The sequence below is a fragment of the Oncorhynchus clarkii genome, chromosome 17 (assembly GCF_045791955.1).
Source record: "Oncorhynchus clarkii lewisi isolate Uvic-CL-2024 chromosome 17, UVic_Ocla_1.0, whole genome shotgun sequence".
NCBI lineage: Eukaryota > Metazoa > Chordata > Actinopteri > Salmoniformes > Salmonidae > Oncorhynchus > Oncorhynchus clarkii.
In genome coordinates this window covers 27,024,653-27,168,831 of record NC_092163.1, presented here as the reverse complement: position 1 = coordinate 27,168,831, position 144,179 = coordinate 27,024,653, and the positions used below count along the sequence as shown (strand labels likewise).

The window sequence follows — 144,179 nt, the reverse complement described above, 5'->3', positions numbered from 1 at the left end:
ATTACTCAATTAAATGTATGATGTCAATTACTCAATTAAATGTATGATGTCAATTACTCAATTAAATGTATGATGTCAATTACTCAATTAAATGTATGATGTCAATTACTCAATTAAATGTATGATGTCAATGAAATTTGTGGACAGATGGAATACAGACAGAACCATATAGAAGATCAAGTAAATCAACACCCACCTCGCTTATGTGTTGATTCTCTTGAAAATGCTAGAGAGAAAAAAAACATTGTTAGACATTTGGAAATAGGAATAGGAATTTGCTTGTAATAAATACTGTTGAATAGTGATATTTTTTTGATACACTGAATGAATAATGTAGCTAGTAAGTTAGCACTTACTTGCACTATTTGATCTGTGTAAGGACATAGCTGCTGCATATGAAACAAAAAAGGATTTAGATATAAAGACGATCGTTACAGTATGAACACAATGCTGTGACATTGAGACTCAAAAGAGATCACTATTCTTAAACCAACATTCACAATCATTTTATGGATTCATAACAACCACTCAAAGGACACTTTGCTCATAGTATAGAGAGGTAGTGTAGGGTTATGGTGAATCCCTTTATATACCACATATATATACAGTAAATATACATATATATATATATATACACATACAGACAGACAGTGTATTCGGAAAGTATTCAGACCACTTAACTTTTTCCACATTTTGTTACCTTACAGCCTTAATCTAAAATGGATTAAATATTTCCCCCCCTCATTAATCTACACACAATACCCCATAATGACAAAACAAAACAAAAAATCAAAATGTTCGAAGATATATTTAAAATAAAAAAACTAAATATTTTATTTACATAATTATTCAGACACTTTGCTATGATACTCAAAATTTAGCTCAGGTACATTCTGTTTCCATTGATCATCCTTGAGATGTTTCTTCAACTTCATTGGAGTCCACCTGTGGTAAATTCAATTGATTGGACATGCTTTGGAAAGGCACACACCTGTCTATATAAGGTCCCACAGTAGACAGTGCATGTCAGAGCAAAAACCAAGTCATGAGGTCAAAGGAATTGTCCGTAGAGCTCCGAGACAGTATTGTGTCAAGGTACAGATCTGGGGAAAGGTACCAAAACATTTCTGCAGCATTGAAGGTCCCTAAGAACACAGTGGCCTCCATCATTCTTAAATAGAAGCATTTTGGAACCACAAAGGCTCTTCCTAGAGCTGGATGCCCGGCCAAACTGAGCAATCTTGGTCAAGGAGGTGACCAGGAACCTAATGGTCACTCTGACAGAGCTCCAGAGTTCCTCTGTGGAGATGGGAGAACCTTCCAGAAGGACAACCATTTCTGCAGCACTCCATCAATCAGGCCTTTATGGTAGAGAGGCCAGATGGAAGCCACTCCTCAGTGAAAGGCACATGACAGCCCGCTTGGAATTTGCAAAAAGGCACTTAAAGGACTGTCAGACCATGAGAAACAGGATTCTCTGGTCTGATGAAACCAAGTTGAAACTATTTGGCCTGAATGCCAAGCATCAGGTCTGGAGGAGACCAGGCACCGCTCATCACCTGGCCAATACCATCCCGACGGTGAAGCATGTTGGTGGCAGCATCATGCTGTGAGGATGTTTTTCAGCTGCAGGGACTGGCAGACCAGTCAGGATCGAGTGAAAGATTAATGGAGCAAAGTACAGAGAGATCCTTTATGAAAACCTGCTTCAGAGCGCCCAGGACCTCAGACTGGGGCGAGGGTTCACCTTCCAACAGGACAACACCCCTAAGCACACAGCCAAGACAACACAGGAGTGGTTTTGGGACAAGACTCTGAATGTCCTTGAGTGGCCACGCAAAGAGCCTGGACTTGAACTCGATCTAACATTTCTGGAGAGACCTGAAAATAGCTGTGCAGCAATGCTCCCGATCCAACCTGAAGAGCTTGAGAGGATCTGCATAGAAGAATGGGAGAAACTCCCCAAATAGAGGCATGCCAAGCTTGTAGCGTCATACCCAAGAAGACTCTCTGCTGTAATCGCTGCCAAAGGTGCTTCAACACAGTACTGAGTAAAGGGTCTGAATACTTATGTAAATGTAATAATTCAGTTTTTCTAGATACCTGTTTTTGCTTTGTCATTAATACATTTTAAAGGCTGTATCGTAACAAAATGTGGAAAACGAGCCTCCCGGGTGGCGCAGTGGTCTAAGGCACTGCATCGCAGTGCTAGCTGTGCTACCAGAGACTCTGGGTTCGCGTCCAGGCTCTGTCGCAGCTGGCCACGACCAGGAGGTCCGTGGGGCGACGCACAATTGGCCTAGCGTCGTCCGGGTTAGGGAGGGTTTGGCCGGTAGGGATATCCTTGTCTCATCGCGCACTAGCGACTCCTTCTGGGTTGGATGCGCTCTGTTAAAGAAGCTGTGCGGCTTGGTTGGGTTGTGTTTCGGAGGACGCATGGTTTTCGACCTTCGTCTCTCCCGAGCCCGTACGGGAGTTGTAGCGATGAGAAGATAGTAACTACTAACAATTGGATACCACGAAATTGTGGAGAAAAGGGGGTAAAAATATATATATATATATTTTTTTAAATGTGGAAAAAGTGAAGTGGTCTGAATACTTTCCGAATGCACTGTATTTATATATGTATACACTTGTGTGTGTGTGTATGGTGTGTCTTCATAGTCTACAAATAGTTTATTAACGCTTATTCACGATAGTTACTACAAAGTCTTACCGATTTGATATTAGCATTTGATTCATGGCATCACTTCCTGTTCGACTCACCTTTGGTGGGTTTGTAGTTCCCTGTGATGTTCTGGGGCCTTGGTGAGCCTATGGTCTGGGTGACGATGAGGGAACCAACTCTCTCTGTGTCTGTGCTGGAACTCAGCACCTGGCCCTGCTTCACAATGACCGTGTGGACGTCAGCATTCACCTCAGCATACACAAAGGGGATGTCGTAGACCAGGTCCACACGCCAGTCTCTGATAGCCTTCACTGGGGCTGGGCCACAGCAGAAGATTCCTAGGAGGGGGAAATATATGGTGGAGCTTTAGAACTAGAAGCAATAGTAGCCATACTCTTTGATTGATTCCAGTCTGGATGATGTAGAATGTGTCATAAAAATAATATAAACAGGTAATAGACATATATTCATTTTTTTTGTCTGGTTATCAGTGTCGGTGGCTTGTGACAAGTGCAGTGTCTGAATATCATTTTTTGTTATTTATGAATGGACTTTCAGTTTTTTTTAATCTAACTTGTATTATGGAGTTTCTATTTAGTCTGTTTCGACTCTGACCTCCGCTCCTCTCCTGCGGGGTTGGATCCAAAACCTGCCATCCGTCAAATCCTGCACCCAGGTCTGGCCGGGTCATCCAACACTCCACCCATACATGGAAATTCCTGAAATGGAGGACAAAACAGCACATTTTAATACCAAAGACTGATTGATTTTCACATGCAATTACTTACATGTTACTTAAAATACTTCTTGCTATCATATAATCTACTTTCGTATTATTTCATCGACAAATAATATTTAATATTCATGGTGTGGTAATGCTGTAGACTAGATATCTGCTTACCATATGCTGTCTTTACTGTGAGGTAGTTTCTTGCCCGTCTCAGAGTAAAACTCCTCGATGACCAGGTTGCCGTTGGTGTCATGGGCTGAGTTGAAGTTGGTGATGACACGGGATGGAATACCAAAAGCTCTCATGACTAGGAAGAGATAGAAATACAAGGATGAAGAATTTGTCAATGATTTGACCAATGATTTTCTAACTCTTTATATTCCTAACATAAATTAAATCTTGTTCAAATATTCCATTACGATGGTGCCATGATGAACTTATACAGAAATTCAGCTGGGAGTGATATTATTCCATATGCATTGATAAAACATTTTACAATGCATACATTTCCAACATATTCATTACCTGTGCACATCACAGCAGCAAACACCCAGCACTGGCCGTACATCACTGGGCTGAACTTGGACTTGGCCCACTGTCTCAAAATATCCGCACTTCCTGTCCACTTGGAGGGGTTCACCCCGTTCTTGAAATCGCCCAACCAGTTCCCTCTCAGGACTCCTCGGTCGTCCTCGCAGTTGATCTGACAGAGAATGACACAATTATCTACCCAATGTTCCCTCTAGGGATCAACCATGTTTATTCTGTAACCATTTATTTGACATTTCTTAAATACCTTGTAACAAGGTACTTAACATGGGATTTTTTCTAGTCCAAAAATTAAAGTACAAAGTACCATTTATTCAATTCAGAGTGAAATAATTTAAGAAAGGTTAACATAGTAAGATGAAACAATATTTTTTTAATGGCCTTATCACGTAACCTCACTTCAACCCTCATTGCTTGAACTGAAATATAAACACATTGCGTGAGTGTATTATCAGTACTATAGACTGCCAGACATTTCAAGCCAGGACCTGTTTTGTGAGCTCCAGAGCTCCTGAGCTCTTATTCTAATTTCCACACATAAAGCGTGAGAGATGAATTTACTATCTGAGGGATCTGAGGCATTGTCACTCACCATGGCAGACACCACCCTACTGAGGTAGATAGGATCGGAGTGCAAGTTCCTGCCGTACTGCGGGCTGACCTGGAGCAGCTTCAGACAAATATCCAGAATCTCTGGCTCGTACTGCATATAGAGAAACAAAATGGAATATTTATTTATTTACTTTTTTCATCTATGTTATACATTTTTCATTTCTGTAATTATTTTGTCAACTTATGTCATTATTTATTCATTTATGGAATAGATTTTTCATTTATTCCTTTATTTATCTTTAGTCATGTATGTTGTCATGTCCAGCCTTTTTGTAGACGTCTCTGGAAAATGCGGTAATTGACTGTGAATGGTATCGTAAAATGTTTTGAAGCTGGTCAGGAGATGCTCACCTGATCGAACGACCAAGGTCTTGATTCAAGGTTTTTAGGGGTCCCCATGTACAATAAACCAGAGTCATTATTTACATATTCCTCTCTCTGGTCTTCGAAGGGAATGTACACTGCGTCCTCTGGAGGGAGAACACTTTGATTACTTTAACATCAAACATGTTTGTATCTTATATAATTCGTACTTACTTTGAGAATGGATCGATGTAGAAATGTGCCAATATGAACCCTTACCTCTCCACCGCAAAAACTGAGGTTTTGCGGATTTTGAGGATTCAAAATAGCTGCCATGCATCACCAACGTTATCACACTTAGTAAAGCACTTTTGATGAAAGGCACTGTATTAATGCAGTGTACCATTATCATTTCCAGAAATCTTATTATCCTATCTAATCAAAATTAAAGTTTGCATTAGACTCAAGGACAATCTGTGTTGGGATACATTCCATTTCCTTTTGTGTCTTGAATCAGAATTCCTATTCACTTCTATATTGCTATGAAGCAAAATGGACTTGACCCCAAACCCGGCTACAATCAATACATTTAATCATAGGAGCGGGTTTAAGTCGTTCTGTAGATTAACTCACCGCTGCACCAGGGGTTGCAAAGGAGAACAAAGTCTCCCACCACGTATCCCTTCTGACCGTGCTGTGTGAGCACGTGGAGCTGAACACTGTAGCGCCCTATGGAGGAAGAGGCAGGGCTGGATATGTACAGAGAGGGAGAGTTGGGGTTCAGGCCTTTGGGGGTGAAGTAGGCACTCCATCGGGAGGGGGATCCCTGCTTGGAGAAGGTGACGGGGAACTCTGCATACAGCCGACCTGTTGGGAAAAAGGAATGAATATGGGTCAGATAACGCAATGCACACCACCACTATTGTCTCCTTAATTCTCATGAATGGGTATACTTAAGCTTTCTACAGAGTTAAATACATCATCCATGCTCTGACAAATGTCCTAACCAATTATTGACAAAACAAATATGACTTGAACAGTATGTATCACAGTGTACCTAGGAGGATTCTGAACATCAGGGTGTCAGTGTGTGGGTTGAAGGCTCGTCCCTTCAGGAGCAGGGTGATTTTGAAGGGTGCTCCTCTCCGCACCACCAGGGTTTTAGAGCTGAACCCCTGGGTATAGTGGCTCTCATGGTTGCCCTGAAGTTCCAGGTTGACATATTGGATTCTCAATTCTGGAGGGAAAGAAACACTGGGCGTTTGTCAATGGAATACTGAAGACTTTAATGTGAGTCAAATGCAGAGATCGGAAACTATATCAAAATGCGGAAATACCAAGATGTTCCTTTTTGCTATTCAATAACATATCTAATCTGAAGTCAATTTTGCTTAGCAGTGCTAATAACACATTTAACAATTCCATCTAGAATATAAGGATTTTTCTTCTTTTTTTTTTTTTTTACAGATAATAAAATAATTCCGTTGTGCGTGATGATTTACACTAGCATAATTTCAAGCATTATAAAAGCATACTGATTCAATTGTGGTGTCAAGAGCTCACGGGTGTGCAGTGTTGAATTGCCTCGAAAGTGTTATTGCGGATTGACCATATGACCACAAAACTACAGTTTGACAGCTGAGTAAACCTGAGTTGTGATATAACCCACCAAAGAATCATACCAGTAAACTTGTAATGTCACAGGACAACAAATTGAGTAGTCTAAAAATAGTCATAAGACATTGCCTAACGATAAGCAGTATCTCACCTTCCATCTGTGTGTGCTCCGGTTCGAAAGGCTCACTGCTTTAGTGATATGGGGAACACTTTCAATCTCTACCTATTTAAACAGTCTCCTCTGCCCCACCCACTGGAGTGTCTGAAGAATTACTGTACTGGGTGTTTGCAAGCGGATTAACTGGTTTCGCCTATGATCACTGACAGGTTTTTAATCTGACTTATAACCTTTATGTGATCGCCTAGGGAAAGAGTTGTACAATAGTCAAGGACATAGGTGTGTTCGTGCGCAGATGTCTTACCAACGTGCATGTTTAGAATGTGAGTGACTAACAGGACCAACCCACTCAAAAGGTACAGTACATCCCAGATAGCAAGATATGTCCCCTTCATGCTATTTTCCGCTGGCACAACGCCCAAGGCTATACATTCGAGTTAGCCACTCAAGACATGATTTGCATTTCTGGCTGGTAGCCCCCATTCAGAGGACCACTATAAGCCCTTGGCAGACCGCTTTTGCATCTCTGGTATTAAGCCTCCGCTCAGAGGACAGCTATTTAGCCATTTAGCCATGAATTAATTTGAAAGATAATAGCAAGGAATTTCTCTCATCTCAAATTCGGCCTACCACCCTCTGCCTCCTATAGCCAGCCAGAGGTTGCAAGCTGTTTTGTTGTTTCCATAAAATCACAACAAATACAAGGTATTTATTTAGATTTCATTTATTTGCCAATTTAAAAACACAATACAACCACACCTGGGGACATAATCCATTACAGATTACACAAAAAGTGATAGGCCTACATCTAAACATTTACAGTTTAGGTTAATGATAAAATTATTATGTCCAATAATAGCCTACATTTTTACCATTGATTTAATATAGGCTACTATATACTATAGAGGCACAAAAAAATGGTTAATTTCTAGCAATAAATGCCACTTCCTAAACTGCCTCACCCACTTGAAGAAAAATGTTAATCACAATGTGACGGCCCTTCTTAAACCCACAGAAGAAATAGCTACCATCCTACATGGTCATCACTAGTTACCACACCCACAAAGTCATAAACCCCACCTATTTCTATAAACTATACTGAACAAAAATATAAACCAACATATAACCATTTCTAAGATTTTACAGAGTTACAGTTCACATAAGGAAATCAGACAATTGAAATAAATTCATTGGGCCCTAATCTATGGATTTCACATGACTGGGAATACAGATATGCATCTGTTGGTCACAGACACATAAAAAAAAATTAGGAGCGTGGATCAGAAAAATAATCAATATCTGGTGTAACCACCTTTTGCCTCATGTAGCTTGACACATCTCCTTCACATAAAGTTGATCGAGCTGTTGACTGTGGATTGTTATCCCACTCCTCTTCAATGGCTGTGCGAAGTTGCAGGATATTGGCGGGAACTGGAACAAGCTGTCGTACACCTCGATCCAGAGCATCCCAAACGTGGTCAATTAGTGACATGTCTGGTGAGTATGCAGGCCATGGAAGAACTGGGACATTTTCAGCTTCCAGGAATTGTGTACAGACCCTTACGACATGGGGCTGTGCATTATCATGTCGAAACATGAGGGAATGGCGGTGGATGAATGGCACAACAATGGGCCTCAGGATCAAGTCACGGTCTCTCTGTGCATTCAAATTGCCATTGATAAAATGCAATTGTGTTTGTTGTCTGTAGCTTATGCCTGCCCATACCATAACCACACCGCCACCATGGGACACTGTTCACAAAGTTGACATCAGCAAACCTCACACCCACACGGTGCCAACAGTCTGCTAACAAGCTACTAGCTAATGTTAGCTAGCCAGCTAATGAATGGCTTGAAAACAATCAAAACAAGTACTCGAAAGTATTACTTGCATAGATATTTACAACGAAATAGCAACATTTTACTTTATATCTAGCAAGATATATTACATACAGTGAGGGAAAAAAGTATTTGATCGCCTGCTGATTTTGTATGTTTGGCCACTGACAAAGAAATTATCTGTCTATAATTTTAATGGTAGGTTTATTTGAACAGTGAGAGACAGAATAACAACAAAAAAATCCAGAAAAACACATGTCAAAAATGTTATAAATTGATTTGCATTTTAATGAGGGAAATAAGTATTTGACCCCTCTCAATCAGAAAGATTTCTGGTTCCCAGGTGTCTTTTATACAGGTAACGAGCTGAGATTAGGAGCACCCTCTTAAAGGGAGTGCTACTAATCTCAGCTGGTTACCTGTATAAAAGACACCTGTCCACAGAAGCAATCAATCAATCAGATTCCAAACTCTCCACCGTGGCCAAGACCAAAGAACTCTCCAAGGATGTTAGGGACAAGATTGTAGACCTACCCAAGGCTGGAATGGGCTACAAGACCATCGCCAAGCAGATTGGTGAGAAGGTGACAACAGTCGGTGCGATTATTCGCAAATGGAAGAAACACAAATGAACTGTCAATCTTCCTCGGCCTGGTGCTCCATGCAAGATCTCACCTCGTGGAGTTGCAATGATCATGAGAACGGTGAGGAATCAGCCCAGAACAACAGGGGAGGATCTTGTCAATGATCTCAAGGCAGCTGGGACCATAGTCACCAAGAAAACAATTGGTAACACACTACGCCGTGAAGGACTGAAATCCTGCAGCACCCGCAAGGTCCCCCTGCTCAAGAAAGCACATTTACATGCCCGTCTGAAGTCTGCCAATGAACATCTGAATGATTCAGAGGACAACTGAGTGAAAGTGTTGTGGTCAGATGAGACCAAAATGGAGCTCTTTGGCATCAACTCAACTCGCCGTGTTTGGAGGAGGAGGAATGCCGCCTATGATCCAAAGAATACCATCCCCACCGTCAAATATGGAGGTGGAAACATTATGCTTTGGGGGTGTTTTTCTGCTAAGGGGACAGGACAACTTCACCGCATCAAAGGGACGATGGCCGGGGCCATGTACCGTCAAATCTTGGGTGAGAACCTCCTTCCCTCAGCCAGGGCATTGAAAATGGGTCGTGGATGGGCATTCCAGCATGACAATGACCCAAAACACACGGCCAAGGCAACAAAGGAGTGGCTCAAGAAGAAGAACATTAAGGTCCTGGAGTGGCCTAGCCAGTCTCCAGACCTTAATCCGATAGAAACTCTGTGGAGGGAGCTGAAGGTTCGAGTTGTCAAACGTCAGCCTCGAAACCTTAATGACTTGGAGAAGATCGGCAAAGAGGAGTGGGACAAAATCCCTCCTGAGATGTGTGCAAACCTGGTGGCCAGCTACAAGAAACGTCTGGTTTTGCCACCAAGTACTAAGTCATGTTTTGCAGAGGGGTCAAATACTTATTTCCCTCATTAAAATGCTAATCAATTTATAACATTTTTGACATGCGTTTTTGGGGATTTTTTTGTCATTATTCTGTCTCTCACTGTTCAAATAAACCTACCATTAAAATTATAGACGGATCATTTCTTTGTCAGTGGGCAAACGTACAAAATCAGCAGGGGATCAAATACTTTTTTCCCTCACTGTACCTAGCATTGTCTTTTCCAACATAAAAAAAATGCTAATTCTGGGTCGCTATTGAAGTCCTTAAACTCGTTAGTTCTCACTACTGTAAAAATTGAAATCTGAGGTTTACTCTGATTGTGCCTCTATCACTTTCCATTTTTGCCTGTCTGCTCTCCAAATTTCTCTGTTTCTATTGCTTAGATGGAGGAGTAGTTTCTGTTGGGTCAGGTCGCTTGCCTATCACGTCTGCCATATCTATGCTAGCTAAGTGTTGGCCATGGGCTCAGCTAGCTAGCTATCATACCTAGGACTGTGGCGGTCACAACATTTTGTCAGCCGGTGATTGTCAAGCAAATAATTGTCGGTCTCACAGTAATTGACAGATAATTAACATAAACACATTTAGCATCTCCTGGCGTCCACTCATAGCCTACAAGCCACTGACGCAGACATTTGGAACATCTACATTTAAACAAGTCTAATAAATCCATGTAATATAGCCTACACCTTCTCAATAAATCCATTATTTATTTTAGACAGGTCTAAAGAGGTATGATATGAAGAAAATGTAGTCTATTTCAGGAGAACAGAATTGCATACTCTGAGTCATCCTCATGTAAGGTCCTGATTTGGCTATGCCAATGGATGTGGGCTACACTAGTTCATTTAGCAAGATTTAGCAACAAGATTTGCTTAGAATTCCGTGACATTATTTTATAGTATGAAGAATACAATTGAACAAAGCTGAATAAAATACAAAGGATACTTTCCTCAAACGATTTGAGGGAGTGCGCACATGCGGCTATTTTGTGTTGAGCTCTTAACAAAGAAATAGGTATTCCTATATGCTTAATTAATTAATGTAACCTTAATTGTTCTACAAACGTTGGGCTATATACACTGCTCAAAAAATAAAGGGAACACTTAAACAACACAATGTAACTCCAAGTCAATCACACTTCTGTGAAATCAAACTGTCCACTTAGGAAGCAACACTGATTGACAATAAATTTCACATGCTGTTGTGCAAATGGAATAGACAACAGGTGGAAATTATAGCCAATTAGCAAGACACCCCCAATAAAGGAGTGGTTCTGCAGGTGGTGACCACAGACCACTTCTCAGATCCTATGCTTCCTGGCTGATGTTTTGGTCACTTTTGAATGCTGGCGGTGCATTCACTCTAGTGGTAGCATGAGACGGAGTCTACAACCCACACAAGTGGCTCAGGTAGTGCAGCTCATCCAGGATGGCACATCAATGCGAGCTGTGGCAAGAAGATTTGCTGTGTCTGTCAGCGTAGTGTCCAGAGCATGGAGGCGCTACCAGGAGACAGGCCAGTACATCAGGAGACGTGGAGGAGGTCGTAGGAGGGCAACAACCCTGCAGCAGGACCGCTACCTCCGCCTTTGTGCAAGGAGGAGCAGGAGGAGCACTGCCAGAGCCCTGCAAAATGACCTCGAGCAGGCCACAAATGTGACTCCACAGGTGGGGGTTGTGCTTACAGCCCAACACCGTGCAGGACGTTTGGCATTTGCCAGAGAACACCAAGATTGGCAAATTCGCCACTGGCGCGCTGTGCTCTTCACAGATGAAAGCAGGTTCACACTGAGCACATGTGACAGACGTGACAGAGTCTGGAGACGCCATGTAGAATGTTCTGCTGCCTGCAACATCCTCCAGCATGACTGGTTTGGCGGTGGGTCAGTCATGGTGTGGGGTGGCATTTCTTTGGGGGGCTGCCTCCATGTGCTCGCCAGAGGTAGCCTCCATGTGCTCGCCAGAGGTAGCCTGACTGCCATTAGGTACCGAGATGAGATCCTCAGACCCCTTGTGAGACCATATGCTGGTGCGGTTGGCCCTGGGTTCCTCCTAATGCAAGACAATGCTAGACCTCGTGTGGCTGGAGTGTGTCAGCAGTTCCTGCAAGAGGAAGGCATTGATGCTATGGACTGGCCCGCCCGTTCCCCAGACCTGAATCCAATTGAGCACATCTGGGACATCATGTCTCGCTCCATCCACAAACGCCACAGACTGTCCAGGAGTTGGCGGATGCTTTAGTCCAGGTCTGGGAGGAGATCCCTCAGGAGACCATCCGCCACCTCATCAGGAGCATGCCCAGGCATTGTAGGGAGGTCATACAGGCACGTGGAGGCCACACACACTACTGAGCCTTATTTAGACTTGTTTTAAGGACATTACATCAACGTTATCAGCCTGTAGTGTGGTTTTCTACTTTAATTTTAAGTGTGACTCCAAATCCAGACCTCCATGGGTTGATAATTTTGATTTACATTGATCATTTTTGTGTGATTTTGTTGTCAGCACATTCAACTATGTAAAGAAAAAGTATTTAACAAGCATATTTCATTCATTCAGATCTAGGATGTGCTATTTTAGTGTTCCCTTTATTTTTTTGAGCAGTGTATTTAGATTTGTTATACATTGTAAGGCTGCATGATGCGACTCTAATGATGATTTGATCAAATTTGCTTGAAAGGCATGAGCTCCTCTTTGTTTTTTTGTTCAGGCTGGACACACTACATCAGTCATTCATTCACAATTTGACAAGCACTTGATAATGCCTAGAATTTCACGGCAGCATCCCCTTTGTTTGGTCGTAATGCACTCAAAAAAAAAATCCATGCTGTTTGCGGCCAGTGGCCATTGTGCCCTTCTCCCTGAGTGCTCCATCACATGAATAGGTCTTTCTCACAGGCTACAAGTGAAGACAGACACATCAGGGAAGCAACTGCTTGTGTCTTTATCCAATTCCGAGGTGCATATTGAAGATATTGGAATAACTGTCCATATTTACTTTTCGTCAGTCAGCAATATGAGTAGGCCTAATGAACAGCAAAAGCACTAGCCTATGTCAATCTACTATTCCCCATAGTACAAAAGTCAACTTATTATATTCTGTGCCAGAACAGTTGTGGGATGCAACAGATCCCAAATGAATACCACCACTAGCATAAAAAAATATTTTTTTACGCAATGTGGCTGACACAACAAATCAGAACATTTAACATAAAATGTTGATAAACTATTAGGCTATTTCTTCACATTATAAGTGCAGCAATGCACACATAGGCAATAGGCTATAAACGCAAATGTTCACCATTATCAAAAGTAAACACAAATGCGATTATGCATGTAATGCTTTTATTATAAAGGTGCATTTTTATGGTGACAATTATTTTCATGGTGAAACTCACGCGCTGCTTATGTATGCCAGTTAGGTACTAAACCCCTTATAAAGCGGATTAATGTGCTTAATTTTAAGAAGTTATTTGGCCACTTTATTTGCGATACAAACCTTATTAAAACTTAGGCCTATGGGCTAGGCTAAATGAGGTGTGCGACTATGATTCAAAAAAGTCGCAAAAAAAGGCAATTCACACGTGATAGGCTAATTTTGTCACCTGTCAGACTATTCTTGATTTAATCTTGTCTTTACAAATACAAAATAATATATGTGACATTTGTGATTTAGAACAGACCATTATCATGCACCTGTCATGCACTTATGAATGGAGGACGCTTTTCCTGTGGTTGAATTTCATGACAGCCGGGTAGGCTATACTCCTGTTGTAAAGAAAAATACTGTACTTAATATAAGTTAAAGTTGAGAAATAAATATAGTATACCTTGTGTATAGAAAGCTGATGGGATCCTCCTCTTTTAGGGGCCATCAAAACACTGTTTTCTCATGCGCAACATGAGCTCATGGGCTCTAATTAAGTGTTTGATTAGATCTTTGATTAAATTTGCATTAATGTCAAAGTGATTAGAGGGACAATAGAGTGCTGAGTACCAGGCAGCTAGCAAGTTTGGTAGGCTACTAATGACCATCAGCAGCATCAGTGCTTTGAGAAGCCTAATTGGTCTGCCTATCCATATGAGAGACGCAGTCTCGGTCTCGACCTTGAAGCCTTTATTGAAGACGCATCTCTTCAGTAGGTCCTATGATTGAGTGTAGTCTGGCCCAGGGGTGTGAAGGTGAACGGAAAGGCACTGGAGCAACGAACCACCCTTGCTGTCTCTGCCCGGCCGGTTCCCCGCTCTCCACTGGGATCCTCTGCCTCTAACCCTATTACGCGGGCTAAGTCACTGGCTTGCTGGTGCTCATCCATGCCGTCTCTAGGAGGGATGCGTCCATTGAGTTGTTTGAGTCACTGTCCATGTTGGCGCGGTCCTCGTGTTCGTGCCGTGGGGGACGTCTTTGTGGGCTATACTCAAGCATGTCCCAGGATAGTACGTTGGTGGTTGAAGATATCACTCTAGTGGTGTGGGGGCTGTGCCTTGGCAAAGTGTGTGGCGTTATAACCTGCCTGTTTGGCCCTGTCCGGGGCTATTGTCAGACAGGGCCACAGTGTCTCACGACCCCACCTGTCTCAGCCTCCAGTATTTATAATGCAATAGTTTGTGTCGGGGGTTAGGGTCAGTCTGATACAGTGGGGCAAAAAAGTATTTAGTCAGCCACCAATTGTGCAAGTTTTCCCACTTAAAAAGACGAGAGAGGCCTGTAATTTTCATCATAGGTACACTTCAACTATGACAGACAAAATTAGAAAAGAAATCCAGAAAATCACATTGTAGGATTTTTTATGAATTTATTTGCAAATTATGGTGGAAAATAAGTATTTGGTCACCTAACAAACAAGCAAGATTTCTGGCTCTCACAGACTGTAACTTATTTTCTAAGAGGCTCCTCTGTCCTCCACTTGTTACCTGTATTAATGGCACCTGTTTGAACTTGTTATCAGTATAAAAGACACCTGTCCACAACCTCAAACAGTCACACTCCAAACTCCACTATGGCCAAGACCAAAGAGCTGTCAAAGGACACCAGAAACAAAATTGTAGACCTGCACCAGGCTGGGAAGACTGAATCTGCAATAGGTAAGCAGCTTGTTTTGAAGAAATCAACTGTGGGAGCAATTATTAGGAAATGGAAGACATACAAGACCACTGATAATCTTCCTCGATCTGGGGCTCCACGCAAGATCTCACGCGGTGGGGTCAAAATGATCACAAGAACGGTGAGCAAAAATCCCAGAACCACACGGGGGGACCTAGTGAATGACCTGCAGAGAGCTGGGACCAAAGTAACAAAGCCTACCATCAGTAACACACTACGCCGCCAGGGAATCAAATCCTGCAGTGCCAGACATGTCCCACTGCTTAAGCCAGTACATGTCCAGGCCCGTCTGAAGTTTGCTAGAGAGCATTTGGATGATCCAGAAGAAGATTGGGAGAATGTCATATGGTCAGATGAAACCAAAATATAACTTTTTGGTAAAAACTCAACTTGTCGTGTTTGGAGGACAAAGAATGCTGAGTTGCATCCAAAGAACACCATACCTACTGTGAAGCATGCGGGTGGAAACATCATGCTTTGGGGCTGTTTTTCTGCAAAGGGTCCAGGACGACTGATCCGTGTAAAGGAAAGAACCTCCTTCCATCAGCAAGGGCATTGAAGATGAAACGTGGCTGGGTCTTTCAGCATGACAATGATGCCAAACACACCGCCCGGGCAACGAAGGAATGGCTTCGTAAGAAGCATTTCAATGTCCTGGAGTGGCCTAGCCAGTCTTCAAAAAAAGTCTGTGTTGCTCAGCAACAGCCCCAAAACATCACTGCTCTAGAGGAGATCTGCATGGAGGAATGGGCCAAAAAAACAGCAACAGTGTGTGAAAACCTTGTGAAGGCTTACAGAAAACGTTTGACCTCTGTCATTGCCAACAAAGGGTATATAATATAACAAAGTATTGAGATAAACTTTTGTTAAGGCCCAAATACTTATTTTCCACCATAATTTGCAAATAAATTCATTAAAAATCCTACAATGTGATTTTCTGGATTTTTTTTCTCATTTTGTCTGTCATAGTTGAAGTGTACCCATGATGAAAATTACAGGCCTCTCTCATCTTTTTAAGTGGGAGAACTTGCACAATTGGTGGCTGACTAAATACTTTTTTGCCCCACTGTATATCTGGAGTACTTCTTATGTCTTATCCGGTATCCTGTGTGAATTTCAGTATGCTCTCTCTTATTCTCTCTCTTCTCTTGGAGAACCTGAGCCCTAGAACAATGTCTCAGGGCTACCTGGCCTGATGACTCCTTGCTGTCCCCAGTCCACCTGGTCATGCTGCTGCTCCAGTTTCAACTGTTCTGGCTGCGGCTATGGAACCCTGACCTGTTCACTGGACATGCTACCTTGTCCCGGACCTGCTGTTTTGGACTCTCTCTCTACCGAACCTGCTGTCTCTAACTCTGAATGATCGGCTATGAAAAGCCAACTGACATTTACTCAGGTGCTGACATGTTGCACCCTCTACAACCACTGTGATTATTATTATCTGACCATGCTGGTCATCTATGAACGTTTGAACATCTTGGCCATGTTCTGTTATAATCTCCACCCGGCACAGTCAGAAGAGGTCTGGCCCCCCCTCAGAGCTTAGTTCCTCTCTAGGTTTCCTCCTAGGTTCTGGCCTTTCTAGGGAGGTTTTCTTAGCTAACATGCTTCTACATCTACATTGCTTGCTGTTTGGGGTTTTAGGCTGGGTTTCTGTACAGCACTTTGAGATATCAGCTGATGTATTTTTGAAGCCCTTTTTACATTTGATTTGATTGATTAATTACCGTGACTAACCGGTCACGGGGAAGTTGACTGCCCTCATGACTCGTGACCGCCGGTGTGGCGGAAATACAATCACCGCAACAGCCCTAATCATACCACTAGAATATCCCCTGTGGCACCTTGTCCTCAGTGACAGAAAACACATAATTCATTGTGTGCTCCACAAAATCTAGCAGAAAATCCGACCCGACCAGGAACATGAATGCCACTGAATACAGAGGTTCTACGGCAGGCTAGCGGCACACTGTTGTTAATGTTGCATCACATTGGATGACCACTAGTGACTTATTGAACACAAATATGAACAGTTATGTTGCAGCTTTAAGCCATATCATCTATTACTCCTCCTGAAATAATGTTTTTCTAACCATAGAATGTAAAAATGAACCATATCTACAGTAGACCTACTACTTTGGTTTTGAGATGACACGGGTATGATGAAAGGTTAAGGTGGATTAAGTACAGATCTACCAAACATCAGATTATGGGCTTGTTTCCAGGTATTGATGAAACCTAGACCGGAAACCAGTTCTGTATAAAACATGAAATTCACAGGAAAACAGGTGTGGCCATGTGGGTGTGGGGAGACACAAACACAAATGCATGCACTCACTCAAGTGTACACACACACACACACACACACACACACACACACACACACACACACACAATCACACACAGGTTTAATTGGGATCTTATGAGTACCTGGCCTTGAATTTAGCGGTTTCTATTTAGTAATGTTTTCAAGCAGAGATCTACACAATCATGTCTACTATTCTTCCACGATGCTGTCTCTCATCCTTTCTCCTGGACTACTAGCACCTTGTCGTCAAAGTGGCATGGGGTGGACAATTTGGTTGAGGTTGACTCAGCATACAAGCCCTGAAGTGGAATAGGTTCATTTCACAGGAAAATTATTGGTCAGACAGTGTTAGAGGAACTACCCTGACGTCACACACGCATCTGTTGCCTTGTCACTTTATCCCTACCCATATGTACATACCTACCTCAATTACCTCATACCCTGCACATCGACTTGGTACCTGTACCCTGTGTATATAGCCAAGTTTTCATTACTCATTGTGTATTTATTCCCTGTGTTATCTCTGTGTTATTATTTTACTTTTTCTCTCTCTGCATTGTTGGGAAGGACCCCTAAGTAATCAGTTCACTGTTAGTCTACTCCTGTTGTTTACGAAGTTTGTGGGAAATCAAATTTGATTGACATGCACACAAACACACACTAGTTTTAACAAGGACTGTATTGGTGGTGGAAATTAGCTGCTTATATTTTTCTGACACATCAGATCAGAACATTTAGCTTAAAATGTTGATAAACTATTAGGCTATTTCTTCACATTATAAGCACAACAATGCAATAGGATAAAAGCTCAAAATGTTCCATTAGTGGGAAAACACCTTGATCACAAGTGAACGCAAATGTGATTATGCATGTAATGCTTTTATTATAAAGGTACATTTTTATGGTGAAACTCACGCGCTGCTTATGAGCCAGTTAGGCTCTAAACCCCTTGTAAAGCGGATTAATGCGCTTAATTTTAAGAAGTTATTTGGCTACTTTAGTTGTGATACAAACCTTATTAAAACATATAGGCCTATGGGCCAGGCTACATGAGGTGTGTGACTAGGATTCATAAAAGTCGCAAAAAAAGGCAGGTCTAATGCTGGGCATCATTCACAAGTGATAGGCTAATTTTGTCACCTGTCAGACAATTCTTGATTTAATCTTGTCTTCACATATACAAAATAATACATGTGACATTTGTTGTAATTTAGAATGGACCATTATCATGCACCTGTCATGCACTTATGAATGGAGGACGCTTTTCCTGTGGTTGAATTTCATGACAGCCGGGTAGGCTATACTCCTGTTGTAAAGAAAAATACTGTGCTTAATATAAGTTAAAGTTGAGAAATAAATATAGTATACCTTGTGTATAGAAAGCTGATGGGATCCTCCTCTTTTAGGGGCCATCAAAACACTGTTTTCTCATGCGCAACATGAGCTCATGGGCTCTAATTAAGTGTTTGATTAGATCTTTGATTAAATTTGCATTAATGTCAAAGTGATTAGAGGGACAATAGAGTGCTGAGTACCAGGCAGCTAGCAAGTTTGGTAGGCTACTAATGACCATCAGCAGCATCAGTGCTTTGAGAAGCCTAATTGGTCTGCCTATCCATATGAGAGACGCAGTCTCGGTCTCGACCTTGAAGCCTTTATTGAAGACGCATCTCTTCAGTAGGTCCTATGATTGAGTGTAGTCTGGCCCAGGGGTGTGAAGGTGAACAGAAAGGCACTGGAGCGAGGAACCACCCTTGCTGTCTCTGCCCGACCGGTTCCCCTCTCCACTGGGATCCTCTGCCTCTAACCCTATTATGCGGGCTGAGTCACTGGCTTGCTGGTGCTCATCCATGCCGTCTCTAGGAGGGATGAGTCACTTGAGTGGGTTGAATCACTGTCCGGGCTGGCGCCCCCCTCGCGTTCGTGCTGTGGGGGACATCTTCTTGGCCTATACTCTGCCTTGTCTCAGGATAGTAGGTTGGTGGCTGAAGATATCACCAGTGGTGTGGGGGCTGTGCCTTGGCAAAGTGGGTGGGGTTATATCCTGCCTATTTGGCCCTGTCCAGGGCTATCATCAGACAGGGCCACAGTGTCTATTAACCCCTCCTGTCTTAGCCTCCAGTATTTATGCTGCAATAGTTTGTGTCGGGGGCTAGGGTCAGTCTGTTATATCTGGAGTACTTCTCATGTCTTATCGGGTATCATGTGTGAATTTAAGTATGCTCCCGCTTATTCTCTCTCTCTCTTCTCTCGGAGGACCTGAGCCCTAGGACCATGCCTCAGGGCTACTTGGCCTGATGACTCCTTGCTGTCCCCAGTCCACCTGGCTGTGCTGCTGCTTCAGTTTCAACTGGCTGCGGCTATGCGACCTGAGCTGTTCACTAGACATGCTACCTTGTCCCAAGTTCTGGACTCTGTCTCAACTCTGAATGATCGGCTATGAAAAGCCAACTGACATTTACTCCTGAGGTGTTGCATCCTCTACAACCACTGATTATTATTATCCGTCCCTGCTGGTCATCTATGAACGCTTGAACATGTTCTGTTACAATCTCCACCCGGCACAGTCAGAAGAGGTCTGGCCACCCCTCAGAGCTTAGTTCCTCTATAGGTTTCTTCCTAGGTTCTGGCCATTTTTTTTTTATTTTACCCCCTTTTTCTCACCAATTTTGTGGTATCAATTGTTTGTAGCTACTATCTTGTCTCATCATTACAACTCCCATATGGGCTCGGGAGAGACGAAGGTCAAAAGTCATGCGTCCTCTGATACACAACCCAACCAAGCCGCACTGCTTCTTAACACAGCGCGCATCCAACCCGGAAGCCAGCCACACCAATGTGTCGGCAGAAACACCGTGCTCATGGCAACCTTGGTTAGCGTGCACTGCGCCCAGCCACAGGAGTTGCTGGTGCACGATGAGACAAGGATATCCCTACCGGCCAAACCCTCCCTAACCCGGCCAATTGTGCGTCGCCCCACGGACCTCCCAGTCGCAGCCGGTTGGGCGCAAACCCAGAGTCTCTGGTGGCACAGCTGGCGCTGCAGTGCAGCACCCTTAACCACTGCGCCACCCGGGAGGCCCAGGTTCTGGCCTTTCTAGGGAGGTTTTCCTATCTACTGTGCTTCTACATCTGCATTGCTTGCTGTTTTGGGTTTTAGGCTGGGTTTCTGTACAGCACATTGTGACATCGGCGGATGTAAAAAGGGCTTCATAAATAAATTTGATTTGATTGATTAATTACCGTGACTACCCGGTCATGTGGAAGTTGACTGCCTTCATGACTCGTGACCGCCGGTGTGGCGGAAATACGGTCACCGCAACAGCCCTAATCATACCACTAGAATATCCCCTGTGGCACCTTGTCCTCAGTGACAGAAAACACATAATTCATTGTGTGCTCCCCAAAATCTAGCAGAAAATCCAACCCGACCAGGAAAATGAATACCACTGAATACAGCGGTTATCAGGCATGCTAGGGGCACACTGTTGTTAGTATTGGATGACTACTAGTGACTTATTGAACACAAATACAAACCGTTATATTGCAGCTTAAAGCCATATCATCTATTACTCCTCCTGAAATAATGTTTTTCTAACCATATAACGTAAAAATGAACCACATCTACAGTAGACCTACTACTTTGGTTTTGAGATGACACGGGTATGATGAAAGGTTAAGGTAGATTCAATTATAGATCTACCAAACATCAGATTATGGGCCTGTTTCCAAATACTGATGAAACCTAGACCGGAAAACAGTTCTGTATAAAACAGAAAAATTTCACAGGAAAACAGGTGTGGTCATGTGGACACACAAACACATGCACTCACTCAAGCGCACACACACACACACACACACACTGTTGCAGGGGTTTAATTGGGATCTTATGAGTACCTGGCCTTGAATTTAGCAGTTTCTATTTAGTAAAGTTTTCAAGCAGAGATCTACACAATCATGTCTACTATTCTTCCACGATGCTGTCTCTCATCCTTTCTCCTGGACTACTAACACCTTGTCGTCAAAGTGGCATGGGGTGGACAATTCGGTTGAGGTTGACTCAGCATACAAGCCCTGAAGTGGAATAGGTTCATTTCACAGGAAAATTATTGGTCAGACAGTGTTAGAGGAACTACCCTGACGTCACACACACACATCTGTTGCCTTGTCACTTTATCCCCACCCATATGTACATACCTACCTCAATTACCTCATACCCTGCACATCGACCTGGTACCTGTACCCTGCGTATATAGCCAAGTTTTCATTACTCATTGTGTATTTATTCCCTGTGTTATCTCTGTGTTATTATTTTACTTTTTCTCTCTGCATTGTTGGGAAGGACCCCTAAGTAATCAGTTCACTGTTAGTCTACTCCTGTTGTTTACGAAGTTTGATTGACATGCACACAAACACACACTAGTTTTAACAAGGACTGTATTGGTGGTGGAAATTAGCTGCTTTTATTTTTCTACTAAACTCCCACACTATGCTTTCTCCCATCCATTCTACTGTACTACTAACACCATCAAAGTTGCATGGTTGAGGTGGAAAATTTGGTTAAAACAGGTTCAATTTGACTTACTTTGCTATTAACATACAAAGTTATGAAGCAGGATAACTTAATTTCACAGGAAAATTACAGGTGAGACCATGTGGGAATGCAACGAACTACACATCTCTCTCTCTCTTTCTCACACACACATGCACACATACATGTGGCATGTAAAGTACAGGTGAAAGGTCCATCTAAAACCAACACACACCGCACATCCTCTTTCCCTTGAATTGAAACGGCTTTGTAAACCACACTTAGGGAGGCACTAGGAGCATACAAAATGTTTACTCCTATAAACAATTATAAAGAGTAGAGAGAAAGAGGAACTGAACTAACTGACAAATTCTGAGTCTCTTGTGCTTTTGGAAGAGGATACTTTTTTTCTCAGACTTGCTAGCTAGCATATGCTATTATTGTGAAAGGGTTGGGCAGTACAACAGGATTACTCTACATATAATACTTGTCAACTTCAACTGTGTGTATGTATATATATATGCGTATACGTGTATCTGTGTATGTATATACTCATATACACACATACATGTGTATATATGTATATACATACACACGGACATATATACATATACACACGTGTGATAACAAAAATACATGTATAAATATATACACACACGTATGTATATACACACATATTATACACACACACACATATATATATATATAAATGTACAGTGGGGAGAACAAGTATGATACACTGCCGATTTTGCAGGTTTTCCTACTTACAAAGCATTTAGAGGTCTGTAATTTTTATCATGGGTACACTTCAACTGTGAGAGATGGAATCTAAAACAAAAATGCAGAAAATCACATTATATGATTTTTAAGTAATTAATTTGCATTTTATTGCATGACATAAGTATTTGATACATCAGAAAAGCAGAACTTAATATTTGGTACAGAAACCTTTGTTTGTAATTACAGAGATCATACGTTTCCTGTAGTTCTTGACCTGGTTTGCACACACTGCAGCAGGGATTTTGGCCCACTCCTCCATACAGACCTGCTCCAGAACCTTCAGGTTTCAGGGCTGTCGCTGGGCAATACGGACTTTCAGCTCCCTCCAAAGATTTTCTATTGGGTTCAGGTCTGGAGACTGGCTAGGCCACTCCAGGACCTTGAGATGCTTCATACGGAGCCACTCCTTAGTTGCCCTGGCTGTGTGTTTCGGGTCATTGTCATTCTGGAAGACCCAGCCACGACTCATCTTCAATGCTCTTACTGAGGGAAGGAGGTTAGCCAAGATCTTGCGATACATGGCCCCATCCATCCTCCCCTCACTACGGTGCAGTCGTCCTGTCCCCTTTGCAGAAAAGCATCCCCAAAGAATGATGTTTCCACCTCCATGCTTCACGGTTGGGATGTTGTTCTTGGGGTTTTACTCATCCTTCTTCTTCCTCCAAACACGGCGAGTGGAGTTTAGACCAAAAAGCTCTATTTTTGTCTCATCAGACCACATGACCTTCTCCCATTCCTCCTCTGGATCATCCAGATGGTCATTGGCAAACTTCAGACGGGCCTGGACATGCGCTGGCTTGAGCAGGGGGACCTGCAGGATTTTAATGCATGACGGCGTAGTGTTTTACTAATGGTTTTCTTTGGTCATTGACCAGGTCCTGCCGTGTAGTTCTGGGCTGATCCCTCACCTTCCTCATGATCATTGATGCCCCACGAGGTGAGATCTTGCATGGAGCCCCAGACCGAGGGTGATTGACCGTCATCTTGAACTTCTTCCATTTTCTAATAATTGCGCCAACAGTTGTTGCCTTCTCACCAAGCTGCTTGCCTATTGTCCTGTAGCCCATCCCAGCCTTGTGCAGGTCTACAATTTTATCCCTGATGTCCTTACACAGCTCTCTGGTCTTGGTTGTAGTCTGTTTGATTGAGTGTGTGGACAGGTGTCTTTTATGCAGGTAACGAGTTCAAACAGGTGCAATTAATACAGGTAATGAGTGGAGAACAGGAGGGCTTCTTAAAGAAAAACTAACAGGTCTGTGAGAGCCGGAATTCTTTCTGGTTGGTAGGTGATCAAATACTTGTCATGCAATAAAATGCTAATTAATTACTTAAAAATCATATGTGTTTTTCTGGATTTTTGTTTTAGATTCTGTCTCTCACAGTTGAAGTGTACCTATGATAAAAATTACAGACCTCTACATGCTTTGTAAGTAGGAAAATCTGCAAAATCAGCAGTGTATCAAATACTTGTTCTCCCCACTGTATATACACAAATATATATACACACACACACACATATATATATAAAAATATATGTGTGTGTATATATATATATATATATATACACATATATGTGTCTTATCGAGTATCAGGTGTGAATTTAAGTATGCTCCCTCTTATATATATATATGTGTATATATAAACTTATATATACACACACACACACACACACATACATATATATACACACACACATAGATCAAACACACCCATCTTATTAGTGGTGGTGAGATAATGTATCTTATGTCAGAGAAGTTTGACAGTTTGAGAAGATAATCAGAAATACTGTTAGCATGTTTTTCAATTGACTGCCATAGCCCCAAATAAAAATGTAAACAGGCTGTTAATTACATTTTTTTTCACATGGTTGCAAGATTTTTTAGATATTACAAGTTTGGGAACCCCTGCTGTAGTATTGTCGTTTTTGGTATTCAGGCCTACCACTTGTGTCATCTGCAAACTTGATGATTGAGTTGGAGACATGCATGGCCACGCAGTCATGGTTGAACAGGGAGTACAAGAGGGTGCTGAGCACGCACCCTTGTGGGGCCCCCTTGTTGAGGATCAGCATAGCGGAGGTGTTGTTGCCTACATTCACCATCTGGGGTCGGCCTGTCAAGAGGTACAGGACCCCGAGCTTAGTGATGAGCGTCAAGGGCACTATGGTGTTGAAGGCTGAGCTGTAGTCACTGAACTGCATTCTTAAATGGGTATTTCTCTTGTCCAGATGGGATAGGGCAGTGCGATGGTGATTGCGTCATCCATGGATCTGTTGGAGAAGTATGCAAATTGTAGTGGGTCTAGGGTGTCAGGTAAGGTGAAGGTGATATATTCTTTAAGTAGCCTCTCAAAGCACTTTATGATGACAGAAGTGAGTGCTTCGTGGCAATAGTAATTTATAGTTCAGTTACTTTTGCTTTCTTGGGTACAGGAACAATGGTGGACATCTTGAAGTGAGGACCACAGACAGATAGGATAGATTGAATATGTCCGTAAACATTCCAGCCAGCTGGTCTGCAAACTCGTTGAAATGAGTGCACACATACAATCAAGTAGGATATCAAATTGATAAAAACTAAACAAAGTTAAAATATAACAAAGATTGAAGTTCCAGTAGCCCATTGTTTTATTTCAGAATTGTCTAAATTAATTTTGACATTAACATCAAAGATCCTTCCTCTTCACATTCACGTAAGAAAAAAATAAATAGCATCGAACCATAAACTCCCTTTTATTAAAAGGTTAGAGCTTTTACAAAGAAAAATACAGTGAATACACTATCAACATGATTTACAACCCAATCATTAGAAGTTAAAGTATTAGTTAACGTCTTCATATATCTATACATTTTATTCCACTATGATCTGGGAACAGCGGCAAAAAAAAAAGAACAAGTGGTTAATCAGCCGAGTAAGGCTGATAACAAGTGATAACTTGTTATTTGTTAAATCTTTCCATTGTTTTCTACTTTTAATTCACAAATTATGATTTAAATAACAGCAATCTCTTCCCAAGGCAGTGCACTACGAAGTGGTGAGCCAGAATGGGTGCGTGTGGCAAAGAAGTCATGAGTAATGCAGTGAAGAAATGAGACAGAATCACCCTGACAAGTCACCCAGTTATATAAAACGGTTTCAGAGTCAAGACTGAGACCAGCCATACAATAAATAACATGGCGATTTTAAAACATTTTAAAACAAAAAAATGTTTTTTTTTTTTTGTTTTGAATTTTACCCCCTTTTCTCCCCAATTTCGTAGTATCCAATTGTTGTAGTAGCTACTATCTTGTCTCATCGCTACAACTCCCGTACAGGCTCGGGAGAGACGAAGGTTGAAAGTCATGCGTCCTCCGATACACAACCAACCAAGCCGCTGCTTCTTTAACACAGCGCACATCCAACCCGGAAGCCAGCCGCACCAATGCGCCGGAGGAAACACCGTGCACCTGGCCACCTTGGCTAGCGTACACTGCGCCCAGCCCGCCACAGGAGTCGCTGGTGCGCGATGAGACAAGGACACCCCTACCGACCAAGCCCTCCCTAACCCGGGCGACGCTAGGCCAATTGTGCGTCGCCCCACGGACCTCCCGGTCGCGGCCGGTTACGACAGAGCCTGGGCGCGAACCCAGGACTCTGATGGCACAGCTGGCGCTGCAGTACAGCGCCCTTAACCACTGCGCCACCCGGGAGGCCAAAAAAATGTGTTTCTTATTGGACAAGCTCAAGGAGTACATCCGTTTCAAAACGTTTTCAAAATACTGAACACGACCCAGATGCTCATAGCCAAGACAGCCTGGAGTTAACATACAATATTTTCGCCAAATATGTAAGTTGGTGTCCAGTGCATTAAAATAACACACTCAGGACAAGGTTGTGTGTGTCACTTGCATGTTTGATTTGACTGCAAATACACGTGACCTAAACATTTCATGAGTGAAAGCTATATTTCATCTAACTTTATTACACTTCCACTGTTCCTGTGAAGAAATCCTACCAAGATGCCTGTTAGAGATATGCCTGAGAAGCAGAGGACACAAAAAGGTCAGAAGTGGCAGATCTCATTCAACGCCAATCAACAGGCTAGTGTTTATCAGGTCACGAGACAGAAAAGGTTTTGCAAAATTTTGCAATGAGAAACGAAAATGAAGTCCAGGTAGCCCCCCCCGGTTTGAGTCTATTTTCTTCCATGTGGTGCCTCCTCCCCCCTATCAGTCTGTCTGAAACTAAGCTTAGAACTTATATTGACTTGACTCTGGGCTTGTCTGTTTGGTGTCTAGATTTTTAAGATACAATGTTGCCTATTACCAAACATATTTTTCCTCAAAACACAGTGCTGACCATTTGCGGTTGTGCATGGACGTGGTTCATATTTGACTTTTGATTCACAGACGTTTTGCTACGCTCACTCGAGCGGTTTTAAAATATAGCTTTTTTAAAATTTAGCATCAAACCTTTAACAAAATATCTAGAATGACAAAACTGAACCCTATAAAACTAGGGTCGCATTGGTGTTGAGTTAATTACGTTAACTAGTACTTGTTATTGTAATTCTTACCCTCTTATTCACTTAACATGAATATACAGTATATTTCTTAGGGCTATGGGCCTGGGACATGACTATATACTGTATATTCGGATTCATTCATACTTAGCTCTACTTAATAAGTACGCCATTTAAAAAAGTTCCCTGCATCATACTGTATAAGGATGTATACACGCCGAGCATTCATTAAAATCAACTAGTTTGGACACTTAATCGTTTGATCTTTAATCACGGAGTTATTAGTTATTCTCTATATGACAAAAAAAGGAAAGTGATACCTTTCAGAAGGAGTGATTCTCACAAGCCGGTGTCTTAGTTCACTTCCTAATTATCTCATTCTTAAAATGCACTCCTAAAATATACTCTTCACCTAGCCGCTGTCCTTGACACGCTGCGGACACTCCCACGTCATTAGTAACTCACTCGGTTTGCCATAAAAAATAAAAACAAAAGTTATTAGCGTATACATTTGAACCCCTATTCAGCTCCAATCAGTACTGTGCTGATCCTGAATTTTTTGGGAAAGAAAAGGTCCGTCGAAATGACAACAAACCAGGGTCGACTTCAGTAGGCACAAAAACAAACAGTTTCAAACGGAAAACAAAAATGGCTTGAGCACTAAGACAAAAACGTTGTCACTTTTCTTCCATTTGAGGCCTAATGAATACGACCCTGTTTTAATACAATGATTCCAGGCTATTAAAAAAAGCATTCTCCATATTCTGAGCTGAAATCAATACAGAGACTTGATTAAAAACGGACTTATAAACAAAAACTTTGGATTGCAGTAAATAATTAATGTCTGGTTTATCTATATTAAGGGCATAAACAGCTGACTAGAAAACTATGCTATTGCACGTAAAAAATATAGCTTTTCATCTTTGCAACATTCACAAATACCTTTTGCTACAACACGGTGGAGTGCCAGCAAAGTAGATGCTTTAAGTGTCAATATTTCTTTCAGAAAGAGACAGGTTAAATCAAGTAATACTGTAAATCTCTATATGTCAAATTGATGAGAGGTCAATGTCTTTTTGGAAGAATCCGCAGCACTCGATCCTAACATTAATTCATCCATCCATTCATTCACTTAACAAATCAGAGCTCAGGGAGAGGAAGGGAAGAAATGACGGCTGACATTGTACTGCATATTGAATAGTCACCGTGATTATTAACTACTGTGGTGCGGTGTGGAGATGAGACAGAGACAGACGTGAGTTGGGGAGGGAACATCCCCTCTTCCTCTCAATCCCTACCTCTTTCTTCCTCCATTCCCGGACACGTGGGCTGAATAAGGCAAGCTGCAACAGGGTCACACACAATTTAGGAGGTGAAAGGTAAATCAGTCAGTATTTTAAGGGTCATCACCATGGAGACGGACTGACTCCACCTTAGGTGCAGGGGGTGTGTCTGCAATGGGGCTCGGGACTGCAGAAAGGAGTGTTTGTCAGTTTCTGCCCTTACAAAGAGAGCCAGGACCTGGGGAAAAGTGCTGTTGCCTAAAACCTAGACAGAACAAAGTGCTGGAGAGCGTAACGTCGTGTGGAAAACGGCTCTTCGTGGCGGCCATTTTGGCGTCCCCATGTTACTACTCCTGTCCGAAGCCCTCAGTTTCCTCAATGGCAAACATCAGTTTTTCCTTCAGCTGCTCGTAGCTCTTGTAAGGGGGCAGGTCCAGTCGATTAAAGCTTAAAAACACAAAAGGAACACAGAATGAGACAATTACATTGTAAATAGACAAATGATACAGACTTCCCAGTTGGTAAGAGCATGGCACTAGAAACACAAAGATTGTGGGGTTCAATCCGGCGGGGATCACAGACACATAGTAAATATTTATGTTCTCACTGTACAGAGTTGCTTTTGATAAAAGTGGCATAAAATGTATTAGATATTTGATGACAAAATTCATTGTTTGAAGAAAGAGAGGAAAGGTTCTCTCTGGTTGAATTGAAAACAACAAAGTCGTCTTGTGTGGCAGGGCAACGTTTAATATTCAGTCAGTGAAAGTGCTCAAAAACTACCTGTGAGTAACTCCATGAAGGAACTTACCAAGTGTGACTTCTTGGAAGCCAGTTTTCTTTGCCCACCTTCTCAATGCAGAACTTCTGTGGGCCATTACTCCCTAAAAAACAAAAACTAAATTATTTGATACAACTCTCATCCACACAAGTAACATAAAATTCCTCAATGTCTGTAATTGGGCCTGGTCTAGCAGTCCATACTTGTTTGTCCATTTCCATCTACAGGTAACTGCCATAACAAAGGACACATTTGAGTAAATAAGGGATACAAAGTATATTGAAAGCAGGTGATTCCACACAGGTGTGGTTCCTGAGTTAATCAAGCAATTATCATCCCATGCTAAGGGTCATGTATACACATGCCCAGTTGCCCAGTATTTTGGCTATCATGACTAGAAGAGATCTCAGTGACTTTGAAAGATGGGACTTAAAAGGAGCATAGGGGGTTGAAAGGGTTGTGTGTGTGTGTCTCAAGTCACCAGATCTCAACCCAATTCAACACTTATGGGAGATTCTGGAGCGGCACCTGAGACAACGTTTTCCACTACCATCAACAAAACACCGGGTGATGGAATTTCTTGTGGAAGAACAGCATCTCATCCTTCCAACAGAGTTCCAGAGAATCTATGCCAAGTCGCATTAAAGCTGTTCTGGTATCTCGTGGTGGTCCAACGCCCTATTAGGACACTTAATATTGGTGTTTCTTATATTTTGGCAGTATGTCTCCACTTCTGATTCAATGTCTATATCCATCCAAATAAATTTCCACCCAAAATATTTATTTGAATCCTCAACTTCGATGGATTACTTGCTCGGTATCCATAAACAATCCCTTTGGGTGTGAGTTAGTAGAATGAATAGAACAAAACATATCTTATATATTGGAATGGCAGGGGTTAAGCCAGCCTTCTCTCTAACAGTTTCAAATACATGTATTATTTATTCTCCAACGTACCCATGAGGTCAGCGAAGCCACCCATGGGGAGCCGACAGGTGCCGGTGACAAACTGCAGCAGCCTCATACGTTTCTCATTGTCCATCTCCTTCACAAACTGGAATTAACATTTTCACATCAGAACATTCACGCGTCAAACTATGCCAAACACCCCTTCACAATATTCCATAATTCATGAATTAATGAACTGCTTCATTAAAACGGTAGAGCCATTCTGACCTGCCAGAACCAGAGGATCTGCTTGCTGCTGCGTGCGTAGTGCCTGTAGATGGTGTGCCTCTGCCAGTCCACCAGGTCTATCTCCTGCATGCCACACAGCATCACCTGGTAGGTGGGGGACCGGGAGGGGACCAGATACTATGTTACACCATACTCAAATGGAGAAGAGTTGTACGCTCTGGGAAAGTGAGTTTTTACCCGGAGTGAGTTTTGAACCCAGTCCACCAGGTCTACTCCTGCATGCTACACAGCAACACCTGGTGGTGGGACCGGATATCACTTTGGGAGATTTTTTTATTTTTTTTACCCGCTACCATGGTGATTGACCACTGATGGTTTCCAAATTGACCCCGAGAATCAACAGTCTAGGGCCGAGGCACTCGATAATTCAGTGCAAGACATTAGCACTTGAAAGGAAAAGTTTAAATACTTAATACGGTTAGATTTAAAGGAGGCCTCTATTTGGGTAGTCCCCTTTCAGGTGGTCTAAAAAGCACAGTGGTTTTCACGTCACATTTCTTCATTACAGAAACTAATTTCACCAGTCTACGAATTAAGCCATTGTGTACCTCCAGTTCCTTGGCGTCGAAGTACTGCAGGTACTGCTGGGGAAGGACCTCATTGAAGCCCTCGAAGAAGGCCTGGGTCTGCTCCTCCACCCCTCTGGACAACCTCCACTCTGCCACCAGCCTGAAGGAAGGACACAGACACACAGGGGGACACAAAGAAAGACAGACACAAGCACACACGATGTGTCAGAACATTTGCTTTCTTCTGTTGGAAAAAAACATCTGATAATGAAAGTGTTCACACACACACAGATTTCTACACTGAACAAAACATATATATAAACACAACAGGCAACAATTTAAAAGATTTGACTGAGTTACAGTTAATATAAGGAAATCAGTCAATTGAAATATATTCATTAGGCTTTAATCTATAGATTACACATGACAGGGAATACAGATGGTCACAGATACTTAAAATAAATAAATAGGGGTGTGAATCAGAAAATCAGTCAGTATCTTGTGTGACCACCATTTGCTTAGGTTAATGCATAGAGTTGATCATTACTGTGGAATGTTGTCCCACTCCTCTCCAATGGCTGTATGAAGTTGCTGGGAACTGGAACATGCTGTTGTACGTGTCGATCCAGAGCATCCCAAACATGTTCAATGGGTTACATATCTGGTGAGTATGCTGGCCATGGAAAAACTGGGACATTTTCAGCTTCCAGGAATTGTGTACAGACCCTTGTGACATGCATTATCATGCTGAAACTTGAGGTGATGGCTGCGGAGGAATGGCACTAAATGGCTCTCAGGATCTCATCACGGTTTCTCTGTGCATTCAAATTGTCATTGATAAAATGTAATTGTGTTTGTTGTCTGTAGCTTATCCCTGCCCATACCATAACCCCACTGCTACCATTGGGCACACAACTCACAACTTTGACATCAGCAAACCGCTCGGCCACACAACACCATAAACGTGGTCTGCGGTTGTGAGGCCGGTTGGATGCATTGCCCAATTCTCTAAAACAACGTTTTAGGCAGCTTATGGTAGAGAAATTAACATTAAATTCTCTGGCAACAGCTCTGGTGGATATTCCTGCAGTCAACATGCCAATTGCATGCTCCCTCAAAACTTGAGACATATGTGGCATTGGTTTGTGTGACAAAACTGCACATTTTAGGGTGGCCTTTATTGTCCCCAGCAAAAAGGTACGCCTGTGTAATGATCATGCTGTTCAATGAGCTTCTTGATATGCCACACCTGTCAGGTGGATGGATTATCTTGGCAAAGGAGAAATTCTCACTAACAGGGATGTAAACAAATTTGTGCACAAAATTTGAGAGAAATAAGCTTTTTGTGCATATGGAACATTTCTGGAATCTCTTATTTCAGCTCATGAAACATGGGACCAACACTTTACATGTTGCATTTCTATTTTTGTTCAGTGTAGTCGGTTTTCAAAGCAACCCTACCTGATGTATTCCTCTTTGTTTTCCTCAGTGACCAAGACATTGCCTCCGTCTGGCTTCAGCTCGTGAGTGGTGACCTCCCCCAGGATCTCCTTGTCCACAGAGAAGTACATCTCCAGACCACACTCCTCCAAGTTGTTATCCCTGGTGGTTGGGAATTACAAGAGGGCAGTCATCCTCATCAGCTCCTCCTCTGCGCCATTATCGTTATAGTCATACATTTTCCTCTTCTCTTCCTTATAATCATTCTTACACTTATCCTCACTCAATAACAATCAACAGCAGTTTCCATTTATAAGGAAAGCTGTTCACACCAATTCCCATTTCTACTCCCAATTCCCGGACTCACTTGATCCAGATGAGGGAGTTGTAGAATTCAGGGTCGATGGATTCCAGGTCCTTCAGGGCCAGGGGTTTGTTCAGGATGCGCTTGTAGAAGGGCAGGGAGAATCCTGTGTCGATGAACTTCCCATGGAACAAGGCCTGGAGAGAAACATCATGAACCAGGGATGTGAAGGGCTGTTGCGGTGACAGTATTACCGCCACACCGGCAGTCATCAGTCATGACCGCAGTAAACTTCTATGTGACCGTTGAGTCACGGTAATCTCCTCTTACGCACTCTGGACATTCATTGGTAGTACCCAACTCGCTAACGATCATCAGGTCACTAATAGCCTGGTACTCAGGGCTCTATTGTCTCTCTAACCACCCTGACATGAATGCAAATGCGATTGAAAATCACATTAAACATTTACCATTAAAACAGTATGTGGTTTAAAAACTCACCCTCACTGTGATTGATCAATTTGAAGAAAAAAAGTTCAAACCGGGTGGAAAACATGGTCGTTGTGGATGTTGTTTCAAAGCAGAACAAAATGGACAGCACTTTCTAAGGTGATGATTAATTCAAAACATCCATATGCATATTAGAGCTTATGCAAAGGCCAATATACAGAGCATTCGGAAAGAATTCAGAACCCTCCACTTACGTTACAGCCTTATTGTAATTTTAGTATTTAAATTCTCCCGCATCAATCTACACACAATACTCCATAATGACAAAGTAAGAAAAGGTTGTTTGAAATACGGAAATATTACATTTACATAAGTATTCAGACCCCTTACTCAGCACTTTGTTGAAGCAGCTTTGGAAACGATAACAGCCTCTAGTATTCCTGGGTATGACGCTACAAGCTTGGTACACCTGTATTTGGAGAGTTTCTCCCATTCTTCTCTACAGATCATCTCAAGCTCTGTCAGGTTGGATGGGGAGCTTTGCTGCAAAGCTATTTTCAGGTATCTCTAGAGATGCTCGATTTGGTTCAAGTCCAGCTCTGGCTGGGACACCCAGGACATTGCGACTTGTCCCAAAGCCACTCATGCGTTGTCTTGGCTGTGTGCTTAGGGTCTTTGTCCAGTTGGAAGGTGAACCTTCACCCCAGTCTTAAGGTCCTGAGCGCTCTGGAACAGGTTTTTATCAATGATCTCTCTGTACTTTGCGCCGTTCATCTTTCCCTCGATTATGACTAGTCTCCTAGTCCCTGCCACTGAAAAACATCCCAACAGCATGATGCTGCCACCACCATGATTCACTGTAGAGATGGTGCCAGGTTTCCTCCAGACGTGATGCTTGGAATTCAGGCCAAAGAGTTAAATCTTGGTTTCATCACACCAGAGAATCGTATTTCTCATGGTCTGAGGGTCCATTGATTTTGAATAGCCTAATAATAGGGCATTTTCAATATTTTCATAATTAATAATAATAATTACCTTTCGCTACAGAATATCTCATCACTGAGTAACCCGCTCTCCTTAATTTGAGAGCTTGAGAGCTTCAAGTTCCTTGGTGTCCACCTCACCAACAAACTAACATGGTCCAAGCACACCAAGACAGTCGTGAAGAGGGCACGACAAAGACTATTCCCCCCCAAGAGACTGAAAATATTTGGTATGGTCCTTTAGATCCTCAAGGGGTTCTACAGCTGCACCATCGAGAGCATCCTGGTTGCATCACTGCCTGGTATGGTAACTGCTCGGCCTCCAACCGCAAGGCACTCCAAATGGTAGTTCGTATGGCCCAGTACATCACTGGGGCCAAGCTTCCTGCCATCCAGGACCTCTATACCAGGCGGTGTCAGAGGAAGGCATATTACCTCAATTACCTCGACTAACCGGTGCCCACGCACATTGACTGTACCGGTACCCTCTGAGTCTCGCTATTGTTATTTTCCTGCTGCTCTTGAATTATTTGTTACTTTAATTATATATCTTTTTTAGGTATTTCTTCTTACCTTCTTTGGGGTAGGGGGCAGTATTGGGAATTTTGGATGAAAAGCGTGCCCAAATGAGGCTGCCTGCAACTCAGCCATAAAAGCTAGAATATGCATACAATTAGTAGATTGTTTCTAAAACTGTTTGAATGATGTCTGAGTATAACAAAACTGATATGGCAGGCAAAAACCTGAGAAAAAATCCAACCAGGAAGTGGGAAATCTGAGGTTGTAGTTTTTGAACTCAGCTCATATCGAATACACAGTGGGATATTGGTCATTTAAGGCTTCCACTAGATGTCAACAGTCTTTAGAAACTTGTTTGATGCTTCTACTATAAAGGAGGGGGGAATGAGAGGGGAATGAGTCAGAGATCTGCCAGCAGCCACAAGCTCAGTCTCGAGCGCTCACGTGAAAGGTAGCTAGCTGCGTTCCACTTAATTTCTGAAGACAAAGGAAATCTCCGGTTGGAACATTATTGAAGATTAATGTTAAAAACACCCTAAAGATTGATTCTGTACATCGTTTGACATCTTTCTACAGACTGTAACGGAACTTTTTTTACTTTTCGTCTGAAACTAGTGAACGCGCGTCATGAATGTGGATTACTGGACTGAACGTGCTAACAAAAGGAGCTATTTTGACATAAATGATGGACATTATCGAACAAAACAAACATTATTGTGGAACTGGGATTCCTGGGAGTGCATTCTGATGAAGATCATCAAAGGTAAGTGAATATTTATAATGCTATTCTGACTAATGTTGACTCCACAACATGGCGGATATATGTATGGGTATCTGAGAGCTGTACTCGGATTATAGCATGGTGTGCTTTTTCAGTAAAGTTTTTTTTAAATCTGACACAGGGGTTGCATTAAAGAGAAGTGTATCTATAAATCCGTGCATAATAGTTGTATTATCATAATTTTCAAGGCATTATCATAATTTTCACAATTTCACAGTATTATTCCAACGAAATAGTGTGGAAATTCGACCTAAGTGGAAGTCAAGTTTCACCCCATAGAGAGTATTGAGGTAGGTACCATGGCAATGAATCGTCCAATGAACTTGAAGTACTTGAGGTGGTCAGGGTTGATATAGGAGGCAGGGTTGATCTGGAGACAGTAGTTGTCCTTGCCGGCATACTCAAACAGGCAGTACATTGGGTTCAGCACCTCGTGGGATAGCAAGAAGAACCACTCCCTGAGAACACACACACCATATAAGAACATACCCCACACACACACACACACACACACACACAATATAAGAATATTCCATACACGCACACATAAAAATAAAATAAAAATTCAATCTGCAATGATCTCTAATATGAGTTCATCCTTAACCTATCAGAATTCACCTTGCCACTCCTCCGTAGTCCAAGCCCTCCTCTCCAGGGAAAATGATCCACAGTCTCCGCCTGAGATCTTGTGGATGAAAGCTCATCATCTGATGGATACAGGATTGGAAACAGTTACAACGTTCGACTACTCTTGGAACACAGCCCCTATATTCATCCGCTATTCTGTACCATGGGCAATGGTACAAAAATAGAGTACGGAAAGAATATTACAAACTATTTCTCTAACACTGATGTCTTTTCAACTAGTGTTATTGTTTATTTATTCACAGGCCTACAAAAACAGCCAGTGCAGTGGTGTCTCAATATATTATTATTAATTTCTTTATAAAATATAATTTTTTTATACACTCACTTGCTGGAATGAATCCTCAAACAGGGTTTTGCGGGTGACGGTGATCTTGATGTGCTGTGGCATTGACAGTTGCTGGAAGACGAAGATAATTACTCAATTTACAGCCACAGGAACAAGAGGAATAACTATGGGTAACAATTCTCTACCCTTCTGCAATAAATGACAAATCCTAACTTCCAATGAAGTCACATTTCTTAGTCATGCATTAATGTCAATGGGAAACTAAGTGAAAATTCGACCTAAGGGCAACTCCTAATTTTCACTTAAGCGTGCGTGCACGTGTTCACTTCCCTTCATGGATTTAAAAGGAAAATTAGACTGGCGGAAGCCAGATCTGGGCTCCAATACTTGAGCTGTGGTTGATTGAGCTTGCCTGTTGCAATGGAACCAATACAAAAGCCCCAAAAAGTGCAAATCCACCCACGAGGCATTACAGACAGGCTTAAGCAAACGCTCAAAGTATTGTAAAAATGCTTAATAATATTTTGACCCAGGTCTAGTGGAATCTCCCTCGCTTCATACTCGTCGCCAAACCCACTGGCTCCATGTCATCTACAAGACCCTGCTAGGTAAAGTCCCCTGTTATCTCAGCTCGCTGGTCACCATAGCATCTCCCACCTGTAGCACACGCTCCAGCAGGTACAGTGCCTTGCGAAAGTATTCGGCCCCCTTGAACTTTGCGACCTTTTACCACATTTCAGGCTTCAAACATAAAGATATAAAACTGTATTTTTTTGTGAAGAATCAACAACAAGTGGGACACAATCATGAAGTGGAACGACATTTATTGGATATTTCAAACTTTTTTAACAAATCAAAAACTGAAAAATTGGGCGTGCAAAATTATTCAGCCCCCTTAAGTTAATACTTTGTAGCGCCACCTTTTGCTGCGATTACAGCTGTAAGTCGCTTGGGGTATGTCTCTATCAGTTTTGCACATCAAGAGACTGGAATTTTTTCCCATTCCTCCTTGCAAAACAGCTCGAGCTCAGTGAGGTTGGATGGAGAGCATTTGTGAACAGCAGTTTTCAGTTCTTTCCACAGATTCTCGATTGGATTCAGGTCTGGACTTTGACTTGGCCATTCTAACACCTGGATATGTTTATTTTTGAACCATTCCATTGTAGATTTTGCTTTATGTTTTGGATCATTGTCTTGTTGGAAGACAAATCTCCGTCCCAGTCTCAGGTCTTTTGCAGACTCCATCAGGTTTTCTTCCAGAATGGTCCTGTATTTGGCTCCATCCATCTTCCCATCAATTTGAACCATCTTCCCTGTCCCTGCTGAAGAAAAGCAGGCCCAAACCATGATGCTGCCACCACCATGTTTGACAGTGGGGATGGTGTGTTCAGCTGTGTTGCTTTTACGCCAAACATAACGTTTTGCATTGTTGCCAAAAAGTTCAATTTTGGTTTCATCTGACCAGAGCACCTTCTTCCACATGTTTGGTGTGTCTCCCAGGTGGCTTGTGGCAAACTTTAAACAACACTTTTTATGGATATCTTTAAGAAATGGCTTTCTTCTTGCCACTCTTCCATAAAGGCCAGATTTGTGCAATATACGACTGATTGTTGTCCTATGGACAGAGTCTCCCACCTCAGCTGTAGATCTCTGCAGTTCATCCAGAGTGATCATGGGCCTCTTGGCTGCATCTCTGATCAGTCTTCTCCTTGTATGAGCTGAAAGTTTAGAGGGGCGGCCAGGTCTTGGTAGATTTGCAGTGGTCTGATACTCCTTCCATTTCAATATTATCGCTTGCACAGTGCTCCTTGGGATGTTTAAAGCTTGGGAAATCTTTTTGTATCCAAATCCGGCTTTAAACTTCTTCACAACAGTATCTCGGACCGGCCTGGTGTGTTCCTTGTTCTTCATGATGCTCTCTGCGCTTTTAACGGACCTCTGAGACTATCACAGTGCAGGTGCATTTATACGGAGACTTGATTACACACAGGTGGATTGTATTTATCATCATTAGTCATTTAGGTCAACATTGGATCATTCAGAGATCCTCACTGAACTTCTGGAGAGAGTTTGCTGCACTGAAAGTAAAGGGGCTGAATAATTTTGCACGCCTAATTTTTCAGTTTTTGATTTGTTAAAAAAGTTTGAAATATCCAATAAATGTCGTTCCACTTCATGATTGTGTCCCACTTGTTGTTGATTCTTCACAAAAAAATACAGTTTTATATCTTTATGTTTGAAGCCTGAAATGTGGCAAAAGGTCGCAAAGTTCAAGGGGGCCGAATACTTTCACAAGGCACTGTATATCTCTCTAGTCACCCCCAAAACCAATTCTTTCTTTGGCCGCCTCTCCTTCCAGTTCTCTGCTGCCAATGACTGGAACGAACTACACAAATCTCTGAAAATGGAAACACTTATCTCCCTCACTAGCTTTAAGCACCAACTGTCAGAGCAGCTCACAGATTACTGCACCTGTACATAGCCCACCTATAATTTAGCCCAAACAACTACCTCTTTCCCTACTGTATTTAATTTATTTATTTATTTTGCTCCTTTGCACCCCATTATTTGTATTTCTACTTGGCACTTTGCACATTCTTCCATTGCAAATCTACCATTCCAGTGTTTTACTTGCTATATTGTATTTACTTTGCCACCATGGCCTTTTTGCCTTTACCTCCCTTATCTCACCTCATTTGCTCACATCGTATTTAGACTTGTTTATACTGTATTATTGACTGTATGTTTGTTTTACTCCATGTGTAACTCTGTGTCGTTGTATGTGTCGAACTGCTTTGCTTTATCTTGGCCAGGTCGCAATTGTAAATGAGAACTTGTTCTCAACTTGCCTACCTGGTTAAATAAAGGTGAAATAAATAAATAAATAAAAACCGGCAATAAATACACCAATTCTCCTTTTAAAGGCATGGGGTCGAGTGCACTTGTAAGTGCATACTTTGGGAGAATTGGGACACAATGCCAAAGACATATTTATTTAAAATTTAGCAGAATGAAATCTCTCGAATCTTGTTTTCAAGAGTGTCCAAATGAAAAACAAAAACAATACTTATTAGAAGGGCAGAGGTGGTTGAGGATATAAAGTTCACACTACGATCTAGTAGTGATTGAAGATGACGCCGTACTGTATGGCTGCCGTCTTGTGAGCCAACTTTGTTATTTTGCGTTTATCTTTACTATTTTTGCACGAAATGCATCCACTATGGTTTCTTATGATCAACAAGGACTTTTGAACATCAGATCGGCAGTTAGTACCCTCAACTCCGGCTTCAACTTAAACTAAATCTGCCCTGGGCTCTGTGTAATTCCGATCCAATTTTCAGGCTATCCACACGCCGGCCACCTACTCCCTCCATTCTATTGGCCAGTCACTTGATAGCAAAATGGACTCTCGTAACTGCAATATTGTGTGTTTTGATGAAACTGGCCTTTCATACCCGCCCCTCAATAACCCCATGGCTATCCAACTAGATGGATTCTCGAGCAGACAGGACATTGGATTCAGGGAAATCAACAGCAAACAGTGTGCTGACTCTAGCGCAGTGTAAGTCTCGACCCATTGTTCACCCATCTTGGAATACCTCACCCATCTTGGAATACCTAGCTAGCGCATCTTGGAATACCTCAAGTTGGCACTTAAACTGCATGAGGCTATAAACAAGCAGGAAGCCATGCACCCGAAAGCTGCTTTCCTTGCATCCTTCGTTACTAGGGGTGATAAAGTATTATACCATGGTTACTCTACAAACAAGCAAACATACATACAAGGCCCTCGCTTGTCCCCCCTTCGGCAAAGCAGATCATGACTCTATACTCCTGCTTCCTGTTTACAAGCAGAAGCTGGTCCTCCATTTCGAAGGTTATGCTACAAGACGGCTTGTTTCGGGACTCCGCCAACAGCATCAGCTAGCTAATGAGCTCAGTCACCAGCTACATTAGGAATGCATCACCGATGTTGTCCCCAAAGTGTAGGTTTGCTGATTCCCCAATCAAAAGCCCATAGCCTTGAGGTTGGTGCTAAAGGACAGGGCAACCGCAGCCAACACTAAGGCAATGGCTGAGGACACGAACATGTACAAGAACTCCCTCTATGGCCTCTGCAGAACCATCAAACAAGCAAAAGGACAATATAGGAACGAGGTGGAATCCTATTACACAGGCTCTGATGCCCAACACATGTGGCAGGGGCTACAGTCCATTACGGATTACAAAGAAAGACCCAGCTGTGATCTGGCCAACTTTGCCTTTCTACCAGATTAACTCAATGCACGGTTCGACAAAAACAACACCGAGCCGTGCACGAGGGACCCCACGGACTGGGTGATCTTGCGCTACGCGGCCGACGTCAGTAAGGTTTTTAAATCAGGTCAAGACTCATTAGGACTCGGAGGGCAAGACGGTATTCCAGGGCGCATTCTCAGAGCATGTGCAGGACAGGTGGCAGGCATATTCACTGTCATTTTAAACCTCTCTTTGTCCCAGTCTGTAACCCCCATGTGTCAAGCTGACCACCATCATTCCTGTTCCTAAGAACTAAGACTACCTGCCACAATGACTACCACCCTATAGCACTCACATCTGTAATCATGAAGTGCTTTGAAAGGCTGGTTATGGAACAAATCATCTCCATCGTCCCAGGCCCACTCCAATTTGCATACTGCTCAAACAGATCCATAGACGATGCAATCTCAAATTGCACTCCACACTGCCCTCACTCACCTAGATAAGAGGAATACCTATGTGAGAATGCTGTTCATTGACTACAAAACCATAGTCATGGTGGCATTGGCCCTCAAATCCTCAAAATGTTCTACAGCTGCACCACTGAGGCCATCTTGACTGGCTACATCACTGCTTGGTATGGCAACTGCACTGCAACTGCTCTACAGAGAGTGGTGCAGACGGCCCAGTGCCTTCGCAAAGTATTCAGACCCCTTGACTTTTTCCACATTTTATGTTACAGCCTTATTCTAAAATGGAATAAATACAAATGTTTCCTCAGCAATCTACTCACAATACCCCATAATGACAAAGCGAAAACAAGTTCTTAGAAATGTTTGCTAATTTACAAAATATAAAAAACAGAAATACCTTACATAAGTATTCAGACCCTTTGGTATGAGACACGAAATTGTCCTCATTGAAGGAATTGTCCGTAGAGCTCCGAGACTGGATTGTGTTGAGGCACAGATCTGGGGAAGGGTACCAAAAATTGTCTGCAGCACTGAAGGTCCCCAAGAGCACAGTGGCCTCCATCATTCTTAAATGGAAGACGTTTGGAACCACCAATACTCTTCCTAGAGCTGACCGCCTGGCAAAACTGAGAAATCGGGGGAAAAGGGCCTTGGTCAGGGAGGTAATCAAGAACCTGATGGTCACTGACAGAGCTTCCAGAGTTCCTTCTGCAGCACTCCACCAATCAGGCCTTTATGGTAGAGTGGCCAGACGGAAGCCACTCCTCAGTGAAAGGCACATGACAGCCCGATTGGAGTTTGCCAAAAGGCACCTAAATACTCTCAGACCATGAGAAACAAGATTCTTTGGTCTGATGAAACCAAGATTTAACTCTTTGTCCTGAATGCCAAGCGTCACCATCTGGAGAAAACCTGGCATCATCCCTACGGTGAAGCATGGTGGTGTGGGGATGTTCTTCAGTGGCAGGGAATAGGAGACTAGTCAGGATCGAGGCAAAGATGAATGGAATAAAGTACAGAAAGATCCTTGACAAAAAACATGCCCCAGAGTTCTCAGGACCTCAGACTGGGACGAAGGTTCACATTCCAACAGGCCAACAACCCTAAGCACACAGCCAAGACAACAGAGGAGCAGCTTCGGGACAAGTCTCTGAATGTCCTTGATTGGCCCAGCCAGCGCCCGGACTTGAACCTAGATAGAACATCTATGGAGAGACCTGCAAATAGCTGTGCAGCGACGCTCTCCATCCAACCTGACAGAGCTTGAGATCTTCAGAGAAGAATGGGAGAAACTCGCCAAATAAAGGTGTGCCAAGCTTGTAGAGTCATACCCAAGAAGCATCGAGGCTGTAAATGCTGCCAAAGGTGCTTCAACAAAGTACTGAGTAAAGGGTCTGAATAGTTTATGTATAGTTTTTTATTTTTTATTAATTAACATTATGGGGATATTGTGTGTAGATTGATGAGGGAAAAAAACTATTTAATCAATTTTAGAATAAGGCTGTAACCTAACAAAATGTGTAAAAAGTCAAGGGGTCTGAATACTTTCCGAAGGCACTCTACATCAGTGGCGCCGAGCTCCCTCCCATCCAGGACCTCTATATCAGGCCATGTGAAAAGGGCCGGAAAATTGTTAAAGGCCCAAGCCATAGTGTTCTCTCTGCTTCCGTTTGGCAAGTGGTACCGGAGCATCAAGTTTGACACCAACAACTCCTGAACAGCTTCTATCCCCAAGCCACGAGACTGCTAAATAGCCAACAAAACAGCTACATGGACTTTCTGCATTGATGTTTATATTTTTGCACTGTCTCTATGCACGCACACACACTTTACGCACATTTTACACACTCACACGCTCTTCATTTACTCACGCACACATATTCATACAGACTCTACACCCACACACAATCATCAAACACGCTGCTGCTACTCTGATTATCATATATCCTGATGCCTAGTCACCTTACCACCCTACATATCTAACCCTACCATGCCAGTATCCCTGCACATTGTATATGGTATTGGCACTGACCCTGTATATAGCTTACTTACTTTGTGTTATTATTTATATTTCCTGTGTTTTTGTTCAAGTTGGCTTTTTCTTATTTAAAAAAAAATGTATAGTACTACTGCATTGTTGGGAAAGAGCAAGCACGTGTACTAGTGCACGTGACAAACTTGAAACTAGGATTCAGGGTGTGTAGGGTACATACCTGACACCAGAACCTGAAGTACTGCACTTTCGCTTTGAAGTCCCTGACGTAGGTAATCTGGGGCCCGTTCTCACTGTGGGAAGCAAAGATGAAATACATTTTACATCTCTGAATTGAGTGACACAATTGAACCTTCGCTAAGCCCCACCCCAGAATTTGGGGCAACAAAATCGCAGCTCTACGGTGGATAGCAAACGTTGCTAACCAAGCCCGAGTCATGACAATTTGGACAAACTCACATTTCAAAAGCATGGAAGCCAATAAGGACAATGGCGAAAACAGTTTATTTAAAAAAATATATATATATATTTTTTAAATGGCTAAATTAATGAACAGTTCACCAGGGAAAGAAAGGGAAAGGGGATAACTAGTCAGTTGCACAACATTCAACCAGAACGTGTCTTCCGCATTTAACCCAACCCCTCAGAGAGGTGTCTTAATCGACTTCCGCGTCAACAGCACCCGGGTAGCAGTTGTTGTTGGGGGTTAACTGCCTTGCTCAAGGGCAGAACGGCAGATTTTTCAAACTTGCCGGCTCAGGAATCCAAACCAGCTATCTTTCAGTTCCTAGCCCACCGCCCTTAACCGCTAGGCTACCAGCCCCCCAGGGGTAATTGCGACTGCTTTACCTTAAAATGCATTGTTTGCTAACTGGTTACCTAGCGCTCCTTGAGTCTAGGGCTGGGCGATACGGCCAAAATATCATATGGTATTTTTCACAGTATTTTATGTTTTTGATTAATAAAAGTTCTACATTTGCTTAGTGCGTGGCCCTAGGGTAGCAACACATATATTCTCAATGGGTCTTTCGCCATTCTGATTGTTTTATACTGTTCAATTCAACTTCAACCTAAAATAATTTCCTCCGTTTCCATCAATTTCTGCATTTCCTGCACTTGTTTGAGATCATTTCCACACTGCCACAATATGGGAAAAAATACTAGGCCTTATTTTTAACCAAATGTTGCAATTGTGATTTAGATCAAAACACTTGGGTGAACTTTTTGAATCATGGAAATAGAATGTTTATTATAATTCTATAGTTAGAATAAAAATAATAGTGGGCACTTTGAATACAGTGTTGTTTGACATGACAACGAATTAAAATGCCATGGACGAGTTATTGTGACCGGTTAGGAACACATGTGATGTTCCGTGTTTCCTAGTGGACGCTATAATCTTTGGCTACATTAAATCTTTATTCATATAGCCCATATATATTCATGCTTTGCCTATTCCTCTTTGATTTAGCAGATACTGTTGCACAAACAACATGCTGATTTAAGCCTCCACCAGTACTGGTATCAGGCTGTATTAGCTAGCTCCGTTCGCTCTGACTCTGCCAGCTAACTAGCGATTAGCATTAGTGGCTAACACGATTTAAATTAACTTGCTAAGAAAATACAAACTAGCTGTTTGCAGATGTAAGAAACACAAAGTAATATTGTAATTATAGAACGCTTGTGGATTTATATTAAGATCAAAGTGTAAACATCGTTGTCATCAACATTGTTGCATGTACCATGCAGACTGAACGAACGTGTCTCGTGGTCAAGCAACAACAAATGCGCTCCTTGAGTGACAGGGGGTGGGACTAGGTCTGTGTGGAAAACGGCACGAAGAGAGAGAGAGAGAGAGAGAGAGCGGAGGGATGACTCAAGTAGCGGAGTAAACTATAAACTTGGACATTACACACGGCGTATCACATTTAACAAACCAAACATTCAAATAACGTTATAGAAGGTAAAGTAAAAACCCAAACCGGTCCGTGCATAAATACTGGTATATAGTAAAATATGGTATACCGCCCAGCCCTACTTGAGTCACCATTGAAACCTTTGCTAACACTAGCTAGCCAAATTAATATAACATATTTTCTCCTAATGCATGTTAGCTAGCCATATTAGCTATTATGAATATAACTTTTACACTGCATTCAGAGGCATCCAGTGACTTGCCATAATACAAACATCATTTTACCAGGTTCACGTGAAGCAATTGTAATGACTGTCCACCACAACATTCCCAGGAGTCTCCTGATCCACAAGGGGTAGTCTGTGTTTAATTTCATTGTGTATTAAAAACAGTTTGCGATCATTGTGAGGGGTTTTCTCCAATGGTTTGAACTAGGATTTGGACTTCCTGGAAAATGGAGGTGGGCTTAGGGAATGGTCAATTAGGTGGGTGAGTGCACCTGTGAACTTTGACTAATGCGATTTGTGGATTAAAATTAAGTATTTAAAATATGTGGGTGTGTTAGCACGTAAATGAATGAGTAAGTGAGTCTAGAGATTAGAGAGCCGGCCAGAAATCAAAGGGTGAGTGAACACTTGAGAGTTTACTAGACTCACAGGGAGGATTTGCCCGTGCGAGGGTCTATGTAGGTGGTGGTTCTCCGGTTGTGGTCCACAAAGTAGGGGATGCCATCCACTGTGAACCTCATCTCCCAGCCTTCAGGTAGGGGCTTGTCATTCAGCAGCCTACAGGAGGGACAGACACACACACTTATTTACAGGGCATCGACAGTCATGTAAGAGTTTTGAGTAACAGTACAATACTTGTGTTGTTTGTTAAGAAGTTCAACTGACCCTTGTGTCCGTGGGTCCTCCCACTGAGTCATCCGCGTTGTGTGGTGAACAAAATAAACCCTGCCGTTGGTGTCTGTTCGCTTCTCTGCAGTAGACAAAAACAAACAGAAGAACGACAATTTAAAAAAAAAAAGGGCTGCCTTAGGGCTCTATTTTTATATGTACATTTAATATTGCAGATAGATTGTAGCTTCCATTAATGTAAATGTCTGCATCATTTCCAATCCCCCAGAATGCTAGAAAAGGTTGGACACCTACACATTCAAGGGTTCATTTTTTTATTACTATTTTATACATTGTAGAATAAGTGACGACATCACAACTATGAAATAACACATACAGTGGGGCAAAAAAGTATTTAGTCAGCCACCAATTGTGCAAGTTCTCCCACTTAAAAAGATGACAGAGGCCTGTACTTTTCATCATAGCTACACTTCAACTATGACAGACAATACGAGGAAAAAAAATCCAGAAAATCACATTGCAAATAAATTCATAAAAAATTCTACAAATTATTCCATTCTAGGAATTCCATTCTAGGAATGGATCATCCATAAGTGTCATTGGAAATAGGACCTTGTTTACCATAGCACAGCTCAATCTTAAAATAAATACTCTTTGTTGGCCGCAAATGTATTCTCCTTAACTGTACGAACTACCAGCCACTAACAATACATCAGGGGAATTATGAGGTCTTTAAAGTGCTGCCACTGGAGAAAATGAGCACTACCGGTATATTTCGGAACAAGGAAAGAGATTACTTCACAATATTGGATCTCTTCCCCCTAAACTTGCAGATACCCTAAGAGGTGTCAATATACAAATACTATGGGTCTTTCGTTGATACAACTGGACCCTGGCCCATTTGACTCCGCTTTCTTGTATGGAATAATTTTTGTTAGGGGTATTTTGTATTCTATATACACTACAGCCACACACTTTGCAACAGTGAAATTAAGGAAGGCTTGTATAGAAAAAAAATCGTTAGAGGCAATGAAACATTGTAAGAGAGCAGAGACCTCAAAGTGAACGTACAATTGTTAGTGTGTTTTTGTTCGCCCTCATTGTTTTGTTGTTTGTTATGCTATGTTTTATGTTACCTGGTTATGTTTTTTGAAAATCAAATATATGTACAATTTGTTTATGATGTTGACCTGAAACAAGGAAAGTGTTTTTTTTTAAACTTTGGAACATGCTTTCATTGATCAGTGAGTAGTCAAGCCCTCGTCAGACCAACAACGGTTTAATTCATAGAAAGCCTGCCTCTTTACATTAACGGCAGGTGTGCGCCCATAATTCCCGCTGTCAAAATAGAACAAATATTTCTGACACACCCACAAAGCAACAGCAAGTGCACTAAGATTTATGTTTGCATTTGGATTGTTAAAATAGAGCCCTCAAGGCATCTACAAACTAGGTTCGGCTTGTTCCTAGCAGAACTCGGTAAGGTGAAGCGAACGTCTGCCTCGCATACTCCCTCAAGATCTTTGGTCAAAAAACAGGAACAAATCTGCAATATTAAAGTTGTTTGTCCCACTTGAGACTAGGCCTGGGCGGTATACCGTATTTTATGATATACCGGTATTGATGCAGGGACCGGTTTGGGTTTTTATTTGAATGTTTGGTTTGTTAAATGTGATACGCCATGTGTAATGTCAATTTTTATAGTTTACTTCGCTACTTTAGTCATCTCTCTCCCCTCTTTCTCTCCGTGCCACTTTCCACACAGACTTAGCCATGCCCCCTGTCACTCAAGGAGCGCATTTGATGTTCCTCAACCACGAGACACTTGCGTTCAGTCTGCATGGTCAACGCAGCAGCACATGTAACAATGTTGATGACAACCATACTGTTTTCACTTTCCTTCTTAATATAAATACACTAGTGTTCTATAATGACACTATTAGTTTGTGTTTCTTACATCAGCATGTTGTTTGTGCAACAGCATCTTCTAAATCAAAGAGGAATATGCAAAGCAAGAATATGTTAGCTACATGAAGTAGCTAAGAGAATACATGCAATGTAGCCAAAGCTTATAGGCTTCCCTAGGAAACACTTATCAGTGTTTAGTTCCTACCCTGTCACAAAAACTCCTCCCTGGCATTTTAATTTGTTGTCATCTCAAACACTGTATTCAAAGTGCCCACTATTATATTCTAACTATAGAATTAGAATAGTCATTATATTTCCATGATTCCAACAGTTTTGCTCTAATTAGCAAGTCAAATTGCGATTGCAACATTTGGTTAAAAATAAGCCCTAGATTATTTGCCCATACCGTGCAGCCCTACGTGGCAGTGTGGAAATTATCTCGAGCAGTGGTGTAAAGTACTTCAGTAAAAATACTTTCAATTTCTACTCAAGTCATTTGTTTTGGTATCTGTACTTTACAATTTTTATTTTTGACAACTTTTACTTCAATACATTCTTAAAGAAAATAGTGTACTTTTTACTCCATACATTTTCCCTGACACCTAAAAGTACTCGTTACATTTTGAATGCTTAGCAGGAGAGGTAAATGGTCAAATTCACATACTTGTCAAGAGAACATCCCTGGTCATCACTACTGCCTCTGATCTAGAGGACTCACTAAACACAAATGCTTTGTTTGTAAATGTCTGAGTGTTGGAGTGTGCCCCTGGCTATCCTAAAAAAAAAATACAAACAAGAAAATGGTGCCATCTGGTTTGCTTAATATAAGGAATTTGAAATTATTTATACTTTTACTTTTGATACTTAAGTACATTTTATCAATTACATTTACTTTTGATACTTAAGTATATTTAAAAGTAAATACTTTTAGACTATTATTCAAGCAGTATTTTACTGGGTGACTCACTTTTACTTGAGTAATTTTCTATTAACGTAGCTTTACTTTTACTCAAGTATGACAATTGGGTACTTTTTCCACCACTGCAATTGAGTGCAGGAAACGCAGAAATGATAAAAGTGCTGAAATTTGTTTTGGTTGAAGTTGAATTGAACAGTATAAAACAAATCAGAATGGACAAAGACTCATTGATATCACTTAGAATGTATGTGTTACCACCCTAGGATCACTCACTACTCATAAAGCAAATGTAGTACTTTTATTATTCAAAAACAAAAAATATTGTCATACCGTCCATTTTTTCTTTAAAAATACCGTGATATAATATTTTGGCCATATCACCCAGCCCTATTTGAGACACTGTATCAATAACATACCCAGTAAAACTTCCTAAAAATAGCCAGAAACAATTAAGATAAATGAAGAAATTTATCAATTGAAGTTTTTGCTGAGGCGGTCTTCATTCTCACAATATTAGATCTAACTAAGATGTTTGGGTAAATATTTCTCAAGCTAAAAAAAATAAGGAAAAAAAATAGTCTCCTCTCGTTGAATGACAGCAAACATTTAATTGAAGAATCCTTACTGTTGACCACTCACAGACAAAGGGGCGTAGACATTGACTACCGAACTTCGGCTTACCTCAAGAAAAAAATGTGCACTCGAACAGCCGGAAAAAAAACTGCCGAACACCAACACTAACAAATACTTTACAATATTTCTGCAAACTGTGTCAACTGGTAAGCATAGAGTAAGGTTTAGAATCCATCATCGTACCACATATAGATTTCCATTGCAGTTGTATGCTTAGAAAGTTAATTGAATCCTAATCTGTCAAAATAAACCCAACTGGAGACACGTCAATTTTGGGGGTAAAGCGAAAGTGTGAGCAGTTGCTAACTAACTGGAAGTAATTGAAGCTAGTTAGCTAACTAACCTGGCTAACGGTGGGGCAAAAACAATTTATAGTTAGTTAGCTATAACACTGCCCTGTGCTAGCAAACATGATGCTGCCTCCAAAACTGGCAAGGCATTTCTAGGCAATGTTTACCTTTTGATGTTTTGTCTGCACTTTCCAAGCATAGTGACATAAGTTACAGTTGAAACGCATTGTTGTGGAATGAGCCACTTACCCCAGCCGTGTGGCAGCGGCCCAAGTGGGTCAAACTCTTTGTTTGCTGCAGCTATTTGCTGATCCTGGAGCTATAATGGAGAAACAAGGAGGTGAAAGAGTTTACAGTACATGTGTTGAATAATGCTTCTTTACAATAGTAGAACCTGTGTGGGGGTTGACAACGCACACCCTGCCGTATATGTAAGTATAAGAGGACTCGATTTTCCCTTCCAGTATTGGCGAAAGGAATGTCCTTAGTTAACAGACACCCGCCGAAACTAACACGTTAAAAAGTGAATACTGGATCAATATTTCTAACATAAGAACGTGGGGAATTGTCAGATGATCTACAGAAAACAAATGTCATATAGGCTGTTATTTTGTGATGTCATAAAAATGATGAGGATATACTGTAACTTGAAAAGTATATGCACTATATGCACAAAGTTTTCATTCAATACGTTGGGCATATGAACAATTATGAAAGTGATTTTGTTAAGAGAGGGCTGACTAGCCTAAAAATCCATGCTGTAGCTTTGTTCAAGACAACATGACAAGTCTTGGAGCCATGGGCAACTAAGGAGGACATTGTGACCTCTTGTGGACAATCAGAGCCTTACAAGCACGCCGAATGAATATCCATCGAACTACCTTTTCAGGGTGGCCCGGTTCTGAGAGCTACACGGCGGCATCCCACAAAAATACATTCATGAATTCGTACTCCAAGCGGGCAGCGGGTCATGTGCAAAGTATATGATTACTGTGAGAGTAGGTTCTAAATGTACCAAAGTATTATGTGTCTGTCCCTCTCTCCATCTCTGTTGTAACAAGCTGTCGTATTATGTCAGTCCGCTAGGGACCTGTTTGCTTCGTATTAAGTTTCAAGTCAATAATCTATACCGTGTATGTGTTTATCCTTTATTATTTAGTTAGATAGTAAATAAATAATTAAACACATTTGTGTAGTGCTGAATCATAAGTAAGGCTGGGGTTTTTGCAGATGCAAGGAGGATACAACGTTCAGAATGATGATATGATGATTAATAAGTTGACTGTTATCAATGTAATAGATTTACCTTTTAGAGTTTAATTCAGGAGACGGTAACTCTTTAAACAACTTTTTCCATGGTGCCCAAAATTGTTAATTGTTTTACATGATGAATTTAAAACCGGGTAACAATTAAACATAGTTAGTTAGAGACAACAGTCCTGAGATTAATCAAGGTCATGTCACGACAGTGACCCAATCCCAAATCCACCCCTAGACCATATACACTTGTTGAGATCTGAGATGATTTGACAGGTGTAAGCAATTTGGTAATAGTTTCAACTTGCCACTTTGATAAGCTAAGAGGTTCTAAGGCCAAGTTTCACCATATTGCTTCCACCTTACAAATAATCTCAGATCTCCACAATTTAGGATTGTGCCAGTGCAGGGAAGTGAACAAGTGCACACTTTAGAAGGAAGAATAGAGTATTACAAGGTAGCCTGTGTCGTACCCCAAAAATGAACCTCTGGTTGAACTGCTGCATGGCCCCCTGCAGCTGGCTGCGCTGGTGCTGCCACTCCTCATAGTTGCGCACAGACTCCTGCGTGGGGCGCTGCCATGTGGTGGTCCGGGTGATGTGGTCCACGAAGTACACCCTGCCCATGGGGTCCACACGCCGCTCCCAGCTACATGGTACAGGGGGGGAGAGGCGAGTGAATTTTGTATGCCGGCAAAATAATGAAGGCCCTATTTGAATAGTTCAGAAATAAGGATCCATTTCCAGTCCACCTTTCTTGAAGTAATCACAGATCTGAAACGGTTGGATTGGTGTAAGTAATAGGGTGGTAACCTTGCTTACATCTATCCATTAACTTATACACCAAGTATAGAAAACATTAAGAACACCTTCCTAATATTGAGTTGCACCGCCACTTTTGGCATCAGATCAGCCTCAATTTGTTGGTGAATGGACTCTACAAAGTGTTGAAAGCATTCCACAGGGATGCTGGCCCACATTGACCCCGGTTCCCACAGTTGTGTCAAGTTGGCTGGATGTCTTTTGGGAGGTGGCCCATTCTTGACACACAGGAAACTGTTGAGCATGAAAACCCAGCAGTGTTGCAGTTCTTGACACCTACTATCACCTGGCACCTACTATAATACCCCGTTAAAAGGCAATTAAATATTTTATCTTGCCCATTCACCCTCTGAATGGCACACATACGACACGTCTCAATTGTCTCTAGGCTTCTTTAACCTATCGTCTCCCCTTCATCCACACTGATTGAAGGGGATTTAACAAGTCACATCAATAATGGATCATATATTTCACCTGGATTCACCTACCCAGTCTATATTGTGGAAAGAGCAGGTGTTCATAATGTTTGGTACACTCAGCGCACAGTGCCTTCGGAAAGTATTCAGACGCCATGACTTTTTCCACTTTTTGTTACTTTACAGCCTTATTCTAAAATGCACATAAATAAAAATCTTCAGCAATCTACACACAATACCCCATAATGAAAAATGTAAACAGGTTTTTAATTATTTGAAAAATTAAAAAAGAAAAACTGAAATAGTTTATTTACATAAGTACTCAGACCCTTTGCTATGAGACTCAAAATTGAGCTCAGGTGCATCCTGTTTCCATTGATCATCCTTGAGATGTTTCTACAACTTGGAGTCCCCCTGTGGTAAACTCAATTGATTGGACACGATCTGGCAAATAAACACTTGTCTATCTAAGGTCCCACAGTTGACAGTGCATGTCAGAGCAAAAACTAAGCCATGAGGTTGAAGGAAGAGATCCGAGAAAGGATTGTGTCGAGGCACAGATCTGGGGAAGGGTACCAAAAATTGTCTGCAGCACTGAAGGTCCCCAAGAGCACAGTGGCCTCCATCATTCTTAAATGGAAGACGTTTGGAACCACCAAGACTCTTCCTAGAGCTGGCCACCCAGCCAAACTGAGCAATCGGGGGAGAAGGGCCTTGGTCAGGGATGTGACCGAGAACCTGATGGTCATTCTGACTGAGCTCTAGAGTTCCTCTGTGGAGATGGAAAACCCTTCCAGGAGGACAACCATCTCTGCAGCACTCCACCAATGAGGTCTTTATGGTAGTGGCCAGACGGAAGCCACTCCTCAGTGAAAGGCACATGACAGCCCGATTGGAGTTTGCCAGAAGGCACCTAAAGACACTCAGACCATGAGAAACAAGTTTCTCTGGTCTGATGAAACAAAGATTTAACTATTTGGCCTGAATGCAGTGTCATGTTTGGAGGAAACCTGGCACCATCCCTACGGTGAAGCATGGTGACGGCAGCATCATGTTGAGGGAAAGATGAACGGAGCAAAGTACAGAGAGAACCTTGATGAAAACCTGCTCCAGAGCGCTCAGGACCTCAGACTGGGGCGAAGGTTCACCTTCCAACAGGACAACAACCCTAAGCACACAGCCAAGACAACACAGGAGTGGTTTCGGGACAAGACTCTGAGATGCATACAAAGCTCTCCCCCGCCCTCCATTTGGCAAATCTGACTATAATTATATCCTCCTCATTCCTGCTTACAAGCAAAAACTAAGGCAGGAAGTACCGGTGACTCGCTCAATACGGAAGTGGTCAGACGACAGAAATGCTACGCTACAGGACTGTTATGCTAGCACAGACTGGAATATGTTCCGGGTTTCATCCAATGGCATTGAGGAGTATACCACCTCAGTCACCGACTTCATCAATAAGTGCATCGACGATGTCCTCCCCACAGTGACCGTACGTAGATATTAGAGGTCGAACGATCAGGATTTTTCAACGCTGAAACCGATACCGCTTATTGGAGGACCAAAAAAAGCCAATACCGATTACTTGGACGATTTTATATATATTTGTAATAATGACAATTACAACAATACTGAATGAACACTATTATTTTAAATTAATATAAAACAAATAAAATCAATTTAGTCTCAAATAAATAATGAAACATGTTCAATTTGGTTTAAATAATGCAAAAACACAGTGTTGGAGAAGTAAACATGCAATATGTAAACGTGCAATACCTCCCCCTCAATGTGAGCAAGACAAAGGAGCTGATCGTGGACTACAGGAAAAACAGGCCACCTTTAACATCAACAGGGCTGGAGTGGAGCGGGTCAAGAGTTTCAAGTTCCTTGGTGTCCACTTCAACGAACTATCATGACCCAAACACACCAAGACAGTCATGAAGAGGGCTCAACAAAAGCTTTTCCCCCTCATGAGACTTCTACAGCTGCACCATCGAGCGCATCATGACTGGTTGCATCACCGTCTGGTCTGGCAACTGCTCTGCATCTGACCGCAAGGCGCTACAGAGGGTAGTGCATACAGCCCAGTACATCACTGGGGCCAAGCATCCTGCCATCCAGGATCTATATAATAGGCGGTGTCAGAGGAAAGCCCATAAAATTGTCAGACACCAGTCACCCAAGTCATAGACTGTTTTCTCTGCTACCGCACGGCAAGTAGTACCGGAGCACCAAGTCAAGGTTCAAAAGGCTCCTTAATAGCTTCTACAGTGGTTCCTCCTTTTAAAGTTGTGTCATACTGCAGCACACCCTGCGTGCGGGCTGCCATTTTCTACATTAATGCAAGTTAGTGCTAGTTTGAACACCAGAGGGCAACTTTGAGAAGCATTTGATAGTCTCCCATATTGGCATAACTAGAAAATGTAAAACCTTTTTTTGTAATAACATAGTAGATGGGATTAGAATTGAAGAAATTTGGCTTAATTAAGTTGATTAATATTATTGTGTTTCTATTCCGAAAAACTCTGGGTTTCCATGACGATGGAATGGAAAATATTGCGTGGTGGTTGGGAGTATGTTACAGCATAAGAGGATTGGAGAATACTAAATTAATATCTAAGGGGCATAACATTTCCACAGCCTAATTGTAAGTGTAACAAATACTAATTTCACCTATGGTAGGCCTAAAGTATATCTAATATCTAATCAATGACGTGACTCTCACCCAATAATAACATTTAGAGGATTGGAGGACTCTAAATTAATATCTAAGGGTCATTTTCTGTTAGGACCTGTGAAAATATCTAAGGGGCTACCATATAATTCAAAGTAAATTATTAAATCGCTTTGTTTAAAAAGTAACGATATTTGGAGATCTCGTTTTCATTTAAGCTAGAGTGAGTGAGAAAAAAAGCCATTCTTGAACATGGGGTGAGACATTCTCACTCATTTCTAAATCAATCCAGTTCGTTATTTATAATTATTTATTTCTGGAGAAACCTAACTTGATTATTAAGCAGACATCACTTGCTTATATTCAGTCAACACATACAGTTGAAGACAGAAGTTTACATACACCTTAGCCAAATACATTTAAACTCAGTTTCACAATTCCAGACATTTAATCCAAGCAATAATTCCCTGTCTTAGGTCAGTTAGGATCACCACTATATTTTAAGAATGTGAAATGTCAGAATAATAGTTGAGAAAATGATATATTTCAGCTTGCATTTCTTTCATCACATTCCCAGTGGGTCAGAAGTATACATAGACTCAATTAGTATTTGGTAGCATTGCCTTTAAATTGCTTAACTTGGGTTAAATGTTTCGGGTAGCCTTCCACAAGCTTCCCACAATAAATTGGGTGAATTTTGGCCCATTCCTCCTGACAGATCTGGTGTAACTGAGTCAGGTGTGTATGCCTCCTTGCTTGCACACACTTTTTCAGTTATGCCCACACATTTTCTATAGGATTGAGGTCAGGGCTTTGTGATAGCCACTCCAATACCTTGACTTCTTTGTCCTTAAGCCATTTTGCCACAACTTTGGAAGTATGCTTGGGGTCATTGTCCATTTCGTAGACCCATTTGCGACCAAGCTTTAACTTCCTGACGGATGTCTTGAGATGTTGCTTCAATATATCCACTTAATTTTCCCTCCTGCAGCAAAGCACCCCACAACATGATGTTGCCACCCCCATGCTTCACGGTTGGGATGGTGTTCTTCGGCTTGAAAGCATCCCTCTTTTGCCTCCAAACATAACAAAAGGTCATTATGGCCAAACAGCTCTATATTTGTTTCATCAGACCAGAACACTTTTCTCCAAAAAGTACAATCTTTGTCCACATGTGCAGTTGCAAACCGTAGTCTGGCTTTTTTATGGGGTTTTGGAGCAGTGGCTTCTTCCTTGCTAAGCAGCCTTTCAGGTTATGCCGATGTAGGACTCGTTTTACTGTGGCTATAGATACTTTTGTACCGGTTTCCTCCACCCTGTTTCCTCCAGCATCTTCAGAGCCTTCCTGAGCGGTATGACGGCTGCGTGGTCCCATTATACTTGTGTAGTATTGTTTGTACAGGGTACCTTCAGGCGTTTGGAAATTGCTCCCAAGGATGAACCAGACTTGTGGAGGTCTACAATTTATTTCCTGAGGTCTTGGCTGATTCCTTTTGATTTTCCCATGATGGTAAGCAAAGAGGCACTGAGTTTGAAGGTAGGCCTTGAAATACATCCACAGGTACACCTCCAACTGACTCAAATTATGTCAATTAGCCTAAACCATGACATCAAAAAGCTGTTTAAAGGCACAGTCAACTTAGTGTATGTAAACTTCTGACCCACTGGAATTGTGATGCAGTGAATTATGAGTGAAATAATCTGCCTGTAAACAATTGTTGGAAAAATGGTGTCATGCACAAAGTAGATGTCCTGACCGACTTGCCAAAACTATAGTTTGTTAACAAGAAATGTGTGGAGTGATTGAAAAACGAGTTAATGACTCCAACCTAAGTGTATGTAAACTTCCGACTTCAACTGTACATCTTAAGAATATCATGGAATATAATTTAACATTTGCGTTTCTCCATGCTTGCCTCAGAGCAGCGCGAAACGATGCTGAAATAGATGTCCACAGTGGGAAGGCGATATATAACGATATTTTGCTAATAGCAATAATGGCGCAGTACAACGTGACCATGTGTTTGAAAGAGTATTTTCCAGTAAGCAACAATTTGTTTGCCTTCATTAGACAACTGTTCCAATATTTCTGCAATTCAGTGATATTTATTCCCATAGTAATTTGTTATGGATCCATAACTAAATCAACATCTGCATTTTGAAAGAGTGTTTTTATCATTATTTTATTAACGAAAGCATGAAGACGCTGATGAAGAAATGTAGTACTGTACCATATATGCTTTTACGTTTGGATAATAAAGCATTTAGAAGATATAAGCCACCTGCATTTGTTTATTAGGCTACTGTGCAGTCTGACAAGTAAATATAACCTACAACACATACTGTAGTAAACATGGAAAGTGCCTAATTCCTTAAATAAGGGAGAGCAGGCCCTGTCCAGACTTTCTCGGGGACCTGAGGTACCTTCAATAATGGCTGTACTAGAGAATGCGGGTACGTGGGAGACCGGGGTTCTATTCCCCGACAGGGAGGAAGGAGTAGGCTGTCCTTGTAAATAAGAACTCGCCGCCAATAATTACATACAGATGATTGCAGGATTCTAAATTAAAAACCAAAACCCACCTTATGGGTCTCAAACCTGCAATTGTAGCAACTCATTTTGCATTGTGAGAGCCCCCATCTACTCAGGATATCCCATCAACAAAGTATCAAAATACAGAGAGGTGTTGGTAAAGGTATATCGTTCTGCTAATGGCCCTATTATAATACTGTACATGGTGTCCAGGTCAGGATAACCAAACAATTTCTTTATTAAAAGACTAATCAGAAAGAACATTGTTACTTATTTATTTTGATCCAAAGCCATGAATGAGTGAGTCACTCAGCTTTATGTAGGTGCTGCTATATGACTGTGTCATCAACTTGATAATATATAACGATATTTTAAGTTATTTCATTTTCAAATAAACGAAAGAGAGCGATTGTAACCTCAATAAACATTGGCATTTTGAAAGAGTATTTTTATCATTATTTTATTAATGAAAGCATAAAGATGCTATTATTAGTTACATTGTTTTAGTTTGAACGTGCAGACTGGCAATAAGAACAGAACAGCGGAAACATTTCCCTAGTCAGCGCCATTATTAGTGCAATGTCCCTTAAATATTTTGGAGATTATTTTATTTTCAAATAACGTAAAATGACTGAGAAAAAGGACATTCTTGAACATGGGGTGAGACATTGTTACTAATTTGTAAACAAAGCCCGTTTGTTATTTAGAATTATTTATTTCTGTTTTTAGAGAGAGAAAAAACAAAAACATACAGTCATCTCATGGGTCTCCCATTCGAGGCCGGCACCAGCATCAACACTATGCAGTGTCTTAGACCGTTGCGCCACTCAGGCACTGTACAACGTGACCGGTCAGGATAGGCCTACAGGACTACAGTAAGAAAAAAAAAATCCTAACAAAATAAAATAATAAAACCTTAGTGTAACAGTTTCTACTTAGGTTTATGTTGCCCATTCAGTTAGAGACACAGTAGGAGCCAATTGCATAATCAGTGCTCTAACTCCCCCTTGTGCTGGTCTGGAGCAATGAAGTGGTGACGCAGGGTACCGTATTAACCCACAAATTAGCGTAAGCCCGCAACTTTTAAAGGAGGAACCCCCAAGCCATAAGACGGTGAACAATTAAATCAAATGGCCATCCGGACTGTTTACATTGAAACCCCCCCCATTTGCTTTGGACAATGCTGCTACTTGCTGTTTATTATCTATGCATAGTCACTTCACCCCTACCTACATGTACAAATTACCTCAACTAACCTGTACCCACGCACACTGACTAGGTACCGGTACCTGCTGTATATACCCTCGTTATTGTTATTTTATTGTGTTACTTTATATTATATTTTACTTGGTAAATATTTCCTTCTTCTTGAACTGCACTGTTGGTTAAGGGCTTGTAAGTAAGGATTTAACAGTAAGGTCTTGTTGTATTCAGCACGTGATGCATATGGGTAAGATCGCCTAGTCAGCTACATTTTCAGATATTACATGATTCAAATTTTTACAAAGTTGTTTTGATTTCAAGTTAAAGTGTACTGTTAGCTAGCTAGCTAACTGGTACGCTAGCGAACGTTACATGTACGATCTTATTATTCGTATCTCAAGAGCCATTTGCTTGGCTAGTTATAGCCTAATGTTAGCTAGCTAACATTGCACTTGGTTGGTTAGCTACCTGCACATTCATGCACATTCATAGTAACGTTATGAGTTGTGAATATGGTTCATTGTTTCACTAGCTAGCTACATGTCTTAACAAAATACTCCACTATGCAAGTTTCCATTTTAATAAAATGTCACTGCGACAACTGTTAGTTAGCCAGTAAGCTTGGGTGCTTGACTGCTGTTAGGACAGAAAGCTCAGATCAACCCTTAAAGAGATTGGTGGAACTAAAGCTTAAGAGGGTGTGAACGATGCTGAATGGGTGTAGACATAGGATAGCTCTCCAGTCGGTACCAAGACATTCAAAGGCAGTCGGTCAAAACTTACCTCAAAGAAACAAGTAGGGAAGGTATTTCTAAAGTATTACAACCGGGCTGATATTCCTCTAAAGAGGAATTTAGCATTACAACTGAGCTAGAACTGGTACTATGCAACATTCCTAGTGCCACATCATGTCAAACTAGTAGTTGTGTCCTCTTTGTGCAGGTGCTCTACTGAAACTAATTTAACTAAAAGTATTAATCATTGTACTTACTTTTTTTAATACAGCGTAACATACACATTAGTTACTGTAATCCAAAATACATTGGTTACTTTTCAAAGAGTAGGCTCAGTTATACACTACTGTCTTATGGAAGCCAAACATACAGTATATTACAAATGAAATAAGGATTTGATGAATAAAGTATTTGTTTCTTAAGCGTTAGTTACCCAGAGGGGAGAGAGTCTGGTCGGTCCCATGTCGTCCTCTTCTCAATGTGATCCACGAAATACATGCGGCCATTCTGGTCCACCCTCTGCTCCCAGCTTCATACAAAAAACACACAGAACAGTCAGCAACTACATTTGACGGGCAACAGGCTTGCACAAATGTAATCGTAATACCTAAAGGAATGTTAAGTTCCTCATAACCTATATCTATCCTACCATGCCTTTCTAAGGTCTTCGAAAGCCAAGTCAACAAACAGATTACAGACCATTTCGAATCTCACCATACCTTCTCTGCTATGCAATCTGGTTTCAGAGCTGGTCATGGGTGCACCTCAGCCACGCTCAAGGTCCTAAATGATATCTTAACCGACATCGATAAGAAACATTACTGTGCAGCCGTATTCATTGATCTGGCCAAGGCTTTCGACTCTGTCAATCACCACATCCTCATCGGCAGACTCAACAGCCTTGGTTTCTCAAATGATTGCCTCGCCTGGTTCACCAACTACTTCTCTGATAGAGTTCAGTGTGTCAAATCGGAGGGTCTGCTGTCCGGACCTCTGGCAGTCTCTATGGGGGTGCCACAGGGTTCAATTCTTGGACCGACTCTCTTCTCTGTATACATCAATGAGGTCGCTCTTGCTGCTGGTGAGTCTCTGATCCACCTCTATGCAGACGACACCATTCTGTATACTTCTGGCCCTTCTTTGGATACTGCGTTAACAACCCTCCAGGCAAGCTTCAATGTCATACAACTCTCCTTCCGTGGCCTCCAATTGCTCTTAAATACAAGTAAAACTAAATGCATGCTCTTCAACCGATCGCTACCTGTACCTACCCGCCTGTCCAACATTACTACTCTGGACGGCTCCGACTTAGAATACGTGGACAACTACAAATACTTAGGTGTCTGGTTAGACTGTAAACTCCCCTTCCAGACCCATATCAAACATCTCCAATCCAAAGTTAAATCTAGAATTGGCTTCCTATTTCGCAACAAATCATCCTTCACTCATGCTGCCAAACATACCCTTGTAAAACTGACCATCCTACCAATCCTCGACTTTGGCGATGTCATTTACAAAATAGCCTCCAATACCCTACTCAACAAATTGGATGCAGTCTATCACAGTGCAATCCGTTTTGTCACCAAAGCCCCATATACTACCCACCATTGCGACCTGTACGCTCTCGTTGGCTGGCCCTCGCTTCATACTCGTCGCCAAACCCACTGGCTCCATGTCATCTACAAGACCCTGCTAGGTAAAGTCCCCCCTTATCTCAGCTCGCTGGTCACCATTGCATCTCCCACCTGTAGCACACGCTCCAGCAGGTATATCTCTCTAGTCACCCCCAAAACCAATTCTTTCTTTGGCCGCCTCTCCTTCCAGTTCTCTGCTGCCAATGACTGGAACGAACTACAAAAATCTCTGAAACTGGAAACACTTATCTCCCTCACTAGCTTTAAGCACCAACTGTCAGAGCAGCTCACAGATTACTGTACCTGTACATAGCCCACCTATAATTTAGCCCAAACAACTACCTCTTTCCCTACTGTATTTTATTTATTTATTTTGCTCTTTTGCACCCCCATTATTTTTATTTCTACTTTGCACATTCTCCCATTGCAAATCTACCATTCCAGGGTTTTACTTGCTATATTGTATCTACTTTGCCACCATGGCCTTTTTGCCTTTACCTCCCTTATCTCACCTCATTTGCTCACATCGTATATAGACTTGTTTATACTGTATTATTGACTGTATGTTTGTTTTACTCCATGTGTAACTCTGTGTCGTTGTATGTGTCAAACTGCTTTGCTTTATCTTGGCCAGGTCGCAATTGTAAATGAGAACTTGTTCTCAACTTGCCTACCTGGTTAAATAAAGGTGAAATAAATAAAAAAATAAAAATAAAAAGCATAGCAAAAATGTGGTTTCACATTCATTGAAATTTCAAAGAATATTATTACTAGCAACTGACGTATATTTTACTACTTATACTTATTACATGTAACTACCCATGTTATGCATTAAACAATAGGGATACCTGCGCTAATGTAACATACTAACGCTGACTACAGTAAATCTATTATTTTTTCTACTGACTGTCAAATGAGTGAGAAATCTCTCAAGTCCCATCTACTGGCGGTTGAGAGGTTATTTGAAATATCAAAATGAAGTGTCAACCGTTATTCATAACCAACGTTAAACATGACGTTAAACATTTATTTAACCTTTATTTAACTAGGCAAGCCTGAACTAAGAACTAATTTTTATTTAAAATGACGGCCTACCCCAGCCAAACCCGGACGACGCTGGGCCAATTGTGTGCCGCCCTATGGGACTCCCAATCGCATCCGGATGTGATAAAGCCCGAATCTCTTACATGATGCAGGTACACAGCGTAAGGATATATTGCACAAAACATACAATAGGCTATATAGGAAATACAGTCAACTCCTGACATATGCAATAGCTTGGTTGGTGAATATGTGCATTAAAACGAAGTAATGACTCTACAGACACGAACCCACGCGCACATTTTCTATAGACGGAGCTGGTCAGGGCTTTTTTTGTTTTGTTCTTTTTGTACTTTCTCATTATAACATCTGGTTAGGCATCTATGAGTCCCCTTACCCTGGAGGCAGTGGGCCGTTAGGGATGACTCGGGGGGGCCCACCGGTTGGGGGTGCACCGGCCGGTGCCCCGATGGCTGGGGGGGCGCTGGCTGCCTGTGTGGGTGCTGCTCCGTTCTCCTGAGGGGGGTTTGAGGAGGCCCCGCTGGCCGAGGCCAGGGACGAGCCGTATGAAGCCGGGGGCTCACTCACCTCGCTATGGGTAGAGCTGCTGGAGGAGGCTGGACGGAGGAGAGAATGTTAGCTGTGGTCGCTAGTAGGAGATGCCGATGAGAATCTAGTAAATAAGGCTAAAAGGTTACTAGAATGCATATCTGTGTTGAATACCATATCTGGCCAGCACTTATTTCTTTCAATTTCACAAAATGGCATGAATAGCGAATGGCATGAAACCATGACAGTTTCATTACATGAGAACGCAATAAATGGACATGGCATTAGCATGTCAACACATGAAAGGAATATCTTTCAATAGTTCTGTCAGAGAATTCTATGTTTATCTATTGTATTACTATGGTTTTACTTTTTCTATAGTATTTCTATAGTATGGCTATGGTATTGCTGTGGTATTTCTACCATATATATCTAGGGTAATACTATGGTATTTCTAAAGTATTTTTTTGTGTGGTGCCCACCTGGGGATGCGGCTGGTCTGCGGGGGGTGGGTGGGGGAGGCCGTGCAGGTCTGGGGGGACGTGTGGACTTGGAGCCCCCTGGGGATGGGGCAGGAGAACCCATGCTGTTGACCGTGTGGCCGTTGGGGACGATGACCCAGTCCTCTGTGGAGTCACTGGAGGGGGAAGTGTCCCTGCTGGATCTGGGTGGTATGTTATCACTAAAAATAAAAAAATAGAAACAAAAGTAACATAGCCAATGGCTCCTAGTCCTTTTTCAACATATACTTTTTCTTTGATGTTTTGGCTGTAATGTAAGCCAGGTGGTGCCTATTATTTTTTGCTTCCCTTAGTGCCGTTTTTTTTGTGATCAACCTTTTTATTTACTAATACTACTACTACTACTTTTAATTTTACAATATACACATACCGGAGGATCACATCACTGACATCAACAATTATAAAACTAAAAAAATACTTTTATGAAAGCAATATAAATATTTGCATACTGTCAAGTGTTAACGTCATGTAAAATAAAATTGTCCTCCCCCCCTCTCCCTTACCAAGAATGTAAATGAAGTAGGATCAAGAATTGTTAAGATATGTTCTTTGTTAAAGATAATTGCAATCAGCAAGCAGTTATCAGGACTTCCCAGACTATATCGATATAGTATTGAAAAAAATTCAACTGATATAGATATAGTGGGGCAAAAAAGTATTTAGTCAGCCACCAATTGTGCAAGTTCTCCCACTTAAAAAGATGAGGCCTGTAATTTTCATCATAGGTACACTTCAACTATGACAGACAAAATGAGAAAACAAAATCCAGAAAATCACATTGTAGGATTTTTTATGAATTTATTTGCAAATTATGGTGGAAAATAAGTATTTGGTCACCTACAAACAGAGGAGCCTCTTCTTTAAGAGGCTCCTCTGTCCTCCACTCGTTACCTGTATTAATGGCACCTGTTTGAACTTGTTATCAGTATAAAAGACACCTGTCCACAACCTCAAACAGTCACACTCCAAACTCCACTATGGCCAAGACCAAAGAGCTGTCAAAGGACACCAGAAACAAAGTTGTAGACCTGCACCAGGCTGGGAAGACTGAATCTGCAATAGGTAAGCAGCTTGGTTTGAAGAAATCAACTGTGGGAGCAATTATTAGGAAATGGAAGACATACAAGACCACTGATAATCTCCCTCGATCTGGGGCTCCACGCAAGATCTCACCCCGTGGGGTCAAAATGATCACAAGAACGGTGAGCAAAAATCCCAGAACCACACGGGGCGACCTAGTGAATGACCTGCAGAGAGCTGGGACCAAAGTAACAAAGCCTACCATCAGTAACACACTACGCCGCAAGGGACTCAAATCCTGCAGTGCCAGATGTGTCCCCCTGCTTAAGCCAGTACATGTCCAGGCCCGTCTGAAGTTTGCGTTTGGAGCATTTGGATGATCCAGAAGAAGATTGGGAGAATGTCATATGGTCAGATGAAACCAAAATAGAACTTTTTGGTAAAAACTCAACTCGTCGTGTTTGGAGGACAAAGAATGCTGAGTTGCATCCAAAGAACACCATACCTACTGTGAAGCATGGGGGTGGAAACATCATGCTTTGGGGCTGTGTATCGTGAGATTTTGAGTGAAAACCTCCTTCCATCAGCAAGGGCATTGAAGATGAAACGTGGCTGGGTCTTTCAGCATGACAATGATCCCAAACACACCGCCCGGGCAATGAAGGAGTGGCTTCGTAAGAAGCATTTCAAGGTCCTGGAGTGGCCTAGCCAGTCTCCAGATCTCAACCCCATAGAAAATCTTTGGAGGGAGTTGAAAGTCCGTGTTTCCCAGCAACAGCCCCAAAACATCACTGCTCTAGAGGAGATCTGCATGGAGGAATGGGCCAAAATACCAGCAACAGTGTGTGAAAACCTTGTGAAGACTTACAGAAAACATTTGACCTCTGTCATTGCCAACAAAGGGTATATAACAAAGTATTGAGATAAACTTTTGTTATTGACCAAATACTTATTTTCCACCATAATTTGCAAATAAATTCATTAAAAATCATACAATGTGATTTTCTGGATTTTTTTTTCTCTCATTTTGTCTGTCATAGTTGAAGTGTACCTATGATGAAAATTACAGGCCTCTCATCTTTTTAAGTGGGAGAACTTGCTCAATTGGTGGCTGACTAAATACTTTTTTGCCCCACTGTAGATTTTCCATATCGGTGCCCATATCTAGTATTCACATTGGGAAGATATGCAACTTTGACTGAGTAATATTACAAAACAGTATTTTGCTGACTCAATACCTTAAGGACATTTCCAAAAATTGTCAAAAGTAGGTTTGTTCACTTGAACAAACAAAGACATAAAATAATTGTTAGAAAATATTTTAGAAGTATAAAAACACAATACCTGTTGACACTATCTCTGTTCTGTCTCACCTCCCCGTTTGGAACAGCAACTGTTGAAATGTTATTAAAAATCAAAACAAAGAATACAATTCTGAGGGGAGAAATTGAATAATACAATTCTGAGGGGAGAATTGATCCCATTCTATCCAGGGAAACATATTAAAGGGATAGTTCACCCAAATGACATACTGGTTTCCTTTCCCTATAAGCTGTCCATTGACAAAGTATGACAGCAATCCATGCTTTGATCAGGCCGCTGTTTCAAATGCTAACTTGTGGCACAAATCCAATGCAAGTCAATACCGGTCTAAAGTTTTAGAACACCTACTCATTGAAGGGTTTTTCTTTATTTTTTACTATTTTCTACATTGTAGAATAATAGTGAACACATCAAAACTATGGAATAACACATATGGAATCATGTAGTAACCAACAAAAAAAAAGTTAAATCAAAATATGTTATATTTGACATTCTTCAAATACCACCCTTTGCCATGATGACAGCTTTGCACACTCTTGGCATTTGGGTTACTACATGATTTTGGGTTACTACATGATTCTATATGTGTTATTTCAAAGTTGACGTCTTCACTATTATTCAAAAATGTAGAAAATAGTAAAAATAAAGAAAAACCCTTGAATGAGTAGGTGTTCTAAAACTTCTGACCGGTAGTGTATATTAGCATTTATGCATGATACACCAATACGTAATTTTGTTATTCAGGTGAACAATCCCTTTTAAAATCACATGACCCTCACCGTGGTCCCTCTCTGCAGAGGTGAATGTCTCTGGGTCCACCTGCATGCCGTCCAGACAGACTGACAGGTCCCCCACCACGTCAGTGTGGTCTCGGTCTGAACACAGCTGCAGGGTGTGCACCACCTCAGAGACTGACACACAGGAGAGGAGAGTTGAGAGATATGGCATGCACGCCACACATACATGCGCACACACACAGGCATGTAAGCACGTGTACGCAAATGCTAGTTTGTAAACAAACTAAAGACAGTATAAGCATGGATGTGGTGGATTAGCTTGAGTTCTAGCCTAGATCTATTCCCATCTAATGTGAGAAATATGACTTGTGTTCCTGAAAAAGCTATGGCTGGGATAACAAGTATGAATAGCATTTATGTACCATATTATCATTTTTATTCATTAGCTTTGATAGGTGGTGTGTCTGGTTCCTTTGACCTCTGACTGTAGAGCAATAATTTATGAATCGGGTGTGAGGCTCACATGCCGACCATGACCGAAAGGGCTCACTGTATTGGCAGAGTAAGCCCATTCACCTGCTTGAGTGAAAGTCAAGAGTGGGCTGGAGTGAGGGTTGCGTTGCAAATAATACCATACATGTATGAAATAGTGGATTAGAGAAGAAAATCTCATTCTTCCATAACGTGTGTGCACAGTCAGACAGATATAGGCCTATATGAAGGCCTTGACAAGACAAAAAGTGTTAGTATATAAAGGACTATATGTAAATATATATTGCAAAGACCTTGTACAGTGCCTTCGGACCCCTGGACTTTTTCACATTGTTTATCCATTAGAAGAAGGCTGTAACGTAACAAACAAAAAATCCTGGGCAATCTACACACACTACCCCATAATGACAAAGCGAAACGTTTTTTTATATATAATGTTATTCAAAATTTAGCTCAGGTGCATCCTGTTTCCACCTGTGGTAAATTCAATTGATTGGGCATGATTTGGAAAGGCACACGCCTGTCTATATAAAGTCCCACAGTTGCCAGTGCATGTAAGAGCAAAAACCAAGCCATGAGGTCGAAGGAATTGTCAATAGAGCTCCGAAACAGGATTGTGTCGAGGGACAGATATGGGGAAGGGTAACAAAAAATGTCTGCAGCATTGAAGGTCCCCAAGAACATAGTGGCCATTGTTCTTACATGGAAGAAGTTTGGAACCGCCAAGATTCTTACAAGAGCTGGCCGCACGGCAATCTGAGAAATCGGGGGAGAAGGGCCTTGGTCAGGGAGGTGACCAAGAACCTGATGGTCACTCTGACAGAGCTCTAGAGTTCCTCTGTGGAGATGGGAGAACCTTCCCGAATGACACCCATGTCTGCAGCACTCCACCAAATGGTAGTGACCAGACGGAAGCCACTCCTCAGTAAAAGGCACGACAGCCCGCTTGAAGTTTGTCAAAAGGTGAAGGTTTACCTTTCAACTGGACAACGACCCACAGCCAAGACAAGACAGGAGTGGCTTAGCGACAAATCTCTGAATGCCTTTGAGTGGCCCAGCCAGTGCCCGGACTTGAACCCGATCAAACATCTCTGGAGAGACCTGAAAATAGCTGTGCAGCAACGCTACCCGTCCAACCTGACAGAGCTTGAGAAGATCTGCAGAGAGGAATGGGAGAAACTCCCCACATACAGGTGTGCCAAGCTTGTAGCGTCATACCCAAGACTCAAGGCTGTAAACGCTGCTTCAACAAAGTACTGAGTAAAAGGTCTGAATACTTAAGTAAATGTGATAAAGTAGATTTTTTATACATTTTCTAAAATGTCTAAAAAACTATTTTTGCTTTGTCATTATGGGGTATTGTGTGTAGACTGATGAGGGGGAAAAACGATTTAACATTTCAGAATAAGGCTGTAATGTAACAAAATGTGGAAAAAATCAAGGGGTCTGAATACTTTCCGAAGGCACCGTATATCTTACGTCCCAATGCATCACACTTTTCCAGTATCAAAGGGTCAGAGATTTCAGATCATCATATTTCATACTACCTGCTCTGTGCCTTATAGGGAAAAGAGAATCAACTCACGTTTCATATCATTGGACTTTAGGGTTTCACTGATCTCCAATGTAGCCATTCCCAATAAGATGTCGGCTTTCAGCGTCTGATGACTCCATACCCGGAAAATGAGCTTACTGAAAGGTGTGAGAATTCTGTGTAGAGGGAAAAAGTATATTTAGTTAGGGTTTAAACACTGCACGTAGACTATACAACAGTACACAAGGAAGAGACAATAGTGTTGTCACGATACCATAATTTTGACTTCGACACCAGGTTTAGTATCACGATACTCAATACCACGGCAAAAAAAAAACAAAGCGCATTAGCCAAAGTCACAGAATGGCACTTGATCCAGACAGATCCTTTGAGATTAATATCATTACATTTGACATTAGAATGTATGCATTAATGAATAAAATCATGCAAATCAATGTGATTTTTTTCTTTTACCAATCCAACTACAAAAACAACATAATGGTAGTAATTTATTTTAATGGTAAATCTCTATTGATAAACTGGGTAAATCAAGACGTATGCCTACATTTGTGAGCAGGCCAGGTGGCCTATAGGACTACTTTATGTGTGTGCGTCCTTAGTCAACATTGACAGGAGCGCTCCAAACAAAAAGACAATGACTGAATTGACAAAGTCGTTTCTCACAAGTGTAGCATAGGTTGTACACTGTGGAAACAATGTGTCCACTCCAACAATTATAACAGGAAGACTGGAATAATAATATTTAATGCATTAACAGCAATTACGTAACCAAAGCAAGAAAGTGTAGATTAGGAATTAAGAGTAAACGTACTCCTAGTGATATACAATGCATTCTCAAAGCATTCAGATACCTTGATTATTTCCACATTTTGTTACGTTACAGAATTATTCAAACATTTATATTGAAATGTTTTTTCACCCTTATCAATCTACACACAATACCCCATAATGACAAAACAAAAAGTTTTTTTGAAATGTTTAAAATGTATTACAAATAAAAAAACTGAAATCACATTTACATAAGTAATCAGACCCTTTACTCAGTACTTTGTTGAAGCACCTTCAGCAGCGATTACAGCCTCAAGTCTTTTTGGGTATGACGCTACAAGCTTGGCACACCTGTATTTGGGGAGTTTCTCCCATTTTCCTATGCAGATCCCCTCAAGATCTGGTCAGGTTGAATGGGGAAACTTGCTGCACAGCTATTTTCAGGTCTCTCCAGAGATGTTTGATCGGGTTCAAGTCCGAGCTCTGGCTGGGCCAGACTTTGGGTCTTTGTCCTGCTGGAAGGTGAACCTTCGCCCCAGTCTTAGGTCCTGAGTGCTCTGGAGCAGATTTTCATCAAGGATCTGGCAGGATCATCCCCACAGCAGGATGCTGCCACCACGATTTTGTCACCATGCTTCACCATAGGGATGATGCCAGGTTTCCTCCAGATATGACGCTTGGCATTCAGGCCAAAGAGTTAAATCTTGGTTTCATCAGACAACAGAATCTTGTTTTTAGGTGCATTTTGGCAAACTACAAGCTGTCATGTGCCTTTTACTGAGGAGTGGCTTCCGTCTGGCCACGCTACCATAAAGGCTTGATTTGTGCTGCAGAGATGGTTGTCTTTCTGGAAGGTTCACCCATCTCCACAGAGGAACTCTGGAGGTATGTCAGAGTGATCATCAGGTTCATTGTCACCTCCCTGACCTTTCTTCAAATCCTATTATAACAATTGGATGACTTTGGGTGTTCCAGTAAGAAACAATGTTGCCTTCATTAGCCCAATTTATTCCAATATTTCTGTCATTCAGTGATATTTATTCCCATAGTAATTCGTTATGGATCCATCCAGATGTGGTTAGAAAACAATGCATTTATTTGGTGGACTCAGTAAGATAAACTCAATGATGGTTGAAGACGATGAGCCCCGGCAAAGGCAATCAACATCGCTCTAATCACAGTCAGAAGACAGTTGAAGAGATTTTATATATTTTTTTCTCCCCAGAACAGTAAACATGCGTGTTCTCTTGTTTTGTTCTGTAGTTTCGACGCAATGATTTGTCTGACAAACAAAGAACTTTGTGTGCAGCAGGCCCAGGCATGGACCAAATGCAGACAATGGCCCAAAACACATTTCCGCCTGGATTTGCATTGCAAATGAGGGCATAAACTAGGTCAAGACACCAGCAGAGTAAGTAGACCTTTATGTAGTAAAGTAAAATGTTAAATAAAAATAAATAAAATACCTACAACACTTTTAACAGCACATTATTCAACATTAGTGAGACTCATGTCGCCTACGGTAGGCCTACAGTATAACATCTCTACTCTGCCAAGCCTACAAGGAAAGATGAACTGGTGATGCCCAATAAGACGTTTTGGCTTAAGAAAATTACGATACAATAATGCAACAAGTACATTGATCATCTCAGCTAGGTTTTACCCGTGGTGCAACTAAAATGTAGTTGAAATAAACATGGAATATATTGCAAGTTTGGGGGGGGGGGGGGGTTCACACCTACAGTAGCCGGGCTATTAAATGACCATTTTGTAATAAATCACACACAAAAAAAAGAGGTGGCATTCCAGAGCTCACAGGTGACTCTCCGTGACTCTCCTGGCTCTGAACCAATGCATCAGCCGATTCATTTTACAATCACGGCTTAAGCGATTTAATTAAAAGGTTTCAGTTAAGAAAATATGGCGCTTTACAACGAGATAGGTCGAGAGTACTGTAGGCCTAAGCTACTAGGTGACTGCAAGTGAAGAGCAAAATAATCCTTATATTCCAAAATAGAAATCCGATTGATTTATCAAGACCAGTCCCCATGCTCTGTAATTCAATAATAATAATAATAATAATAGTTGGATAACAGATCGGCTCTCAGAACTCATTAAGCGGTGGCTTCTATCTTCAATATAATCATTAGTTCAGAAGATTAAACCCATAGGTTTTGGGCCTGCAGTAGGTTATAATAAATGGAAAATTGCGTGTCAATTAATAAACCATGTGCCATGGAATCGGTACATAAAAAAAATAAATAATAATAATAATAATCTCTTCCCAACTAGTTTGCAATCTATATGGCACAGCTGTCAATTTTTTGGTCCTTAAATTAAACTGGTGTCATGACATTGGCCTGTTGGTGAGATTTACGACCCCCATAAATACCTTTCCCCCTTTCCACTCTCTCAAACATAGAGAGTGACTCTTGGAAAGCCCTTTGTTAACATAGAGAGTCGGGTAACATCAAAAGGGTGGTGAACATAACCATATTTCGGTAATCCAACTAGTTGAAAATATGCGTTGGTACTTAAAGAAAATGATATCAGATCAGTTGTCATCTGAGACATTATTATTGATGATAGGATGACATGAACTGTATCTTGGAAAGTCTACACATTATAGTTTTCACATTCACATGGAACTGTTGTGCAATTTAAATGTTTAAATATGAAACTATTTGTGAACAGATGAAATATAATTTTAGCTTCTAAATGAGAGAATTGGTTTTCATAAGTGAACTAGGCTCAACTCAGTGGCCCCGCCCGTGTGAGCCGACATTGGATGTGAACTATGAAACACTCCCTTCTCTCCCTACTACATAAGCCCTTTACGAAAATGTAACATTTGTGTTCCCGAGGACGACGGTCCATACATTAAAAGGGCTAATATCAAATTACAGAACTAAGCCAACTTCAGCGGGAGCTCAAAGTATGGCAATTTAGTTTAAACGTTGAACTCTTATTCACAAAATAAGTGATACCTCCTAGCCGTTGAGTTAGCAGCACCAGATGTAAACGTGGGCTAGGAAAGGACGGACAAAGTATCTGTTCTACCACACGACGACGGTACTACAGCGTATCCGTTCTGCCACAAGACATATTCTTCAATGGACAAGGGAGATCTCTGTTGGGTAACATGGCCTTCCATCTATGACCAACCTATTGAAGCACAGCTCAGAGTAAATATTTCTTGCATTTTCCTTTTCCAAATGGGCGGTTATTTAGAATGCATAAGATTCTGTATTTACGATAGCATAGCTTCACAAGGTCCAATCAGAGACCAAATGATTTGTTCCTCAGTCTTCCCGCGCTTTCATTCGAACCCCAACCCCCTTTTTTTATGTAACCAGCCGTCAAATCTGTTCCGTCCGCTAGGGACATTTTCTTTAATGAAAATTAGCAATCAATGTATGACCCATCTTGTGTATATGTCGTTCTGTGTGATTGTTTAGGTATTAGTAAATAAATAAACCAAATGTTGTATTGCTGATTCAACTTGTTAGCCAGGGTTAGTGAAGATAACCAAGAGTTTACGATGTTCAGATGAGACTGAATAAGGTGACGATTAATAATTGACTGCTATTGATGTAAAAGATTACCAGGTCTTTAAGAGTTTATTCGGAAGATAACAGCTCAAACATTCTTTTGTGGTGCCCCGACATTCTAGTTAATTACATTTACATGATTACAGAGAAATTATTTTATTAGAATAGCAAGTCATATCACTTAATCCGGCATAGCAAAGACACAACACTGGTATATATTTTTATTTATCACAATTTTCTTTAACTTGTTATGGCTGGAATCCCGTTAACGGGATAATTGTCATCTAACAATTGCTGAATAGCATAGCGCCACATTAAGTACACTTAGCATCAAGCAGCTCGGTCACGAAAATCAGAAAAGCTATCAAATTAATCGTTTATCCTTGATGATCTTTGGATGTTTTCACTCACAAGACTCCCAGTTACACAATAAATGTTCCTTTTGTTCCATAAAGATGATTTTTATATCCAAAATACCTCCGTTTGTTTGGCGCTTTATGTTCAGAAATCCACAGAAAAGAGCGGTCATGACAACGCAGACAAATTCCAAATAGTTTCCGTAATGTCCACAGAAACATGTCAACCGTTTTTTATAATCAATCCTGAGGTTGTTTTTAAAATATATAATCGATAATATATCAACCGCAAATGTCTTGTTCAGTAGGAGAGGGAACGGCAATGTCTGCCCAAACTCTGTTGCGTCAGCAAAACTCCTGCGAACACTTGACGCGATGTTATCGTTCCGGCTCATTTTTCAAAATAAAAGCCTGAAACTATGTCTGAAGACTGTTAACACCTTGAGGAAGCGATAGGAAAAGGAATCTGGTTGATATCCCTTTAAATGGAGCAAAGGGAGGCTATGGAACATGGGAGATTTCAAAATAGAAGCCACTTCCTGGTTTGATATTCCTCAGGGTTTCGCCTGCAATATCAGTTCTGTTATACTCACAGACAATATTTTGATAGTTTTGGAAACTTCAGAGTGTTTTCTATCCAATACTAACAATAATATGCATATATTAGCAACTGAGGAGCTGGCCGTTTACAATGGGCACCTTTTCATCCAATCGACTCAATACTGCCCCTGCAGCCATAAGAAGTTAAACTACTTTGGTTTTTAATGCAGGCCCGACAGACAAGTTCCTTAATTATTTTAGTTTTTTACTGAAATTACAATCAACTTTCTATGTCTTGTTTAAAAAAATAACGATATTTTGATTAGCGTTTTAACTCCCCATTGTGATAGTGTGGTGCAATGACAGAATGCCACCATCTACCACTAACAGTCGCAGCATAAGCTCGTAACTTTATAAGGAAGAACCACTGTATGCTAAATGAATATACATTTAAATTTTAATGCAAATAATTATTGCTGTAGTTACACTGTCAGTGACTGCTTCCATTTGGGGTTGTGTGTATTGTTGCATTTCTCGGTCTTCTTCGACTGGCCGTCCACAGCCACCTCCACGTACGGACTGGGGCCAAACCAGTTCTTTTTGTTCTCCTTCAGTTTGGCCGACAGCACTGTGTGCAAAAGAGGACATAAAACACACAAATAGCATGGTAAGCAAAAGTGTAGTAAATGCTCATCAGCACTGAAGTGAGATATTGAAATAAACCTTGAAATGCGAGAACTACATTCACTTAGGCCTAACCAATAGACTTGTTTTGGGGTCTGCCAATATCCTACCATGTTATTTATATTTTTTTGAACCACTGAAAAGCAAAGTTCCCTCATAAAATTATTCTATACACTATAAGTACTTGATCAGAGCCTGTGCCATCAGCTAGGCCTATAGAGAATAAGCACTGCCCAGTCCCATTCAAAGGTGTCTTCTGCCTCCTCGGGTGTCAGCGGCTGATTCTTATTTCCATTCTATCCACAAAACGATATTAAATGCCTACTGAAAAAAATAAAAACATACCATCACTTTACTATTAGCTACTCAGGGCTACAAGTTAGGGTGTAACAAAAGGTCAAAACTCACCAGTAACTTGAAGTTGGGCCTTCATGGTTCAGCCATTAACACTGAAGCCCACTTCGGTTACGACAGGCTCTGCAGAGAAAGCAAACGTGACATCAAATGTAAACATTAGAAAACAAGACACTCGTCTATATTACAGGTGTTCTGGTTTACACAAGGGATTATCCCACTGCAGTCAACGGAACGTTTAAATATACTACTATACTTAGGCCTATAACAAACCTATGGAGACTTAAACTAAACAAGGCAATGAAATGCTAACATTGAGCATTTTGTTGTACAGAGAGTAAAAAGTAGCCACATAGCCTACCTTGGCATACTAATAGGCTAGGCAATCCCAACTACCATGTTCCTGTTCTACCATAGAGCCGTGACATTGGTGGTCACAGCTACATCAGAAGGATAGGAAAAGTTAAATCCCTCCTGGATTACCAGATTACGCAAACTAGTACATCATGAATCACCGATAGTTTTAGGCCCTGATTGGTGTCCTCAGATAACCGTTTGGCCTAGCGGCTCATAGGTGACAGTTACAGACTGTGGGTCCTTGTTAAAAAAAATAATAATTTAATCTGACTTTTGGGTTTATAGATTTCATTATATCTTAGATTTAGACCTACAGTGCAGTCGGACTTATTCTAAAACGGATTAAAATAGTTTTTCCCCCTCAACAATCTACACACAATACCCCATAATGACAAAGCAAAAACAGGGTGAGACATTTTTGCAAATGTATATTTATAAAAAATGTTAAAAGCGGAAATATGACATTTACATAAGGATTCAGACCCTTTACTCAGTACTTTGTTGAAGCACCTTTGGCAGCCATTACAGCCTTGAGTCTTCTTGGATATGACACTACAAGCTTGGCACACCTTTATTTGGGGAGTTTCTCCCATTTTCCTCTCTAGATCCTCTCAAGCTCTGTCAGGTTGGATGGGGAGCACCACTGTACAGCTATTTTCAGAGATGTTCGATTGGGTTCAAGTTCAGGCTCTGGCTGGGCCACTCAAGGACATTCAAGACTTGTCCCAAAGGACATTCAAAGACTTGTTTTGTTGGAGGGTGAATCTTCACCCCCAGTCTGAGGTCCTGAGTGCTCTGGAGCAGGTTTTCTTCAAGGATCTCTCTCTACTTTGTTCCTTTCATCTTTCCTTCCATCCTGAATAGTCTCCCAGTCCCTGCTGCTGACAAACATCCTCACAGCATGATGCTGCCACCACCATGCTACACCGTAGGGATGGTGCCATATTTGCAAAAATACCTAAAAACAGTTTTTGCTTCGTCATTATGGGGTATTGTTTGTAGATTGAGGGTAAAAATGTATTTAATCCATTTTAGAATAAGGCTGTAACGTAACAAAATTGGGAAAACGTCAAGGGATCTGAATACTTTCCGAATGCACTGCATCTACATAGCCTAATTTTGCTAAGAAATATCCTACCTAGCATGCCAACATCTCATGTCTGACTCACTAATGTGAGCAGAGTTGTATCCAAAGCAGACCCAATACAATTAAATCAAGTCGATTTAATTTAGGTTTAGGAAACCTGTTCCTTCGATAACAAGCTATGAAAACGCATTTGTATGCGACTTTCCAAGAGAATTGTAAGATTTAGCCTAAAGTTATAAGTATTCAACGGGGCCTTGTTGTCTAGGATTGGCTATATGCACGGCGTACCTACGTAAGGCCAGTGTATACATTCAAATCTGCCAACAAGTTAAAAATTAATGTATAATAATATGCCAATGGCACAGTCCACGCCATTGAAAATAAATCAGTGCTGGGGGAAACAAACATATTAGTTTAGGACAGTTCTTTTTGATTGGGATAAAAGCTTTGGTATGATGAAGCAGGATGGAGCAGTCAAAAAAAAAATCCTACATCTGCTAATCATCAATGCAGTAACTGCAAATTGCAGGAAAAACCAAGGAGAAAATGTATAGGATATTGCACTAATAATTTATTACACTTGTAAAGCGCATTTTTCATATTACAAGAATAATATCAAAGTGCAACAAATATATATTGTTTTAAATAAATAAATATTTATACAAACAAACTGAGTGTACAAGACATTAGGAACACCTGTTCCTTTCATGACAGACTGACCAGGTGAAAGCTATGATCCCTTATTAATGTCTAAGGCTGACCCCATTTAGTCAACTGGTCGATTGTTTGGTTTATAGACTGTTGGTCGACCGATATATATATTTTTTTAGTCGAGCCGTTGCATAAAAAAAAACATCTTGATTGTCGCCTGTCTCAGCAGACTAATCCATTGCAGACGTCGCGGGGATGGCACACCAGTAGTACATTCACCCTTAATTCCCAGAATTATGTATGTTTGGTTACCATAATTTCTGTTAATGCAATCAATATATTATTATTATTTCAGTCTTTTACTCTTCTCATTGTCAGAGTGGACGCATTGTTTGCAGAGCGCACAACCTAGGCTACACTTGTGAGAAACAAGTTTATTTCATTCCATTTAGGCAATGAGTTGTCAATTTATTGTCTTTTGTTTGAAACGCTCCTGTCAATGTTGAGTAAGGACGCGCACCTGATTATGCATATAAGTAGGCTTAGGCTACCTGGCCTGCTTGCAAATGTAGGCTTATAAAATGTGCCCATCTGGGGAGCTGATAGTATTTCTGATTCTCTTAACTCACCACCACTAATGAGCTGTGGAGCTTCTCAAAGTAATTTTTCTCCACCTCAAATAGCAAGTAAATTAAGTCTGTTTTTACATCCATTGAGAATTACAGTAGTTCTTCAATGTAGCCTATTTGAACAATATTTCCAGGTGTCTCTCTTTCGATAACCACTCTGAAAACCATAACATTTCTACCGATCTGCATGTCAGTTATGATAAATTGGCACTCCAAATGGAAAAAAAGGTTGCTGACCACTGGTGTAGCCTATTACCGGCAACTTCGGGACCGTAATAGCAGAATCTGTGAAGGCCAGCAGCAGCGGGAGGTGGCGGTTCGGGAACAAGTTATCTTGATTTCTGTCTCCCTTGAGTCATTTGTGTGTTTTAATTATTTAATCACAGTGTGCTTAACCTTTTCACGCATGAGATCCAAATATCTCTAACGGTCATCCAAACATTAGTTTTTTTTATGTGCGCGATGTCAGAATGGTCTCACTCACTGTTCCAAAATGTGATTGTTACGCAACAGGACAGTTAACCCACACTGCCCTCAAGCTATTTATATATAGGCTGTTTCAACTAGTCAATTTCAAATGATTTTCTAACAAGTTTCAATGAAGGTGTGTTGCCCCTACTCATTAATTCACATTAGTAGCCCATTTCACTGGACAAATTATGTTTGAGGCTTTATTGAGCCTGACAAACTCTTCAGCGAGAGTTCAAGCACTTCCCCAGTGTTTCCCCAGATTAAGTATGAAGACATTTGTGCATCTCTAGTCAAAACAGGTCTTGCACAAACTTTTCCCCCCTGGCATATTTTCTGGCTGGTGTCTGCATTGCCTTCATGGTTGTTTTCCTTACAACTAATAACGTAGGATGTGTGCGTTCCTATCAAAGGGCCTTATCTTCTGTGCATTGTGTTGTCGTTTCTACTGTAGCATTCCGTATGCATGTACAGTACCAGTCAAAAGTTTGGACACCTACTCATTCAAGGGTTTTTCTTTATTTTTACTATTTTCTACACTGTAGAATAATAGTTTAGACATCAAAGCTATGAAATAATACAAATTGAATCATGTAGTAACCAAAAGTGTTAAATCAAAATATTATATTTGAGATTCTTCAAAGTAGCCACCCTTTGCCTTGATGACAGCTTTGCACACTCTTGACACTCAATCAACTTCATGAGGTAGTTACCTGGAATGCATTTCAATTAACAGGTGTGCCTTGTTAAAAGTTAATTTGTGGAATTTCTTTTCTTCTTAATGGCTTCGAGCCAATCAGATGTGTTGTGACAAGGTAGGGGTGGTATACAGAAGATGGTATTTTACAAAATAGGGTTAAAACCTCTCTAGGGTAGGGGGCAGCATTCAGAATTTTGGATGAAAAGCATGCCCAATTTTAACGGCCTGCTACTCGGGCCCAGAAGATATGCATATAACTGGCAAATTTGGATAGAAAACACTCTAAAGTTTCCAAAACTGTTAAAATAGTGTCTGTGAATATAACAGGACTGACTTAGCAGGCGAAAACCTGAGAAAAATCCATTCAGGAAGTAGTTTTTTTTTTGGTTTTGTAGTTTTCTATTCAATGCCATTACAGTATCCATTGACATAGGACTCCATTTGCAGTTCCTATGCCTTCCCACTAGATGTCAACAGTCTTTAGAAATCGTTTCAGACTTGTATTCTTATAAATGAGGTCGTAAGACCAGTCTGAACGAGTGGACCCAAAGTTTTCAGGCGCATGGGCATTTCTTGTTTACCTTTTATATTGACGACGTTATTGTCCGGTTGAAATATTATAGATCATTTAGGCAAAAAAAACAAAACCTTAGGATTGAATATAAACATCGTTTTACATGTTTCTATGAACTTTACGGATACAATTAGGATTTTTTTTGTCTGATTGTTTTGACTAAGTTTGAGCCTGTGGATTACTGAAGAAAACTCGCTAACAAAACTGAGGTTTTTGGATATAAAGAGACTTCATCGAACAAAAGGAACATTTATTGAGTAAATGAATGTCTTCTGATTAACACCATATGAAGATCATCAAAGGTAAGGGATTAATTTTATCTCTATTTCTGAGTTTTGTAACGCTTCTGCTTGGCTGGTTACTGTTTGTAATAATTTGTCAACTGGGCTATGTTCTGGGCTAGGTATGTTCCGGGCTAGGTATGTTCTGGGCTAGGTATGCTTTTGCCGAAAAGCATTTTATAAATATGACACTGTGGTTGGTTTAACAAGAAGTTCATCTTTAAACCTATGTCAAATATGTTTTGTTTTCTGAATTTTTATCATGAGCATTTCTGTAATTGAATTTGGCGCTCTGCAATCTCACTGGATGTTGGCCAGATGGGACACTAGCGTCCCACATACCCTAGAGAGGTTAAGTCAATATTACGGAAGAACAGCTCAAATAAGCAAAGAGAAATGACAGACCATCATTACTTTAAGACATGAAGGTCAGTCAATCCAGAAAATTTCAAGAACTTCAAGTGCAGTCACAAAAATTGTAATGACTTGCCTAGTTAAACAAATAAACTAAAAACATCCAGCGCTATGATGAAACGGGGTCTCATGAGGACCGCCACAGGAAAGGAAGATCCAGAGTTACCTCTGCTGAAGAGGATAAGTTCATTAGAGTTACCAGCCTCAGAAATTGCAGCCCAAATAAATGCTTCAGAGTTCAAGTAACAGACACATCAACATCAATTGTTCAGAGGAGACTGCGTGAATCAGGTCTTCATGGTCGAATTGCTGCAAAGAAAACACTACTAAAGGACACCAATAAGAAGAAGAGACTTGCTTGGGCCAAGAAACACAAGCAATGGACATTAGACCGGTAGAAATCTGTACTTTGGTTTGATTAATCCAAATTGTATATATTTTTGGTTCCAACCGACGTGTCTTTGTGAGACGCAGAGTAGGTCAACGGATGATCTTTGCATGTGTGGTTCCCACAGTGAAGCGTGGAGGAGGTGTGTGATGGTGCTTTGCTGTCTGTGATTTATTAGAATTCAAGGCACACTTAACCAGCATGGCTATGACAGCATTCTGCAGCGATAGTCCATTCCATCTGGTTTGCGCTTAGTTGGACTATAATTTTTCAACAGGACAATGACCCAACACACCTCCAGGCTGTGGTCAAATAGCCTTTCCAAGAAGGAGAGTGCTGGAGTGTTGCATCAGATGACCTGGCCTCCACAATCACCTGACCTCAACCAAATTGAGAAGGTTTGGGATGAGTTGGACCACAGAGTGAAGGAAAAGCAGCCAACAAGTGCTCAGCATATGTGGGAACTCCAAGACAGTTGGAAAAGCATTCCAGGTTAAGCAGGTTGAGAGAATGTCAAGTGTGTAAAGCTGTCATCAAGGCAAAGGGTGGCTATTTGAAGAATCTAAAATATATTTTGACTTAACACTTTTGGTTACTTCATGATTCCATGTGTTATTTCATAGTTTTGATGTCTTCACTATTACCCTATAATAATAGATTAATAGGGTAAACTTCATTATATTTGCTGACATCCTACAGTCAAATGTTGGCACCAGAGTAGAGTACAGTAGTCATTTAGCTATATGAACCATGGCCCTCTACAAAAACACCTTCTCCAATGTTGGTTACAAGGCAGTACTTAAATTAGGTAAGATAATAAATATCATGTTACCATTGGCGTAATAAAATGAGAGTTAAGGTGATTTCACCTCTTCCCCTTAATAATGAATCAAAGTGTTTGACACTGGAGGGGACCAGTAACTTTCTGATCAAACATTATTAATGTAGAAGCAGACATTTTTCATCATAATTTGATCTGGTTTTCTTCAAATATCCTCCAACTTCATGAAAAACATGATTTTGACTGTCCATGACCTTTAAAGACTGCTTTAAAAGCCCCAATAGCTTTGAGCAGCCCTGAGACTGTCAGGATTGGAGCGCCAAAGGCACGGTGCTTGGGAGGAAAAGGCACAGAACCCCATTGTGCAGAGCCAGGTCATATTGGTATGGAGCAGTTTGGCATGGCCTGAACGTAGTGTGCATGGAGGTTTATAGGGTGAGAGTAGATCTGACAAGTATGCAGGTACGGTGCTATTTAAGGCTTTGTAGACGACGAAGTGAATTTGAAAGGCAATTCAGTGAGGGACAGCCAATGGAGGCCAGCATGGATGGGGGAGATGGGGGTAGACTTTTTGGTTTTCCAGCATTGTTTTGGATGAGCTGTAATTTATTAATTGAATTTGCAGGCAGGCCCCCAAGTACTGTGTTCACATAATCAATTCTAGAGAAAGCAAATGCATGGATAAGCTTTTCTTGATCAGAAATGGTGAGAGGGTTTTAGGCGGGAAATGTTCCTTCAGATGAAAGAATGCCATTTTACAAATGTGACTAATGTGGGTATTGTAGGAGAGAGCAGGGTCGAATTTCCCAATCAAGTTTATGACTGAGGAGATGGGAATGATGTGGCCTCTATCGCAAGACAGATGCTGCAGGAGTTGTTGATCTGCTGGGGGGTGAGTATCAGAATTGCCTCTGTCTTGCTGCTGTTGAGTTGAAGGAAGTAATTCTGCAACCAAGATTTTACCTCTTCCAGACAGGATTTGTTTAAAGGTACACTTGAGCGACATCTGCATAGCAGTGGAAATGGGCACTGTGCTGTCTGAAGATCTGGACAAGTGGGAGCATGTAGACTAGGAAGAGAATGGGTGCTAGCGCCAACCCTTGTAGGACCCAACAGATTATGGTGGACTCCTCTGAACTTGTATCACAGAGGGTGACATCCTGCTTGCAGTTAGAGAGGTAGGTGAACCAGTTTAGGGCAGTCCCACAGATGGCAGTGTGCTCTCTGAGGCACTGCAGTAGAATGGTGTGATTTACTGTATCAAAAGCAGCACTGAGCTCCAGAAAAATCAAGATGATCCTGAATCTGCAGCCATGAGCAGGTCATTTGCAATTTTCACCAAGGCTGTCTCAGTACTGTGCATGGGTCTTAAGTCTGACTGAATAAAGTACACCCAAATCAATAGAAACAAAATGTTTTTGCCTAAATGTTCATATCTGTTTAATAACATGTTTTGGAATGACAATGGGTCCCACAGTATGGAAGCCCATTCCCACCACCCCAAGAAAATATTAAATGAGGATACTAACTCACAATTTAGAGACACACAACTCAAAATGTTGAGATACTAAGTTGAAATGTTGAGATAGTAGACCATACTTATACATGGTTTTTCATTTGTAACATTATGTGGTGATGCACGACAAGGTCCCAGAGTGGGGAGAACCCTAGTTGTAGAGTAGAACATTGTAATAAACCAGCTGTAAAATGGTTTTATATGGGCTATGATGGGGCCAGATTGGACAATAGAACTAACAGGGCTGAGCTTACTTTATGCTGGGTTGCATCGTGTAGGCCTTTGCATTTCCAATTAAAAATGTACTCACACAGTAGGTCATCACTACTGTGTTTATTAATTCCAGTCAATAATGTGATTGATAACAGGTAGCCTTGCCACCTGAAGTTTGAATATAAACCAAATTTGATCACATTAACATTTATCTTAACACAAATAAATAGGCCTATTTTAGGCTATAAATCCATAGCTTAGGCTATAAATACATGACGTTACCGCTTCGCTTCCCCTGGCCAAAAGGGATCAGAGCGCATAGGCATCTCTAGGCTACCTGCAGCTGTGGTTGTTATCAGTAGGCTACAGTTGATCAGGCTGAAGCACAGATTAATTGTGCACAAGTTCACAAATCACGAGGCAAATCAGTCTAAACAACAGTACTTTGTCCCCTTTTCAACGCGTTTGTGTCAATATTTGTTGGGGCAAATGCCAGCTCGCCAGATGTTTGCCAGCGGCCCTGCTGTGCTGATCTCTGCAATGTATTTAGATGGATTGACTTGCGCATCTCAAAATGTCTATTTAGTATCAGAACATTTCTAGATAAGCAAGTCAACATTTTGAAATACTTGGTCATAATTTCAAGATGTGAATTTGACCTTTTACATCAACCTTTTAAACAAATGTTGGTAGTGGCAATGGGCTTCCGAGGAAACAAGGCAGTCAAAAAAATAAAGGATGCTGGCCTATTGTTCCCCTCGCCTCATTTCTTTAGTTACTGTGACCTGGCTCACACATTTCTGTCTGGGTTGAAGGCAAACATTGACTCGTCCCTTGGTTTCCTAACTTCCACAGGCTAGTGACATTAAGTATGTCAAGGTCAGAAGTTGCCACAAAACCCCCTTCCATAACTAAAGGTTAAATAATAATAATATTTTTGTATTAAAATATAACGTTCTCTCACTACAAAACGCAAATCCGATCTTACATAATTAACTAGCTAGCTAGTTATGGTAGAAAGACAAACGCGTAGTAACTAACGTTATTAGTATTGCTTCATATTTTAGTTTGTGTGGGGGGGATATACGGCTAAATTAGCTAACAAACTAATCCACGTTTTAGTGTTAGGAAAATACAACCATGTAGACCTAACCACGTTAGATAACTAAATTATCTACTGTATGTTTGCTAGCTAAATTAGCTGCCCTGTAGATACCATTTTAATCATTTCTAATTCAACAGGGTACCGATACAACAATGTATAGCCTACTGCTACATGGAATATGAGCAATAAAATAGGAAAATGTCAAGCGAAAAGCAAAACGGAGATTACAATAACAATCCCTGGTCGCTCTGTCTGGTTGAAAGCAGGCCAAAAAAGCTAGCTAGTTACTAACAGCTAACAACAACAACTCTAGTAGTTAGCTATCATTACATATTAGCTTCACAACATACATAATAACAAACACTAGATTATAGTTAGCCATCTTAATGATTAACTAGCTACTTAGTCAGTAGCATGTGTCGCGAAGTTTTGCACAGGTTTGCTAGCTTTGAATTTTGCTGTCACACAGGTGAGATAGCTAGCTAACGTTAGCTAGCTAGCCTAAGCTAAATAACTAGCTACGGATATCTTTGAAAATGTACAATTCTTCCATAAAAACGATTGGATTATGTCTTACCCGTGACGGTTAGTAGCAAATGTTTCTGTAATGTCCCCTCACGCCCACCAAGGCATATGTGGACGGTAAACGATTTCTCAGAAAAACTAGAAAGATGTCTGACAGGTAGCGCTCACAGCCCTTGGCACGGTTTCCACCAGGTTTGCACAAGCCCATTCACTTCTTCGTAAATGGTATTACGGCGGTTAGCAAACAAACACTAGAGGTGCATGCCACCACCTACTGTACTGGAGGAGTGTGTAGTCAATCACAGTTTAATAAAGACGGACAAAAATAAAAAACAAACACAACCTGACTTCCGCCTACATAGACATACCCAAAAGCACTGTAATTCGTTATAATGAGAGGGCCATAAACAAAACCTAGTAATGCTTATACTACCAGAAATATTACAATCTCATAGTTATGTTATCTATTTATCAAACATAGTTAGTTATACATTGCTGAGGTGTAGTCATTTTTAGGACACAAGGTCAAGTACACAGTACAAATATGATTAAAATGTAAAAATACAAAAATCATATAATTCTTCCTATTCAACAAAAGTGGGGGAATAGGGGTTTAAATGATTGAAATGCTTTCTAAATATAGTAACAATCAAATCACATTTCTTATAACTTTCAAATAAATATGATCATACTTAGTTACAGTACAAATTGTAACTGATGACAGAGCATTTTCTGCCCAGTGTTCTCCGCCATTCAAATGCCTGCTGACTCGTTACAAACTTCAGCTCTAAGGACAAGTTGATTTTGTCTCTCTGTGACCAAGAGAAGGTGATCTTGTTTCAATACTACAAAATTATTTTGTATTTTTTTATGTTGAAAGCTCTAAATCCACCAGAGAATATTACAGCGAGATGAGACTGCGTTTGCTGCCATTGCTAGTCTCCCGTCCCATATGTTGTATTTTAAGCAGAGCTGCCATGTTCACAAACAGGGGTATTTGATCCTTTGTCTGGATAGGCCAGAAAATGTGAGGTGTCGTTCCTTATGCAAATTGGGTGTCAGATTTTACATACAGCTACAGCCGGAAGTGACTTTTCGTAGCAGATTAGAAGAGAATTTTAGCAGACCCTAACCCTTTTCCTAACCTTAACCTCATTCACCTAACCTGCTGTGTAAATTCTCATAATCTGCTCCGAAAAAGTCACTTCCGGTAGTAGCTTTATTCTGCATCTCAGATGAGAGTAGAGAATGGCATGCGAAGCAGGACAACCAGAGCTGTCACGGAGTTCACATCAGTTGATGTTGTTCTGTTCACAGAGCACTTTGTTCACAAAAATGTGCTGTGTGCATTATGGTGAAATGCTTACTTTCGAGCCCATTCCCAAAATGCAGAGTTAAAAAGTAAGACAAATATTTGCTAAATAAAAAAGGAAATAGTAACACAATAAAAAACAAGCATCCTTACCCATCGCTCCACAAAAGCTGCGGCCCTTACAGAGCAAGGGGAACTACTACTTCAAGGTCTCAGAGCAAGTGACGTCACCGATTGAAACGCTATTTAGCCGCTAACACCACCGCTAACTAAACTAGCCGTTTCACATCCGTTACACGACAAAAACAACAACAGAGTTACACTTGGGATAAGCAAACATACAGTCAATAACATAATAGAAAAATATATGTACAATGTGTGCAAACATAGTAAGATTAGGGAGGTAAGGCAATAAATAGGCCATAGTGGAGAAATAATTACAATTTAGCATTAACACCGAAGTAATAGATGTGCAGATGATGATGTGCAAGTAGAGATACTGGGGTGCAAAAGAGCAAAAAAATAAATAACAATATGGGGATGAGGTAGTTGGGTGTGCTATTTACAGATGGGCTGTGTACAGCTGCTCTGACAACTGATGCTTAAAGTTAGTGAGGGAAAAATAAGTCTCCAGCTTCAGTGATTTTTTCAATTCGCTCCAGTCATTGGCATCAGAGAACTGGAAGGAAAGGTGGCCAAGGGATGACCAGTGGCTTTGGGGATGACCAGTTAGATATACCTGCTGGAGTGCGTGCTACAGGTGGGTGTTGCTATGGTGACCAGTGAGCTGAGATAAGGCGGGGCATTACCTAGCATATACTTATGGATGATCTGGAGTCAGTGGGTTTGGCGGCAAATATGTAGTGAGGGTGGGTAGTATAGAGGGCTTTGGTGACAAAGCGGATGGCACTGGGATAGACTATATCCAATTTTCTGAGTAGAGTGTTGGAGGCTATTTTATAAATGACATCGCCAAAGTCAAGGATCGGTAGGATAGTCAGTTTTACGAGGGTATGTTTGGCAGCATGAGTGAAGGACGCTTTGTTGTGAAATAGGAAGCCGATTCTAGATTAAATTTTGGATTGGAGATGCTTAATGTGAGTCTGGAAGGACAGTTTACAGTCTAACCAGACACCTAGGTATTTGTAGTTGTCCACATATTCTAAGTCAGAACCGTCCAGAGTAGTGATGCTAGGCGGGCGGGCGGGTGCAGGCAGCAATCGGTTGAAGAGCATGCATTTAGTTTTACTAGCATTTAAGAGAAGTTGGAGACCATGGAATGAGTGTTGTATGGTATTGAAGCTCGTTTGGAGGTTTGTTAACACAGTTTCCAAAGAAGGGCCAGATGTGTACAGAATGGGGTCGTCTGCGTGGAGGTGGATCAGAGAATCACCAGCAGCAAGAGCGACATCATTGACATATACAGAGAAAAGAGTCGACCCGAGACTTGAACCCTGTGGCACCCCCATAGAGACTGCAAGAGGTCCGGACAACAGGCCCTCCGATTTGACACACTGAACTATCTGAGAAGTAGTTGGTAAACCAAACGAGGCAGTCATTTGAGAAACAAGGCTATTGAGTCTGCTGATAAGAATGCGGTGATTGACAGAGTCGAAAGCCTTGGCCAGGTCAATGAAAAAGGCTGCACAGTACTGTCTTCTATCGATGCTGGTTATGATATCGTTTAGGACCTTGAGCGTGGCTGAGGTGCACCCATGACCAGCTCGGAAACCAGATTGCATAGTGGAGAAGGTATGATGGGATTCGAAATGGTCGGTGATCTGTTTGTTACCTTGGCTTTCGAAGACTTTAGAAAGCCAGGGCAGGATGGATATAGGTCTATAACAGTTTGGGTCTAGAGTGTCTCCCCCTTTTGAAGATAATCTTTGGTCCTTAAATGGAACTGGTATACTTACTTATTTATCAGAATTTTCTTTAACCAAATTTGTTTTTAAATGCAGGGCCGACAGACAAGTTCCTTACTTTCCCCCCCTTTCTGAAGTAATGCTGCAATTAGTTGGTTGTAATTTTGGATAGAGCAGATATTTCCATATATTTTAGTTAGCTGCATGTGTGACAACTCCACCAGTCCTATTTATGATATAATTAACAAAGATTGTACTCGTTTGTTGTTGTTGAAAAAAAGGTTAGGGTTAGGGTTGGACATAAAGTTAGGGTTAGGTTTAATATCTGATTTTAAGAAGACACATTTGATAAATGGGCGGGAATTAGCCATAATCATGACTTTGTGGCTATGTTAACAAGGGAAGACCGCTTGGGAACCATCTGTGTCATGTGACCAATGTAAGGCGATGTGAGCAACAACGTAGCTAGTAGGCCACATTTTTTTTACATGATAAATGAGAATTTCTAGAAATTAGAGATTCACTTCCAAAATGAAAATAAAACAAAATATTTTTACACATTGAAACTAAATCTTATGGGAGCCAAAACAAGATACAATGAAAAATGTTAAACAAGCAACATTTATTTATTAACTAGAGTTTGGGTTTTGCTTGTTTGAAACAGGATTACAGTAATACATATTCATAAGAGTACACAAATCACAAACTCTGCACTGGACCTTTGGTGACAAAACTCTCCCCTGCACAGGTTGGGGTGCATATGTGAGAATTAAAAAAATATGATATATTAGAACACAAATAATATGTTCTATGTTATTATCTACAATGTATTGTTATCCATAGCCTATACTTTGTGTGTGTGTGTGTGTGTGTGTGTGTGTGTGTGTGTGTGTGTGTGTGTGTGTGTGTGTGTGTGTGTGTGTGTGTGTGTGTGTGTGTGTGTGTGTGCGTGAGAAAAATATATAGTTTATCTCTGGGCTAGCCTATCATCAGCAGATGGCAATGTCTGGCCCAACAAACCTCTGAGACATCTATAGTGGGGTCAGAAATTATTAACACCCTTGATAAATGACTGTATAAAATATAAAATTAAAATAGTGAGTTATATTGTATGCTCCCAAAAAATTGGAGCTTATATTATTTTATACTAATACAATTACTCAGAGAAAGATTGTGTTAAATAAGTAATAAAAAATTACTAACACCCCTGTTTTCAATACCTTTCAATACCTCCCCTTATGAGGATAACACCACTGAGCCTTTTAAAAAATGTTTGGGAGAAATCTTAGACCATTGCTCTGTACAGACACCTTCCAGATCCTTGATTACCTTCGTATGTACTCATGGACTGCCCTCTTCAATTCAAACCACAGGGTTTCAATGGGTTTTATGTCTGGAGACTGAGTTGCAAAATGTTGATTTTGTGGCCAATTAACCATTTCTGTGTGGATTTTGATGTGTGCTTGGGGTTACTGTCTATCTAGATGATTCACTTGCAGCCAAATGTCAGCCTCCTGGCAGAGGCAACCGGGTTTTTGGCTAAACGTTTATGATGAGGTTGACCTTAACATGGGTCCCAGGACCAGTGGTAGCAAAATAGTCCCATAGCATCAAAGACCCACCACCATATTTTACAGTGGGTCAAATGTAGATGCTAAACCCACCGCTGGGGTGTACGTGGCCAAAGAGCTTTATTTTCATGTCATCTGACCAAAGCATCGGTTCCAATCCAAGTGCCAATGCCATTTAGCAAACTCCAGGCACTTACCTTTGCTGTATAACATGAAAATAGAGCTCTTTGGCCACACACACCAGTAGTGGGTTTGGCGTTGAAATGAGAATGCATGAGCAGAAAAAATATGGTGGTGGATCTCTGATGTTATGGGGCTATTTTGTTTCCACTGGTCCTGGGGCCCTTGTTAAGGTCAACGGCATCATGAACTTTACCCAGTAAAAAAGCTTGCATCATAAATAACTACTCATTATTATTTGTAGATCAGTCACATCAACTTACCCATGATACATCACAGTTTTGATTCTCTCAAACAGGACCATTATCTGCTCATTTCGCTGAGTCTACCTTTAACCTACAGGTAGCTGGAGGCCAATTTTTATTTCCTTCATATCAACATCCTTATTGTAGCTCTATCAATTTATTCGCTTCTAATGTTTGAAATTCGCCTATTCTAGCCTTTTCTACCATTTATATTATAAAATAATGTTATTATTGCGCCACGTAGTATCTTTTCCTACTCTTGCCTAGCAGGGATGCGCAACAAAGATGTTGACCAATCAGCGCTCCAGAAGGTGGGGTTACCTACCGCAGAAAGTTGAAGAGCAACATCACTGCTGGAGTACGGTTGCAGATCAACATCACTGTTGCAGCACTGTTGCCTCGGTTTAACAGGGCAGGGCGACACTTTTGAACCCATTGTCAAAAGGCTACACTTTCCAACGAGCAGGTGTCTGTCTACAAGTCGGCTATACATCTTCCACATCAAGATGTTGGCGTGCACAAAGATGATCACTTTGTGCCTTCAGTCGGCGAAAAATAAGCATTTTCGCTCTCAGCAGGAACAACCGCAGCCACTGCATAGCCCTGTTAATGGACTTCCAATTTTCAAAGATGTAAGTAGTCACATATTCTCTCTGAAAGCTCTGCATACTGCTGTCAGAAACAATCACGCTTTTGAAATTCTTTATTTGCCTATGGTTGATGTGTGTTCATTTAGGGGGTGGGTATAATTTGTGGAACGTTCCAACGGGAATCTGTTCCAATAACTTCGTAAATAACAAGGATGCCAACAAACAACGCATACAAAGTAGCATGATCAATTCACCTAGCTAACTAGTTGCCGAATAGGCATCAACTCACCACGTAGCTTAATATTAATGTTTGTACATAGGCTACCAGAGTGAGGACAAACATTTTTCAGAATAAACGTGGTGAGTGAAAAACCAATTTGCCCCTCCCTACCTGGTATCTTATTCTCCCGCTATACAACTTTGTATGCGTTGTTTGTTTACAACCTTGTTATTTACGAAGTTTTTGGAACAGATTACTGTTGGAATGTAACACAAATTATACCCACCCTTGTAAGCATGCAGAAAAACTATTATGCATAGTTGAACTATAGCCTAATGGTGTTAAAAACCAGTGAACCTCTATGTATTTATAATCAATCATCATGGAGATTAAGTTGCTTGTTTTGTAAGCATCTTGTTTTAAAAATTCATGATAAATACATCTTGCCATATTGTGGCTAAAGACACCATTATCGACCTACTGTAACCAACACAAACATTCAATTGAGGTTAAGTGCCCATATCTCCACCACACCTTGCTGCACTCATTGACTCCTGATATGATATTTGACGACCATGAATTGAACTCAACCGCTATGTGTGTGTTTGTGTGTGTGTGTGTGTGTGTGTTTAACAAGAATAGTAAACAAACAAAAATTTGACCAACTGGGGACATTTTGTTAGGATCTAGGGTTAAGGTTAGGTTTTTGGGTTAGGGTTAGTGATGCACCGATATTACATTTTTGGCTGATACCGATATCTGATATTTTCCTTGTAAAAAAAATAAAACAATACCGATAACCGATATTAAAAATTTTAGCGACCTTTTTACGCATTCTAGTACAGTTAAATAGTTAACACACACACATGGACACAGCGGTCTAAGGCACTGCATCTCTGTGCAAGAGGCATCACTACAGTCCCTAGTTCGAATCCAGGCTGTATCACATCCGGCCGTGATTGGGAGTCCCATAAGGCGGCGCACAATTGGCCCAGCTTCGTCTGGGTTTGGTCGGGGTAGGCCGTCATTGTAGATAAGAATTCATTCTTAACTGACTTGCCTAGTTAAATAAAGGTTACACACACAAACACACCACACTGACCAAAAAGTTATTTTGTTGGCTTTACTTATGTCCCCACATCATCCAAACCTATTTCTTTCACTTGCTGTGCTGTTTCGTTGTTCAGTCGTTCAGTCGTTTCATTCTCAAACAGGATTTCTATGGAACGCCGTTTGGGTCTTTGCCTGTCAAAAAATACACTATTTAAAACTATTTGACGTGTCAAATAACACTGATGTTTCAAATAGCACTATTTGACGTGTCAAATAAGTTTGTTGACCAATCAGGACCTGAATATGACTGCACATCACACAAAACATTTAACGCAATCATACATTTTTTAAAGTAGTTATTACACATTGATTACACTATCACTCGTATTTCATACGTCACAACGATTCATCGATACGTATGCTATGATGCTAGTGAAGTTGTCTTGTGCACCTACAGTGCTGGTCATTTAAAAAAAAGCTAGCTAGCTCATGAATGCAAACAATGTTCTTCCCCAAAAACATAGCAAAATGACAATCTGTTTGACTAGCTATATAGTTAGCTAGCTAACTATACAGCTAGGTGATATAGTTACGTGTCATCATCTAAAATAACCCAAATTTATAAGACAGTTCTTATTTGATTAATGGTGGTCGGACCCTTCTATGTGAAGCTAGCCACAATAAGGCTTAGCCACAATAGTGGACTTTGCAGTTAGCCTTTGTTATGTTCTAATTTTTCAGAGTAAATAACTCACGGACACTAGAGAAGCTTTAACCAAGTTTAATTCTTCCCAAAGGGTCGTTACAGCTGTAATTCAGACACACAAAAAAAATTCAACACAAGCACTGATATTTAACCTTTTCACACACAGTGAGTTGGGATCATATGTTATTTATGTGACCCTCTCTCTCACCATGCACTAACCAGAGGAAGAATAATGAATGCGCTTAGATAAAAATATATTGTCTTTGCCATCATCTCCTTGAAAATGTATTGTGCATTTCAGAATATTGATTTATTGAGATGCATGCACTCTTGCCTGACAATGCCAACTGATGAACTTTGATTTGATTTTCTATCGCTCTCGAGATAAACAACCCAAATATAGCGTTAGAGAATGTTTGGCTAATTCTTTCGGTTGATAAGTGGATGAGCTCTATGTGATATGAATATATTACAAGGCTAAATAGTTCTAAGATACCGTTGTATAATTTGCCCTTGGAAATGTCATATTTTGCCCTATAGGTAACATAGAAAAGTCACAGTTTATGATAGCATTTTGAATTCATTGGAGTGTGAAGCTGTGCGTAATATTTTTAATCGGGAACACAAATAATCATGGTCTTAAGCTGCAATTTGAACACAGAGGAATACAACCTCACATCTCAACTGCTTGAATTAGGCAGAAGGAGAAGGCAGACGCTTCAAAAGATTCTCCTCTAAAGGTTTGATGGCTTCTTTGTTGACCGTGTGTAAAATATTTGTGCTTGAATGTGCGTGTGCGTGCATGACTATGCGTGCGTGCAAAACTGTACGTTTCCGTACACTGAATAACAGGAAGTTAGGACGCGGGAGATCATCCCCAGGCAGTCACTTGGGTACCAGTCTCCTTCGCCTCATAGAGAACAGTGTCAGTAGGACTCGAGGTTCCCACTAGTTTAACACCTTCCAACGTGCCACCCAAAACAGAGACGCTCTGGGATGCAAGGCTGACCTTTATCTGCACGTTGTAAATGATGCATTATCCTCTCAAAACACTTTAGCAAAATATGGGGCCATGCAACTGAGCCTTTCTCACTGCCATCTAGAAGCAAATGCCAAGTAAATAACGTTTAGACAGATAAGAGAATGTGTTGGTCCAATTAGAGATACAATGGGTTTCTTTTAATACATTTTCTTTCATTTCCAAGGAAGACAGGAAAGCTAAGAAATTACATTCAATGTGAATTTTTTTGTTATTCATTGAAGTGTAAAATAGATGTTTTCAAATCTGTCATTAAAACAAGCAAAATGAATCATGGGAATATACAGTTGAATTCTGAAGTTTACATACACCTTACCAATTACATTTAAACTCAGTTATTCACAATTCCTGACATTTAATCATAGTAAGAATTCCCTGTCTTAGGTCAGTTAGGATCCCCACTCTATTTTAAGAATGTGAAATGTCAGAACAATTGTAGAGAAGGATTTATTTCAGCTTGTATTTCTTTCATCACATTCCCAGTGGGTCAGAAGTTGACATACACTCAATTATTAATTGGTAGCATTGCCTTTTAATTGTTGAACTTGGGTCAAACGTTTTTGGTAGCCTTCCACAAGCTTCCCACAATAAGTTGGGTGAAAGTTGGCCCATTCCTCCTGACAGAGCCTGTGTAACTGAGTCAGGTATGTAGGCCTCCTTGCTCGCACATGCTTTTTCAGTTCTGCCCACACATTTTCTATAGGATTGAGGTCAGGGCTTGGTGATGGCCACTCCAATACCTTGACTTTGTTGTCCTTAAGCCATTTTGCCACAACTTTGGAAGTATGCTTGCGGTCATTGTCCATTTGGGAGACCCATTTGCGACCAAGCTGTAACTTCCTGATGTCTTGAGATGTTGCTTCAATATATCCACATAATTTTCCATCCTCATGATGATATTTTGTGAAGTGCACAAATCCCTCCTGCAACAAAGCACCCCCACAACATGATGCTGCCACCCCCGTGCTTCACGGTTGGGATGGTGTTCTTCAGCTTGCAAGCATCCCCCTTTTTTCTCCAAACATAACGATGGTCATGATGGCCAAACAGTTCTATTTTTGTTTCATCAGACCAGAGGACATTTCTCCAAAAAGTATAATCTTTGTCCCCATGTGCAGTTGCAAACCGTAGTCTGTCTTTTTTTATGGCGGTTTTTGGAGCAGTGGCGTCTTCCCTGCTGAGCAGCCTTTCAGGTTGTGTCGATATTGGACTCGTTTTAACGTGGATATAGATACTTTTTTTACCTGTTTTCTCCAGCATCTTCACAGGGTCCTTTGCTGTTGTTCTGGGATTGATTTGCACTTTTCGCACCAAAGTACTTTCATCTCTAGGAGACAGATCGTGTCTCCTTCCTGAGCGCTATGACGGCTGCATGGTCCAATGGTGTTTATACTTGCGTACTATTGTTTGTACAGATGAACCTTCAGGCGTTTGGAAATTGCTCCCAAGGATGAACCAGACTTGTGGAGGTCTACAATTTTTTTTTTTAGGTCTTGGCTGATTTCTTTTGATTTTCCCATGATGTCAAGCAAAGAGGCACTGAGTTTGAAGGTAGGCCTTGAAATACATCCACAGGTACACCTCCAATTGACTCAAATTATGTCAATTAGCCTATCAGAAGCTTCTAAAGCCATGACATAATTTCCTGGAATTTTCCAAGCTGTTTGAAGGCGTGGTCAACTTAGTATATGTAAACTTCTGATCCACTGGAATTATGATCATGTGAAATAATCTGTCTGTGAACAATTGTTGGAAAAATTACTTGTGTCATGCACAAAGTAAATGTCCAGACCGACTTGCCAAAACTATAGTTTGTTAACAAGAAATTTGTGGAGTGGTTGAAAAACGAGTTTTAATGACTCCATCCTAAATTTGTAAACTTTCGACTTCAACTGTATTTCTATAATTTACAGTAAACACAATGGCATAACTTTGCACTTATCAGCTTGTCTAGCACAGACAAATGCATCCAAAATAGAAAAACAATTGTGTTAGATATGTGGTCACACTATTTGTCACAACTGACTGGTCTGGGGCTATGAGCAAATAGACATTGACAGTAGGGGTCATAGGCTAGTTGAAGACCCTGTGGTTGTTGACTTCTGCAAGATGATAGTTGGAGGCAGCTTATTAATACGCCGTAGGTTGAGCTAGGGATGGATCCTGATGTCAAAGGTCATTAATCTTCACTTATCCCAAGTGATGGAGAAATCAGATTGAGCAATTGCTTGTCACATGTAAGTGTTGTTTTATGCTCTTTGGATTGAGTTAGATTTGATTTGTTTTACAAGGGATCCTATGACTATGAATAAATGTGTGGATAAGTGGATGTACGCATTTCTCTGCATGCTTGTTTCCTTGTCACAATATATATTTCAATTAATAGCCTACCCTCAAATACTCCATTAACACAAAAGGATATCACAGTCTCTGGGAACTGTCTTTTATGATTAATTACCTCAATTTGAAACAGCCTTGCAAGAAACCCTATTTTGACGCTTTGTTAAAGTCAATACCTAAATGTTTTCCCTTTTCTTTCAGATTTTCTGCCGCGCTGACAAAAACGGTGAGTAAACAACAGTTTGTGTTGTGAATGTGTATGTGTGAATGTGTTGTTTTTTACAGTTATCTTGTTCCATTTCTAAAGGATCATCGTCACACGGTACCATTTAGGGGGGAAATATGCTGTTGTTATTATGGTTCATTCAATCGTGGCTTTCGTGGTATTCCCACACAGAACTAATATGCATTAAAGTAAAACACAGGCCTGTTCCGAATGGACCCACGGACAGTCAGACCCATTTCTGAAAAAGCCTGTGGAAAACAGACCCGTGCCCGTTCGGATCCGAGAGACTCTTTCAGATCCGAGGGTAGAGAGAGAGAAAGAAACCTCCGACCTGGCGCAGCCAGTGCCATCAATAAACTAGGGATATTGGCCAAATGTGTTTTCAGCACACGTTACGTGTCCAAAGTACAAAAAAACAATTCCTTGTGTTTCGATGTGTAGCATATGCAAAACTTTATAGCCTATTTTAATCGTTTTTACTTCCCTAAAACAATACTTGTCAACCTCACCGTTCAGATGTCAGATTTGAGCGCTAAATGCATCAAGGCATTGCATGCATAGGCCTAAAAACGTAGTCGTTCACTGTATGACATTAATATAAAAAAACAAAAGTTCAATAGCTTGATTTTTTTTGCTGTGGGTTCAGTTTTATCACTAGCACATAGACCTACAGTCAGGAAGGCCGCAACTTGGGTAGCACACGCGCCAAATATAAAACAGCTTGTTGCATTGTTGCCATATACATATAATCCATAGAAGGGTTTTTGGAACCAATTTGACTGTGAAACTCCTTCGTATGCTAGCAATGGCTGCCAGTCCTGACTTGGTAACTGCCATCTATGGATTAAGTTTCTGTGATTGGTTGCGGCTGTCAGTTTGCCCTTCTCCCGCCTCCTCTCTCATCAGCAGCAGGTGCACATTAAATGAACAGAGGACGGGTCCAATCAGGTCCAGTCAGTAAATACATTTTAATTGCACATACCTGAGATCCGTGGCAATATATCAGACCCGACCCAGATCCGAGGTCAGAATTGGGTGCCGGGTCAGATCTTGGAATTTTGGGTTTGGTGGACCCGTGAAGACCTCTAGTGTAAGTAAATTTTTCTCCATCGAAAACTGAATGGTGAACAATTACTGCTTATCCAATCATAGCTAGGGCCAGGAGTGTTTCCTGGTCAGGTCACAGGATCAGGAAAAAAACTTCTGGGCTCTATCTCAATTAAAGACACAACAGCAATTTTTTTTATTGTTCCTGTTGAAAAACAATATCCCAAGTATAAATAAAACTGGACTAGACATTGAGAGAATGATTTTCAGAGGGCTGAGAAACAAGGCGATCTCCAAGAAAATCGAAAGCCATTTTTCATTGACGTCACAAATGAGGTGAAAGGTGATTGTAAACAAATTTGGAAAAAGATATAAAACTGAAAATTGATGTAAGATTGATCGAGGATAGCTACTCTATAGCCACTACTTTTAACCATTTCTTTATTCAGTCTGTATAAGATCTGGGGGTGAAAGTTTACAGTGAGCACGGTATGTATCACCCAATGCGAAGACTGACTCAACAAAATCTTAAGCAGCTTGAAAACCACTAAAGCCAAATGTGTCTGTGGTTTTGATCGTGTTCTTTAAAACAAAGATATTTTAACCTCCCCAATAACACATTTGATTAATTTATCCATAAACCAAGGTATATTCCCAAAGGAATCGAAGTCAGATGTTGTTACCCTGATATAAATGGAGTTTTTTTTATAATCAATAATTATAGACCTATAAGTATTCTAAGTGTTCTGCCAATCATTTCTAAGGCTGCAGAGAAGGTAGTTGCTGAGCAATTGACGGATCATTTGAACACTAGTGATTTCTCATTGCACCCTATGCAATTTGGTTTCAGAGCTAATCATTCTAATGAGTTAGCAAACTGTTATTCTTTGGAGAATGTTCAATTGAAACTTGACAAAGAGGGAGTGGTAGGAGCTGTGTTCTTAGTAGGGATACACAATATATTGTTGAGTATATCGGAAACATACGATATTAGCTAAAAATGCTAACATTGGCATCGGCCCGATGTACAAAATCGATGTCAAAGCTGACGTGCATACCTATATAACGTAAGTAGATGACATAATGATGCCACGAAATACAGCGCTACACAGAACAGTAGCAGAAAAATACTCAGCAAACAAGTTCAAGTTGAGCCGTCACTTGAAAGAGTAAGAACATTTCAGCGAGACAACTCAAAGGCGAAATCCATTAACGGCAAGATAATGGGATTCATTGCCCTTGACAATCAACTGTCCTCTGTCGTGGATGATGTTGGCTTTCGCCGACTGGTCGAGCCCTGGTACACACTATTTTTCAGATGTTGCCCTACCAGAGTTACACAGTATTGTTGAAACGTACATCTATGAGCTACTTGTTTTGGGCGTCACTGCTATTAGCTTCATGACTGACATTTGGACCGGCGATGTCAGCCCCTTGAAAATGCTGAGTCGGGGTCGACGAGGATTTCGTACTGAGGAAAGCCATATTGCACGCTCAAGAATGCTCCGGTTCTCATACCGCTGCTGCCATCTCAATGGCATTTGAAAACATGTTTGAAACTTGGAAACATGAACACACTCTAAGCGCCATTCGAACAACTGACTCAAGAAATAAGCCAATCAACTGCGTCTGCAGCAGACGTGATACCTTCTGTTGTGGCATTGAAATGCCTGCTTGACAAAACTGTCGACACATACCGTGGGGTTAAAACGTACAAAAGTACTCAGTGGCATTCTCTCTGAGCCTCTTTACTGTGTCGCCACCATGCTCGATGCTTGGTACTAGGACCTCTACTTCGATGCAGACAAGAAACAGGGTTTACGTGAAATGGTATATACTGTACATAGCTGGACAAGATGGAAACGGACACAGTGACAGTGCGCACAGAGGAAGAGAGGCCACGGACAGACAGAGCTGAAACTTCACTGCTTGACATGTATGATGAAATCCTGGTTGAGAATGAAACGACTGAACAAATGAACGAAACAGCACAGCAAGTAAACAAAATAAATAGGTTTTGATTATGTTTTACTGGTAATGGGGACATACATAAATGCCAACAAAATAACTTGTGTGTGTGTGTGTGTAACCTGAACTAGGCAAGTCAGTTAAGAACAAATTCTTATTTACAATGACGGCCAAACCCGGATGACACTGGGCCAATTTTGCTCCGCCCTCAGGGACTGAAGTGACGCCTCTTGCACTGAGATGTAGTGCCTTAGACCGCTGCATCCATGTTTGTGTGTGTGTGTGTGTGTGTTAAGTATTTAACTGTACTAGAATGCTTAAAAGGCAGCAAAAAAAAAATGAAATATCGGCATAGTTTTTTTGTCAAGACAAATATTGAATATCTATATTGGCCAAAAATGTCATATGGGTGCATCCCTAGTTCTTAGATATCCTTCAACCTGCACTTATGGACTGACCTCCTCAATTTAAACCACAGGTTTTCAATGTGTTTCAAGTCGGAGACTAGTGCTGAGCGATAGGTGCTTTAAGAGGCTGGTTCAGTTTTGGTTCGATTTATAAAATACACATTTTTTTTTCTTTTTCGGTTTCATAATTTTTGGGGGACATTATGTGGGTTGAATGCTGTAACAACACTGAATAAAACAATGAATAAAGGTCCCATGATGGTAGTGACTCCCCATTACTGTCGCCTCTTCACTGTTGACATTGAGACTGGTGTTTTGCGGGTACTCTTTAATGAAGCTGCCAGTTGAGGACGTGTAAGGTGTTTGTTTCTCCAACTAGACACTAATGTAATTGTCCTCTTGCTCAGTTGTGCACCGGGGCCTCCCACTCTTTCTATTCTGGTTAGAGCCAGTCAAAATGGACATTTCGTTGTGACCCCAAACTTTTGAACAGTAGTGTATAATTTTTTTTGTTGCTGTTTTTTGCTATGGGTTTTCACGAGTTATAGGTACAATAGCAATGTTTCAAATGATTATTATGTACAATGTCTTGACTTCTGGGTGGAAACGTATCTGTATGTCCTGACTAAAGGTCGACCAATTAATCAGAATGGCCGATTAATTAGGGCCGGTATTTTTGGACACCAATTTGGCCGATTTCTTAAAAATTTATTTTTTATTTACATTTATTTTTTAAATGTATACACCTTTATTTAACTAGGCAAGTCAGTTATGAACACATTCTTATTTTCAATGACGGTCTAGGAACGGAGGGTTTACTGCCTTGTTCAGGGGCAGAACGACTGATTTTTACCTTGTCAGCTCGGGGATTCAATCTTGCAACCTTACTGTTAACTAGTCCAACGCTCTAACCACCTGCCTCTCATTGCACTCCATGAGGAGCCTGCCTGTTACGCGAATGCAGTAAGAAGCCAAGGTAAGTTGCTAACTAGCATTAAACTTATCTTATAAAAATCAATCAATCAATCATAATCACTAGTTAACTACACATGGTTGATGATATTACTAGTTTATCTAGCGTGTCCTGCGTTGCATATGATCGATGCGATGCGCATTCGTGAAAAAGGTACCTAAACATCAATGCCTTTCTTAAAATCAATACACAAGTATATCTTTTTAAACCTGCATATTTAGTTAATATTGCCTGCTAACATGAATTTCTTTGTGTCACTTCTCTTGCAACAGAGTCAGGGTATATGCAGCAGTTTGGGCCCGCTCGTTGCCAACTTCGCCAAACGGGGGAGGATTTAACAAAAGCGCATTTGCGAAAAAAAGCACAATCGTTGCACGACTGTACCTAACCATAAACATCAATGCCTTTCTTAAAATCAATACACAGAAGTATATATTTTTAAACCTGCATATTTGGATAATAGAAATCCAGGTTAGCAGGCAATATTAACCAGGTGAAATTGTGTCACTTCTTTTGCGTTCATTGCACGCCGAGTCAGGGTATATGCAACAGTTTGGGCCGGCTGGCTCGTTGCGAACTAATTTTCCAGAATTGTACGTAATTATGACATAACATTGAAGGTTGTGCAATGTAACAGGAATATTTAGACTTATGGATGCCACCCGTTAGATAAAATACGGAACGGTTCCGTATTTCACTGAAATAATAAATGCTTTGTTTTCGAGATGATAGTTTCCAGATTCAACCATATTAATGGCCTAAGGCTCGTATTTCTGTGTGTTATTATGTTATAATTAAGTCTATGATTTGATAGAGCAGTCTGACTGAGCGATGGTAGGCACCAGCAGGCTCGTAAGCATTCATTCAAACAGGTCTCCCTCAAATCCGAGATTAGGCTGGTGTAACCGATGTGAAATGGCTCGCTAGTTAGCTAGGGGTGCGCGATAATAGCGTTTCAAACGTCACTCGCTCTGAGACTTGGAGTAGTTGTTCCCCTTGCTCTGCATGGGTAAAGCTGCTTCGAGGGTGGCTGTTGTCAATGTGTTCCTGGTTCGAGCCCAGGTAGGAGCGAGGAGAGGGACGGAAGCTAAACTGTTACACTGGCAATACTAAAGTGCCTATAAGAACATCCAATAGTCAAAGGTATATGAAATACAAATGGTATAGAGAGAAATAGTCCTATAATTCCTATAATAACTACCACCTAAAACTTCTTACCTGGGAATATTGAAGACTCATGTTAAAAGGAACCACAGCTGCCCTGTGTAGGGTACAGTCTTTCGGATGGGATGTTAAACGGGTGTCCTGACTCTCTGAGGTCATTAAAGATCCCATGGCACTTATCGTAAGAGTAGGGGTGTTAACCCCGGTGTCCTGGCTAAATTCCCAATCTGGCCCTCAAACTATCACGGTCACCTAATAATCCCCAGTTTACAATTGGTTCATTCATCCCCATCCTCTCCCCTGTAACTATTCCCCAGGTTGTTGCTGTAAATGAGAATGTGTTCTCAGTTAACTTACCTGGTAAAATAAATAAATATTATTACAAATAAAGAAAGAAAACGCGTCCGATTAATCGGTATCTACTTTTTTTGGTCCTCCAATTATCGGTATTGGCGTTGAAAAATCATAATCGGTCGACCTCTAGTCCTGACCTTTCTTTTATTCACCAAATTGGTTCCGCTTTAAATTAAGTGCAGCTTATAAAGGCTTCATAACGCGTTCATAAGCACTATATAAATGTGTCACAAATCATCTAACTATGTCATGCTTAATAAAGGGTTCATAAATGTTGCATAACTGTGCCTTAATCACCAATGTCAAATGTGTCATAACCCACTAGGTTGAATATGACAAACATGTGCTTTATAAAGGGTGACATGTTTGGCTTCAGGATGACACATGCTCTAAAGAGAAGCCATGTTAGTCACACCAGGCAACACTTACCTTGAGGAAAGCCCCCAACATAAAGAAATTGAAAGTGGCTTTCTTCTGGAATCAAGTTACATGTTCCTCAGTTCACAAACACGCACACAGCTATATATAAGGAGCCATGCTGTGCGGTGCTAGGCCCAGTCAGGTCTCCCTCGCTGAAAAATCAGCCACAGAATGTTGTCACCATTGTACAGGTTGTAATCAAGCCCTGGTCTCCAGCATGGGACAGAACAGGAATACCTTGTGGCTAGGCAGTCTCAGGTAGGACTATTCCAAATCATCTTGGCTCTGACACACACACAGACACACACACACACGCACACACACACAAATGCAAGCTTTGCAGGTCCATCAACCCATTTAAATACCTCTCACACTCTACAGTTAACCTGTGGATCTTGGGAACCTTCATAAATCAGCAGAACATTTATAAACAATGTATTAACACTTCATGTAGTGTCCTGTAATACTTTGTTTGAAGTGCGACACCATCGGTCATTCATAACACATCCATAAAGACTATCGCGTGACAGTGTACTTACTGTACTTTAAAGTCGGACACCTTTTGGTCATTCATAACACAGACATCTTAATGAGGCTAACTTAAGAAATCATCACTATCAGCTAAAACAAATAAACAGTCAAGAGTAGTTTATTTTATGTTTTACATTTGAAACCCCTTCCATTAATACCCCACCCTCATTTATCACATCTCTAACAAATTGGATGGCAAGTTAAAACAATACAAATACATGGAGTTTCCAAAAGTCCAGCAGTGCAATTACATTGAACATTACACAGGGTTGTGAATAGTGTAGCTTGTCCCTGAGCTGGCGAAAAAATGCTTATTGCCTCTGTCTGCTGGTGGTACTGCGTGTTGGTTCCAACCTTAAAAGTAACAACAAAGAAAGTTAGCAGGTCTGTTATGAAATGCCTTTGTCACATCACCTGGATAAGGGCATTTCTGTGCTGCACTGATAGGACAGGTTGATTGCATTATAGTAATGGTCTTATGTGTTATTATTTAGCGTGCACACACAGGTTTTATTGTTAAGGGCATATCATTCCCCTTCCATCTATTCTGTATAACAATGGAGACAGGGTGGCAGGCACCACCTTCAGGGCCACATCGCCAAATGATACAATGGGGGAAAACAACATTTCAAATTATCGATGTGATCAGGTGGAAAACATATTGGATCAGGACATATGTCAGCTTCCTTTAAAACGAGGCCTGGTATATTTTTCAGGCTGTCTTACCATTAGAACGTTTTACCATCTTCTGCCAGGTCACTTCTTCTCCACCTTTGGAAGACACCAACTCACGTCTGATGTCATTCCATCACAGGTCACACATGCATTTGAAGAAACACAAAATATGCATATTTTTAAACGATCTCCACGAGTTTAGAGATGGTTGCTAAAAAAATAAACCATTACATTACACACCTTAATAGCATGTTTCTGTCTGAACTAACCTGTCAATTATGACGTTGTTGAGGAATAGTATGAGGTAGAGGAGGGCATTTCAAGCACTTGGGTTTGTGGGGACAGCTTGGGGCTCAGTGCCTTCCTTGGCTATCTACCTAGAGAGCTTATTAAACAGATAAGAGTCAAGGCAACATAACATAAGAACCAATGCAATAACAACGAATGCAAAGCAATACAAAACAACTAGACCTAGACGGCTAACTGGTTTCTAAGCTACACTACATGACCAAAAGTATGTGGACACCTGCTCGTCGAACATCTCATTCCAAAATAATTGCCATTTAATATGGAGTTGGTCCCCCCTTTACTGCTATACTGCTATAACAACCTCCACTCTTCTGGGAAGGCTTTCCACTAGATATTGGAACATTGCTGTGGGGACTTGCTTCCATTCAGTCACAAGAGCATTTGTGAGGTCTGGCACTGATGTTGGGCATTCCAATTCATCCCAAAGGTGTTCGATGGGGTTGAGGTCAGGGCTCTGTGCAGGACAGTCAAGTTCTTCCACACCGATCTCAACAAACCATTTCTGTATGGACTTCTCTTTGTGGACTGGGGCATTGTCATGCTGAAACAGGAAAGGGCCAAACTGTTGCCCAAACTGTTGCACACTGGAAGCACAGAACCGTCTAGAATGTCATTGTATGCTAAAATTTCCCTTAGCTGGAACTTAGGGGCCTAAACCGAACCAAGTCAGCCCAAACCATTATTCCTCATCCACCAAACTTTACAGTATTCACTATTGTCATGAGAATTTTTATCCCAATGTTTTGGACTCAACTATCACTTAAGCTTTGAATAATTCCCAAGGGTTGTAAATGCCCCTCCTCCTCTCTAACACTGTCAATGCTGTTTACAAGAATTTTCCAACAATATTGCTTCAATATGGTTCATAATCTACTGCAAGCCTAACGGTTTCTCCCCTCCCTGAGTGGGGAGACCTCCTTCCCTGTTATCAGTTTCACAGTGGTCACAAGATGTCAGCCACAGTTCCTTGTCTGTTAACAGTTCCTCTTTTCCTATGCACATACATATATGAATTCTAGTCTTATGATTCAAACAAATTTCACTCCATTATACAGTGACAGGGTGGAATACTGTTAGTTATTGCCTTATCATTTAATTTGAATTTATAAATAATTTAGTCATTATCTTACCATTACCTTAAACATATAAATCATATGAATTTCTATAACAACTATGCATCCAGGCAGGTAGCATTCTCGGGGCAACTGCCAAACCCATTTGTCTGTCGGACTGCCAGTTGGTGAAGCGTGATTCACCACTCCAGAGAATGCATTTCCACTACACCAGAGTCCAATGGCGGTGAGCTTTACACCACTCCAGCCGATGCTTTGCATCCCGGCTGCTCGGCCATGGAAACCCATTTCATAAAGCTCCCAACAAACAGTTCTTGTGCTGACGTTGCTTCCAGAGGCAATTTGGAAGGCTGTAGTGAGTGTTGCAACCGAGGACAGACGAATTTTACACACTTCAGCACTCGGCAGTCCGGTTCTCTGAGCTTGTGTTGCCTACCACTGTTTACATCCTTGTTTGTGAACATTTCTCCTTTTCCAAGATAGTCAATCCCCCGGACAGGTGTGGCATATCAAGAAGCTGAGTAAACATCAATACACAGTTGCACCTTGTGCTGGGAACAATAAAATACAATAAATGTCCATTTTTGTCACACAAGACAATGCTACAGATGTATCATACGTGTTTTAGACTTAATTTTGCTTACTGGGACTATCCTAGTTTTGCAGGGTTGGCATTTTGTGGTCTTGCCTAGGGCGTCAGAACGGCAAGGACCGGCCTTGCCGGGAGTCATATCCCTCTTTCTTTAGGGGCATGTATTTTCAGCATACCGATGCATGGTCTTTTTTCCCTCCCATATAAAGTATTTAAAGCACAACTGAAGGCAACAAACAACTTCTCTGATAGAAAACGGCCTATGTGGCATCGATAATAGTCAAACATTCTAGTGTCAAAATTGACTGCAGTGTAAATATAATAATTTTGGTGATAAAGTCAATCTCATCCAAAAGTTCATCTTACTTGAGCATTGGTTTTTGATTTCGACATTGCTCACTTGCCCAGTAACACAGGATACACAGCTGCGGTGATTGCACTCTATCCAATGCTGCCGCAGAACACACAGACTGTGAGACTGACCTGCCCAGCAGCACAGCGGATTGGACTTGGTTTACATAAGAGATCACGTTGCATATTTTTTACTTATTAAATACCGTAGCTAGATGTAAAATTGCGCGACTAAAACTTCCCCTGCAAAGACTTCTAATTTAATTACAAAATTCTTGAGTTATCTTAGATGCACTTACTACTTTGAAGCACTGATACTGCCATTGTTCCTATGGTGACTCATGGGAGACACATCAGTAACTACCACATCAAACCACAACGCCAAGACTGAAATCTTGTTTTTCTTCAATAGCAACCAGAGAAACACATGCGGAATCTGTGCTTTCAGTTGCTCTTTAATAATACAATTATACTGCTTAAAAATGTATGATGGAATGCATATCAGTAGCATCATTTAAATAGAATTAAACCTAGGAGTAACCATCATTTTAATTGAATAAAAGTTCCCCCCATAAACTAGGATTTAACAACTTCCACTTGTCAATGTTTTGTTTTCTTTGTTGGAGGACTGGAAGCATATTGATATCCACTATCTTATCTAACTCGAATGTCAACACAATCCCCAGATAATTCATACCCGATTGCATACGCTTGAAATCAAAAGGGGTTAACCATAGCTGACGGGAGTATTGTAGAGACTGGCATAGCCTCAGATCTATGCCAATTATTAGCCTTGTATCCGGAAATAACAGAACGTATCTCCACAGTTTTGAGCAGTGGTTGGTTTTAATCAGCAACACAATGTCATCAGCTTTTAAGAACAATTTCTATTCCTCTCCCCTATATACTTGTTGAATCTCTGGGTTTCCTATTACAGATATCACCAGAGGTTCTATCGCTATCAAAAACAGCAAAGGAGAGAGAGGGTCCTCTAGTTTTGTAGATAAATAAACAATTGCGAAATCATTCCATTAGTCTGTACAACTGTCATAGGACCTGAAAAACAGGACATAAATTCATAAACCCAGAACCAAACCTAATCTACTGAGGACAAACTTGAAAAACCAGGGCAGGATCCAGATTTATTCAGCCACAAACGTCTGAAGCGATCACTTAAGTTCCCAAAGCCAACCTGGTCAGAGTGGATGATATCTGGAATAGTTTTCTCCAGTCTAGAGGCAATAATCTTAAGATAATATCTTTCCATCCACATTACTAAGGTTTACAGGTCTATAACTTCCAGTGCGGTCAGGTCTTTATCCTTTTTGGTGATTAAAGTTATTAAAGCCGGACGTACACTACACAATTTTGGTACTGATTTTAGATGTTCCAGACAAGTTTTTGTGATCGGGCACAAAATCCCCATGTCGTTGCCTACTTAGGGCGCACAGCCGTCACCAATGCTCTGTGAGCAAGTCAGAGATATAATCTGAGGGCTACTGATCCCATCTTTGAGCAGTTCCAGACATCCCAGTATTTTCAAACAAAGACAAAAGATTTAAATGTCTTTGAGCTAGGTATGGTAGTAGATGCCAGGCGCACCGGTTTGTGTCAAGAACTGCAACGCGGCTGGGTTTTTCCATGCTCAACAGATTCCCATGTGTATCAAGAATGGTCCACAACCCAAAGGACATCCAGCCAACTTGACACAACAGTGGGATGCATTAGAGTCAACATCGGTCAGCATCACTGTGGAACACTTTCGACACCTTGTAGAGTCCATGCCCCGACCAATTTGAGTCTGATCTGATGGCAAAAGGTGGGGGTGCAACTCAATATTATGAATGTATTCCTAATGTCTGGTATACTCAGTGTATTTCAGTATATTGCTTAATATATTGTTGTATATTTGTCAGTACAGCAATATACTGATAAAGTAGATATGGATGACATTGTTTCCGTTAGGACAATGTGGCACTATACAACGTGACCGGGAAGATTTGAATTTACCTGGACCCATATGCATTGGGTGCAAAGCACCTTCATCCACGGTTCTCAGAATGTCAGAATAACATAAATCACATTTAGATTATGGTAATGCATCTTAACAGAACATGCCAATCGTAATGAAGCAGCCAATTAAACCTAATTTTCAGACATTTGCCAAAATGCAATTTGTGGGAGAACACCATTCTAAACAGCACACCTGATAGCGGTTCCATATGTGACAGAGATAACAAATCTCTGTTAGAAACTTAGAAAGAAGTGGAATTTAAGGTGCAACAACTAGGATGGGTTTCTAATATGAGTAGGATTGTGCTTTTGGCTTCTGGACAACGAAAAAAAGTTCATATGAAAACCAATAGAACAGCAGAGCGCATGTCAATAGGCCTAGCTAATTATTGAGTCACAGATCCAGTCACTGGGGATTTGAACTGGCTCATGCTGTTATTCTCTTCTAATCAAGGTAAATTCCCATAAGTACTTTAATCCCACAGCAGGCTACTCAATCGCTCTTCCTTCTGTCTGACCCCTCCGTACTAATAGATGAAATAAGCCGAAAACATGGAAATAATGTGCTCTTCTAAGTCGTCCTGGTTTCTACGAGGACAACATTTCCAAATAGAGCTGTCAAAAAAAGTGAGCTCCCAGTAGTCAACATTGGGCTGCCAAAGAGCAAGGCATCAAATATAGTGGCTGGACGGCAAGACATGAGAGGTCTTCAATGAAAGAAGGGCACAGTCAGATGTTGAAGGCACACATCTATATCGGGATCTGTACAACATGAACTAGATCTAGTATCTACCCTTTCCTTCATCCTGTTTTTGAAACCTGTGTTGACATTATTTTTGAAATAAGGACTATAGAAGAGTGCAGACAGCCTCCCATTGTTTCTAGATAAAGCATCAAAATATTGTACCAAGTTTACTGCATATCTTCTTCTATTTCCTAAAAACTCTTGTGGAAGAATATTCCTTGGAGATTTCAGCCGTATTATAGGCTTTGCCTGGTTTATCTTATCAATGAGCCACAATTCTGAACAAAGCCATTGACTGCATCATATAGGACCTAGTTAAACGAAGAACCCTTTCATTTTGTCAAAATTGGCCTTTTCCTATTACCAGAACAAAGTTGTAAACATTGACTTCAATTCTGTTTGTCACGGCTTTTAAAAGAGTAATAGCCATTTGGTTGGGTTGTCGTTAGCTACAGTATTTTAAGTCAGAGGAGGTGGCGGCAACGGCCTTGCATCATCCTCCCACCCAGCACATTACAAATTCAGAACCGCCATGAGGTGTGCCACGGAGCCCGGCGAACAGATGGTCCTCAAATTTGCCCTTGAATTGAGCAGAATCATTCGTCTGGAACGTCTGGCATATTGAATTATAATCATTGTTACCTTGTTGTGCGCAATTTGGCCAGATTGGTCTGACTATTTGGGAAGTTCGCTGGGAAGTAGCTCTGAGTTCTTTTTGAGTGTTTTGATATGGTTTGCCCTTTCAAAGTGCCTTACTTTGTGTCCTAGGCTAGAACTGAGAACTTGAGCCAAAGGCTGCATCCCAATAGAGCTCTGCTATCCAACCTGAACCCGACGGGCCCCGACATTATACATCGGGTTAGGGCCGGGTAGGGCCTGTTTGGTTAGAGTGTTGGGCCAGTAACCGAAAGGTTGCTAGATTGAATCCCCAAGCTGACTAGGTAAAAATCTGTTGTTCTGTCCCTGAACAATGCAGTTAACCCACTCTTCCTAGGCCATCATTGTAAATAAGAATTTGTTCATAACGGACTTGCCTAGTTAAATAAAGGTTCAATTAAAAATGAAACTCAACTAGAGTTTGGTTAGGGCTCGGGGATCACGAACATTTTGAATCTGAGCCATTTGCTTGTGCTCTGCTACACAGTACAGTCATATCTGATTAAGATCATAACATGGTGTCAGAAGCGCTTCGACCTCATCAAATATAAGACAGGACTATTTCACAGAAAATAATAATGTTCCTTGAGTTTCGTCAGAGTTTAGAGTGTCAAAGTAGCCCACAGCTTTCTCATGTCTCATTGAGGAGAGCAGCCCAAGCCATTGCTATGGCTGCCCGCAGGGAGCGAGTGGCAGACAGTTGGTTTTTACTAACTAAGGAATTCATTTCTGATTTTGGGTTTCGGGCAGGTCTGGGTTTTAAATTTGGCAGAAGCAATCGGGCCTGAATGTTGCGGGTATGGTTAGGGCTCAGGCTTAAAATTCATGCCCGTGCAGGGCTCTCCGTCCCAAATTACACCCTATTCCCTATATACACTGCACCAAATACCCTAGTTTCAGACTCCTAATTATCCTGACACCTCTTAAGACTCTAGCCACTTCCATGCCAGTTTGAAGAACTTAGGTGTTTTATCTCCGAACACAGTTTTTTTTCACCGACTCCTGGATAAGGGGAACCATGGGGTGTTAACAACACTCAGTGGAGACTAGAGATCCTGACTGCCAATGTGTCCAGCCTGAGACATGACCGGTATTTAACATAATACAAAATTCCCCATCAAAATACGTCAGTTTGAGCTAGAGATATCTGTTTTTTTGCATTTTTGAAAATGTCAGTAGCATCTGAACTCTATAGAAAGGGGAGATTCTAATTCTAGTAAAAATTCCAAGTGATTTTATTTATTTATTTATCCGCTATTTTTACCAGGTAAGTTGACTGAGAACACATTCTCATTTGCAGCAACGACCTGGGGAATAGTTACAGGGGAGAGGAGGGGGATGAATGAGCCAAGTCAGTTAGGATCACCACTTTATTTTAAGAATATGAAATGTCAGAATAATAGCAGAGTGAATGATCTATTTCAGCTTTTATTTATTTCATCACATTCCTAGTGGGTCAGAAGTTGACATTGCCTTTAAATTGTTTAACATGGGTCAAACTTTCGGGTAACCTTCCACAAGCTTCCCACAATAAGTTGGGTGAATTTTGGCCCATTCCTGCTGAGTAACTGTAACTGAGTCAGGTTTGTAGGCCTCCTTGCTCGCACACGCTTTTTCAGTTCTGCTCACACATTTTCTATAGGTATAAGGTCAGGGCTTTGTGATGGCCACTCCAATACCTTGACTTTGTTGTCCTTAAACCATTTTGCCACAACTTTGGAAGTATGCTTGGGGCCATTGTCCATTTGGAAGACCAATTTGCCACCAAGCTTTAACTTCCTGACTGATGTCTTGAGATGTTTAAGCCAATTTGTGTATCGCTCAATCATCATTTAGACTAGGGTTCGTGCAGATTTGAAGTCAACGACGTTCAGATTGAGACTGATATGATGTAATAATATTTCATGGATGACTAATATGATGACGAAATATTCTGATATATTTTTGAGTTAATTCAGGAAAAGGTAACTCATTAAACAAACTTTTTCCGTTGTGCTAAGATTGCTAATGAGTTAATTGTCACGTAATTAATCACGTAATAATTAAACATAGTTAATTGATTTGATAAAATAACCGTCATATGTGTTATTTCATAGATCAGAAGTCTTCACTATTATTCTACAATGTAGAAAATGGTAAAAATAAAGAAAAACCCTGGAGTGAGTACGTGTGTCCAAACTTTTGACTGGTACTGTTTATATTACGACATTGATTTTAGTGTTGGCAAATTGGCTTAATCTCGTAGTGAGGAGCCTATAAAACGTAGCTAGCTTCATTAACATTTGTGAATTCGGAAATGTATTGGAATAAATGACCAAACTATAGAACTATGGGTAAGTGTAGCTAGCTAGCCATGTTAGCTTGCTAAGTACATGAATAGCTTTAGGCTGGTTGTTTTTATACTCAACTTCAAGATTTCCACCAAGGACGTTGCCTCTCCGATCATCACTCTCCCTCGCTTGGGCCAGGGACATTTAAGGTACATTCGGATGTGACGATTTAATACGTCATTCAAGGGCTGGGGGCTTAGGGCCGAGGGCTGTCTACTTTGAATTTGGACTGCTGCCTCTGTGATACAAGTTAGACGGAAGAGGAATCGAGACATCTCACTGGCAAAGAAATTCTGGTTCATATACAGGTAGAACAGACCAAGCTGCTATCGCGGGGCGGCAGGTAGCCTAGCAGTTAAGAGTGTTGTGCCAGTAACGTCGCCAGTCTACTAACCACCGGTCCTAGCAACCCACATTACGCATACCTGGAAACCATCATCAAGCACACCTGCCTTCATCATTACCTTGATTACTTCCCCGTTATTTAGTCCTCAGTAGCCTTGGTCTTCATGCAGTATATGCTTTTTGTTCACTTTCAGTACGCGTCTCCTGTTTGTTTATCTGCTTATTCTCTTTATTAAACTTACCTTCTGCACCTGCTTCCTGACTCCTAGTGTATACGTTAATCTGCTAAATGACAAAAATATAAATGTAATATCTATAGGAGAGCCACCCCTTAATTAAGTAGACCGGAACTGTGACACATTTTTTCAATGGTAAACGGGCTGAGTAAGGCATCTTCATTTATCCACCATCTTTGGCTCTAGGTGCACAGATCCACAAGACTTCGCTCAAAGCTAGAGTACATCGATAACATATCATAACCGTTTATAAAGTTGGCCCCTGCTTATTTTCCATGTCATTCTATTAGAAACTTTTATTAGAAACATTTTTTGGTTGGTGCGATGTTTCTAACATTCATGTAGCCTACTTGGGATTTCTTCACAATCTTTTTATCTGTTCCAACAGCACAGATTCAGGTCAGGCTCACACAAGTTGCAACAAATGCCTAGAACCATTTCCATGGAAATGGGATGAAAAGTAGATTATTCCATCATGCACTGGATGGACAACAACGTCAGAATGAAGTTCACAAAATGCAAGGGAGTATTTGGACACAGGCGAAGATCAAGGCAGAGAGCTATTTAAATTGCCATATTTCATGCCCATAGACATGGCTGTAGTGGACCCTATAGATGGGATAGCTGACAATGTCATGGAAAAGATGCGCACACTACAATGGGGTAGAAGTCTGTGAGTTGTTGTGATTCAGGATGGCCAGATAGCTACCAATAATGACAAGAAACTGCCATGTGGGGAAACACTAAGTGACTCTTTTCAGATAGTTTCATCTTGTTCTTGATACCATGCCTTGTTCTGAGGTGTTTTGGCTGATTTCATGTCAATGCTAATGTGGCAAGAATTCACTAGCTAGATAACCAACAACTCTAACAATGTATTTGAGAGACAAGTGCTCATTGTGCAAATGTATTTATGTTTTTAATAAACATGGGAGACTAAATATAGTTTACATGTTGTTAACAGTCTAAGCCAACCATGTCTATTTTGCCCCATAGTTGCGCACATGTCGGTTTTGTTGCTTAACAACCAACCCATCAATGCATATTCTTTTACTGGGACAGCAAAACACATTTTTACAGTCTGGAAGAATATTGGTGTGCTTGAAGATGGAATACAAAACACATACTCAGCTTAAAGATGATGAACTGAAAGCACCTGCAGGCATGTGCCAACCACCCGCTAAAATCTCGTCACGGTTTTCTCATTTCAGTGCACAAGAATGAAAAATGTTGACATGCGTTTACTCCTTATTCGCTCTTAAAGGACTTGTTTATTTATTTTTATTTTTATTTCACCTTTATTTAACCAGGTAGGCAAGTTGAGAACAAGTTCTCATTTACAATTGCGACCTGGCCAAGATAAAGCAAAGCAGTTCGACACATACAACGACACAGAGTTACACATGGAGTAAAACAAACATACAGTCAATAATACAGTATAAACAAGTCTATATACGATGTGAGCAAATGAGGTGAGATAAGGGAGGTAAAGGCAAAAAGGCCATGGTGGCAAAGTAGATACAATATAGCAAGTAAAACCCTGGAATGATAGATTTGCAATGGGAGAATGTGCAAAGTAGAAATAAAAATAATGGGGGTGCAAAGGAGGAAAATAAATAAATAAATAAAATACAGTAGGGAAAGAGGTAGTTGTTTGGGCTAAATTATAGGTGGGCTATGTACAGGTGCAGTAATCTGTGAGCTGCTCTGACAGTTGGTGCTTAAAGCTAGTGAGGGAGATAAGTGTTTCCAGTTTCAGAGATTTTTGTAGTTCGTTCCAGTCATTGGCAGCAGAGAACTGGAAGGAGAGGCGGCCAAAGAAATAATTGGTTTTGGGGGTGACTAGAGAGATATACCTGCTGGAGCGTGTGCTACAGGTGGGAGATGCAATGGTGACCAGCGAGCTGAGATAAGGGGGGACTTTACCTAGCAGGGTCTTGTAGATGACCTGGAGCCAGTGGGTTTGGCGACGAGTATGAAGCGAGGGCCAGCCAACGAGAGCGTACAGGTCGCAATGGTGGGTAGTATATGGGGCTTTGGTGACAAAACGGATTGCACTGTGATAGACTGCATCCAATTTGTTGAGTAGGGTATTGGAGGCTATTTTGTAAATGACATCGCCAAAGTCGAGGATTGGTAGGATGGTCAGTTTTACAAGGGTATGTTTGGCAGCATGAGTGAAGGATGCTTTGTTGCGAAATAGGAAGCCAATTCTAGATTTAACTTTGGATTGGAGATGTTTGATATGGGTCTGGAAGGAGAGTTTACAGTCTAACCAGACACCTAAGTATTTGTAGTTGTCCACGTATTCTAAGTCGGAGCCGTCCAGAGTAGTAATGTTGGACAGGCGGGTAGGTACAGGTAGCGATCGGTTGAAGAGCATGCATTTAGTTTTACTTGTATTTAAGAGCAATTGGAGGCCACGGAAGGAGAGTTGTATGGCATTGAAGCTTGCCTGGAGGGTTGTTAACACAGTATCCAAAGAAGGGCCAGAAGTATACAGAATGGTGTCGTCTGCATAGAGGTGGATCAGAGACTCACCAGCAGCAAGAGCGACCTCATTGATGTATACAGAGAAGAGAGTCGGTCCAAGAATTGAACCCTGTGGCACCCCCATAGAGACTGCCAGAGGTCCGGACAGCAGACCCTCCGATTTGACACACTGAACTCTATCAGAGAAGTAGTTGGCGAACCAGGCGAGGCAATCATTTGAGAAACCAAGGCTGTCGAGTCTGCCGATGAGGATGTGGTGATTGACAGAGTCGAAAGCCTTGGCCAGATCAATGAATACGGCTGCACAGTAATGTTTCTTATCGATGGCGGTTAAGATATCTTGTGGAGGATGCCCGTTATGATTTCTGAACCCATTTTGTCAAAGCCTGTACCATATTATGTACTAGATGTATCACAATGGAGCGAGTTAGAGAGGATCATCGCCACTTGCAAAAGTTCTGTGAGAGCTTTGCAAGGTTTTATGGAAAACAGTATTGCACACCAAATATGCCCCTACCTCACCTCTTGAAGAAATACATTTTGGACTATGGTCCAGTATATAGTTTCTGATGCTTTCCATTTCAGTGATTTCATCGGTAAACAGAAGACCAACAATCACAGCATCTCAGTTAATTTAATGATAAATTATTTAACTGCCCAGGAGGTTAAGAGCAGGGTCTGGCAGTCATGAGAGCAATGACGTGCAGTGCATGTAGGTTCTGATGGTACCAAGTACTTACATAATTTAGACTAAAGATCTATGAGAATAAGGATCTGACCAGTGTTGAATTTGCAGTGAGCTCAGACATTATTTGCCTGCCCCCTAAACAGCTGTTTGTCATAAGGAAGTGAAGATCGGCATGATCTGTATAGTGTCTTCACATTCATGTATCTAAACAAGGATTTTGCCATTGTACAGCTGAAAGAACATGATAAGGTAGGGATGCTGTGAGAGGTTATAAGCACTGATCAAAGTATACGTTTTCGCTCATCATATGTACTTACCGCGTGGTTCGCCACTGACAGACACATTGGTCTACCACTCATTCAACCAGATGTAGAGCTAACACCAGGCATAGTTGCACAGTTGTTCTGTTGTGAGGAGCTTGTTGGTCCAGCAAATGGAAACTCATGCATTTCACTACAATTTATTATACATTTTTGTTATGTTAATCCCAATTGTCAACCAGTTTTTTTCGCTTGGCTTTTAATTAATGACGGCTTTATGTTTTATGTTCTTTGATAACATTTGATCTCTTTTATTGCCGTGCTTGTTTTTTTCATTTTATTGTTTTAAGTGTGTTGCTCTTTTAAATGCACTTCAAATAACATTTGAATTTAAGTTTGATTAGATGTTGGATATTTAATTGACGATTGTATGAATATAGGCTCCATTAACTTTATAGTCTATCATTCTTAAGACATTTTTAATATGTATGAACTAGGTTATATACCTACTAAATACATGTTTGGAGTAGATTGCCTGCTGAGATGAATTGGGGCGTTATATGAGTACAATAGACAAGGTGTTAGGGGCTAATAGCATGTGTAAAGATCCATGACCTTCCAGAGCCAACTAATCAAGAGTGGTCCAGCTCTGCTTTTATTCTGACTTCTCAATACTGAGCTTCTACTACTTATCATTAAAGATATTCTCCCTTGCATGTACACACTCGGAAACAGACCATTTTACACATCTATAATACACTACTTTTGACCAGAGCTTTATGGGCCCTGGTCAAAAGTAGTGCACTATATAGTAAATGGAGTGTCGTTTAGGATACACACAAAGTGTTATAAATCTGCTGATGACTTCCTTCTGTCCGTCAGTACGCCCAGTCTGGCTAGCCAGCTGCTGACTCCAGCTCCAACGTTTGTCTGTCTAGTACTCCTGCCAAGCGGCAGCTTAACACCAGGAACATGTTCAACACAACTAAGACAACTAAGCTCTCAAAAGTAGTGCACTATATAGGGAACAGGGTGCCATTTGGGACGTAACCATTTAAGCTATTAGATGTAGGCCAGCTCTATTTCGTCCAGACCCGGGTTCAAATAATATTTGTTTTCTATCAAATAATTTAAGCTGAGTTTGTCTGGCATAAATGGATGGACAAAAATGGAATTGTCCCAAAAGTTCAAACTCCAAACATCTGGCACAGGCATGCCGATTCAAACGCTCATAGCATTTGAAAGACCGCAAATAGTATTTGAACCCTAGTATGATTTCCTTTGGCCATGTGTCTCAGTCGTTGATGCATAAGCTGTGGTCTTGTGTTGTCTTTCAGATGATGGAAAACTGTCGTTTGATGAGTTCAATGCTTATTTCGCAGACGGGATTCTCACCACTGAGGAGTTGCAGGAGCTCTTCTACTCCTTAGATGGGCAGCAGAATAAGTATGTTCCCATTCTGTGATTCCTCATGAAACTAGAACAAAACAAGACAATGATTTTTGGGGGATTTTCACGACATTTAATCCATAGAAGGGTCCTTTAGTAGGAGGAAGGATTGTTGACATATATTTGACATTTGTATCTTAAACCATAATTGAGCAATAATTGAGGCTGGAGTATTTGTGACATTTTGGCCTTACCGAGGCCTCCTTTAAGACACCATAATGTCTCATCTGTAGGAACTAAAAAGAAACATTTGGTTTCATATTACGCTTTACCGCTTGCTCTATAATATGAGTAGTATTTTCTTACAATAATTTCTTACAACAATTTTCTTACATTCATTTATGAATATTGAAAATATACCATTTTAGATTTGGCACATGTTTCATATTGTTGAGCATAATATACTCGGAGGGAATATCAATGTTCCAGAGTGGGATCTCTGCTACTTTAAGAGTTATAATCAAATTTGTAAGCATTACCAACAGAGTGAATGTGAAAATGGATTCAAAATGGTCGCCCTCTGCTGGTGATTTGCAGGATGTGTAATGATACAAGTAAAAGGAGGGTTGTGATTGCTTACATTCTCTGTATAAAAAAACAACAACATTAAAACTTGCAGAGATCCCACTCTGGAACTTTGACATGCCTGTAGAGTATATTATGTTAAACAATATTGATCTTGCATGCTAGACACTAAGCAAACCAAATTCATAGCTGGGGCCCTGAACTGGAGAAAATGTATTAAGCACTCAGTTAAACTTACAAGTTATAAGATAGCTGGCAAACATCAGTAGTGAATATCAAGTGTAACTTGATCACCTCTCTTGCGATGCACAACAGTGGATCGCCAGGAAGCAAAAATGTATTTTTTTACGGTATTAAAATTATCCCGTGGGTATTTAAAATTGCCCTAGTATACGGTGTATATATAAGGTATACCGCCCTAGCCTAATGGTGTGCAACATTGATTTGATTTATAGCGAAACATAGCACAGGCATGTCCAACTCATCAACATGCACATTTCTTGTATACTTGATGTAGCGTTTTGCAGAACTAAGCAACAACAGAGTAGATGGTGGGGAAAGAGAAACAAGAGGCTATTTAAATACGACCCACTGATATATTTTTCATTTTTAACATGACTTAAAAAGCGTAAGCCTATGCACCAATTAAAAACGGTTCTGTAGCAATGAGGTTTGCTCAGTAGGCAATAGGCTCTGCCAATGTTCTTCTCAGACCATTTTGAAATTATATATTTTTTTAATGTACAGGTAGCTACAGTATATGATCACACTGGTAATAGGTCACTTGTTGTATTACTTGCGAGGCACAGCTGAGTGAGCATAATCATTTGCTTTTTTTTACTGGAGTGATGGTCAGCCTCTCACCCGACTCACCATCCCGCCTCTCCCTCCCTCTGCTGAGAAAAGGGGAATCAGTCTTCCAGCTGATGGCGAAACTAAAGTCGCACTGCATTATTTTGGCCTCATGCACCAATTCATGTTGTTACTCCTATGACCAGAGAAAGTTACATTTTCCTTGATAATAAAAAAGGCACAAGCTGCAAATAATAACAACGCAAGCTTATCAAAACCTATTCCCCCTCAGGAGACTAAACATATTTGGCATGGGTCCTCATATCCTCAAAAGATTCCACAGCTGCACCATCGAGAGCATCCTGACGGGTTGCATCACTGCCTGGTATGGCAACTGCTCGGCCTCCTACTGCAAGTCACTACAGAGGGTAGTGCGAACGGACCAGTACATCACTGGGGCCAAGCTTCCTGCCATCCAGGACCTCTATACCAGGCGGTGTCAGAGGAAGGTCCTAAAAATGGTCAAAGACTCCAGCCACCCGGCAAGTGGTACCGGAGCGCCATGTCTAGGTCCAAGAGGCTTCTAAACAGCTTCTACCCCCAAGCCATAAGACTCCTCCTGAACATCTAATCAAATGGCTACCCAGACTATTTGCATTTGCCCCCCCCCCCCCCCACACGCTGCTACTACTCTCTGTTATTATCTATGCATAGCCACTTTAACAACCCTACCTGCATGTACATAATTATCTCAATTACCTTGACACCGGTGCCCCCGCACGTTGACACATTGACTCTGTACCGGTACCCCCTCTATATAGCCCCGCTATTGTTATTTACTGCTGCTCTATAATTATTGTTTTTTCTTATCGCTTACATTTTTTTACTTACATTTTTTAGGTATTTTCTTAATACTGCATTGTTGGTTAAGGGCTTGTAAGTAAGCATTTCACTGTAAGGTGACTGTTGTATTCGGCGCATGTGACAAATAAAATTTGATTTGATTTGGATTTGAAAACACTTTGCTATACTGGTTGTAGCGTGAGTGGGAGTAGGGAGAATGCACATTTTTTGGCTTATAAAACTTTTGAACAAAGTGTTGACAGTGCTGAATAACCACTTAAACATGAACTTACTCCTAAAACAGAAGCTCTTTGCTGTATTCGTTGAGTCTCTCTCTAGTCCTGGTTTTAAAACTTTCTAAATCTCACATGATCAACTTTGTGTCCTAGGCTTCTTTTTACAGCATATGGCGCAAAGAAACTGCAGACACAGTGATCTGAACTATCTGATTGGCCAGCGGTAGGGCTATTGATTTGCCCTCTGGGCCTGCCGGGTAGACAGAGTTCTACCTTCAGACACATGAAATGGTTCAAAATGGGAATACTTTGCCTTCCCGGTGCTAGGGCTGCTGAATCAAGTGCACCTACCGCCAACAGCTCAAAACAAATAAAGAACATAAGAAAACGCAAGGCTTTATCATTGTGTTTTTTACAGAAATATTTGGTGATCGACTAAGATTAGCGATCGACCGGTTAGTGACCAGTGATCTATATCGTGGAAATTCTAATCAATAATGAGGAGAGGAGAGACAAGGTCAATCACCAATCAGGATATTACTTTATTCAAAACGTATTGATAAGGAAAGCATGTCACACCACACACACCAGTGAATGATGTGAGTGCTATGCAATAATGATGGCTGGTCAACAAACCACACTTAGATGATTAGTTGAAAGCCCAACAAGCTGATTTCAGCCACAGAATTGTATAGCAAAGTACATCCTCCTGAATGTTCATGACAAACAACAGATGTGTGGAATGAGTCACAAGGTTAGGATTCGTATGAAAGAAATGAATCATTCACAGTGGACAGTATCTGCTGTAAAGACTGTTCTCATTGTGTGAAAACCAGGGTCTGTCCCCCAAAACAAGGTTCCCTTCATCATTATCCATGCCCGAGCCATCTCCACCCTGGTACCTCCCAGTACACAAACACCAAGTCATGCTACGGAATGTGGTCTTTAGGTTTTATCACCAAAGGCATCGTAAATCCACTGTCAGCATTAAGCTCCAGAGGCCCAATTCAGAAGACCACGCACAGATGAGAGTGTTTTAAGATCCTTATTCTATTCCATAAAACAACCATTTGATGCAATAACAGTATTATAACATAATCTTGTAATTTTGCCCTCACATCTAATATGAAGTTTTAAAATCCCAAACTATCCTTTTAAAAGCCAGCTTTTTCCATAGCCGTTTTCTCTCCTGAAGTGGCAAAAGTTGAACTTTCCATTGTTTAAGCCTGTTGACTGGAAATGTATATTAATTGAGCATCCACCGACTTGCTCCCCCAACATTAAGCATTTCACAACATTATAGCATTTGAAGTCCAACAAAAACCCTTGTTAGTTAAATTAGCTTGTCCGTCAAAGTCCCTGCAGCTCAGATGAACAAATAGGGAAACCAAGATTGCCTGAAGAAGTCCTACACACAATTTTGAGATTATGTTAATGATTATGGTAATGAAAACAATTCCGGAATGGCAAGGGCATTTCTCCCCCACAGTGAAGATCAACCCCCCTTCCCCAATACGTGTGTAAATATTGGACTTTAAATTGTGCCTTCCTGTATTATACTTATGCTAAAAATGTTATTATATTATTCTGAGCCATTTACTTTATGTTCGTATTCTTGTCTTTTATTATTTGTTATTATTTCATTATCGAGAAGGAACCTGCAAGTAAGCATTTCGTTGGACGATGTATACAATGCGTATCCCGTACATATGACTAGTACAACTTCAAACTAATGTTACTCTTCTAATGAAAACACGTTGGCAGCTAAAAGGTGACAAAGGGCATTGCGGCTTGTTGCTTTGAAAATGAATTTTTGCGTCAACGTTGATAAATGACAGTGGACGATAGTAGAAGCAATGCAGGTTGCACATGCCAACTACACAAGTCATTAACCAACTTAACTCTTGCTCTTAATTTGGCCGTCCAAGCAGAGCCAGTGAAGGTCTTTCAAATACCAGCAAAGAAGCACTCTCTGGATAAGTGAGATGTTTTTATACATGCGCATATTAGGCTAACACTGCATAACATGTAATTGTCTGCATCATTTCCAATCCCCCATAAAACATTATTTAAATACAGTATATGGTGTATATATTTTTTATATATTTTCTTTCTTTATTATTTTCCCCTAACTCTACCACCCTTCCCCTAATTGGAGTAAACTAATGGACAACAATACTTAGGCTTCTACTTCCAGTTTATACATTTTACGGACACAGTATATTTTACATTAGTTATTTTTGTTTGTCTATTTTTAGACCCAACCTTCAGAGATACCCTCAACCCCTACCACCCACAGTATCTCTGAAGACCATCCAGTTTTGATTTCTAATTGCCATATATTTTCCTACTGTGCTGTGATTTCCCAAACGTTCTGAACCTTTTATTCTCATAGTTTCTACAGATTGTAAATTAAAGATCACATTTTTTTGCTAAGAGTATTATTATATTATTGTTCAATTGTCTTTGACTTTTCAAATCACCCAGCAGTGCTATTTGCAGAGTTATCTCCAGGGAAATGTTGCAATTCTTGAACCGTTCCTGAACCTGCGACCAAAAACAAGATACATATTGGCAGTACCAAAACAAGTGATCTAATGATTCTGTCCCTTCGCTGCAAAATCTGCACAGCTAGGATGGTTGTATCCCCCATACACATTAAACAAAAATATAAAACGCAACATGTAAAGTGTTGGTCCCATGTTTCAGGAGCTGAAATTAAAGATCCCAGAAATGTTCCATATGCACAAAAAGCTTATTTCTCCAAGATGTTGTGTACAAATTTGTTTATATCCCTGTTAGTGAGCATTTCTCATTTGCCAAGATAATCCATCCATCTGACAGGTGTGGCATATCAAGAAGCTCATTGAACAGCATGATCATTACACAGGCACACCTTTTTGCTGGGGACAATAAAAGCCACCCTAAAATGTGCAGTTTTGTCACACAACTCAATGCCGCATATGTCTCAAGTTTTGAGGGAGCATGCAATTGACATTCTGACTGCAGGAATGTCCACCAGAGCTTTTGCCAGAGTATTGAATGTTAATTTCTCTACCATAAGCCGCCTAAAACTTCGTTTTAGAAAATTTGGCAGTCCGCCCAACCTGCCTCACAACCGCAGACCATGTGTATGGCATCGTGTGGGAGAGCAGTTTGCTGATGTCAACTTTGTGAACAGAGTGCCCCATGGTGGTGGTGGGGTTATGGTATAGGCAGGCATAAACTATGGATAATGAACACAATTGCATTTTATTGACTGGCAATTTGAATGCACAAAAATACCATGACGAGATCCTGAAGCCCATTGTGAGGCCCATTTTTTAAAGGTATCTGTGACCAACAGATGCATATCTGTATTCGCAGTCCATAGAAATCCATAGATTAGAGCCTCATTAATTTATTTAAATTGTCTGATTTCCTCATATGAACTGTAATGCAGTAAAATATTTTAAATTGTTGCATGTTGCGTTTATATTTGTTGGCCCTGGTATACTGGTATACTTTTTTATTAAATACAATTTTCTTTAACCAATTCGGTCTTTAATGCAGGGCCGACAGACAAGTTCCTTATCTCCTCCCCCTTCCACTTCTATTTTTGCAGTAATGCTGAAATCAGTTGCTTGTAATTTTGGATAGAGCAGACATGTCCATATGTTTTTGTTAACTACATGTGTGATTTAACTCCACCAGTCATATTTATGATATAATTCAAAGATTATACCTTTTTTCTTTCATGCCAAAAATAATGTATTTTTTTTATCAATTAGTATATATTTGAGTTTAACCATAATATTTGTTGTGATATTTGTGCTGTCTTTTCTGGTGGATTAAACTGAAATTGCAACCAGCTTTCTATGGCTTGTTTTAAAAATAGTGATATTCTGGAGATGATTTCATTTCCAAATCCTTGAAAGTGAGAGGTTGTATCGAACCAGTACGGAGTTAAGTATAGCTTTTGTATGACTGAAGCCTTTAGTGAGATGTCCAATGCTTTAATATTTAATCATTTCTGCCCTCTGAAGTCATATTCATTTAATTTTGTCTGGCTTGCCTTTCCAAATAAAGTGGAATATTTTTTGCTGTATGTATTGTATTATAGTGAGATCATTTCTTTCTTTCGGGATATGAATACCGAGTATGTCCACTTCACCATCATACCATTTTATTTGTAAACTACAAGGTAATGTTAAAGTTTATTTTATTTTTTAAATGTGATCCAATATGTAATATGGTACATTTATCATATTTCGGTTGTAATTCAGAGAGGTTAGACAAATGACCTAGGTCCTCTGAGGCTATGCAGGGATCCTAATTGCGGATTTTAAAGGGAACATGAATTGTCAGCATATAATGAATGACACCTTTGTTTTTAAACCCTGGATTAACTAGAGCCTTGATATTATTGTTGGATCGGATTTTAATAAATAACATTTCGATGGCCACAATAAATAAATATGCCGATAGTGGAACACCTTGTTTTACTCCTCTTGGCTGTTTCATATAACATTTTAGGTGGTCGCCTTTTAGGAAAATCTGACTTGAATATTTCAAATATTGTTCCACAAAGTCCATTTCAAATACCATGGAAATGATATTACCAGAGAGGAGATCACATTTCTTTAATCAAAGCCTGTAGGCTTCACTCACTAAGTGGAAAAGTGTGAGGTGAATGATGTGTTATTTAGAGCTCATAGTAATCATCTTGCTGTCTTTTATTGAACCTATTAATTCCTGAACGTTTTACGGTACATTGGGGGGCACCCGGCTTCATGAAGTGGTGCAAAGCTTCCCTCTGTAGAATTTGAAATTCTGTCCATGCATTCCTGAGGCACACAACCTCTCCAGGACTTAAATGAAACACCAAACATCTTTGAAATGTCTGTAATTCAATGAACTCTATTTCTTTTCCCATCTATTTATTTTCTGATACATTGCAGCAACCTAGATACCGACAAACTATCAGGTGAGTGTGTGTTTTAATGTGGCCTATCTTTTCATAAAATTAACCCTGCAATCTCTCCACCATGCCTCCAGTAATAAATTATTCCCACATTTGAATCTTTTGTGCTCAAAAATTCTCTTTCATAATAAGGTCAGTGACTTTCCAGTGAGCACGCCACGTCATTTCAATGTGGAAATGTGGGTTCTTTTTGGTTGAGGTGTTGATCAATGACATTTCAACCTTTTATTCACCCACTCAAAAAGACAGCCAATGTGTTATCACTAGGCTTTTAACCATCTAAAGGCACAAACAAATTATAATGAAAAAAACAATGTCTGATATTTTGTATTTATACAACAACTTATTGTGTTATCACTGTGTGTCATCTAATAGCACAACCAAATTACCTAGATTGTAGTTGAGATTACATCAAAAGTACTGTACATAGTGCAAGTGATCAATGCTGTTCCATATGTATATTGTGAGATATGCATGCTTTCTATGATTGCATAGTAAGATTTTTATAGTTGCAGACAACTCAAAATGTGGCCATGGATGTGTTACTCATTTTAAGGTTGAATAAAAACTGTTACATTAGCCTTAATAACTTTAGGCTATTTATAGTATTACAAGTCATATAGAATTGTGTTATTAAGTTGACAACGCAACCAAATACCAACATTTGAAGTAGATGTATATTTTGTGCCTACTGACTTAGTCTGACTTTAATTCCAGTTTGCCCTCAAATGTATATTTTAAATGTTGGATTCACGTCTCCACATCAACCAAAAATCAAATTTAAAGAATAGGACTAAATCAAGTCAAACTTTATTTATACTGTAGTTTGATTTGATTTAGTCCTATTCTTTAACTTAATTTTGGTTGAAATGTAGACGTGCATCCAACATATTCATTATTAACTTTAAGATTAAGATTGAAGCTTGAAACCCTAGGCCTATAGGTATTGTTTTATTTTTAGTTGAATTGAAACAATACCTCTTGATGACTTCGCAAATGCTGTATAGGCCTAAATAGTATAATTGAATGACTTCGATAGCAACACTGAATCTATTTAGATAATAAGAGATCTCTCAATAATCATTCTCATGATAGTACTTTCGTTGTAGTCAATGACAAATATCAAAGCTAAGCAGGGCTTGGTTAAAGCCCTGGATGGGAGACCAAATGGATAGCTCCAGTAGGAGGGGCTGCCCAGCCTATTATTTGATAGCGGATATAACATTTAAGATCTGACGTGGTTTCAAAGGTACAAATTCTAGATATTTTCCACAAAGTTTGTCTATGTTGAAAATTGGTTACCATGATGACAATTCTGCGATTGAAATTTCACCCTCAAAACAACGTTTTGCAAATTTTTATTACCCTTTTTTCTCCCCCAATTTCATGGTATCTAATTGGTAGTTACAGTCCTGTCCCATTGCTGCAACTCCCATACGAACTCAGGAGAGGTGAAGGTCGAGAGCCGCGCGTCCTCCGAAACACAACCCAGCCAAGCCGCACTAATGTGTCGGAGGAAACACCGTATACCTGGCGAGCGTGTCAGCTTGCATTGTGTCAAGAAGCAGTGCAGCTTGGCTGGGTTGTGTTTCGGAGGACGCACGACTCTCGACCTTCACCATTCAGCCAGTTTGTGCCCAGTGGGTTATTGTTGTAATAAGTTGTTATCACCATCAGCATAACATTGTCATTCCGATCTTCATTATCCTCATAATCAACATTGTCATGCTGATCATCATCTATAACCTTCTATTATTATAAGTGTGGGTATAAACTGATTAACACATCTAGATATCCAGCTTATGAAAATTAGTGGCAGATGGAAAGCCAAAAGTAGGACAAGAACCTGTAAACACTCACTTCCAAGAATAAACCTGCTGCATAATTTATTGAATGGGAAAAGCATCAGTCAGTGGAGCAGCTTGACATGGGGGGATGTTGACTATCTCTTATCACTGTAAGTGCTTTCTCTGTGTTATCTTGGAGTTAGTGTGTTGAACATCAATCAATGACTGCTTCATAGGCAAAAGAAATCCGGGGCACTCTTAGATTGGTGAAAGTTATAATGTCCTGATTGATTTGACATTACCAAAATAAAGTATAAGAACAGTGTTGGCACACTTAAGCGTTTCGGTTTACTTACTTTCCAACTTTATAAGAGATTATAACAGTTGATCTAATCAATGTCCGGTCTTGTGTCTCAGGATGTACTGTTCTGTTTTGTTGTTCGATCAGTCTAAGGTAGTTACGACGTTTCTCGTAGACATTTTTTAGATCAAAGTGTGCATTATGGGGAAGGATATTGCGATACCATGCACATTAGATATTCAACTGAATTTGTTATTCGTACTGTATAGTATAAGAAACTGGTGTCAATGTTAAATATACAATTAGGGTTGCTTTCTTTCTTTCATTTCAGATGACTTTGCTCAACACTTGGGGGGATATGTGAATGTCCTCTCTGCTCTGGAGATCCTAAATGTTGCCATCTTGGAGGCTATGAACAAAACTAAAAAGGTACACCTTTGTGATTTGCTATTCTGAGACATCATATCCATGCTCGAGGTTTACTGTCAAATCGATGCGTGAATCCAATCATTCAATAACACCTTGAAAATAGAACCTTCTTTACTCTGCACAATGAAGTAATCACTGATTTAACACGATTACACAGGTGAAAGCAAGAGTTCCACTTAACAGCTTAGTGACTGTGGGTTAAAGAATTTACCATACCCATGTCTTTTATTATGAACAGTAAATGATACACAGTCAATTGACTGGGGGCTACAGAATATACTCTAGAGGTAAAGTTTGCAGAACATACCCTATGTAGAGTACACCCTCGGCTACAGAATATACCCTACCTATGTATTGTATTATGAAGAGTAAAAATGCTCCACAGTCCATTGACTGCGGGTACAGCATATACTCAGTCGCTAGTCATGTCACAAACAAGTACAAAGGCCAATGAAAAATACGAAAGGCTGATCCGGGAGGACCATGTAGAACTGGCACTAGTAGAGAGTTGTTCGGTGCCAATGGATAGGGTTCAGCCACCACAGCTCTCTCTGGCAAGAACCAAGATATCTTCAGACAAGTTTATTGCAGGTATTGGGTTCAACACACTTCTCTGTAATGATGGCTCATAGTAAAAGTGAGAGAGTAAAAAAGTGGTTCTATGGAAAGATAGAAGAAAACAATAACCATGAGCATAGGCTTATTTACAATATACAGGCCCAGTAGACTGTGGAGGTATGCGTGCTAGTATCTAGAATACACATAATGACATATATGGTTGATTTTGCAAATACGGGCACTTTTGGATGTTAATTAAATGTTTTGGGAAATGAAACTGCTTTTTATCTATCTGAATATTTCCATCACTCTGTCTGGAAACAATATCTAATAGTGGCTGAGCCCATACTATTTAAGAATGTCATTATTTTTATCGATTTCCCCGAATACCCGAGGGGAAATGTCATTACCACCACGTCATAAAATGTGCTATTTTAGTTGAAATGGAAATGACAGAAATTGTGCCTAAGGTATATAACATTTGCACATTAATTGTATTTTTTTCATGTATTTATTATTACTATTTTGAAGTTTGCTTAATTATATGTATGTATCAGTCATGTTTAAATGTCCATATATGCCTTGATGATTCTCAGAAACATGTATTTACCACATCAGAATCTTAATATTTGGCATTATTTTACAAATTATCTTAACAACAAGCATTTAATATTCACATAAGCGAAGAATCATCCATATCAATTGTAATTTAATGTAATTTGCCTCAAAATATGTAACGTGATGGTAATGACTGTAACGTGATGGTAATGACTGTAACGTGATGGTAATGACTGTAACGTGATGGTAATGACTGTAACGTGATGGTAATGACTGTAACGTGATGGTAATGACTGTAACGTGATGGTAATGACTGTAACGTGATGGTAATGACTTAGCATTGTGGTAATGACTGTAACGTGATGGTAATGACTTAGCATTGTGGTAATGACTGTAACGTGATGGTAATGACTTAGCATTGTGGTAATGACAGTGTGGTGGAAATTACATTTCATATAAAACTGATGAAAAATACCATTAAACATTTTAATGTCACAGTTGTACATGTTTAATTTTGTTGAAGATATAGAACAGACCATTTGTTCCAATTCATCCCAAAGGTGTTCGATGGGGTTGAGGTCAGGGCTCTGTGCAGGCCAGTCAAGTTCTTCCACACCGATCTCAACAAATCATTTCTGGATGGACCTCGCTTTGTGCACAGGGCATTGTCATGCTGAAACAGGAAAGAGCATTCCCCAAAACTGTTGCCACAAAGTTGGAAGCACAGAATCATCTAGAATGTATGCTGTAGCATTAAGATTTCCCTTCACTGGAACTAAGGGGACTAGCCTAAACCATGAAAAACAGCCCCAGACCATTATTCCTCCTCCACCAAACTGTACAGTTGGCACTGGATTGGGACAGGTAACGTTCTCCTGGCATCCACCAAACCCAGATTCATTTGTTGGACTGCCAGATGGTGAAGCATGATTCATCACTCCAGAGACCGTGATTCCACTGGCGGCTAGCTATACACCACTCCAACCTACGCTTGGTATTGTTCCCGACGAACAGTTATTTTGCTGATGTTGCTTCCAGAGGCAGTTTGGAACTCGGTAGTGAGTGTTACAACGCAGAACAGACGATTTTGACACACCACGCGCTTCAGCACTCAGCGGTTCTGTTTTGTGAGCTTGTGTTGACCGGGGCAGCTCTAGCAGGGCAGAAATTTGACGAACGGACTTGTTGGAAAGGTGGCATCCTATGGACGGTGCCACGTTGAAAGTCACTGAGCTCTTTGGTATGGACCATTCTACTGCCAATGTTTGTCTATAGAGATTGCATGGCTGGGTGCTCAATTCCATACACCTTTCAGCAACGGGTGTGGCTGAAATAGCCAAATCAACTAATTTGATCGACTAATTTGAAGGGGTGTCCATATACTTTTGTATATATGGTGTATGTCCTTGTTCTCTTCTTGGTTGATTTAGGCGGCATCTTATAGAAACATTTAAAATAAAGAATTAAAGTCAGTAATATCCATTGTAAGTCACATAAATAGACATTGAAATCACTCAATCTTCCTAACATAATAAAATAAAACATGTAATGGTCTTATTTTGCAAATAAGTGTTCAATTTCAACTTAACCATGATCATATAGGTAATTTGTTTGTCTTTTCAGGTCTTAAGATAAGTAATAATGTATTAACTAATACAGTTAGTCATCACCAGCACATTCTGTCCTTACCATCACAGTTCATTATTAGGTGGTAATGACATGTGGCGGGAATGACATTTTTACAGTATTTGGTCATAAAAAGAAGGGATTCCAGCATGCTCCAGTTGAACAGCTAGCATACAATGCATCCTAAATACACATAATTAAAACATAATTGAAAAAATCTAACATCATTTGATGAAACTATAGCCTATTGGGAAATATCTTCTCAAGTCATATTTACCTTTATTTTCCTATCATTTCCTGGCATCAAAATTGGAATTCCCCTCCATGACATCCATGTGCTCCACTGTCACTATTCATATCCAAGAACGCAAACTTTTGAAAAAAAGGTTATTATTATTTGCTTGTCATGGTGGTCATGACACAACACCTAGCTCCCGAGTAGCGCAGTGCTCTAAGGCACTGCATCTCAGTGCAAGAGATGTTACTGGTTCAAATCCAGGCTGTATCACTACTGGCTGTGATTGGGAGTCCCATAGGGCGGCGCACAATTGGACCAGTGTCGTCCAGGTCTGGCCCGGGGCAGGCCGTCATTGTAAATAACAGTTTAACTTTAATAACAGTTCTTAACTGACTTGCCTAGTTAAATAAAAAGTTTTTTTAACAAATTTCAAAGTAGAGATTAAAATAACCTTAAACTTTTTTTTCTCCATTCTCCAAAATGTAATATAATGTTATTATTTGCACTGTTTTTGTCCTGCCTCACACCTGGACTTTTGACAATCTTCTATGTATTACACTTACAAAAGTCTAATGACAAAATATTTAATGCACCTGTTTAAAAAAAAGAGTCAAATAAATGGAAACTACATATATACATATTAGATGTGCATAAGCCATTACATATATATATATATTTTTTTTTACACAAAATACAGAATAAATAGGTTTTATTTTTGCTGGTGGTCAGTGAGAACTCCCACGCTTTTTTTCCCGAAGGTGGGGGAATTGAGAATATCAACTCGAGGGATACTCTATAGGATAGATAAAGGCTTTAGAACATACCCTATGATATAGGCTACAGAATATACCCTACCTACAGTTGAAGTCTGAAGTTTACATACACCTTAGCCAAATACAGTTTTTCACAATTCCTGACATTCAATCCTAGTAAAAAATCCCCTGTTTTAGGTCAGTTAGGATCACCACTTTATTTTAAGAATGTAAAATGTCAGAATAATAAGAGGGAGAATTATTTATTTCAGCTATTATTTCTATCTCATTCCCAGTGGGTCAGACGTTTACATACACTCAATTAGTATTTGGTAGCATTGCCTTTAAATAGTTTAACTTGGGTTAAATGTTTTGGGTATCCTTCCACAAGCTTCCCACAATAAGTTGGGTGAATTTTGGCCCATTCCTCCTGACAGAGCTGCTATAACTGAGTCAGGTGTGTAGGCTTCCTTACTCGCACACGCTTTTTCAGTTCTGCCCAAAAGTGTTCTATTGGATTGAGGTCAGGGCTTTGTGATGGCCACTCCAATACCTTGACTTTGTTGACCTTAAGCCATTTTGCCACAACTTTGGAAGTATGCTTGGGGTCATTGTCCATTTGGAAGACCCATTGGCGACCAATATTTAACTTCCTGACTGATGTCTTGAGATGCTGCTTCAATATATCCACATAATTTTCCTACCTCATGATGCCATCTATTTTGTGAAGTGCACAAATCCTTCCTGCAGCAAAGCACCCAAACAACATGATGCTGCCACCACCATGCTTCACGGTTGGGATGGTGTTCTTCAGCTTGCAAGCCTCCCCCTCTTTCCTCCAAACATAACGATGGTCATTATGGACAAACAGTTCTATTTTTGTTTCATCAGACCAGAGGACATTTTTCCAAAAAGTACGATCTTTGTCCACATGTGCAGTTGCAAACTGTAGTCTGGCTTTTTTATGGTGGTTTTGGAGCAGTGGCTTCTTCCTTGCTGAGCGGCCTTTCAGGTTATGTAGATATAGGACTCGTTTTACTATGGATATAGATACTTTTGTACCTGTTTCCTCCAGCATCTTCCCAAGGTCATTTGCTGTTGTTCTGGGATTGATTTGCACTTTTCGCACCAAAGTACGTTCATCTCTTGGAGACAGAACGCATCTCCTTCCTGAGCGGTATGACGTCTGTGTGGTCCCATGGTGTTTATACTTGCGTACTATTGTTTGTACAGATGAACATGGTACCTTCAGGTGTTTGGAAATTGCTCCCAAGGATAAACCAGACTTGTGAAGGTCTCCATTTTTTTTCTGAGGTCTTGGCTGATTTCTTTTAATTTTCCCATGATGTCAGGAAAGAGGCACTGAGTTTGAAGGTAGGCCTTGAAATACATCCACAGGTACACCCCCAATTTACTCAAATGATGTCAATTAGCCTATCAGAAGCTTCTAAATCCATGACATAATTTTCTAGAATTTTCCAACCTGTTTAAAGACACAGTCAACTTAGTGTATCTAAACTTCTGACCCACTGGAACTGTGATGCAGTGAATTATAGGTGAAATAATCTGCCTGTAAACAATTGTTGGAAAAATTACTCGTGTCATGTGCAAAGTAGATGTCCTAACAGACTTGCCAAAACTATAGTTTGTTAACAAGAAATTTGTGGAGTGGTTGAAAAACGAGTTTTAATGACTGTATGTATTGTATTATGAACAGTAATTGCTCCAGTCCATTGACTAGGGGCTAGTTTTGACTTTGAGATAAAAAATAAATAAAAAATAGACTGCCTCCATCTGTGCAAAGGAATCTAGCTAGTGTGCCTCGTAAAAGTGATGAGTCCAGCAACAATACTGGTGTTGAAATTGGCAAGCCAAACATATCTGCATTCATTACCATCATATTACGGTCTATATTAGGGATCATCGACTAGATTCAACCCCGGGCCAAACATAAATACAAATAATTTCTAGACTGCAAAGTGACCGCAAGAAGAACAAAAACGTTATAATATTTTATAAGAATTTCAAATCTTGCTTCTATTTATATACGATCACATATGTCTCTGGGCAGATAAAATCACCTGTGGGCCAAATTGCATCTACACTGGCTATTTTTTGTAAACATACTGTTCAAAGTAGTCATTGTGCATAGAGTTGTATGGTTTGTTAAACTTTTGAAATCAATGTTTTTTCCTACTGAAACTTATAGATGATATTGGAGGGGAGCAGAGAGAAAATCTCTGAGCCATTTAAAAAAGTTTCAACATTGGCCAGCCCAGGAATCAGTGAAGCACATCAGTGAAGGAATGAGAAAAACCAGCAATCCCTGTTAGAAAAGAGGGGGCTGTTACTGCATAATTATGCATCCTGTCACAATTAATGCCCCATTCTTCCATTCACTTCCTTATACGTTGTCAGAAGGAAAATCCATAGAGGTTTTTGCTTTGCTAGCGATTGTTAGCAGTTGTCACAAATATCACCACCAAGGCCCTAGACTAGAATTCCCCCTTGGTATTTATCAACAGTACACTTAGAAAGAAAGTTGCTATCTAGAACCTTAAAGGGTTCTTCGGCTGTCCCCGTAAGAGAACCCTTTGAAGAACCTTTTTTGGTTCAACGTAGAACCCTTTTGGTTTCAGGTGGAACCCATTATACAGAGGGTTCTACATGGAACCCAAAAGGATGTAGCAAGGGTTGCCTCCCAAATTGCACCCTATTCATCATATAGTGCACTACTTTTGACCAGGGTCCATATTACAATTACATTCTTCTTAGCAGTCTCCCGCTAGTTACAGTTAGAATAGCTGGTATTGTATGAAAACCATTCCATGGACAATATTCAAAAAGGCAAAGAATCATGTATGCGGTGAAAAGTAACAAATTAATTTGAGTAAAACGTGTAATGACCTTTGGTAGCTGTTACTATACGGCCTTAGCTGTCGTGAGCTCAACAGCTCTTAGAATTGATATGGGCTCTCCGAGTAAAGGTTGCCAACCTGTTCTCTCTCTCTCTCTCGTTTTCTCTCTCTCTCCGCAACCACATCTACCTTCCCTCCATCTCCTCTCCTTTGTTAGGAGTACCAGGACTCCTCTGTGCTGGGACAGTTTGTGACCCGCTTCATGCTGAGGGAGACCTCCAGCCAGCTGCTCTCTCTCCAAATGTCCCTGCAGTGTGCCATGGAGGCCGTGGAAGAGCAGAGCAGGCCCGCACCGTAAGTCGCTAGTGCTCAACACACCTAAACACTATGGCAGTACCATCTTATTACTCAGTACTCAGTCTCTGATACACAACGGCACCTCACGACTCAACACCACGCCAGCTGCACCTCAGTACTAAACACTATGGCACCACCTCAGTACTAAACACTATGGCACCACCTCACTACTAAACCCTATGGCACCACCTCACTAAACACTATGGCACCACCCCATTACTAAACACTATGGCACTACCTCACTACTAAACACTATAGCACCACTTCACTACTAAACACTATAGCACCACCTCACTACTAAACACTATAGCACCACCTCACTACTAAACACTATAGCACCACCCCACTACTAAACACTATAGCACCACCTCACTACTAAACACTATAGCACCACCTCACTACTAAACACTATAGCACCACTTCACTACTAAACACTATAGCACCACCTCACTACTAAACACTATAGCACCACCTCACTACTAAACACTATGGCACCACCCCACTACTAAGCACTATAGCACCACCTCACTACTAAACACTATAGCACCACCTCACTACTAAACACTATAGCACCACTTCACTACTAAACACTATAGCACCACCTCACTACTAAACACTATAGCACCACCTCACTACTAAACACTATAGCACCACTTCACTACTAAACACTATAGCACCACCTCACTACTAAACACTATAGCACCATCTCACTACTAAACACTATAGCACCACCTCACTACTAAACACTATAGCACCACCTCACTACTAAACACTATAGCACCACCCCACTACTAAACACTATAGCACCACCTCACTACTAAACACTATAGCACCATCTCACTACTAAACACTATAGCACCACCTCACTACTAAACACTATAGCACCACCTCACTACTAAACACTATGGCACCACCTCACTACTAAACACTATAGCACCACCTCACTACTAAACACTATAGCACCACCTCACTACTAAACACTATGGCACCACCCCACTACTAAACACTATGGCACCACCGCACTACTAAACACTATGGCACCACCTCACTACTAAACACTATAGCACCACCTCACTACTAAACACTATAGCACCACCTCACTACTAAACACTATGGCACCACCTCACTACTAAACACTATAGCACCACCTCACTACTAAACACTATTGCACCACCTCACTACTAAACACTATAGCACCACCTCACTACTAAACACTATAGCACCACCTCACTACTAAACACTATGGCACCACCCCACTACTAAACACTATGGCACCACCCACCTCATGATGTTAACATTTGGGGGATGCTACACAGAAAGAAAGCAAATGGGGATAGAGAGACTAGAGAGAGAGGGTGGGGGATATAGAGAAAGGATGAGAGAGAGACGGAGAGGAAGAGGGGAGAGAGATCGATTGAGAGAGACTCACATAGAGAGGGAGGGGGGGCAGAGCGAGAAGGAGTCACTGAGATGGACAAACACAGATAGAAGGGTTAATGATGTAGAGGAGATAGAGACACACACACACACATACAGAGAGAGACACATACACATACTGTATACACACACACTCCTAATACAGCCTGATACTGTGTCCTCTTTTCTTTTCATCTGCGGTAGTGTTCTACATGCTGTAGTGCCCTTTGGGGCTTCTACCTTGCCAAGCAGGAGAACTGTCCCAGTCATACACTCCCTCGGCTTTGGGGATAGGTAAACCATTTTTAAAGAAATTATTTTGTATTTTCTAAAGTCTAGCAACTTTGCGTCAGGCATGCCAGCTAAGATTGTTAGACAAGCTACTCTAACTTTATTGATAGCTAGTTATGAGTTTGAGAGATTGGGAAGCTATCTAGCTTGTTAGCTGAATTATAAAATTGCTAGGTGGCTAGTATTACTGAGAAACAACAAAACATTTATTTTTTCATCTAGAAGGAATTAATAGGCTACATGAAATTAATTTACAAACATACTTCCTGCCCATCACCGGCAGCTAAAATCAAATCAAACACTGTGTCACGCGACACTCTCTCTCCTCCTCCATTGGTGATACTGTCTGCATGCGCTACAGTATCTAGCGTCCTGCCTAGCATATCTTTTCTCCGTGGTGCATCTTGGAGTTAACCACTTACTAGGAAGAATGGGGGTTGGGGGGGCATGACGCACCTGCTTTTCAGTCTACAGAAAAAAAGCTATCATACACAACATCCTGCGAACTGATGTGAGACGGTTTCATTTAAACGGTGTTCTCTAAAACATGTCATGAACATTTGCTGTGTAATGGGTACTTCTGGATGGATTATATGGGTGGATAGTGCAGTAATGAATAGCCTGCAACTTTATTTTTGTGTCATGAATGCATCAGGACACTGGTCAAATACACATAATTGGGGTAATTAAATGGTTCATTGTATCATGGATGGTTAAACAGTGACACAGATAGCCAGTGACAGATGGCAATGTGCAGAGCCTTTGCACCTTATTCCCTACGTAGTGCACTACTTTTGACCTTAGCCCAATGGGCCCCTGTCAAAAGTAGGGCACATTGTACAGTAGAGAATATGGTGCCATTTGGGAAGCAGACTCTGGGCAGCGCAGTATTGTGGAGTCTACTGTGGTGCTCCTCTGGGCATCAGCATATTGTTTATTGGCCATAATGAAGTCGATTTGGGGGGGATGAGTTACAGAAAGAGAGTGAAAGGGGGGAGCGAGACAAGGAAGAGAAAGAGAAGAGGGGAGAGCTACAGAGGGAGGGGGGTCAGAGCGAGAAGGAGTCACTGAGATGGACAAAAACAGAGGTTATAAATGTAGGGGAGATACACACACACACACACACAGAGACACATACACATATACACACTCCTAATACAGCCTGATACTGTGTCCTTGTTTCTTTTCATCGGCGGTAGTGTCCTACGTGCTGCGTGCCCTTTAGGGCTTCTACCTTGCCCAGCAGGAGAACTGTCCCAGTCATACACTCCCTCAGCCCTGGGGATAGGTAAAAAGTCTTAACTTGGAGAAAACAGCAACTCTCCATCCATCTACTCTGTCACACACAAACACAGAGGCACAAAGACTCAACCAGACTCAGATGGGCACACACACACACTTCATCTTTGATTTTGAAGTGTTAGTGTCACCACTGAGCAGTCAATACCATGTCCTACACTACCCATGGGGGTAATTACAATGTTGGGCTTGTTATTTGGAACTATCCACAAAATGGCTTCCACTCTTCTTTGTTGTGTTTTGGTTCGGCCAATGTACTGCTGCTACCGCCTTCTGTCATCGTTCTCAACATGTTCTCTTCTTTTCTGATATTGCTCTCTATCTCCTCTCCTCTCTATATGTTATTCCTCCTCTATCTTCGTCAATTGTGACCAGCGCCATCGCTCCTTTCCTCACCTCTCGGACAGTTACCTTTCTTGTTTACTTTTATTCCTCTTCCTTTTCTTGATCTGTCTGTTTTCAGGAGAGCGGTGGAGGTGGCGGAGCATCCCTCAGCGCAGAGAAACAGCAGACGATGTGGCCGCAAGTTTCAGAAGAACATGTGCCTCTCCCCTATCCACCCCTACTCAGGCATCCTCACTACAGGTAATATCAATGCTAGTGTAACTGCTGGGAAATGGCTAGCTAGTTAGCGGTGCGAGCTAGTGGCATTTCAATCGGTGACGTCACTCGCTCTGAGACCTTGTAGTTGTTTCCCTTGCTCTGCGAGGGCCGTGGCTTTTGTGGAGCGATAGGTAAAGATGCATCGTGGGAGGCAGTTGATGTGTTCCAAGGGGCCCTAGTTCGAGCCCAGATTGGGGCAAGGAGAGGGACGATAGCAAGACTGTTACATTAATGATGTTAACCAGGATCACTCTTAGAACTAATTTAATAGGATCTATGTGGGTGTGCGTGTGTGTGTTTCTCTAGGAGTGACCATGGAGATTGATGACCACTGGTGCTCCCAGATCAACAGGCTCCAGCAGCTATTGGACAAGCTGGAGTGGCAGGTAGGGAAGTGTCCTGGGTATATCTCATCCTGACCGCGCCTTTATGTCTTGCTCTATTGCTCCGTGCTGCTCCTACCTTTCTCCTATCTCCCCTTTGTCGCTCTCTCTTACTTTAACTCCCTATGCTGTCTCTATCGCCTATCTGTCTGTCTGTCTGCCAGCCAGTCAGTCTCTCACTCTCTCTCTCTTTCTAGTTTGTCAATCTACACTGCAATATCAGAACAATTCATAACCTTGCAGCATGTACTGTAATGCAATATCAATTGTCACCTCACAGATTCTCATTCCCTTTGCAGTGAGCTAATAAAATGGAATATTATAGCTTATTGCTTTGTCTCATGGCTGGATAGAAATAGAGGGTTGCCAATGTACAGGCAGGGGTTGGATATGAACTCTAGTCAGAATGTGTGTCAATGATGCAATGTATTGGATAATTATAGTATATAGCTGCATGAGATAATTATATTCTAGTCTACTTGGGTTCAAGTAGTATTTGTTTTCTTTTCAGATTGAGTTTGATTGAGCCATATGGGTGTGGTTTACACTTTTGGGACTATTCCATTGTGTCTGGAAAGCTCATACAAGCAGAGCTAAAGTATTTGGAAGAAAAAATGCTTTTTGAAACTGGGAATTATTCAAGTCCTGGTCAATGTGAGTTTGACCATTATAACTAGGTTTCCAATGGTCTTTTCAGGGTCCAAAGTTGGAACCTCTGAAAGAAGATACGCTGGCCAGTACATACAAATCTGTGAGTGATGACTGTTGTTTCTCTAAATTCGATTCAGTTCGATACAACTTTATTAATACCCTCAGGGGCAACTTAGGCCAGTCATTGGACTTTAACGGCACAGTTATCCAATAAAAGTACGTCCGTGTAGCTCTTCTTTTTAAGTTTCCACATACACCCCATTTTTTACAGTGTCAATTTGTTTTTGTTTTACAAAGCGGGCCGCACATGACGCAATCCAAAATGAATTCACATCAGCATCCGCCCCTGGGTAACTGTAACACCTGCAGAACACCTCTAATTTTTCACAGGAGCCCTTCAGATTTATCATTCGCACATTGAGTTTCCCCTCACAGGCAAAAAAAAAAAACACTCCCCTATCTGCTTCTAAAACCTGTGTCTTGCCTAGAGCTCGGGTACAGGAGCTCAGAGGAGCATGTGATGTAATCTCACAAACACCTTACTGTTCCTGTCTTTCTTGCACTAATCTTTTTTCTTGAGATAACTGATATCTGGTTGTCTTACCTACCTTAGTTGAATGCCCTGACTGTAAAGCCTAAGTTATACCTTATGTACATAAGCAAGGCATCAACTAAATTAGCCACCTAAAATGACAATCTTGCGTACTTGCTTTGAGGTCGGCATTTTTTGCAGCTAATTGTAGTTATTGCGTTGCTTAAGTTGCTCTGTAAAGGAGTCTAAGCTAAATGATCAAAATGGAAATGCATGTAAATGTTGCGTTTCCTTGTGGTCGCCGTGCCAACAGAACATCCTGCTGGTGCAGACGCAGATGACGGCAACGGAGGACCTCGAGGAGTTCCAGAAGCTGCTCAAGAGCTATGTGGACGCCACGTCCAACCACAGCGACAACTTGCAGTGAGTCAAATCAAATCAAACAAATCAAACGTATTTTATCAAGCCCTTTTTTTTTACATCAGTATAAAGTGCATTACAGTTACCCGGCTTAGACCCCAAAGCACCGTGGCTTGGCACAGGGCAATGCAGGGCACGCGACTCACCACCAATTGATTCACGTGACCTGGCCAGAAAAAAAAATGTAACTAAGGCCAAGAGTTTTTCCTGGTCAAATCACGTTGGCAGGAAAGCCTATTCCTAGATGATAGAAAATGTCTCACCATTGGGATTGTTCTATTTGATCCCAACGATGGCATGCATAATACTTTCCAAAAGTTCCTAAGAATAAGTGACAAACTTTTTCATAGGTAACATTGATTGATCCATTAAAAGACTTTCAAAAAAACAGCCACAGTTATGCATCATGATGAATTTGTGCCGTAAGAGCTCCTTTAATGCAAATGAGATCTTATTTACTGATTGGGCCAGATGCTAACTTCAACTCCCTTGCGCTCTTTCCTTTCTCTCTTTCTCTTTTGACCTTTCTCTTTTGACCTCTCTCTCTCTCTCTCTCTCTCTCTCTCTCTCTCTCTCTCTCTCTCTCTCTCTCTCTCTCTCTCTCTCTCTCTCTCTCAGTGTGTCTATCCAGAAGCTCGCGGGAAAGTCGTGCTACATAATGTATGAGTTTTGGCAGGATCGTATCTCCTGGATGAGGTGTGTGTGTGTGACACTGGCAGGCTGCTCATCTCGCTGATGGAAGCTCTCTCCACTGATGATGAGCAGATGGCCCATCTCATGTCATGTCATGACACACACATACACACCATTTCTCAGGGTTGATTCATACACACCAATATATACAGTATGCCATCTGCAGTATAGCTCAAACTGATACTGTAATATTTGCGTTTTAATGTCTTTGCATTCAATAGTATGCGCATTTACATTTTCTCATAAATTGATGTGCATATCTTCAGTGCAAAGTCTTATTATGTAATGTTGTTTACTAACTAAGCCGTTCCACTATTCAATATTGTTAATAAGGATGGTTGTCTTACTGTAATGTCAAGTCTATTGCTTGTTGCTGTGTTCCTGTCATTCCCAAGCTACCTGCAGTCCAATGCCAGTAAGAAATTCCAGCGCTGTGTCATTGATACATTGGAGGATTCCAAGCTTGTGTCTACCATGCTGCTCCCAGGTAAACTCAAGGGTGTGTGTCCATGTGTGTTTGTGTTCGATTCAATACCTACCTATATTTACAGTATCACTTGTGTTTTCCTGCAAATGTTTTCACATTATTGCTCAAAAGACCCAAAACATACACAATAAAATGTCCTGAGGCAAGTACATCATTTCACACTGGTCTTTGAGCGATTACAGTAGCTTAAGTATGTCTTGGGAACAAGACATACTCCCTATGGCAGGGTTCCCCAACTGGCAGGATTCCCCAAATTTGGCCCGGGGTGATTTTGTTTATCCGCCCACCCCCCACACTGACAAAAGACTGTAAAAACACCAGCCAATCAGCTACAAATCATTTTCATTTTAGAAAACTGTTCCAAAGTGTTCCCACACATACAGTGCCTTGCGAATGTATTCGGCCCCCTTGAACTTTGCGACCTTTTGCCACATTTCAGGCTTCAAACATAAAGATATAAAACTGTTTTTTTTGTGAAGATTCAACAACAAGTGGGACACAATCATGAAGTGGAACGACATTTATTGGATATTTCAAACTTTTTTAACAAATCAAAAACTGAAAAATTGGGCGTGCAGAATTATTCAGCCCCCTTAAGTTAATACTTTGTAGCGCCACCTTTTGCTGCGATTACAGCTGTAAGTCGCTTGGGGTATGTCTCTATCAGTTTTGCACATCGAGAGACTGAAATTTTTTCCCATTCCTCCTTGCAAAACAGCTCGAGCTCAGTGAGGTTGGATGGAGAGCATTTGTGAACAGCAGTTTTCAGTTCTTTCCACAGATTCTCGATTGGATTCAGGTCTGGAATTTGACTTGGCAATTCTAACACCTGGATATGTTTATTTTTGAACCATTCCATTGTAGATTTTACTTTATGTTTTGGATCATTGTCTTGTTGGAAGACAAATCTCCATCCCAGTCTCAGGTCTTTTGCAGACTCCATCAGGTTTTCTTCCAGAATGGTCCTGTATTTGGCTCCATCCATCTTCCCATCAATTTTAACCATCTTCCCTGTCCCTGCTGAAGAAAAGCAGGCCCAAACCATGATGCTGCCTCCACCATGTTTGACAGTGGGGATGGTGTGTTCAGGGTGATGAGCTGTGTTGCTTTTACGCCAAACATAACGTCTTGCATTGTTGCCAAAAAGTTCAATTTTGGTTTCATCTGACCAGAGCACCTTCTTCCACATGTTTGGTGTGTCTCCCAGGTGGCTTGTGGCAAACTTTAAACAACACTTTTTATGGATATCTTTAAGAAATGGCTTTCTTCTTGCCACTCTTCCATAAAGGCCAGATTTGTGCAATATACGACTGATTGTTGTCCTATGGACAGAGTCTCCCACCTCAGCTGTAGATCTCTGCAGTTCATCCAGAGTGATCATGGGCCTCTTGGCTGCATCTCTGATCAGTCTTCTCCTTGTATGAGCTGAAAGTTTAGAGGGACGGCCAGGTCTTGGTAGATTTGCAGTGGTCTGATACTCCTTCCATTTCAATATTATCGCTTGCACAGTGCTCCTTGGGATGTTTAAAGCTTGGGAAATCTTTTTGTATCCAAATCCGGCTTTAAACTTCTTCACAACAGTATCTCGGACCTGCCTGGTGTGTTCCTTGTTCTTCATGATGCTCTCTGCGCTTTTAACGGACCTCTGAGACTATCACAGTGCATGTGCATTTATACGAAGACTTGATTACACACAGGTGGATTGTATTTATCATCATTAGTCATTTAGGTCAACATTGGATCATTCAGAGATCCTCACTGAACTTCTGGAGAGAGTTTGCTGCACTGAAAGTAAAGGGGCTGAATAATTTTGCACGCCCAATTTTTCAGTTTTTGATTTGTTAAAAAAGTTTGAAATATCCAATAAATGTCGTTCCACTTCATGATTGTGTCCCACTTGTTGTTGATTCTTCACAAAAAAATACAGTTTTATATCTTTATGTTTGAAGCCTGAAATGTGGCAAAAGGTCGCAAAGTTCAAGGGTGCCGAATACTTTCGCAGAGAGATCTACAGTTGAAGTCGGAAGCTTACATACACTGAGGTTGGAGTCATTAAAACTCGTTTTTCAACCACTCCACAAATTTGTTTTTGCAAGTCGGTTAGGACATCTACTTTGTGCATGACACAAATCATTTTTCCAACAATTGTTCAGAGACAGATTATTTCACTTATAATTCACTATCACAATTCCAGTGGGTCAGAAGATTACATACACTAAGTTAACGGTGCCTTTAAACAGCTTGGAAAATTCCAGAAAATGTTGTCATGGATTTAGAAGCTTCTGATAGGCTAATTGACATAATTTGAGTCAATTGGAGGTGTACCTGTGGATGTATTTCAAGGCCTACCTTCAAACTCAGTGCCTCTTTCTTGACATCATGGGAAAATCAAAAGAAATCAAAAGAAAATACCTCAGATTTTTTTTGGGGACCTCCATAAGTCTGGTTCATCTTTGGGAGCAATTTCCAAGTGCCTGAAGGTACCATGTTCATCTGTACAAACGATAGTAAGCAAGTATAAACACCATGGGACCACGCTAATTGCTAATTGAGTGTATGTAAACTTCTGACCCACTGGGAATGTGATGAAAGAAATAAAATCTGAAGTAAATAATTATCTCTACTATTATTCTGACATTTCACATTCTTACAATAAAGTGGTGATCCTAACTGACCTAAGACAGGGAATTTTTTGCCTCATCTCGCTCTAGCGACTCCTTGTGGCGGGCCAGGCACCTGCAGGCTGAGTCCGGTTATCAGTTGAACGGTGTTTTCTCCGACACATTGGTGCAGCTTCCGGGTTAAGCGGGCGGGTGTTAAGAAGCGCAGTTGGGCATCATGTTTCAGAGGACGCATGACTCAACCTTCTATCCCGAGCCCGTTAGGGAGTTGCAACGATGAGACAAGATCGAAATTGGGGAGAAAAAGGGGGTAAAATACAATACAAATGGTTTCAGATGGTCTACAAATCATTTGTAATTGTTCCAACCCCCTGACCATCACCTCAAGAAATAACACCCCGCTGCTGAATCTAGTTGATAATCCCTGCCCTATGGGGGCAGACCCGGGTTCCACAATTTTCTATTTTTATTTAACCTTTATTTAACTATGCAAGTCAGTTAAGAACACATTCTTATTTACAATGACTTTTGCAATTATTATTTTGTTTCCAATGTGCCAGGAAAGCTCAATCAAGCCCAGCAAGTATTTGAACCCAGGTCTTTTAGAATTGAATTGTTATTTACCCATTTTTCCCCAACTCAAATTAAACCTCTCTTTTTTTCCTGTAGCATCCTGGTGGATTATGACTGACTAACTAGCAGCAGACCATGTATCCCGCCCCCACATACACACAACACAACCTCAAGACAAGAAATTCAACATTTCATCCAAGTGTTTCGGTTCAAAGCTACCGGACACGGAACACTGCATTAAAACAGCATCTTGCGGCATCTTTCTTATGTACCAGTCAAAAGTTTGCACACACCTACTCATTCAAGGGTTTTTCTTTGTTTTGACTATTATCTACACTGTAGAATTATAGTGAAGACATCAAAACTATGAATAACACATATGGAATCATGTAGTAACCAAAAAAGTGTTAAACAAATCAAAATATATTTTCGATTTTAGATTCTTCAAAGTAGCCACCCTTTGCCTTGATGACAGCTTTGCACACTCTTGGCTACCTAATGAAGCTGGTTGAGAGAATGCAAAGCTGTCATCAAGGCAAAGGGTGGCTACTTTCAAGAAACTAAAATGTAACATATATTTTGATTTGTTTAACACTTTTTTGGTTACTACATGATTCCATTTGTGTTATTCATAGTTGTAATGTCTTCACTATTATTCTACAATGTAGAAAATAGTACAAATAAAGAAAAAGCCTTGAATGAGTAGGTGTGTCCAAACTTTTGACTGGTACTTTATATACATATTTTTCTCTTTAATACTACTAGTCACCTAGAAATGTTAAGAAGTTGGCTTCAGCTAGCCGAGGTAGGTTCCCAATCTCCCAAACTCATAACTACAGTAGCTACCAAGGAGTTGTTTCAGGCTATCAATCAAGTTAGTTAGACAAGCTAGCTACTCTATCTTAACTGGCATGCCTGCTGGCAAGGTTGGTAGACTTT

At 40.8% G+C, this 144,179-nt stretch overlaps 3 protein-coding genes across 5 annotated transcripts in view; 1 reads left to right on the top strand and 2 right to left on the bottom strand.

Annotated features, from left to right (window-relative positions):
- LOC139370660 (transglutaminase 5, like) overlaps positions 1-6,690 on the bottom strand; it is a 9,558-nt gene extending 2,868 nt beyond the window's left edge. The window contains exons 1-11 of the mRNA XM_071110265.1: positions 6,631-6,690; positions 5,920-6,099; positions 5,496-5,729; positions 4,911-5,029; positions 4,540-4,650; positions 3,924-4,101; positions 3,570-3,705; positions 3,284-3,387; positions 2,767-3,006; positions 357-389; positions 197-226 (exon numbers count right to left, since the gene is read on the bottom strand). Coding sequence (XP_070966366.1) covers positions 197-226; positions 357-389; positions 2,767-3,006; positions 3,284-3,387; positions 3,570-3,705; positions 3,924-4,101; positions 4,540-4,650; positions 4,911-5,029; positions 5,496-5,729; positions 5,920-6,099; positions 6,631-6,637 — 1,372 coding nt within the window. The 5' untranslated portion in view covers positions 6,638-6,690. The remainder of the gene's footprint in view (positions 1-196; positions 227-356; positions 390-2,766; positions 3,007-3,283; positions 3,388-3,569; positions 3,706-3,923; positions 4,102-4,539; positions 4,651-4,910; positions 5,030-5,495; positions 5,730-5,919; positions 6,100-6,630) is intronic.
- An 18,567-nt stretch (positions 6,691-25,257) lies between these two features.
- On the bottom strand, positions 25,258-84,221 carry LOC139370657 (E3 ubiquitin-protein ligase Itchy-like). Of its 3 annotated transcripts, XR_011627161.1 has the most exons (25): positions 84,074-84,221; positions 74,387-74,455; positions 73,781-73,922; positions 68,110-68,234; positions 66,075-66,206; positions 65,317-65,365; positions 62,914-63,113; positions 62,280-62,499; positions 59,641-59,736; positions 51,294-51,468; positions 49,813-49,882; positions 45,850-45,934; positions 45,613-45,741; positions 43,262-43,334; positions 36,376-36,447; positions 36,021-36,109; positions 35,701-35,860; positions 32,733-32,866; positions 32,387-32,527; positions 30,965-31,085; positions 30,396-30,500; positions 30,177-30,273; positions 29,250-29,322; positions 26,356-28,885; positions 25,258-25,861 (listed from the first exon to the last, which is right to left on the bottom strand). XR_011627161.1 is itself a non-coding variant. In XM_071110263.1 (24 exons), the coding sequence occupies exons 2-24, from the start codon at positions 74,409-74,411 to the stop codon at positions 28,786-28,788; spliced, it is 2,613 nt and encodes an 870-aa protein (XP_070966364.1). In that variant the 5' UTR covers positions 74,412-74,455; positions 84,074-84,221; the 3' UTR covers positions 25,371-28,785. The 3 variants fall into 3 exon arrangements, 1 of the variants encoding a protein (XP_070966364.1); XM_071110263.1 differs by having other exon boundaries at positions 25,371-28,885; XR_011627160.1 differs by lacking the exons at positions 74,387-74,455; positions 84,074-84,221 and having other exon boundaries at positions 73,781-74,129.
- A 5,479-nt stretch (positions 84,222-89,700) lies between these two features.
- LOC139370656 (N-terminal EF-hand calcium-binding protein 1-like) lies at positions 89,701-143,507 on the top strand. Its single transcript, XM_071110262.1, has 14 exons — positions 89,701-89,826; positions 95,344-95,368; positions 116,337-116,445; positions 123,785-123,810; positions 126,227-126,324; positions 133,132-133,268; positions 134,886-134,981; positions 136,741-136,862; positions 137,187-137,266; positions 137,961-138,014; positions 138,760-138,869; positions 139,485-139,562; positions 139,955-140,058; positions 143,337-143,507. The coding sequence occupies exons 1-14, from the start codon at positions 89,701-89,703 to the stop codon at positions 143,360-143,362; spliced, it is 1,191 nt and encodes a 396-aa protein (XP_070966363.1). The 3' UTR covers positions 143,363-143,507.
- The last annotated feature ends 672 nt before the right edge of the window (positions 143,508-144,179 follow it).

Coding starts and splice junctions, on each gene's coding strand:
- LOC139370657 (XM_071110263.1), bottom strand. CDS start 74,411: ATGAAGGCCCAACTTCAAGTTACTG. Junction 45,935..49,812: donor GCCGCTGCCACACGGCTGGG/GTAAGTGGCTCA, acceptor TGTCTACTGCAG/AGAAGCGAACAGACACCAAC. Junction 36,448..43,261: donor ACTTCAGGTTCTGGTGTCAG/GTATGTACCCTA, acceptor TTCGTCTTCCAG/CAACTGTCAATGCCACAGCA.
- LOC139370656 (XM_071110262.1), top strand. CDS start 89,701: ATGTTGGCGTGCACAAAGATGATCACTTTGTGCCTTCAGTCGGCGAAA. Junction 138,015..138,759: donor TGGCCAGTACATACAAATCT/GTGAGTGATGAC, acceptor CCGTGCCAACAG/AACATCCTGCTGGTGCAGAC. Junction 138,870..139,484: donor AACCACAGCGACAACTTGCA/GTGAGTCAAATC, acceptor TCTCTCTCTCAG/TGTGTCTATCCAGAAGCTCG.